Genomic DNA, 138,280 nt, shown 5'->3' with positions numbered 1-138,280 from the left:
AACCTAATAAAAAATAAATCTCATGTTAAAAGTTTTAAAAGCATTGATTTCACCTAGTAATAAATGATGAACTTGAAAAAAAAATTAATTAAAAAAATAAAACCTGTATCAATTGAGTTAATATAATAAGATCATGATGCATGTCATACAAATAAAATAATCTAGAAAAAAAAATTTAATAGTAGAGGTTAAAAAAAAATATTGATTCTTTAAAAAAGTATTATTCTAAATAATATTGCTTTGTCAAGAAAGTGACAGTAAAACCTTAATCTCTTAGTTTTTTTTAATAATAAATAAAAAGTGTTCCATGTTTTAAGTTTTAACTGCATTCGTTCCACATCATGATTTTTAACCCTTTTTTGGGTCAAAATCCACGGTTTTGAATACTAGGAACCCATGGAACAGGATCCAACGAGCAAATTCTATGGTTAAAAAAATACGTTGAGTGCTATGGTTTTTTTTTTTAAAATGAAATTTACCGTTAAGTATTTTAAATGAATTGAGAAATTATTACATGTAATTTAGTATATTACTCTCTTGCCCATCAAGATATATATCATGTTTGCTTTCAATAAATGATCTTTTAATTTTCCAGTTTCTTCCTTTTTTGTTAAATACAATTTTCATAAAACACAAACTTTGCTCGATTCACACAGAAAATAACAAAGAAAATATACAAACCACACAAAGTTTCTTGTTTTTCCAGCGAAGAATTTTAAATAATATATTTTTTTATATTTTTCATCTTTAAAAATAAAGAAATCACGGTGAAAAATCTCGAACAACATCACTTTCACTTCATGAACAAATTTTCTTTAGTTTTTTATTTTTCTAAAAATTCTAAAATTTTCCACTATATAAATAAAACTAAAAAAAATTACACTCACACACCATTGCAGAGCAATTTAGCTACTCAAGAAGAGACGTCATAAAAACCCATCATCAAACCCTAAGAAAATCCAGAAAAAAGAAAAAGAAAAGGTTCATCCACTCATCTGCACGACGCATGTCCTTAACGAGAGAAAAAAAAAAAATATCAAGACAGAAAAAAGCTCACCCACGTGAAGTTAAAGTTAATACATAACGGACCGTATAAACATACGTATAAAAAATCGTACAAATCAGTTTGTCGGTCAGTTAGACAGCCAATGTCGCTGAACAAGAGCTTGAATTGAACAAAATCTCTTGTTCATGTTTGTTATTAAAGTCAGCCTGATTGACGGTTCGATCAGGAAAATCTGAGACATGAAACCGGATTAAATTTTTAGTTAAATCAAATAAGAATTAATCCGGTAAAATCGTACTGACTTAGCTAAATTTTTAATAATTTAATTAACTCGGTGATAAAAACCAATTATTTTTTTAAAAGAGGGTAATAATCCTGCTCTATTAAAAACGCCCTGCTGATTGATTTAGTGACTCGTAAATTATCCAATAACCCAATGGCTCAGCCCATTTCCAGGGTCGGGTCTCACAAGCATGTCTGCTGGGTAAGAAAGGGAGAGAAACTCTCGGACTTCTGTTCCTGTACGGCATCTCTCCTGGGCGGTTTCTGTTACTTCGAAACTCTCCCCTTCTTGCTCTCGCTCTCGCTCACCTCCCCTCCCCTCCCCTCTCCCTCTCCCTCCCCCCCTCAACTCCACTCCCTCACGCCCTCTCTCTCGTCTCTTCGTAACAAACTGCAATCACATCGCTCTTCCCGCCTCTTGAACAATTTCAACCATCCATCTCCAATCGAATTTCACTATCGATCTTCGAATTCTGAAGTTTGTTTTTGAGGAATTAGGGTTTGGTTGTGGAAGAAGCGATGGATATTGATAGAGTAGCAGGAGAAGAAGTTTGTTGTTTGGACGCTGAACTGCTACAGCTACCAGAAGTTTCTTCTTCTGTGCTTAAAGAAAATCCTCAACTTGCCGAGGACTTGTTCTCTCAGTGGATTTCGCTTTCTGACACCTCCCGACTGGTACTGCTACTTTTCTTTTTTTCTTTTTCTACAATTACTGTCATTTAATTATTCAATTATATAAATTTGCAAGTCGTAGTGTGAAATCGGTTTGGGGTTATTTGATGACGATGCCATGGTTTTTTATCCTTTTTAATGTTATTATGGCTTAATTTACTACTGTTGTGATTTTTTCCCCGATAATAGCATCCATCTTTTGTCCACCTATAGGTAGAAAGAAGCCCACCGTGTCTCCTCTTTCTCTAGGTAGAAGCCCACTGTGTCCTATCTCTATTATAGATATCCAGGCTTGAAGATGATACACCTTACGTGGTGGAATTGGGTGGTTGCCGATTTCCTTTTTAGGTTATTGCACATGTATTGTTATCGAATCTATGTTTGCTATCGTGGGACTTGATTTATGATGATTCATATCTGGTTGATTGGATTTTTTTTCTTCATATTACTTGCTTTGAGGCCCATATATGGAATTGTTTTACCTGTTCTCGGCTAACTCTTTTAATGCGAGTGCAGGTGAAAACTTTGATTGATGATGCAAAAGCTGGCAATCCCATCAACATACCCGGTAGCTCTACTAATGCGAGTGCTGGTGGGGTCAATTCATTACCTTCTATGTTTCCTGCTGGTAGCGCACCTCCAATTTCACCAAGAAGTTCATCTGGTTCTCCATGCACGTCTAAGCAGAAAACTAGCCCTTCTTCTCTAGGTTCCCCGTTAAAATTAGTCAGGGAACCTGTACGGGAAGTTATACCTCAGGTCTCGTTTATTTCTGTCAGTTTTTTTTGTAAGATACTGTCATAATTGAGGTTGACTTGTTAAGTGGAAATTCTTATCTTCTTGTGTGCTCAAGGCTGGAGTACTTATGCATTCATTTGCTTGCAGTTTTATTTTCAAAATGGTCGTCCAGCAGCAAGTGAACTCAAAGAAAATTGTCTTTCTAGAATTAATCATCTTTTCAGAAATGATCTGGATGGGCTACTCATTGATGGTTAGAACCATAACCAATTCATAACTCGCCCTTTCACTCTAAACACAATCTTTTCTTTTTATCTTATGGGGGAAAGAAGACCTTCATTTTATTGTTGAAGGCTCTTTGTTTTTCTTTCCATCTCTTGTTGTGCCAAGACAGAGGGAAAGAGAAGATACACATTAACTTCAAAGCAATTAATCTTTATGCTTTTGTAGTGCAGAATTTAAACCTGTTACAAAGATAGTTTGCAAGTTACCATCCTTCTTCTCCTATGCACTTTTCAGAAAGATTGATGTTGACTGCACTGGGATAGTGACCAGGTAGGTGCTTCTGCTCTGTTCCTAAATATTTTATTTTTGACCAGAAGAAGTTTAAACTTTTAGGATCTTGCCTACAGCCTTTCTCCATACAAAACTTTTCAGCATGTTTATTATTTTGCATTTCTCAAACATGCTATTTTTTCTTTCCCGTGTATAAATGCATTTTGTGCCCAATTTACATCACCAATGGAAGTTTAGCTTCCACTTAATCTTCATAGATGCCATGTTTATTGGTTGCTGTATTTGGGAGGGATTTATTACTTGTTTCTCAAGTATTAACCCTCTCCGTTATTTCATATTGATTGGTGCTGGGTGCATCTACTTTTCTGAATATATGTTTTATCGGGTCCTTACTCATGTTGTTTGTTTGTAGGGATGCGTTTGTCAAATACTGGGTGGATAGCAACATGCTAACATTGGACGTAGCAACTCAAATATTCAATATTCTAAAACAGCCAGACTGCAAATACCTTACTCAGGTTCATTATGCGATCCTATTGTTTTCTATGCATTTGTTGAGCATATTGAATTTGGCTTCCTGGTAGCTCCTGTATTCAAACAACAATTTTTCTTGGACTAATTATCATTTTTACTTTGACCATATCAGTCTGATTTCAAACCTATTCTTCGAGAACTTCTGGCAACTCATTCAGGGTTGGAATTCTTACAGAATACTCCTGAATTTCAAGAAAGATATGGTAAGCTCTTCATTAATCAGTGTGTTATTTTAGCTTTTCAGCTAAGCATCACCAACATTTATTGTTGAGGTGTTGCTTAATTTTCGAAAATGAAGCTTTGCCCTTGATTTCAGTGATTCCTTCCTCATGCTGCATGCAATTATTTACTAAAACAATTCACAGGGGGGAATGACCATTTCAGAGTTCACCATATCTGTGGTATCCGTAGGCCATATCCTAATCCTGTTGACTATATCAAAGGTTTTAGTCAAAAAAGACGCAGCAAGTGTTAATGATTATAACTGTTGCAGTTATCGAAAGGAGAAAAGGAAAAGTTTCTTGTTTTACCTATGGAAGGAGCTTTTTGTTGCATGTTCATATTTTTTTTTATGGTTTTCATTTTTAAAAGAATGCTGGACCATTGAGATGTACAAACATAAATGATTTTGGACTTGGGGGACAAGATCAAATAATACCATACAAATAGAAATAATTACAAACTGCAGCCCTAACATAATTATGATACTTGATTCTTATTATATATTGATGAGGGATTTAGTTGGTGAGATTTGGCTGGAATTGATCGATTTATGGATATACAGTTATTTTTCCTTGATTTGTATGACAACATTTGGGATCAACTGAGACATAAACGAGTCAATACCAAATAAGGGTTTATTGAGTCAGAAATGGCTGCACCTAACTGGCCATTTTATCTTACAGGCTTTTTTTTGGATGACTTTTATATACTCTCTCATCATCGTAACGCTTTTTTCCCCTCAAATTGTTGAAGTTTTCTATTTCTGCAACTGATATCGACCAATATGAACTCTTGTTGTAATGGCCCAGCTGAAACTGTCATATACAGAATATTTTACTACATCAATAGATCAGGAAATGGCTGTCTTACACTTCGGGAGCTGAAACGTGGAAATCTTATTGATGCAATGAACCATGCAGATGAAGAAGACGACATTAACAAAGTTATAAGGTCGGGGTGCCAGCAAACTCTTTAAATGATTTTTTTATTTAAAATTAATAGGAATAGCTAGAAAATGGAATGTGAAGTTCTTATCTCAATTTAATTAAACAGCAAGCCCTCAACATCCTTACTAGTGTATGCATTCAAGAATCTAAATTTCAGTTTATAGGCATAAAAATAGTTGGATAACCAATTTGATCTAAAACTCAACTCGCCACCAAATGACATTCTACTGTTGTATTTCTATTTGAAAGTTATGTCCTTATTATTAAGGTGTTTGACTCCTCTTCTTGGTTGATAAATGATAATATGGAAAGACTTGCATATAGGATTTACATGAGTTGATTCTAGTAATTATTATATGTGAGTTTACAACCATGTGCTGCCCTTTGTTTTAGGTACTTCTCTTATGAACATTTCTATGTAATATACTGCAAGTTTTGGGAGCTGGATACAGACCATGATTTCTTGATTGACAAGGAGAATCTCGTCAGATATGGTAATCATGCCCTTACCTACAGGATTGTTGATAGAATTTTTTCACAGGTTGGTTGGTGTCATATTGCTTCCTTCTCTGAAGCTAGATACAAATGAACTTTGACTTTTTGGAGACATTTCTTCTAAATGAGGTGTAAATATTGTGTTCATGCTTTAATTTCATCATAGGTGCCAAGGAAGTTTACTAGCAATGTTGAAGGGAAGATGTGTTATGAAGATTTTGTTTACTTCATGCTCTCAGAGGAGGACAAATCATCTGAGCCCAGCCTTGAATACTGGTATTATCTGCTTTCTTTTCTTAGACTTTTACCTTTCATTTCATGGTCGGGAATGATTTGAATGACAAATGGGATGTGAAGTTCTTGCATACTTGACATCAAGGTGATTTTCTTGTGATAATTGCTTGTCTGTTCAGATCAAAATGGATACATATAAACCAAAGAAATAAAATTTAGTGACTAGTTTATTAGGATACAGATATTGGGGGAGATGCATTTTTTGATGGACACTATTTTAAATCAATATTTAAATTAAATATAATAAAAATATATATAACATGTTTATGCCATAAAGGGAAAAGGGAATCAAACAAATGGGTGAATTTGGAAAAAAAAATAAAAAATTGCACAAATCCCAAAAAAAATTCTCCCGTAACATTTTCCCCCCACCTTCACCTAGGTTAACGCTTAACCTCCTTTTTGAGGTTTAGTGTTAAACCCTTAATTTCCCCTCAAAATGTACCAAACAAGGTTTACTAAAACCAAACACAACGTAAATGAGCCAATGATTTGAAAAGCTTCCTCTATTCAATTCTTGTACCAAGGCCCAACACACAAGTCCTTATTTTTGATGCTTTGTGTCTGTGGAAGTGATCTATGCTTGTATGTACGTGCCCTCGTTATCTTAGAAAAAGCTGTATCCACTGGCTTATGGAAGTCATCCATTTTACATCTCATCCACTCTCCTTGATGCTCAAGTGTATTGAAAGCTTCCTCTATTTAAATCTTGTGTCAGGGTCTACCTCGTTTTCTGATGCTCTATGTCTGTGGAAGTCATCTATGTTTGTATCGGCTGTCCTCTCTTATCTTGTTAAGTTTTATTCACAGGTTCAAGTGCTTAGATTTAGATGGAAATGGTGTGTTGACACCCAATGAATTGCAATACTTCTATGAGGAGCAGCTGCACCGAATAGAATGCATGGCCCAGGAACCTGTGCTATTTGAGGATATCCTGTGTCAAATAGTTGACATGATTGCACCAGAGGTAAATACTTGTTTCTTTTGGATACCTTGGAATCCTTGTCCTTTTGTGTTAGCATCCATTTCCCATGACACTTTTTTGTTGCAGAGGGAAGATTATATCACACTGCGCGACTTGAAAGGATGCAAACTTTCAGGAAATGTTTTCAATATCCTTTTCAACCTCAATAAGTTTGTAGCTTTTGAAAGCCGTGACCCCTTTCTCATTCGCCAGGTACATTCAGCATTTTAATATTGCTCCCTTGCTTTTTAGCTTTTATATAATAATATATTGAGGATCCAATGATGCTGGTTTCATTATCATATCTTCACAGATCATAACGGCCTAATTTGCATTTTTTGGTGTGGGCAGGAGCGTGAGGAGCCAACTTTAACAGAGTGGGATCGCTTTGCACATAGAGAATATATCAGGCTTTCAATGGAAGAAGATGTTGAAGATGTCTCAAATGGAAGTGCAGAGGTTTGGGATGAATCATTTGAGGCTCCTTTTTAGGTTACTGAGGTAAGGTTGTGTTAGGAATGAGGCCGACTTCCCTCAAAAGAAAGATATGTAAAATTTTGCAGTGCCTTTATTTCAGTTGAGTTTTATACTTTGCCTGAAATTCTATCTTTTTCAAAATTCAAAAAACATATGGTAGTTCTGACTTTTTAATTAGAATTTTAAACTTCCCATAATGTAAAGGGAAAATCATTAAAATGTCAGCAGAGGCCCTTGACTTCTTTTGAGGAAAATAAAAATAAACAGGAATTTGCTGCATGTTTTTGTTGTTCGAATTGTTTATTTCAACCGTTAATCTACCTACTACAACATATATCTCAGATGTTTATTGTCTTTCTATTTCTGCCAATAAATGTCTTTCCTAGCTAATTTGTCGACGATGAACAATGTTTACAGAAATTTATATTTTTTGGATCTGAGAAATATTCCAACATTCCTTTTTTTAGATTATTCATATGTTGAACTCAATTTTGCTAGTCCTTTGCGTGTTTGCAGTTACCCACAATATCTCTTGTTGCTTCTTTGGGTACGGAATGAAAATTTGTTACTTGGACACAATACTCCCCAGCGGAACTCATCAAAAATCTGTTCTGTTGTTCTGATATGCTCAAACCGGCAACATAGCTGCCTTTGTGCAATAACATCAATATGCACTCCAGAGTTCTACAGTGATTTCCAGGAATGCCAGATGCTTTATTGGGTGGGAGAGATGACTGTAATGCGGTGATTATTCATCACCCAGGTAACAAAAGTTCATATGATTGCTGTTTGGTGGCTATTTTGCTTCCAGGGAAGCAGCTCCATTTCTGGATGATTTTTCTCGAGCTTCTGTTATTTATGGAAAGGCAGCTGCTACGCTAGTCCTTTAAGCTTGTAACGATATATTTTGTTGGTCACACGCTCTTGTCGGTCCATTCTCTTTTCTTTTTGGCACTCGTAATATGTTCTTTAATTGGATTCGTGAAGAGGGACAAAAAAATTCTGTTGAGAGAGTGGGTTGTCAACCGTGTTTTAGCAGTTTTTGGGTGGGAGGGAGGCGTGCAAATATAGAAGCCCACCCTCCATACGTAGTAGCTCTGAAACAAAGAGCATACTTGTTCATTACTGTTCTCTGGCAGCAAAAAAATTGTTCACAATGGCGAGTAGTTTCTGTATTGCTAGCTGCCTATGTAGTGATGTTCATAATCTGGCAACTATTGAATGTTCTGCCACCTGCTGGCAGTAAGTTTTAGATAGCGTTTGTCTTTTTGGCTGTTTTTGCTTTAGGAGCATACCACAAAAATAAATCGTTTGGTTACGTTTAAACACAAGTTACTGTTTATGGGACCCATTACTATTTGTGTTTAAACCGCAGGATAACAAAAAACAACTTCAAGCTGCTGCTTAAAGACGAAAATGATGGCGAGGAAGGGCTGGTTAACCAATGTTGTCTCCGCTACTCTCTTCTTTATCTAGTCTTCCTTTTCCTTTTGCTTTCTGGATTCTCTCTTCTCCTTCTCTCTTCACCGCACCTGCTTCTCTCTCTGGTTTGGGGATGAAGAGGGTGTTTGGGAGTGTGGTAGCTGTTGCTTTTCAAAAAGCTTTTCGTGCCAAAAAGCATGCCAATAATGTTTTTTTATTTTTTAAAAATTATTTTTGATATCAGCACATCAAAACGATCCAAAAAGTACAAACCGTACTCAATTTTAGCAAAAAAAAAAAAAAAATTTTCAAAATTTGTCCAAAAGCAGGTTCGACCTCAGCCCCAAACGGGCTAGAAGTTGAAGACGATGTCTCTAGCTGCTTCCTATTCTTTTGTTTCTTTTATATTTTACTTTCTTTGGTCTCGTGTTTTCGTCCCTCTCTGTGTTTCTTGTTGTAAACAGAGGCGCGACCTGAAAGAGAAAGAAGAAGAGCAGAAACAGAGGAAAAATAAGAAGGACCACCGTCAATTGGCCAAGCAGTTCCCTTAATTCACCACAGCATCCATCGTTTCGACCACCAGCCAGACACCGTCGGCCGCGTAGGTAGCTTGCTCTTTGCCTTGTCATTCTCCTTCTTATGCTGTGTTTCTCTGTTTCCACTGTTTTACAAAGTGAACAGTGGAAAGAGTCTTCACTGTTCATGACAAGACAAGGTCTGACTCAAACCTAAATATATTGGATCGGTTCAACCTAGTAAAATAAAAAATATTCAAATTTTTTTCTCAGATATTATGTTTTATTCAAGAAACTAGTGTTTAACATTATTTGATCGCAATTTCAATTTTGTTTTTGATAATATTTTACTTGATGTTGTTGTACGCTCAGGAAGCCATAAAAACTAGTCTTTGTCAGAGGAATTTCATACATAATAGAATTGCATATAGTTGAATGGAACAATAAAAAATACTTTATATAAAGTATTATTTATTTCATGATATAATAGCAGTAGTTAAATCTACAATATTTCAATTAATAGCCATTAATATTAATATATATATTTTTTAGTTATTTTATAATCTCAATTTAAAAAGTATTCTTAATCAAATATATTAAATTACTTTTTACTTAATTTTAATTTTAATGTTAACCAAACATATATTTTACTAAATTAATCTCAATTAAAAATAAATTTTATAAAATAATTTTTTTTAAATTATAGCCATTAAAACTACCACAACTATCAAATTCACTCTTTAGCGAGGTTAATTAGCAAGCACCTGCAGTTTGTCTGTCCAGGTCATTAATGAAACTAGAGCGGGACCGTTAACAACAAGATGGCGGTGCTTATTGGAACCCTCTCGGAAAATGTTACTGCAGTCTCTGGCCCTGCATGTGGCTGGTTGCAGCCGCCTGGCCTGCCGTCTCCTTCTCCATATCAACATGCAGTTTGAAAACATAGGATTTATGTAGAAATATACTATTTACTCTTACTCAACTCATGATATTTAAAAAGCTTTAAATAATAAAGGAATTCTACAACCAATTAAAATCAAAGGTTTTTATAGATTTGTAAACCACATTAAAATGAATATAATCTGCTTTAGAATTTGACCCATTAAAAATCAATTCCACTTAACACTCTTCTTTCTTGTGCATGCTTGGAATAAGTTGTCAAGTTAGATAAATAAAATATTTTCACTAAACTCTCAAATCAAATAAACTCCACAATTTAAAAACTATTCCAAAGAAAAAAAAAATTGAATTAGCAAATCAAATTGAATAATTCGTTGAAATCGATTCTAGAATAGAATTAGTTGCGAGCAAGTTGCAAGTCCGGATAAGAGCAGATACCTTCTCCTTGATAAAATATATGACTTATCCTTGATAAAATATCCAATTAAAGGCAAAAGTAACTCTGATCAACCCTCATTTCTTTCATCCACTCATCTACTCCACATTGAAATCGCATGGAGGTCTAGGAAAGATGACTCCAAGACAGGCATAGCGTCAGAGAAAAACACCAAAAAGACCTAATACAACGACTCATAACCAGGCAAAATAGGAAGTCTAGAAAAATCATTAATGTTCTTTCATAACAAGATCCATAACAATTGGTTTCTGCCACTAACTAGGACATTGATCAAAAGCCAGAAAGGAAAACCCAAAATGCTAAAACTGAAGCAAAGTTTGGAACTCGTAAAATAATGAAAAGCTCAGAAGTGAACAAATCTTAGGCTGCTTCCTTTTTGAGTCTTGCAAGCTCCTGCCTGACGATTCCTGCCTTCTGCGGAGTGCACATTTATAACATGGATCAAGCTTGTGAACATATTTGTAGAAAGGTTCAACAAAACCAATGCAGTACTATTTTAAATTGATCAAACTTTCTGACACATTTATAAAATATATGATTGAGCATTACTTCCATACGCATGTTCTAGGGGCTGATTTAACCCTCGAAATAAGCACATAAGCAAGGCAACACTGAGTACAAAATATAAAAAATAATGCAGTTTGAAGTCTAGTACTTTTTGATTTCAATGGTCATATAGTGTTTGATTTATCGGGTAAGTTATATGCTCTCATTCACAGCTGAAAGTTGGTGTTCTTCTACAGCCCTAAAAGGATGGGGGTCAATTTCTGCCAGGGCTCCATAGCCCTATTGGGAAAGAGATACCAGGAAGAAATCATATTGTTTTGCTAAGACACTAAATAGTGCTACTATAGACTTAGGTTTGAATGTAAGGAAGGGGAGAATTCAACATCTAAAGCAGAGGTGTTTGACCATAAATGAAACGCGGTATAATGAATATTCGAAAAGACAAGATGGAGAATTGCGAACCTTGATCTTTGCCAACATGAGCTTGAACCTATCAAAATCATTAAGTGATGCCCTTCTCTTCTGCACAGTGAGCCTCCTGCCCCATGAACTGTTCTCCCACTTGTTCTTCACATCTGCCATCAAAGAACAGTTTAAATTCAGTAAAAAAAAAAAGAGAAGCAAATTAAACAAGGGCAGGAATAAACAATCAGTAACCCACCAGCCTTCTCCATGGCTTCAATTAGTGCCTTCTTCTTAGGAACCCTGTTGATCTCAATCTTGATATCAGTAAGCGAAAGCCTCTTGAAGTTCATTTGGCTCCTAACCATATCTGGAGCATCAACTAGAGCCTATAACAGCATCAAAAATCACAAATCTTTAAGCTTCCATCCTTCCATCAACCAACATAACTCAGACTTATCATCAAAACAGATTATAAAAGGCAAACAAATGCTAAGCAATTATTAATTATTATTTTTTTAAAATCAAATGTTCTCTCACTCTACTGGCCCAAAATAATAAAACCTTTTAAAAAGTTAAAAATACTATCAGACTAACACAGCCATATGAGCATTCAATACACACTAAATTATTGCTTATAAAGTATTCAAGACGTCCTTAGTTATCATCAAGTGTTGATAAAGAAACAATAAGCTTTATCTAAATACATTCAAGGGAAAGGTAGGGAAACAGAGAAGAAAAGCCCACCCTGTTTTGATCGATGACATCGACAATAACGACAAGCTTGCCGTAATCCTTGCCGTAGTTGACAAGAGCCACTCTCCCAATCTCGACGTACCTCTTGAACGGCTAAACATGAAAAAAAAATAAAAATAGGGGAAGTGTAAGAAAAACGAATCAAGTTATGGAGTAACGGATTTTCTCCGAAGCAAAACAGAGGAGATGGAAAAACCCTCTCACCATTTTTGGCAGATCTGCAAAAACTCGACGGAGAGAGGCGACTGCTGAGGGAGAGGAGAGGGCTGTGAGCACCGAGGTTATGAAGTACTAGAAGACCTGCTTCTAGGGTTTTTCGTTTAGGTTGTGGTGCTCTCGGGTGGGTTATTGGATGTTTACACGTGTGTTTTTACTATTGGTTATCACGTCGAAACTTTCAACTATTTTCTTTTGCATCCTTTCTTTTCTTTTTATTCTTATATATGGCTTAAAATTTATGATGTTTTCAATTTTGGGTGTTTTCGCTTTTCAGCCAATCGTTCCATAAATTCTATAGTTGCCCCGCTTTACGGGAGAACTTTGTAAATTGGGCCATCGATTTGATCACTAAAGGTTAATGGAATTAGAAACATTGTGTGGGGAGAGGAGAGTCTTTGGAGAACGATGATTCGACTAGAAAAGGAATTTGGATAATTGGGTCGTTTCCTTATTTAAATAACTTATTTTTAAATTTATTGATATTAACTTGAGAAAAATTATATAGGGTAACTAGATTACTTAAAATCTATCTTATCAGATTTTATTAGAATAATATTTTATTTAATTTTATTAAAAATTAAATTTATATTAAGTTTTGAATCCCAAGTTTTTCGAATCAATCTATTCAACTAGGGTAAGTTTATCAACTATGATTCTAGCATAAGATATAGGCTTGTTTGAGATTGTAGGGTAAGCTTCGGCAACTTATGTAATTTGCCGAGGATTCAAATTATGTTTTACAGATTCTCTTTAGTTGTAGCGTCTCTCCCTCCCACTCCGATTTAGTCATTTTCTTTTCGGCAAATGTCTCTTTCGTTTTTTTTCCCTTGTTAAATTGAAGTCATTATGATGTCTATAGCATCTTGGTATGAAATGCTTCTGCAGCAATATAGCATTTTATGTATAATACTTTATACTTCGTAATATGGCATGTCGTATAGCATCCTATCTACGCTATGCCCCCAGCATCTCTATGTCATTTTTAATATGAGGTTTATTTTTATATTTTAAAAGTATTTTTTAAAAATTTAAATTTATTTTATTTTTTATTAACTTTAAATTAATATGTTTTTAGTGTTTTTAAATTATTTTGATGTGTTGATGTCAAAAAATAATTTTTAAAAAATAAAAAAAATATCATTAACATATGTTATAGTATAAAAATAACTATAATCATATTTCCAATCTAGATCATAATTTTGGCATTAATATTGCTAACATTACTTGTGTTTGCATGCCAAGTGTTTAAAGCTTATGTAAATGTATACAGAGAAGACAATGGCCAAAAGATAACAAAAAGAGAGCTTTATTTTTTGCCGTTTTAATTACTCTTTAGCACAAAATTAGAATGGATAACAGCCGTTCAGCCAGGTACATGGTTTTGAGTTTTGAACTTTTTCCAAATAATAGTAATAATAAATGATTTTTGCTTGATGATAAGGAGCATTCTCATACTCGTTTACGCATCAATCAAGATCAATTTTCTTTTCGGAATGGTTTCCGAACAATTTTAAATACGTATATTCTACATCGCTGTATTAAGAGGGATTTAATAAATTCTCATGATTTTGTGTCCGAGGTTCGAATTCATAGAGTAAAGCATGTTTTTTTAACTATCATGCCAGTCATTTAAAATCACATTGGCCACAAAGTTAAAATGATTTTGAATTGATCGATCAAAACTGAGTCAAATGAAAAAATAAAATAAATTACGGCAAACAGTTCCGAACTCCCGTAGACTAGGGAATTAGTTTTTGTTTTCTCATTAAACTATGTGGCTAAGTAGCTCTTGAACGCCGTGGTTTCAATCGATCTCACATTGACAACTGAAATAACGGTATTTCTGTCTTCCATTTTCGCACAGATTCTGACCTCGGCATCTCATATTCACAGGTGATTAATTCGTGTTTAGCACTATATTACGGAGCATTAATCAGTTCCTGTTTTTCATGTTTGACACCATTAATATATATATATTAATAACATCAGTCCATCACTAAGCTTTCATAATCAATCAATTCTGTTAAGAATTTTATTCATTTTTCAATGGTGTATTTGCAAGCCAAAAATCAAACACAGGATCCTTCAGTCTAGTGGTGCCCCTCTTCTTTTGCTAGGAGAGATCACGGTGAGTTAGAGCTAAAGCATAGTTTTCCAACTACAATGAAGAAGGATGAGATTTAGGTGGTGAAATTTGCTAAATAATCCCTCTGTCGTTGTAAGAAGAAACGAAATTAATACACCCTTTTCTTTTCTTTCTCTTTTAGATTGTAGCTTGTGATAACTGCATGTAGTCAATGCCTATCAAGTTTATGAATCTTTACACTTGCATATATACCTTAGTTCTATCGAACTAGGGCTAATAAATAAGCAACTTGGTATGCAGCTAACAAGTATAGTGGAAGAATGGAGGGAAATGTGTTTGCTGCAGCTTTGGAAAAGATGGACCATGTCAAGTCTCCCGAGGGAGAAATTCTTGCCAAGCCTTTCTTGGATTTGTGCAAAACAGTATTGCCTGTTTTAGGTACATCTTACTTACTGCTATTTTGTCAGAGACTTGTTGATTTTGCACGCATACCTGCACAATTTCTTTCATGCTTGAAACTAAAGAACATGTAAAATACAGTGCTTCATTGTTATGTGTTACTTCTTTAATGACTCTCTCTTTCAGCCATGAATATTTGAAAAGAAATTTTGTTTTCCTCCTTGATTTCTGGATGACTGGGAACATGCAAATTTGCTCAACAGCCTTTGCTGGTGTTACAGTTTCGGTTTATTTCATGGAGATACACAGAATTGATCTCTTTGGCCAGTAATGATTGCTTCTATGCTTGCAGACAACTTTGGACCAGCCATGGGACCTGTAAAATCTGACATTGGTGGTAATATATCGGTAAGATGATCCCTTTTCTATGCAGCTGCTGTAGATGCTTTTTCTGTGTCAATAGCTATTTTCTGCAGAAGAAACTGATCAATATCACATTCTTTACTCTTCCTTTTCTTGTTGCAGAGGCTGGAGACTAGGTATTTGTCCAATCAATCAGAATTCAATTACTTGTACAGGATAGTACAGTCAGAAATTGAATCGAAAAAGGCTAAATCTTCATCCAGTTGCACAAATGCTTTACTTTGGCTGACAAGGTTAGCACTAACACCGTATTTTATTTGGAAAAATTACCGTTTTGTGTCTGTCAGGAGTGTGCAATTTCTTATGTTTCATGTTTGAGACAGTATATGTTTGACTTCTATAGGGCCATGGATTTCTTGTCAGAACTGTTCCGCAACTTAATGGTGCATCCGGACTGGAGCATGTCACAAGTTTGCACTGATTCATACGACAAGTCCCTGAAAAAATGGCATGGCTGGCTGGCTAGTACAAGTTTTAGCGTAAACACCTGTAGCATCAATGTTCTTGATTTTTGATATATGGTTCTATTGGCATAAGCTGCATGCTTTCTTCTTCTTTTATTGCATCTAAAAATGCATATGCAACTGTAGAACTTTTGTGAAAGAAATTTCTAGTGAAAATGTTCTCTATTTTGTTTTAAATTTTCTTGAAATAAGATATAATTGCACCAAATCTTAATGCATTGTACATTTCACTACTGGTTTTTATTGTTATTGAAATCCAATCAACTGGATGCAGGTTGCCTTGAAGTTGGCTCCGGATAGGAAGAAGTTTATGAGTGTAGTGGGTGTCAAAGGAGATGATGTTTCTGACATGGAAGATTTCTGTGGAAGGTTCTCACCTTTATTGGAAGAGAATCACAAGTTCCTCGTAAGATTTAGCAAATAAGTTATTGGTTTTAACGTTTGAAGTTTGACTGGACTTGCATTAAGCATCCCGTGGTTTTCTGTTTGCGCTGATACACGATTTCGGACTTGCTGCAGGCTAGTGTTGGAATGGACACTTTGAAAGCTTGATGAGCCATAGTCAACGGTGATTGAAGTTCGTCAGGACCTTGAATTATATAATTGTTTGCTGGGTTTTTTTTTTTTTTTTAATTTCTTTGATTCTTTCCAGTTTTAGTTGATCACCTCCTCAGGAGTTTGATCACATTTTGCCCTGGTATTTGCAAATTTTAGTGATAGCAAATTCACCATTTCATTTTATTATCCTCATTGAAATGTGATTTCTTGACATTCTCTCTTGATTCCTGAATCCTGATCACTACAACACCTACATGAAATAATTTTTATGCAACCTGTATATCCGTGGTTCTTAAAAAAGCCAAGAAAAAAGGGCCGTGAAGAGTTTATCTTAAAGAATGAGCAATATTTTAGATCAAGCATCACGAAAAACGAAACAAATATACAGAGGGGAGATCAGAGTTGATCGAAAATTTGAGAGAGAGGATGGACTAGTTGCAAATACCCCATTAATCACAGTGGCAAAGATAGAACAGTTGTATTTATAGAATTAAATGTGGTGATGTCTCAAAATCTAAAATATATAAATAAAATGTTATTTAGTGTTTGAGAAAGTGGTTAATTTAAGTACTTCGACTTTTTTTTCTTAATATAAGGAATTCCAAATTTATAATAAAAGCTTGAGTACCTGCAAAAACAGTTTCAATTGAGAGATTTAAAGTCCATCTGATAATAAAATCAGTATATTTATAAGAAATATACTAATTGACTTAAAACAATAAATAACTTAAAAGAGTTTTAAATTCAAAAAATAAAGATATTTGTTCTTAAATTTTTAGTTGGTTAATGCTATGAAATCTATATATCCGTATCTTAAGAGATAAAAAGTTCTAATCTTTTACCTGGATGGTTTGGGGGTATTTATACTCTTTGAACTTTGTCGTTTTTAGAGAAGGAAAATAATGAAAAGTTCTCTGTTTTGGCAATATTAATGGGAGATAAATATCTCTTACATATCATTAATAAGATAGTACATATGATAAATGCCTTCAAAGATCTTGTATATACCTATGAGTATAGACATTATGGTTTATCATATCTTTAATATTTTTATTGTAGAGGATCGTTCAAGATCAGACATATAGCTTTAGAACTTGGTAATGTCTAAGTTCTTTGGATCTGACATGCTTGTCAGACCCACGTTACCTTAGGCTTAGTTGACTATCAATCTCACGTACTCTGGGTCTGATGTGTTTGTTATACCTATGTTATCTTGGACTTGGCTGACTTTTAAGTCCAAATTCCTTAGGTTTGACATGCTTGCGAGACCCATATTACATTGAGCTTAATTATTTACTAAGTTCAAGTTTATTGGATTTAGCATATTTGTTAAACCTATGTTATTTTGAGCTTGGTTGTCTGTCAAGTCTACGTTTTCTAGGTCTAGTATACTTTGGGTTTAACATGTTTTTCATACTCATATTATCTTGAAGTTGGTGGACTGTCAAGTTCAAGTATTTTGGACATAACATGTTTATTAAATCTTCATTAACTTGACTTGGGTGACTGTCAAGTTCAAGTTCTTTGAGTATAACATGTTTATTAGATCTTCATTAACTTGACTTGGGTAACTGTCAAGTTCAAGTTTTTTGAGTTTGATATGTTTGTCAGACACATATTATCTTGGACTTAGCTGATTATCAAGTTCATATTCTGGTATATTTGAGAGACCCGTGGTAAATTTTTATTTATAAAAATCTTAATAAAAACGAATGCACCAAACGACTGTAAGAGAAAAGTAAAAGTTTAACAAACAAATCACCTTTAGAATACCGTGAACGAACAGCTTGTGTCAAGTTGACACAATAACTTTCAACGTATTATTATTATCTTTCTTAGTATGAAGCATGGTTCAGTTTTTTATAGATTTCATTTCTTGAGAAATACAGAAATTGTAATACGCAAGAGATCGATCTTTTGGGATCCTTCCTTTATTCAAATGAACTTTAAATGGAACGAACAGAGATATAATTAAATCGATTCCTAAATACCTTTCTGGATATTCTTCAATATCTCGGGATTCACATAAGGTGCAGAAGAGATGAATAATCATTTTCTTCTAGTATCTCTTGAGAATCCTACAAGATCCATGTATGTGAGATGGTGTACTTGGCGATTTTTTCTTTTTCCCAGCATAAACACTTTGCCCCCACTTCTTAATTGACCTGTTAATTACCTAAACTCTGTTAGCTTATAATGATTAACCATGCACGTCATATTTTAAGCTAGGAGTTAAGATTGATTTGTTCAGAAATTACCCTCAATGCTTAATTAATTATATATGGTATGGACTAGTATGTTTAGAAAATTAATAAAAGGGACCCTATATATAGATAGATAGTTGTTTACAGAGGGAATACACAGGCTAACCATTTTCTCATCCGAGCAGTCAGCAGGCACCAGCGAAGTCAACAAGAACCATGCATGCCACCAAAACATATAGCCTTTCATTCATAATGGAATACAGAAGAAAGACTTGTTAAAACCTTCCTAAATTTAGTGTGTTCAGTAATGGCCCATTAATTCCTCTTCATTCCTATACCGAAAACTTCGATCAATTCTTCGTTTTTTGGTTCATGGCCATCGAATTAACACGAGTCTTGCCTTAAACAGCAATTTTATGAGTTACTTTACCCCCCTCTCATCACCACCACTCTTTCTAGACATTTGTCAAAAAGTTATCTAATTGTTTTTTTTTTTCTCGTTTTTTTCTTAGTTTTCTTTGAATTTCATTTCTTCTTGAAGCTTGAAAATATGCCAAAAATTTCTTGTAGAATTCGATTGTCTGGTTTCTTAATAAGAACTGCAGTTTGAATTCATTGCTGCCATGAGTCTAGTGACTTATCTCATCAAAGCAAGTTTTATTGTCCAAGTATGTTCTTAATCCCATAGATTTTCATTAATGAATACCCTTTACGCAAATCATTTTATTTATTTTGTATGATAGTTCTTGCCACACAAGATGTATATACATGTTCTAACCAGAAAAAAAAATAAAATTCTTCTTGCTTTCTGTGTTTCAGATTTGAAGCTTTAATTTGTCATCAACACCTCTCCTACTAAAGGCTAGCTACTTTACAGAAAGTTATTTTTCAAGTTAACCAAATGTCAAACAACACAATGAAGGGCCTTTTAAAAGGCTTAAGATTCATTTCTCAAATATTCGGTATGCAAGTTCTCTCTCTCATGGTGCAGTGGTGCTTGTGCACCTCTCCAATTCTTGGAAAAATAAACAATGCTATATGATACGTGTTCTTTTCTGGGTGATATCGATAGAAATTTCAACTGTGGTGCAGATAATGACGGGAAAGAGCCTGAAATGCAGATTGGTTATCCCACAGATGTAAAACATGTTGCCCACATAGGATGGGATGGTCCCTCTATAAATTCACCGAGCTGGGTACATGCTGTTCTTCTCAACTTATTTTGGATCGTGTATAAAAAATGATCATTAATATCACAAACGAAACTAGTTGTAAAGGACATGGAAAAGTTAAGGTTTTTGCAACTTTTATTTTTGTTTCAAAAGAAATAATCTGTAATCCTCATTGAGGCGGTGCTTTGATTTATTTGTGTAGATGACCGAGTTTAAATCTCCACAAGAATTCTCTTCGGCTCCCTTAAGTCTCGATCAAGACTCGTCGAAGGAGGAAGGTTCTGTGAAATGGGTGTCTGAAGGTACAATAGCTTGATTTCTTGCATAGCTCCTTCGGCTTTTTTTTTTTTTCCTTTTTGAAAATGGGCTTCGATTAGTTTATAAGTTGGCTTTTGTTTGGTGTTCATGGCGATGTAACATGTTAGCTATCATATTTTGATTTTGTTCCTAACATCTAAATGTTGTGTACCAGCGTCAACAAAAATGAATCATAAAGCTTACCGAATCGTCATTTTGATTATTTGTTGACTGATATTGCTCTGCAGGTTCAAGTCGAAAAGGTTCACGGGCACCAAATTCTCCACCAGGGGCGCCTGGTTCTCCAGTAGGATCACAAAATTCCCCAGCTCGGGACTTGCCTGAATTGCCGAAATCATCTAGACGGCGTTCATCGACCGGTACATCAGCTGAATCTCCAAGCAAGGAAAAATCAGATAAACCTAAACAATCTAGGCGGTCTTCACGAAATGGCACCAAAGATTTATTGGATGGTTCTAAAACAAGTCGAAATCATAAGGATCCTAGTGTAGAGAATGAGCCACCCTCAGATTTACCTGAAATACCAAAGAAAACTCGGAGAAAGAAATCGAAAGATGCCTCTGTTGGGGGGTCTTCATCAAGATCAAGATCAAGATCTAAAGTCCCAGCTTCGGAGGGGGATGGGGGATCAGAAATGATATCCAAATCTAGTAACAGTGGCGAGCAAGTTCAAACCAGAGCTTTAAGTCCTTCATGGGATGGTGAAGAGAGTGCATTTAGTGGAATTTCTTGAACATATTGTAATACTTATGTTCTTATATCGGGTAGCTGCTAGAATCTTTAGTTGAAATTAAACCAATCGAGTTCATTTCCTTTTTGTCTCCGTTGACCCTTAAATGATCCTTACGGTAGGTATATCACTTATAAGAACTGAGAGCTGAGAACCGAATCTCTTTCCTTAACTAGAATAGCTTCATTTTTGTTTTTTTGTTTCTTGAACAACACAAGGACAAAAATATGATAATTACATAACTAGTTTCTCTTCTCCATTTTTTACCCTTTCCATGGCTGGTCATAATTAGTTTTGATCATGGTGAGATGATCATTAATTGATAACAGCAACATGTCCTGATATCCTGGGATCAAACAAAATCCTACTCTACCAGACGTGATATATATCACGGCATCGTATATAACAGGAATCACTGGGTATTCTGCAGTGGAGGAGCAGTGCCACAGTGCACTATTGCAGGAATGAGAGGGAGATCAGTGCAGTAAGTGCCAATATCCCTGTCAATTCCAATGCAGTTTGGTTGTTATCCCTATAGGTGATAATTACTACTGTAATCTTCTATTTATATATGAATACAACGAAGGCAACGATGGGTTAGCTTTTCTACAGCCACCAATGGAATCTCCCACCTCCTCAATCCTGCGTGGGTTAGGATCTGAGTTCGATCCTATTGCATCAGCACTCAATGCTCGTGACATGTTTCCTTTAAAATATTGAGTTTTTCACCGAGTTCTTTCACCATTTTTTTTAATGGGAAAAGTTTTACAAAGTCCAACGGAGAGAAGTACAATAAGTAGGAATTCATTCATTCATGAATCCGATGGTCAACCCGGCACAAGATTCAGGTTTTAACCATGTTGTCCAGGTTAATTCTGATTTAAAAAAAATTAAAACAATATTTTTTTTGTAAAAATAATAATAAAAGTCAATAAATTATAACCGAGTTTTTAACTAAATTTTGCTAGATTAGTGAGTTAACCCGCTAAGTTAGCTTGGTTAATTAAAGTTTTGACTTCCTTTGTTTTTTTTAAAATTTGACCTAATTTCAATTTCAGGTTAGCTAAGTTTTGGGTTTGATTCATTGAGCTGAATTTCAAAACTATATTGGTGAGTGTTGTGTTGAGAAAAAGAGAAGGAAAGAAAATAACACCTTTGTCATGTGGATTCAAGTTTTTAGCTACCCATCTTTTCTGAGATTATTTATTTTCAGCGACAAATTAATTTTCTTTTTATTTTTGCAAGCAAGAGTGTAAAATTAAAACGCCACTGTTGCTTATAATTTGAACACATTTGAGACTGATGACAAGGAGGAGAAGACTAAAGACTGATGACAAGGAGGAGAAGACTAAGTTCTTTGTATTTATTTTTCATTTCATATTATGGTGTCCATTTAGTACATATTATATTTTAGAAGTGCATTAAAAATATGTTTTTTTTTTATTAAATTCTTCTTAAAAAGTGTTATTCTTTAAATTTTCTAAATTATTGTGATAATTAAAAAAATTCCCAAATTTGATTACTCCCTCCCATGCCTAAGTAGCTAGTCAAGACTCAATACCATAATTTTGAAACCTAGTCTTGCCTAACGGGTTAATCTGAAACCTGATCAATCCAAGACTAAAATAGGGCTATGTTGAATATAAAATAAGGTAAAGAAAAACCTGGCGTGACCTGATAAGATCCGGTTGTAATCTGTTGAATTTTTTTTTATCTAAAATAATATCATTTTAATTTTTAAAAAAATTAATCTGATCAATCTAATAACCCAATTAAAATCTAAAATTCAAATTTTAAATTAGATTGATTACCAAACCAAATCTAAAAACTATGCACCGCTCCAAGACACTGAAATGGAGTGTACAAGCTTATTGTCTCTCGGTCTGTTTCTTCAACTCTTTTCAAGCTGATAGTCTGTTTTTCGAAGCCTTTCTAAGCCCACGGGAACATCAAAGTGGTTTTCAAAAGGCGCGAAAATCCACTGTGCATGTCCACATTGCAGACACAGTAGAATTCCAACATGTTTTTTAGAGTTTCTGGTAATTAATAATAATTAATTTGTTTATTATAAGGTTTTCATATGATTAGATGTGACCGAAATTAAAATTATCAAGAAAAGATATATATTTTTTTAATACCAGAGGTATTAATGTCTGTTTTGAGACTGAATCACTCCCTAATCAAGTTTAAAATAAATCGTTCACATTATTTAGTTTTTCCTAATAATGTTAAAGCTGACACAGGTTCAAATTAGAGATAATATCAAAATTTATTTTTTAAAAAATAAAATTAAAATAATATTATTTAAGTATTTTTTTTTAAAATATAATTAATAAATTAATAGTCTGATTTTAACCAAGTTAAATTCAGATTAATCAAAAAAAATTTATTGAATCAATTATTTTTTTTTAATTAAACACATTCTAATTTGAAAATGTAGTGGTTATTATGGTTTAAAGTGTTTTTTATTCAGAAATATATCAAAATAGTATATTTTTTTATTTTTTTAAAATTATTTGTGATATCAATACATTAAAATAATATAGAACATAAAAATTAATAAGTTTTAAATAAAAAAGATTTAATTAAAAAAAAACACTATTTAAACCATATTCCAAAACTCTAGAACCAGAATCAACCCGCCATCTAAGTTTTAAACGGTGGTTCTCCTAAGCGTCTTCTAAAATTCAAACGTGGAAGCAAGTTAAGCCTGTCTTGGAACTTTAATGGGCTTAATATGTGGGCTTTAGGCTGTCAAAGTTAAGCAAACTTATCCAAGGGCTCTGGGCCATAAGAGGTCCAAATCATAACAGCGGTAAAATTCACGCGTCATGGAATAGCGTGGGAATCACAATAACTCAGATACATCTTCTTTCCTTCTCAGACGCAGCGACCAAGCGAGCGTCAATCCTAAAATTTCCGATACCCCGTTTCACATCCTTTCACCCCCACAAAATTAAAATAGCAAATACCTGGCTCCACCACCCACCACCACCACCACAACCACCGCCGCATCCACCACTACTGACACTAAAATAGTCAACCCTAATCCCTAACTAGACCGATCACTGATGGGCGAACAGACCCAAATCCAACCTCAACTACAACCTTCCCACTCAGAATCCCAGCCTCTGCCACAAATCGAAACCCAGGCTTACACTCAGCCACTCAATGAGCCCACCACCACTGTAATAACCACTACTACCACGGAATCAACCACTATCCCACCACCAATCACATCTCCTCCCGCAAAAATCCCTTCCCGTCCTCGTAAAATCCGTAAACTCTCACCCGATGCTGCTGTTGTCACCTCCGTTAACGACCCTAATTCCACCCAAACCCCCATCAAAAACACAACAGAACCACCCAGAACCACTGCCACCAAAACCCCAAGAACTAAAACCGCCCAACATCGAGCAATCGTCGCTCTCGCTCCGAGGATCATGGCACGATCTCTAACATGTGAAGGTGAACTTGAAAACGCAATTCGCCATCTCCGTAACGCTGATCCACTCCTTGCTTCCTTAATTGACATTTACCCACCCCCTACCTTTGATACCTTCCCCACTCCTTTCCTTGCTCTCGCTCGTAGCATTCTTTACCAGCAACTTGCTTTTAAAGCAGGGACTTCAATTTACACGCGCTTTATTTCGCTTTGTGGCGGTGAGGCTGGAGTTTTACCGGAAACAGTTCTTGCTTTGACTCCACAACAGTTGAGGCAAATTGGGGTTTCTGGGCGTAAAGCTAGTTACCTTCATGATCTAGCTAGGAAGTATCAAAATGGGATTTTATCGGATTCTGCGATTGTAAATATGGATGATAAATCTCTTTTTACTATGCTTACTATGGTAAATGGGATTGGTTCTTGGTCAGTGCATATGTTTATGATTTTTTCGCTGCATAGACCGGATGTGTTGCCAATTAATGATCTTCAAGTAAGGAAAGGGTTGCAAGTGCTTTATAACTTGCCGGAGTTGCCACGCCCATCACAGATGGATCACCTGTGTGAAAAATGGAGGCCGTATAGGTCGGTTGCATCATGGTATCTTTGGAGATTTCAAGAGGTAAAAGGGTCACCTTCGAGTGCTGTGGCATTGGCTTCAAGTGGTAATTTGACACAACAACAGCAGGAGGAACAACAGCACCAGCAGGAGCCTCAGCTTATTGACCCGATAAACAGCATTCTCAATCTTGGGTATTTATGATCCTTTCCACTTTCGGTTTTGTTGAATGGCAAATTTGACTTGTGTAACTTTGATGTTTTGTGTCTCTTTTAGTTGTTCCTTTGTTTCTCTTATTTATTCATGCATTGTTTATTTTATTTGGGTTGAAGTGGTACTGTGTGCTTGCGCTTCAGAACCTGCAATGTGGCTGGTCGTTCAGGGATTGCTTGCTTTTAGTATTGTTCCTTGCCAGATTTTTACGTCCTTATAACTGCAAGATGTTAATGTACATAGAATTGTAGTTTGAGTTTTAGATTCTTAATTGCTGAAAGGGGTCTGGTATGGGGGTAGTTCTTGAAAGTGTCTGATGCAAGGCATGGGGATGTAGAGAGTGTCTTAGGGTTTTGATTTTGAACTTGGATAATTTGTTCCCTGGCATTTTTCAAAAGCTTTGCTTTACAAGTTTAGTTGGGCTTGGAATTTTATGGAAAAGGGGAATGTGAAAACATCCTTGCTGCATCAGGCCAGGGGGAGGTGGGGTTTCGTTAGAATTGAATGGGATTATAGGTTAATAGTCTTAGTTTTAAATCATGAAAAAAGATTAGATTAAGATTGACATAGTTTTACATCACGAAGAAGATTATATTATGATTGAAAGCTTTAGAACACATAGCTTTTTACCTAATGAATCAGGCCTGCAACTTGCAACATAAACTCTAGTGGTCAAATTTTAAGTTTGCTAGAATATAACCTTTTTTATTCAAGTTATCTTCCATTGGATTATGAAAGATGATGTTGTTGTTCAATGGAGACTAGCATCTTTTCTCATTATCTTGGCTCGTTGAGAATCTTCCATTTATGAACTTTTTTTGCTCTACTTTCAGTCCATTGCATTGAAAATAATATTCCAAATACTATTGCATTTCAAGTGATGGGATTTGTATCAGGCAGGAATATATGGTGTAGAGTCAATGAGCAGCAATACATGATGGACATTGCGGGTACATGACTGCAAAATTACTTTAATAAGTAGCTAGGACTGAAACATAGAATAGTTTAGAAAATGAAGATAGAAATGAATTGGTCTGACATTAGATTGAGAAGAAAAGGGGATGATTGTTGGAAATGATTAATAGAAAGGTTCAATCACAAATGAAACATTTATAAGACAATGCAATTCTATTAAGCCAAACTTTCTGAGGGAAAAGACAAGCTCTTAAATTAAACATGGACAATCAGTATGATCCTTAATTTTTTCACCTTTAGCTATTATGAGATTGCCTTGATCTACAGCGTTCTCTTGTTTTGTTCAATTTGCATTCTCTGGTTGAAGTTGAAAGAAATACAACATTCAGGTGACGCGCTGTTCCGATTCAAGGACAGAACATTTTAGTGTAGGTTTAACATAAAATATCATAAAGTTGCTTTCTAAATGGAAAATTTGCTAAAGAGCAGAACTCCAAAAACAGGAATTTTGCTGAAATAACTAGTGGAATCTAAAGTGCAACACTTACGCATCGTCATATTTTTCATGTTTTACTTTGCATCCATCATTTGCTATGTAACTGATTCAGTTGCCCGGGGGGTGGGATGGCAACCCACAAAACTTTAGGTTTTGTGGGTTTGACCTTGAGTTTAGAAGTTATGCCCTCCACCCCACCAACAAACTAGAAGGGAAGAAAAAACAACTGTTATTACTTCAACTCATTTTTTAAGTCCACCAAATCTGCACTTAAAATTTTCTAGTTCTGCCCTGATCTCTTCAACCTTCTTTCTATTTGGGATTCTACTTGTATCTTCCATTATTCACTTTCCATGCCTTGGAAAATGACTCTACTGTCATAGTTATTGTAAAATCTGAGGTTTTAGCTTGTTGTTTTACTTTCTAGAAGCTATTTCCAACAATCAATGGCATGAATGTCATACTATTGATAAAGCTTGGGAATATCATTACTTGCTCAAACCATGTCAAGGGCGTGTCTGCTTCCCAGTTTGTTCGTGACAGGTTTGATTTTATTTTCAGAGCTCTTGCTAAACCTTGTGGCATTTTTAAATTTGGAACCTGAGAAGAAGGGTTAAGACTTCCATTTTCTTATAAGTAGATCTATCCAAGGTGTAGTAGAAATGTTTGCGCACTTGTTCTGGGATTTGGGATCTTGTCGGTGCAATATAATTTTATTCCCATTTGCATTCCTTTGTGTTATTTTCTTAACTTGCGAAAAGGGTTAACCTCTTCAATTTACCTAGGTTTGAGTTCGTTGTCACCTGGGTTGTCCCTTTCTAGTTTTATTGCTAATGCTATGATTAAATCAGGTGCTGCTTTTCATGCTTTATAGTTTCCTCCTGTTGAAAGTTTAATTTCATTTATTTTTCGGAACTAGAGAAGAGAGATTTCAGGTTGATTGATTTAATGGAATAGGACAATTGATCTTCCTGCACCCGCACCCTAGATTCCCTAACCACCTGTGAAAAGATGGTTGAAGGACTACTCTCGAATCAACTAATGGGAAGGGACTTGATTTCACAGGGACCCAGGTGCCCTGGAATACAAACCAGGGTTGGCAGGGTCTGAATGATGCACAGAATATGGGGTTCTCGAAGTTTCTTAGAATCCAGCCAATCATCTGACCATTTAATTTATTGGATAGATTTTCTTAATGCTTATAAAAGAGTTTTTTTATATAGTTTGACAGAACAGACTACCACGTTATAATGTAGAAGGATTTAAATTGCTGTACATTGGAATGCATATTCGTGTTTCATATTTGCTCTTTTAACATCTATTTCTTTCTTTGTTCCATCATGATTCAGGGCCTGTGCTTGGGGACAATGATCGGAACTTTAGGATGAGAAGTTATTCTTCTATCCAGCAATCATTTGAGGTGCTTCCAGAGCTGTGCAAAAAAGTTGGACACTACTCATGAAAAGCCTGGATATCCTAGACATCAAGAGATATTGGTACTTGCCTCTTGCTTTGAAAATTAAATAAGACTAGATGTGGTCAAGCTCTGTTGTCTTTGTAAAAGATTGGATTTTGTCATCAGGACTTTCTTATAGGGACATAATAGAGTTAGAAGAGCTCTCTCCATGTTTTTGCCTTTTGACTGTGGTTGGCTATTTGTATCCTGGCTATACAATTAGAACCTTTATCAGCAGAGGCAATTGCTCTTATCAATGGATGATCGCAATCAGGCAATGTACATAGAAATCTTGGATGAGGTTTTATATGTTGAGGGCATCAGATGAATCAGATTGCATAGGTGCATCAGATGAATCAGATTGCATAGAAATCTTGGATGAGGTTTTCCACATGAGTTAGCAGAGCGTTTTTAAGAACTTACAACATAACGCTATCTCTTTCTCTTGCCGAAGTGTTGCCTAAGGTTGATGTTAGCGAGGCTCTAATTTGTCATAGACAAGTGAAGGCGCCCCGTCGCCCACAGTTTCCAACTCTCTGCGTCTATACCATCTCTAAAGGAGCCAAGGTTTGGAATACAAATGGTTCATTTAAAAATAGGGATGAAATGGCTCAATCAATCAAGAGAAAAACAAAGAGTGAAGAATTCCAGGGTACGATCTTGTGGTTAGAGACTTGGGATTTTTATTATAAAGTCCAAAGAAAGATTGATGGAAATGTGGAATTGAGGGAGAGCTGTTCTCCCTGTGCTCAGCAACTAACAACGGACGGCATGTCAAAAATGTTGCAAAAACATACGCATTGCAACCAGCAACAAGGCCAGTTTATAATTTGCCTATTGAAGTTGGCTTTTGCAGCCAACCTGGCAAACCCAGGGATTTTAGCTTGTCAAGAGATAAATTTTATGCTACTTTATAGGTAAATAATTAGTGACAAAAGAGAATAGAAATTAAAAAAAAAAAAAAAAAAAAGTGAATCGGAATTTTTTTTTTTTTTTTTTCATGTTCGCTGTATTTTTTTTTTAAGTGACCTCAAAAAATAAGTATTGTCACTTGATATAAAATTTATAGCCAAGACCATTCACAATGAATTGTCCCAAAGATTAGTAGATCGTATGTCGGTAGGGATCAAATCATATTCTTTTAATAAGAATCTCTTGTAATGATCGGTGACAATAGTTGATACTAGAATTTTAAACAGCACTATATTGATGGTCGGATTAAATATTTTCTTAAGGTAGCAAAATTATTCATAATATATTTTTTAGTAAAAAAAATTAATCATGAACATAAAATTGATACATAATAAACTGATATCTTTTTAAAATATTAAAACAATGATACATTAGTCTAGACATCTTTTTTTAAAAAAATACATATTAAAATAGCAATATATTAGATTAAACTGGTGGTTAATCTTCTGAATTCATGACTTGAGTCATAAGACCATGATATTTGCATAAAAAACAAATTAAAATAAATTATAAAGTTTAATTCTGAATCAAACTAATATTGAAGTATAAAATAAAAAAAAAATATTCAATTAAAATTAAAAGAAGAAAAAATAATCTGAGCCGACCAAGTTTGGCATGTTAAACTCGTGACTTGAGTTATGAGATCATGATAACTTCATAAAAATAAATTGAAAAAATAACAAAAGCTTAATTCCTCTGGATCAAAAATTGAAGGTTAAAATTAAGAAGAAAAATAAATAAATTCACGAGACCGATGCAATCTCATATAAAAAATTAAAAAAATATATAAAATTCAATTCTTAAATAACAAAGGATAATTAGCAATGCTTTGTGGTGGCGGCTATAATGACATTGATAATTTTTTTATAATAATTAATGCTTTAATTATTAATTTTTATTAATGGAGAACCAATAAATAAATTTATGGTTTGTTAAATATTTCTTTTCAATGATGGAACACTTCTTCATCTTCTAATTTCCCTAAAATCTCACATAAGAGTTTATTCCCGCATTTAAATTTAGTATTTGTTTGGAAGTATAGTTGTGGTTGTTTTTCATTCTAAAATATATTAAAATGATGTTTTTTTTCATTTTTAAAATCATCGTATAAAAAAAATCATCGTATTTTAAACAGCACTATATTGATGTTTTTTTTTTCACACCAATAATTAAAATTTTTTAAAAAACGAATTGGCCTGTGTTTTCTAAACGTTTTAATTGTTTTTTTTGGATGTGATAGGATTTCAAGTGCGGGCCTATGACATTCCAGCCCATAGACATGGACGGACTAGGCTCGAGGAACACACTTGTTCGGAACACCCGCTTTATTTTTTGGGCTGAACATGATTCGAATGGTGCAACCAAGAATTCAACCATTACTTGTGCTCAGGTAAATGACTCAGTGCAGTCAATTTCTACCCAGTTAGTTCTTCGGTTACAAAGAGGTGGCACTGTTGTCATTCTATGCTCACCTGGGTTGGAGCTTGCTGAGATCTACTTGTAGTTTGAATAATTTTTCTAGTTTGAAAAATCTATATGTCATTACAAAAAAAAAAACTACAAGAACTCAGTTTTCTCTTGTGGATTGTGAGGAGAAATATTATGGATTCAAACAATGTTTTGATTATTTTTATCCTTTATAATTTAAGCTTTATAACATGCAGCATTTAAAGGTAATATGGTATTTTTCATAAGAAACATCTGGTATTACAAGATTGGATAGGGGTAAAGGGATCTTTTAAACTTTTATTAGTATAGTGTAATGTCAATAATACCCTTAGATGTTGACTTCCCTTGATCGCACGGGTATGAGTGTTTTCAGTTTTTCTTTATTTTAGAAATAATGTAGTTACTTAAATGTCATTTAACTCAAATAATCTTTAGCTAAAATTGAGAGGGAGGTAGTCTTTCTATTATGTTTTTTTCTTTAATATTGTATGGATCAGAGGCAATTTGATATTTGCATATAATAAATTAAAAAAAATCATTGTCATGTGCATCGTACATGCTAGCGTGTTGGAGACACCCGCGCACCTCAGGCAGCGCTTGTGACACCTCTCGTTGAAAGAGCATCACATGTCACGGAAGTGTTAGATGCATCTTGTCGTTCCCTTTATAAAGGTGAGGCGCGTTACTTTGTCCCATGATGGAGCTTCGATGATGTGTTTTCTTTGCCTCTTATTTTCTCTCTCTTCAGCCGTGAAAAATATGTTGCCCTTGCAAAAAAAATCAAGATGGCTTGTTATTTATTATCCTTTTCACATTTGGTCCTCTTTCTTTTAGTTGTATCAAATTACATTTATTTTTTTTATATCAAATTTGTTCTCTTATTTTATAATGTTTCAGGTTAATTTGATCCTCAATATTTTGATTTCTAATTTAGATTCTTGGCTCTTTTATGAAAATTTAATTTATTTTTAATCTCTTCCTTGGATCTATGATCTTATTTTTAATTTTTTTTTTCATACTTGGTCCTTATTCTCTTAATTTTTATTTTTATTTTGGATTATTTTATGAATTTAGTTTTTCTTTTCAATTCAAATTTTTATGGTATTTTTTTATTTCTAATTTTGATTCTTAGCTTTTTTTTTTTAAAAAAAAATTAATTTGTTCTCAATTTCATCCATGGATCCATAATCTTGATTATTTAATTTTTTTTAGATTTGGTCCCCATTCTCTTAATTTTTAATTTTTATTTTGGATTCATTTGTTGTTTTTTTTTTCAATTTTACCCTTAAATTCAAAATTTTAGTTTATCCTCTCAATTTGTTTTTTTCAAATGAGGTCCTTAATCTCTTAATTCCTATTTTTTTATCCATCAATTTTTTTTTATTTCATCATTCAACATTTGATTTATTAGGATTTGGTCTCCTTGGTTTTTCTCATTCTTTCTAGGCCTTACTAAAGAGTCAAATTGGGACAATTATCAAGTCACAGGTTGAGTGAGTTGACTCAAGTGAACTCACTCAACCAAATCTTTTTCTTTTATAAAAAAATCAAAATGATGCCATTTGAAAAAAAAAATCAATGAGTTTAGACCCTTTTTTTACTGGATTTTACCCGAGCTAATCAAAATATGGGTCATCCTGGGTTTTTGATCGTCTTATGCTTGATCAATTATCTCCTAATTTCTTTTGAAATTAGCCTGGGTTAAGCCAAGGGTCACATGCCAAGCTGTTGAGTCGAGCCAAGTGTTAAAATAGTTATTTTCCAGATACAATGTTTCTAATTTAGTCACTAGATAGGGTCATGAAAGTGAAAAATTAATACGGATTGACATCATTTTCTTTCTCGGTTATATCCTTCGAGGTTGTTCGTTATTTTCTTTAGTTTTCTTTTCAATCAGGTTTTCTGTGTCTCATGATTTAGGTGGAAGGTTTGTCTGTGTGGCCCAAGTTTTTATTATCCTTTTTTATTTTATTCTTCAAAATTCAATTTTTTTTTTTTTTAATTTTTTGCCTTCTATTGGATTATCTTGCTCGCGAGTTTTGACAACCTCACTTAGTTTGTTGGTGCTTTGGTTTTTAAGAATTTTTTTTTTCAATTTCATTCGTCAATATTTTAATTCTTGAGAATTGATGATTATTATTTTTTTTATTTTTTTTTCTATGATGTCAAGTCTTTGAATTTTTTATTTTTTTTTTAAAAGTACAATGACAGCCCTTGAGCTTTGTTTTTTAAAATTGCAAAAAATTTGGTAGATTCAAATTGAAGAGATATAAAGTCATCGATTATTCACACCAATTCTAGCCATGAAAATAATAAATCTTGATCTCATAAAAAACGGGTAACATTCAAAAACCATAATAAAACAACTAATTTATTGAATTCAGGACTAATTTTAAGTAAACCACGTAACCGAAGTCAAAAACCATTATGAGCATAACAACGAAGCAGCATGATTATTTATTTATTACTACTTTCAACCAAGAATTTATCACCCCATTTCCTGAAACTTAAATTACCAAAGTACATTTTGTGTACTAGGTAATTAAGAGAAGTTCAACCTCAAATCCATGTTTTGCTTGAATGCTTTTTTACAAACAAAACATCAAATAAACTGATCAACAAATAACTCAGGTTGTTGGTGAACCACAGCTAGTGGAAGGAGTAGCATGATCGCAATACTAAATGAACTGCCATAAGTGTGGTAGACAAAAATATTGAGAGTGTGATGCTCTGGCCTGCCACTCCGAAAATCTTGAATATTGCAGCCAGCAAGATGCCAAACTAAGCTGCCTGGCTAAAATGTCAAGAGGTATGGAGATTAAAGTTCTGAAAATGAAACGCAATTTTCTCTTTTATGTTCCCAAAAGTTTCATACCAGATATGATGTACAGGCTTCAAAATTGCAATAGATTTTAACAGGACTAGACCTAAAACGAATATGTGCTTTGCATCTGAAAAAAGAAAAGAGGGGAAAAGAGATTCCAAGTTGGATCATGATGCTCAAAATAAAAACAAAAATAAATGTATAAAGGTCCTGGCTTCTGACTCTTGCTTTCGAAATTCTATTGGTGGAAGCTGTACTGCAACAAGAAACGACCATGAACAGGTAGAGAGCTATGTAGCAAGCAAATAGGCAAGTACCAAAGCAAAAGATGTTCAAAGAGAGGGACAAGCAAAGCCATCGATTGCATCACAGAAAGGTAAGACATTGCTTGGGGCAAGCGTGGTGTTGCAGAGAGGTTTGCAGATCAAAAACAGAATGCCCACATTAGCCTCTGGTCATGCTTGAGAGTTGAGATTGAGAGAATCATACTGCACTATACTACACGACAACACCATTACTGTGGACCATTCCCATGCAGATTTTTTCACTTTTTACCCCCATAGCTCCTTCCTTCTTCATTTGCATAAATTCTTATTAAACTTTAAGCATATAAAGGATATCAACTGAGTCGATGTTCTTAACAATACTGGATTCACCTTTTTTTTTTTTTAAAAAAAAAACATCCATATTCTCGAGCTTGGATTTTTTTGAAAAACTTATTTATCCATAATTAACTTCTCTTTAAATTATTGAAACAAACAAGCTCGTTATGCATCACCTTAACTGATGATCTGAGCCAAATTGTTAGAGTAGGTGTTTGTTTGTTAAAGTAACGAATTAGAGGCTAATGTAATGCCTAGGGTTTAAGACTAAGCACGGTGGCGAAAAATAAGGCTAGCTGGGTCGCATCAAGTGAGAGGAGGACACCATATACATGTGTTCGGTTATCTAGGGGTCAAGTTGGGTTAAAGATAAGAAATGGAAAGGGGAGCAATAATGAAGGCGTTAAGTGGGACCCAACGTGGCAGGGCGTGGGAGAGGGTTGAACATGACGTTGTCGGTTGTTTTGTACAGAGAAAGGGCTCTTAATCTCATCACCATCTCCTCACAAAGTTTATCTACCCTCTGGCTTCGTCACAAGCAACCAAGCTGTCTCTTGTTGGACATGTAGTTGGCCTGTTGGAAGCCCAGAAGCACAGTCCTTAACCCCCATAATCTTGAACTTAAAAAACACACACACCCGAACCCCTCTCTCTCTTCTATCTCTCTATTGCCGATTCTTGTATTTCTACATAACTTGAAAACATTAGCTAGCTAGAGAGAGGTGTTAAGGACTTGATGATGATGATGATGATGATGAGAAAGCCTGTAGTGCTGGTGATGCTAACCGTGGCCTCTCGCTCTTGAAACTGTGAGTTAGGTCCCATTTAACCTTCAATTTCCTGTTTGTTTTTGAGATTTTTTTTTCTTGATTTTATCGCTTCTCTTCCTTCTTATCTCATTCCAAGCTTTCCTCTTGGCACAACTGAGGGAATCTTAACAGCTTCCCGAACTTAGCTTAGGTCATTAATTTAGTACGTATTTAAGCTACTACAACTTATTCTTTTTTGAAATGTTTCTTATTTACTGTTAGGCGTGCAATCTTGGAGAGCAGCTTCATGATTTAAAGTTCCATTGTTATTAAAAATTATTCCGAAAGCTTAAGATTTTATTTTCAAAAAAAGATTCTAGTACTGCGTTTAAGAAAGGTGTGGTGCATAGCAATGGAAATAAGAGGTCCAGAAAATGATATAAGAACGTCAGTCCCTTCAAGTTATAGTCACCAATCATCGGGATTGGAAAGAAGAAAAGATGGCAACCACAATGGCAGCAGTGTCCTTACTTACACTCAAACCCTAGATCACCCACGCCAACCCTCAAGATCTCCAAACCCAGATCGACTTGCAATCATATCAAGCGGATCGAACTCCAAAACATCCAGCACAAGGTACCTCGAATGTCTCAGAAACCACGCAGCCAGTGTAGGCGGCAATGTTTTTGATGGTTGTGGTGAGTTCATGCCAGGAGGTGAAGAAGGAAGTTTAGAAGCACTAAAATGTGCTGCTTGTGATTGCCACCGCAACTTTCACCGCAGAGAACTCGATGGAGAGATTCAATTTAGTCCTGGTTCAAGAAGAAGCAGTACTATGGTTCATAGTCTTCAGTTGGCACCACCAATGCCTTCCCCAACTGTACTGCATCACCACCACCACCATCAAAGATATTCTATGGGGTTGCATACAAGTCCTAACACTGTAAATATGGTCCAACCCATGAGTGTGGCTTTTGGTGGTACCAGTGGAGGAACTGAGTCTTCAAGTGAGGAACTTAATCCTTTTCAGTCTAATGCAGAGGGAGCACCACCTCCACCTTATGTTATGTCAAAGAAAAGATATAGAACAAAATTCACACAAGAACAGAAAGATAAGATGATGGAGTTTGCTGAGAAAGTTGGGTGGAGGATTAACAAACAAGATGAGGAGGAAGTGGAGAGATTTTGTGCCGAAGTTGGTGTAAGGAGGCAGGTTTTCAAGGTTTGGATGCATAATAACAAGAATTTGAAGAAGCAGCAACAGCAACAAGTGCCACTTGATGAGAACCCATGATATTTCTTTGAAGAATATAATTAATTGCTTCAGGTGATGAGGTATCCATGATGGATATAAATGTGAAAGGCTTGGTTGGTAGCTAGCTGGTTGAGTAGGAGGAGAGATCCATGAACAGAAGAAGAAGATGGAGGCGGGTTAGCATGATTATTGAATATGGGAAGGTCTTTTCTTTGTCTTTGATAAAAAATTTGTAAAATTCTCATGTTGTCCTAAGTTTTGCAATCTTCCTTTTTCTCAATACCAATGTTGTTAGAAAAGCTTCCTTTGTTTTCCCATCAGAGTTATAGTATGTTTGGATTAATTATTTGTCACGTATCATTCATTTTAAGAGTTCCTCAAATATTTTCTCCAACAAAATTATTAGACAAGGAAAATGAAGCAAAAATTATAACCTTGTTCTGCATAATGCTCGATTGTATTCAAGTTTTTAACACAATCATACGAGGAACATGTTCCTGAATCCCAGTGAACAATTATAGCAACCAATATGGGCCATGTTAGGCTTGATGTCTTATCTGTCTATAATATATATCCCTAAACTGGTCTGTGTTCGAACCCAGAAAATAGTAGGGCTGGGCCACATGGATAATTCATTGTTCTCATCCCCCTATTTAATCATTGATAATTCCTCCACGAATCAACATGAACACTGAAAAGATTGCTGTTCAATCCATGTTTCATATTAACTGTGTAAGAGAAATGTAAGTGGATTTTGGTTTCGGCATCAGCTTTTTTTCTTTTAAATGGTTTTGGAAACAGATTTGAAATGATACGAACACTTCGTTTCTTGACTTGGGTGTGGAAGCCTCAAAAGGGCCAAAAACACTAGGCGTGAGGGTGCAATAAAGTACATCACCTGGACTGGAGACTTATCAGCCAAAGTCGCATTCCAGATACTGTTGAGGCATATGCACTTAGAAGCATCATAATTGGTTATCGGGCATCAATTCACGAACAAGGGTAGTCTAGTATACATCGACATCGTCTGGAAGAAAGCTAAGTCTAGTCGTGTAGTTTATGTCCCAATAATAGACCCTCTTATAAAACAAAAACAGTTTGCCATAAACATTTCACCATTGAATTTGCATGATGAAGCAGAGTAAGGTTATACAATGCCAATCTCCATTATTAAAATGGTGTGATAGATACAGTGATGTCTTTCAAAATTAGGATGACAATTCCTCACAAACATATACATGTTGAAACACAAAAATATGAGAAATTGTTCAAAAATAAAGGTTCGGATATGTTGCAAGTTGGATCAAATTTTTAAAAAATATCAAAAAATATATACAAATATTACTAACGAGTTTTCATGAAGAAAAAGATTTAAACTATATAAGAATTGACCCGATATATTCTGTTAAACTTAGCAAGTTTAAAAAACAAATTTAACATTAAAAAAAAAACATGAAAAGTAAACTTGTAATTTTAATTATAAGATTGAGATAACAACGTAAAAAGTTAATCAAAGCAAATTATGAAAGTTAATTTTTAATTAACATGAATATTGAAGAATAAAATTAAAAAAAAAAACCCAAAAAAACCTCGAGTCAATTAGGTTAATTAACAAAACTTGTAAATCGAACTATAAAAGTAAGGTAACTTGATAGAAAATAAACTAAATTAAATTATAAAGCTTAATAAAAAAATTAATATTTAAGAATAACATTGAAAAAAACAAAATATTATTTCAATAAACCATACTTTGTGAGGAGGAGAACAATAACTTCTCTTCCTCAATTAGTTTTTGTTAATATAATATTTTATTTATTTAACATTAAGATGTTTTTAAATTAATGAAAGTGTGAGAGAACTTCACGGGAAATTAGGTTTTTTATGATTAGATTGATGATGTGATTGAATAGACTATTATTCAATAAATTTGACTAGTAATTTAAGAAGTAAGACTAACTTGGAAGAAAAAATTATATGATATTTATATCATTAAATAGAGAATGCATATTTGCATTTGTTGTACTAAAAATTACATAGCTTAATTAAACAGTTGGAACAATAATAGTAATTATTTTTTTGAAAATTGTGTTTTATCATGAATAAATTCTCACTATTAAAACTACATGATTTTCTAGTTGGGTCCGAAAAAATTGTCATGCTGAAATTGATGGGACATTCATCCTTGTAAAATCTTCCCTCTCACCTAATTTTGTAGGATTCAAAGATGAAAGGAATCCGTACTCTGCGGTGTATAGAACAAACCTGATGGACCTTTCAATTAAAGAAAGAAAGATAAAAGTCTATAGGCGCGAGTTTCGTTGCGATCAAATTCTTTCTAGGCTTTTTAAAAAACATGACTTTATAAAATGATGAAAACAAAAGATGATTTTCTTTTGGTTAATACTATATTGGGGTCAGTTATTTTTTTCTAATTGTTTAAAAATATTAAAATAAATAAAAATAATAATATACTGAATGATATATTTTTTAAAATAAATATTGAGCAAGAAATTTAATTCAATAAAAAAATTCTTTAAAATAAACTAAATTCAACAAAAAACAAAATATAAAAAGACTTGGTATGTTTTTAAAATTAGTGAAAATCATATATGTATGTATGTAATATTACGGAGCTTAATATATAATTAAATCAAATGTTAAATAATAAAATTAAAAAATATTAATTTAACAAAAGAAAAAAAAACAATAAATAAACTCCAGCGAATCTCTTAAATTTGAATTAATTCCTCAAATATATAGCCCGTTAAATTCTAAACTTAAGATCAATCAAGAAGATTAATTAAGTGTTGAAACATGAAATAGAATAAATCAATTTTAAAAACTTGTTAGGGTTATAAAATAACAAACAAAAGAATGATGATAAAATCTTATATGTAAATATAACAAAGGAGAATAAAATTATATATATAAAAATTTTAATTTTCAAAACCATTAAAAATAAAATAAATAGTAATTAAGAGAATAAAGATCAAATTTCAAATTTTAAATGAAAAAAAATCATTAAACTAATTCAAATAAAAAATAACAATTAGAGGAGTTGGGATCAAATCCCATGGGGAAAAAATCCTATTGTGAAATGTTACAAGGATAGTCACAAAAACCGATAAAAAAAGAGAAAAGAGGAGGGGGAAAAAAATTCAATCACCACCAAGTTGCTGGGAATTAAGTCACTTGTGCTGATAGTCCATGCCATTTCAAATTAGAAAACGCCAATAAAGCAGGTTTTTACCATTCTTGAGGCACTACACGCGCCGTTCAAAGACGGTAAAATAACTCACTAGTTATGTGTTCCACGAACACACCACCAACTTTATTTTCTTTTTATTTTTCTTTATTAATCAAACTATCAAATTACTCATGATACCACTAGATAATTACAATAAAAACTAATATAAAAATACCAACACGCTCCTAAAGCCAAGCTAGTGACCTTTTTTATTTCAATTGCAATAAAATAGCTACATTGTGCATGTCAAAAAGAAATTTTGAAAAAGCCTTTAAACCAAGGTTGTTTTTTTTTTTTTTTAAAGAATAATCAAGTAATTTTATTGTGCAAAAAATTATGAAATGTCTAAGATGCCCCAAACAATTATAAAATGATAAATAAACCAGCAAAAAAACTATTTTACCGCCAAAAAAGAATATTGTGTGATTTTTTTAAGAGCAAATAAGTTAATTCACTATTGTAATCTACATTAAATCAAGGCTAATATACATGGTTTCTCCACGCAGTTACTGTAACCGAGTTTAAGCCCATTAATATTAAATCAATCACCCTTAAACCCCTTATAAGCACAATAGAACCTTAGTAAAACCCCTGGAATCCTAATCACACCCCGACCAGAAGAACTATCTCCCCCTCTGAAATGGCTGCTCTGTCAAAAACATTGTACCCTTACTCGACTTCATCGTCGTCGTCGTCTACAAATCAAGCAAGCTTCCCTTCATCAGTCCCAAAAATCATCTCTCCTTAGATTCCATGGCTCAGCTCAATCTCCACCCTTCATCTCTGATATCTAATCCCAAAACCTATCTTCCGTGGGTGTTCGAAAATATGATAATATTTTTTTTATATATTAAAAATTATTTTGATATTATTTTATTAAAATAATTTAAAAACATTAAAAAATTATTAATTTAAAATAAATAAAATAAAATAAAATTTAAATTATTTTAAAAATATTTTTAAAATACAAAAACAACCCAAATTCATTCTAATAGGACAAGGGAGTGTTTGTTGATCTGACGACGGGCCTTGTTTGGGGTGGGTGTACGGTCCAGGAGTTTTTGCTGGACTGCTTTTGATGGTGTCATCCGACTAGCGTTGCAGCTAATTTCATTTGGGATAATTACACCTATAGTCCCTCTCTGATGGGAGCTCAATTAATTAGGTGCTTCCACTATTAATTTCTCTAATTCGATCCCTCTATTATTCATTGTGCTTACTACGAGAACCCTCACTCTATGACAGCATGCATCTACATTATTGATTTGTTGTCACCACGATACGTGCACATTTAAGATTAAAAAAAAAAAACGACTAGAAATTAAAATATTTTCTTGTAATTTATTGAATTTAATGGCTACAAAATAAGAAGATTATTTCAAAATTATTCATTTATTTAATTTAAATATTTAATGGCCACAAAATGAGAAAATCTTTTCAAAATTATGGAACACTATGAGAAAAAAGGATCAATTTTATTCCTTCTAACATTTTTTTTTCTATTTACCCCATGCTTATAACTTCCATTCGAAGTCATGCCTGTTGGTCTTGTGCTAATGGTTCTATGTTTTTTTTTTTTTTTTATTATTTTTTTTTTTTGTTGGTAACCCATCGGTAGAAGTGCTCTCAATTTTTGAGTGAACGATGGCATGCTATGCTATTTAAGGAAATTCTATTTATATCTCTACAAAAATATAATTTTTTTTATTAACATGGGTGTACAAACCAGTTTACATGCACCTTCACTAATCTCACGAACTTTAAAATTAACGATCATGTAAGTTTTTAGTAGCCCTGAGATTTATGAAACTCGAACTGGTAATCTATAAAAAATAAACTTATAACCTGTCTAGTACACCTCTTAAAATTTAAAAATATAATTTTTATTCATACAAGCAATTTGCATCTCGATGACATTGCATACATCCAGAGATTTCCGGAAGAATCTTCGTCTTAAATTAAATCTAAAACCTACTAATTAAAGGGAGCTGACTCGATCATCCCTTGCCAAATTGTAATATATAGTTTTATAAGACCTGTATCGATGGTCGATTCAAGTGATTCACCGGTCCAAAACCTAGACCGTACTGATTGCATGGAAAAATCCAAAGTTTTTTTTGCCCCTTCAAAACAATGTAGTTTTGAGAGTTTAAAAATAAAAGTTTGGGATGACCCGAATCGACCTGAACCTAAACTTTAGACCTAATCAATTCTGGATCGGGTTTTATAATTGTGATTTATCCGATCCAAGTCTGATGCCGCGTGGGCCTGCTGATGATATGGGTGCCGGCGCGGGTGCCGGTCCTGCTTCTCCTTTTAGTTGATGATTTCCCGAAACTAAACCCGTGTCCTGAAACTAACAAGCCAATTAATACTCGTTCAAGAAACTTTCTTCACCTGTGTGCATGAATATATATAATTTCCAGATCGAAAACCTGTATGCAGTTAGCTAGTGTGCTATGAGATATCTTCACATATAGCTCATGCATTTACATATAACAACTCACTCCAAAATATGTGTGAATTACCAAGCCCTCCATGACATGAGGTCTCCTTAGCATCCTCCATTTTATCTCCCAAGGAATTTGACATGCTTTCCAAGCTCTCCTTCGCATAGGAGGCAGCCTGGTTCATGTGATCAGAGATGGTTTCTCCCTGGTCCTCGATCTGTACTCAACACAGTGCGGAATTAATGCTGATAGAAGCAGCACCAATGAAAGTACCGGAACAAATGCTGTCTTCGCCATTTTCTTTTCTTCTCTAACAACTGATAAATGTAAACTTTTGGAACAATTGTAGTTTCGTTTAGTTATTTATAGTGTTCTGGGGACATATCGTGGCCTTAATCATTACCATCAGAAAATATTTGTCCTGTAATTATAGTTCATAAAAAGTTGAGATTAAATTTGACCTTCGTAAAACGAAAACAAAAACTGTCCTGCCAGTGAATTGGATTGAAACAAGGCAGATGTTGCTTTAATTACTTGGGTGCCTCCAGATCAGGCAACTAGGCAAACAGGGATCGAACATATTCAAAACTTTTTGGAGTTGGATTAAATGGTCTGCAGAAAAGCTGGATGTCTAATTTCATTGTTGCTACATTAAAGTAATATAGATAACGATCTCGTTTATAAATGATAAGTCTTTTTATTATTTGATTTGTGCTGTAAGCTTATGCATAGCACACTATCAAATAATAGATTAGTTCAGCTGACGCATTTACGAGAAAAAAAAAATAAGTTATTTTCAGCACTGATCTTTTAATAAAACAAACATGACGTTAGTGCTTTGTAACTCTACTGTTGATTGGGAAGGGGCAAACACATATATATATATAGAACACACGATTTTTTTATATAATTAACAGTGGAAAACACCATTAGAATAGATACATCATACACACCAGCTTAAAAAGTGTGAATCGCACATGGCTTGTTCATGTTGCGTTCATTATTACTACAGTAATTAACGCTAGAGAGAACCAAGCCAGCAACTAGATTCACTTTTTTTTTTTTTTTAATACTTGTCTTGCATGCATGTTGTTTCTACAGATCTGGACTCTACGGTGCTTCGCTTCATTGCAGCTTTAAGTTCCTCGTAAGCCTGTCCAAAAAAAATAAAACAAACAGCATTAGTGATGTCTAATTATATTTAATTCCCTATTTAGACTGCTTAATTTTAATTAATCAACCGCTGCAGGTTCTCAACAATCACATTATCCTTGAAATTAGAATTTTTGCAGTACTCGGGGGTCTTGTTATATTTATTTTTTATAACAGGTAGCCGATTTTGGCCACATTGGGTACTGCAAGAAATTTTTGGTTCTAGCTAGACACAAGAACCTGTGTCGTGAGCAGGGTCTGGGGATTAACGAGTTGGGTCACGGAGGAAAGTGAGATTTGATTAAAAAAACTTGTGTTTTTTCTTGTGTAACAAAATAATAATTTATGATCAGAATCAGAAGCACTGGCTAATTTTTTATAATAATTTATGCCCAGTTCCAAATCATAGGACCATGTGCGTGTGATCTAAAACAAGAAGGATTAGATTTCAAGCGGCCCTTTTTTCCCCTTAGGAAGTTGAATAGATGATGGATAGACCATAGCTAGCCTATATACATACAAATTAATATAAAAGGACTACATATATATCGGGGGTACAAGGGTCGGTGTTGTGTTTACCCTAACGCCATCTGGAAAAGAGAAAGGCAAGTACATAATGAAAATATAATACGTGATGCTTGGCCAGCATACGTACCCTCAAAATCAGCAAGTTAATGAAAGCTGTGACGTTTGTTGTTGCATTTTACACAATCCAAGGAAGTTTTTCTGGGGTGATTTGAAATCAGAAAAAAATGAATGACTTCTTTTCTCTATATGCAGTGGGCAGCTGGCCATATACGTGCAAGGTAAAGAGAAAAGGTGGACAATAGAGACTCTTTTATCTTGAGAGCTAGCGGAGAGTCCATAGCACGCATACATACAATAATAATATTGCAAATTTAATGGCAATAATGGGCAGGGCAGGGATGTAATGCCTGGAGAGATTTTAGGATTTAGAGCTTAATTAGTTTGTGCCTGCTCATATATATGCCCTTCAACTTCGAAGGATAGTGAATGACAATGTGAATATTCATCTCTTGAACATGTGTAAGATGCATGATATTGTGGTAGTGGCCAAAAAGTGTTCACTAAGATGGAAATTAGACGAGAATAAAAGAGTATTGCATGCAAGGATATTGAAGATAAATTGAGAAGATTGATTTTCATGTAGTTTTTATCCAGTAAATAATGAGTATATATATCATGGTTACCATAAACGTTCATTACCTTTGCTCTTCAACAAGTCCTCTACCATTGCTGCCAGAGGGCTTGTAATTCGGCAGAGGGGCTCGGCCGGATTCTATGTACACGAGATCTTCCACGAGACGATCATAGTGCCTCTTAACTTCTTCAGGAGACTTGCCACCCACGGCCTTGGCCACATTTTGCCAGCGGTCTGGGGTGTCTTTGTCGTATACAGCCAGGGCCTTCTCGAATAGCTTGTTTTGTTTGGCTGTCCAGGAGGAGCCGGAGCCATTTGAAGACGTGAAATAAGACATTTCCCCTGTGCGGAAAGGTGTAATGGTAAGCGAGTAGTGGAGGAGGTGGCTTTATCAACTGAGGGGAGGGGGGGGGGATAAGGTGGACGGTGGTTAGAAAGGAATGAGCGTTGAGTGTTAAGTTGAGAGTCTCCAAAAGTAAAAAAAAGAAGACACTAAAAGGAAAGAAACTTTGAGAGAAAAAGAGAGTGAAGATCACCACTGCCTCAGTCAAAGGAGAAGACTGAAGTCAAGAGATGGTATGGACAAGAGATCTCCATGCTTGCTCCTTATAAGCAGGAGAAAATGGTGGGGTTGTGCAAGTTGGCGAATATATTTTCCCACCCTCACGGGGGCGTAACAAGATGTGATTCTCCTACTTAAGCAAAAGGTGAAGAGGAAGAAATGAAAGGAGAATCAGTGTCAAGTTTATCAAGTCTTTTTCTTTCTCTTTTATAATATCATCAGCAAGTGGATTTCGTCGAGAATTTTTACCAGCTGAGTGGGGATTAGATCCCAATCTCGAGTCTACTCATTAACATAATATAGATTCGCTTACAACATGAGCCTCCATTCCACCTTTTCTACAGACCTCCATCGAACACGCAGTAACCAGATGTTCTGTCCCACCTTTTTAGTGGTTGGATTTTCTTGCCTTGCTTGTTAATTTGAGCAACTTGTCACAATTATACCCTTTTTAGTAATTGTTTATTGACCACTCTTTTCTTCTTCCGATTCTGATCTTGCAAATATTTCTTACAATATTGGAAATACCAAAAAGATAAAAAGAGAAGGCGAATAAAGCATTATTCATTTCCTAGGCTTACATAGCACTGCTAGCACAAAACATTTGTATAACGAAGTATCGTTTTACCTTTACATATCACAAGATTTTGCTTTTCAAAATCTTTTCTAAATTATTTTCTATTTTTTAATAATTTTAATGTATCTTAATATTAAAAAAAAAAAAATATATATTTAAAAAACATGTATTTTTCATATTCAATTAATTGAAAAACACCCTTCGACTGTACTAACAAACACACTTTAAACTTGACTAAACATAATTTGATATTTAATTATCTTAGAAAATGAAGCTAATTGTGTGTGTGTGTAGTTTTGGAATTCAAATAGAAAACCTCAAGACAGAATAAGTCTTCTGTTTATTATCTCAGACAATCTGTTACGCTACAGAATTTTATAATTTATTGATGGAATATTATGTTCCATTTTTAAGAATTTATTTTGTCGGCATGATTTTTATTGAGAGGCTCATAGGTCAGGAAAACTTTCCTCGATGATTCTTATTTTATTTATAATTATATTAGTAAAATAATTACTGATGGATTTCAAATGAAATTAGTACGCAACACAAAAAAAGTTTACCCAGTTAATTTATTCTGCTGGTATTTCTCAAGGTAAATATAATATATTACTAATAAAAAAAATACCATTTATAACTTTATCTGTGATTTTTTTAATATTATTAATATAGTTAAATCGTTTATGATTAAACAGTGTAATGATATTTTCAGTAATTAATTTTTAATTCAATAGCCTGGAGATCAGTATTTTTTCAAAAAAAAATCTAATAAACTGAGTAGTGTAGTTATTATCTTAGAATCCGGTACGTCACTGATGTTGGAACTTGGAAAAGATATGTTATCACCTTCTACTTCTGCCTTCTGAGCAACATTCCAAGGGTTTCTTGTCAGGTTGATTGCTAAGGCGTGCGGTGAATCAGCAGAATCACTAGGTGTTGCACTTCGGGAAGATACAGTGTCAGAAAACTAAAGTTTAGTCGGGACTCGGGAGTGGTAAATATGTTTTTACTGTTCTTTGGCAGCCAAACGCTCTCCATTACAGCAAGACAAACGTGTTTGCCACGAGCTGGTGTCCTTGGTTGTGGTCCCGCGTTAATGGCTGATAAGCAGGGGAGAGCAAAAAAACACAAGACATTTTGTGGTTAACAGCATAAGGTGGCCTTGTCCGAAGTTTCAAGGCCATTTTGTGGATCTAATAACGACACGAGCCACGATGGCCTGTTCTTGATACTCTTACTTGGTATTGGGATGGTGTGTTAGCGTCAAGTTATCAATCCAGTGGACCTGTTGGGCCTTTGTGTTGTTGGATTCGGAAAACGACTTCGTTGCTCGAGTTAACGATTTGCTCCCCACGCTTGGATTCTTTTGCATTTTGTTAAGCAAATCTATTACAAATCAGGTCCTCAATGTATTCAAGAATCCTCAATAGAGCCTTTTCTCAGCAAATGTGCCTAAGCTTTTTTTCTCAATTTTTAATGGAATTATCAAATTGAGGACTCTTGGATGAACTAGTGTCCCGACTGATGCAAACTATAGGTTTGGGACATAAGCGAGAAGAAGATTATATAAATCGCGGACTAATCTGGTTTTATCCCTTTACAAATGAAGGCGATTTGTTTATCGATCAACAGCCCCTTTCCAGGTTAAATTTTAAAGGGCTCGTCTACTTTCGTTTGTAAACACGACACGAGCCCAAAATCAAAAGCATGAAAATGATATTTTTAATTTGAAAATACAGGTGTAGCTAATAGTTATTAAACCCGGTTCTGGGTTGACCCGGCCAAGTTATTGGGAGCCGGGTTTTATGGGTCTATCCGGATCAACTTGAAAAAATTAAATAAATTTTTTTTTAATATTTTATATAAAAATTAAAAAAAAATACATGTGAATATAAGCTATACATATTGTAAATAATGAAGTTTAAAAAAATATTTTTTTTAAAAAAATATTTCCATATTAAAAAGATATTATGTTAAGTTTTTAAGTTGAAGTATTTAAACAAAAAAAAATATTTTATCCCACATTGAAAAGAGATAGTTTTTTTCTTGGAAAACATAAAGTATATATAATAATGGGTTTTAAATCTCATATTGAAAAAACATAATTTTTTTTAATGAACATAGAATATATATACTAATGGTTTCAAATCTCACATTAAAAAAAATAAATTTTTTTTTAATCATAGAATAGATTTTCAATTCTACATTTAAAAGGAAAAAAAACGACAGATCTCGCTCAAGTTACACATCGACCAGGTTTGATCAAGTCATTATACCAGCTAATTTTTTAATAAATCCGAATCAATTCAGCTCCTCATTAATCCGCCGAATCAATCCAAGTTTGATAACTATGATGCAGATACAACAAGGTAAGTTCGAGAGGGAATATGCTAGGAGCTAGTGTGGGGTTAGACATTTATGGAAACCAGCTCTCGCTCAAATGCTGAGGAAGGGCCCGAATAAATAAACAGACCCGGGTGGCCAGGTAAATGCGCAAGGAATCTCGATAAAAAACACCACAACATCTTGGAATCCTTATCATGCTCTCGCAAGTCTACCTCAGTGAAAGCTACATCAATGGGTTCCTCCTCTTTTTCCGCGGTGGAGTCCATTTCCCTGTGTTTCGCAGCCCTTTTCCCATGATTGGAGCATCCGTCTATTTACCTTACCTGGGAATTGGGATATAACATTTGGGTCCCCGTGGTCTCTTAAGCTTTGGTTTTCTAGGGCTTGGAAGAGCACAGCCCCCCCGCCCTCCTTCCCTCTTAGTTCATGGTCCACGCATGATCTGATAGCAAAAGCAGGAGGGCCACCATCGAGGGAATCTTTGAAAAATGGGGAAATATTTTCTTGAGAGAGAGATTTTTTGTCATTGAATCTACTTCAATAAAGCAGTGAAAAGATGTCTTACTGATGGAATGTTCGAAAAGATAAGAGGTAGGTGCTTGAGGTTCATTTAACGACCAATGGGATCAATCGATGGCTCGATCTTGTGCTTGAGGATGATATATTCCCTGTTCTTAGCACGCTGGACGTGAATTCAAATCAAAAGCATTCAGCTGATGACCTGCCTCTGATTTTATTCCAAGATAACAGATCTGCTGCGCTGCCCTTTATCTGAAAGAGCGGAGCACAGATCAAGTTAGCCTAGTGCTCAAAACCAGGAGCATATATTTACTGCTTGATTTATCCTGCTCAAACATAAGGAAGCAATGGAGTTGTCTCTCTCTCTCTCTCTCTCTCTCTCTCTCACCAACTCTCTGTTTGCCATCCCAGAAAAATAATATAAATATAATTATATTTTAAAATTTATTATGGTTTCTCTACAGTAATTTCAATAACTCTAACGTGTACCAAAATCACATTCTATTATTCCATGTATCAAATAAATATAAATAAAATAACTTGGTGTTTATGGATTCAAATATATCAATTATTTCTTTTTATCATGAACTGAAAGTAATTAAAATATTAAATATAAAAGGAAAATATTTCATAAAATTCTCTCGAATAAAATTTCTTCGGATCTTTTTTTTTTTTTAAAAATTCCTGAGATAATTATATTTATTAAAATCAAGTGCTTGTTTAACAACTGAAATATATGATAATTTTTTTTGGTGACTGTAAATTTAACAATGCTGAATTTATGCGTGGGCTAAGCTATATTTTGTGGGCCCATTCACTGTCCTAGCTTGATCTTTGTTTCCTGACCTGTCCAGTTTAGAGTGGGTTTTATTCAAGGTTATTTTATATTAAAAACCAATAATTATATTGTTTTTTAAGTTGTTTTTGAATTTTTTTTAATGATATTGGTTTTGGTTTGAATTATTTTTTTTTTAGTTTTAGTTTTTTTTTTTTTTAGTTGGTTTTTTTGGTTTCAATCTTATAAAACCGAACTGCATCAAATATTTTTTAAAATATTATAATCGGTTTAATCGATTTTTTTTTATGGTTTGATTTTTTTTTTTTATTTTTTTTCTCTTCACCTCTACTAAAAGCCATGACAAACTCATTCGTAACATCAAAAAAAAACCACCTTAAAAATATAAACTCAGCTCGAAATCAAAAATCAACTCGAGCTTATATTTGTTTATATACAAACTTATAAGATTCAAATACATCTAATATGAACTCTTCATATTGAATAAAATAATTTGACACAAAAATATTTTATTTTGGTTGTTTAAATTGGTGTGAACAACAAATTTCTCTTTCTACCACTGAAATTTAATGATTTTTTTTCTCTCTCCTCTCTCAACTAGGAATTAAAAAAAAATCCCTATATCAAAATGAAATTGGATCAATTTAAAAGGATCATAATTATATAATTTACGTGATTGTTTAAATTAGAAGATCAAAATGAATATTTTCAAAACTTATAATACATCACTTATGTTTATTGTGTTTTTTATTTTGATCCCCATCTTGAAATTTCACTCTTTCTTAAGAATTTAAAATCGAACGCGTTTTTTTAATATAAGTAATTGTTACGTGCGTTTTTCAGTTTCAGATATTTGAGGTTTATCTCGCCAATTTGACATCTCTGCATTGGTTTCGTGGCAATTTTGTATCTGGGTTTTGAGTTTTGTGCCTGTACGCATACCGGGAGCATGAATTTGAAGCATTTAGTTAATAGGCAAGTAGTTGTCAACATGTCAAGATTTAATGGAAGAGTACGTATTCGTAGATATTTGTCTACCATCAGAGCTTCAATCCATCCCTCAAGCAGCAGCCGTGAATGCGTTCTTCTTTATAATGTTGGTAACTCGAAGCCCATTTTGTTTTTTTAATAGATATATGCACTCTAGTGGAGAAACAAAGTTATTGAATCGAGTTTTAATCCGAAACCCAGTAGCAATGATTCTGAGGAGGAGGAAGAAACCATGAATGACTTCTTGAACGTTTTCTGGTGAGATTGGAATCCGAGGGGACATGCTTGCTGAGGGAGTTTAGGTTCAAATGGGCTTGCGAGAAGATGGAAGAGAGTGGCTTTTACGAGAGATTGACCCGCGTCAGAGAAGAAGAGAAAGCAGCAGAAGAGGGCAGGAATTCCGTGACCCTGGGTGAGGAGAAACCTAAGGTCGCGACTCTTCCTATGAGACATGGGAAGATGAAGCACAGGATTTATGGACTTGATCTTTCTGATCCTGAGTGGGCTGAAGTTGCTGATAGAATCCATGAGTCAGAAGAGCGTGATTGGCCCGAGGAACCCAAGCCTGGACTTGCTACTTGCACTGTCCTTGTCGATTGGTTGATTACAGCTGGTTGATGAGGTTAAGAAGCTATTGGATAGGATTTCTGTGCAGGATGAGGCTTCTCCTCTCAAGATTCAAGTTAGTCTTTGTGCTATGTATGCATGAGCTAGGGTCGAGAAGAAGGCTCTTCAAGCTCTGGGGGTTCTGGAAGCCGAGGACTGGGGGCGCATGATTTCAGAGGGTACTTGGTGGTGGGCTCATCGCCGGTGGGTTTGTGCAGGAGGCTTGAAGGGTATATGGGTTGATGGAGGCCCAGAGCTTTGCTTCAGAGCATCTAAAGGTTGCTCTGATGGCATCTCCAGCTTTTCCCCGCAAGAGACCATCGTTAAAGTTTGCAGTCTCGATTCTCGAGATTTTGGCACACTAGTGATGTATGAAAGTCGAACACTACCTGACAAGCAGGATGGAGCGTCCTTCCAACCATATTCCATCAATTTTGCTTTTATTCATGTGCCCATGTTGGTGTTATTCAGGAAACCGAATCATGATAAAGTGGCCCTTTGTAATAATTAATTGAAAGAAGCAGGCTGGTTCATTTTGTATTAGCTAAACGTGTTGCTTTACATGCTCTATGATATTTCTCTGTCAGATGCTGGATTGCCTTGCGCTCTTACACACATTATCCACACAAAACTGGAGGCATACACATAGACATCCTCGTACCCTATGTTTTTCTTTGACTGATCTTACGAGTTGAGGTTATGCTCACACAGCAATCATGCACACGCGCAATCCCACCATTCATGCCTGACAGTTCCTGGATCCAAGTTCTTCTTTTCTTCTATGTGAGATTTAAAGAGATCTTGATGCGAGTAGACTCTGAAGACATGTTATCCCTGCAAGCAGGAAGCTTTCATACATTGATGTTGTTAGATTATATTAGAATTATCCTTTAATGAACTCGTTCAGCCGCTTCAATTCTCTACCCTGCTGCTCTACCACAGCTCGAACCACATCTACCATGGAAACCATCCCAGCTATCTTTCCATCTATGACAGGAACATGCCGAATGTGATTGTCTGAAATCCAGATTTTAATTTCCTTTCATCACGACATCATCAAATTCAATAAAAACTCTAATTTATATGACATGTAATCGAAAAACATGAATTCTTCGCATCATAAATACCTGTCATCAGCTTCATTGCTTGTAGAATGTTTGTGTCGGATGCCACAGTTATTAACTTGTTCTGTCAAGCATAGAAATTAAAACATCTTTAGATAGGAGAATTGTTAATCTATAGCCCCCATACAAAAGTAGTTCAAGAAATAACCTCATCTGTCATAATTTCCTCAACTCTTGTGTATTTAGATGATCTCCCTTGTGCTATTATCTTCCTCAGATAGTCTGCTCAAGCATCCGTTACACCACCATTAGCATAAATTAGATTAATATCCACTTCATCATATTGTGTAGTTCAGTAAAAAAAATTCTTTAGTTTCCAATGTTATTTTGAAAATCTTGGCAGTCCAAACATTACCTACACCATCGAAGTCAATTTAAAGTTTTTTCTCTCCCGAAGAATTAGAATTAGAAATAATTAACTAATTTATAGACCCACTGGTACGATAATTCTTTTTTGAAACATAACAAAAAAATATTTAGGTTACAGAACTATTTGATATTGTTATTAAACTTATTTTAACAAGTTAATTTTGAAATTTTCTAATTTGATTAAATAATATAAAAATTGTTTTGAAATTACTTTTTTGATTTATTAAATTAAAAAACAACTCAGCTAATTAATAAAAAAAATCAAGAATGAAATTGAAAAAAAAATAATAAAATTAACAGATAAAAAATCTCTCGGCCTAATTTTTTATTTACATTAGGATTTAAAGTAAATACGTGGGAGTTGCATCCGGATGATTGTTAAAAAAATTCAAGGATGAAATTTTTTAAAAAAAATAATGAAATTAAAAGGAAAAAAATCGTTCATTGTTCATCACAGTGAAGCTCGGTGATGTTTACCAAGTCTTTTCAGTGTCAGGTTTATTTCTCGTTGTTGTCTTTCATTACAACAAGGATAGAGGATGAATGCCTTACTGACAGAGTAATTCAATTAATGTAAAGTAGGATTATTCAGAAATCAGGTACCTCTCTCTGTGATAATTCCTGCGATAAGCTCTCGTTCTCCTAAGACTACCAGTGACCCAATATTATTCTGCGCCATCTGCAAAATTAGATCTTAGCAGTAATGTTTGTGTAATATACAGAGAAACTTCATTCTTCAGGAGAACTGTTTCAGCTTTATTTCGTTATAAACCTACATTCTTCACAGCATCATAAACGGTGTCAGTGGTGCGGCCCCAGAGCCAAGAGCCAACCTTTTCTTCTCCCTTCGTCACCAGTACATCTGCCACTGTTAAATTCTCTAGTCCTTTCTCTCCCACTGGAGGAGAGGAGGTCACACATCCAGAACGTGATACTATCTTTCTCCTCTCAATTATGTCTCTTAGATGAGGATGCCTTAGAATTGCCACTCTGAGGGTTTCCTGGCAAGATCTTACTCCCTGGACAAGTCCTTGCATTTCAACACTGTTTGCTGAAAAATGAAAGTTCAAAGTACTGTCCACTGCAAGAATGTAGCTGACAGGATTTGTGATTGCCTAAATGAGGGTTTGAAATAAAATTTGTTAAACTAAACTAAAATGAGAATTATCTTACCTATGAGGAAGATTAGAGAGCTTGAAACGATTAGGCGATCTTGTAACTGTGAAGTTATGAGATGGATGCAACCCATAATAGCATTTTTCAAGGAGAAGACAGAAGAATGTCTACCTTGCAAAGTTCTTTTCTTGAATGATAGGATGAAGGAAGAAAGAATATTTGTCCGATCTTTTTTCTTGTTTTGTAGGTTGCTTCTCTGGTGGGCATGGTACAATGGTTAGTATTGGCAGCTAGCAAACCAAGAGGTTGCATGCATTGCTTAAACCTTTTTGCCTTGCTGAATTACGTGCTTACGGCAAAATAGTCATCGTTGCAGTATTGGTATCTTTATCATAGAGTCAAGGAATTTCTGTTTCTTTTACTCTAAATTAAAACTGAAATTGATCTCCGGAAATCTTTAGTCTGAGATAGCACGTGTATCGTGTGGATGGAGTTATAGTTATGCCCTGCAAACAAAGATTTTGCAAAGTATATACTTGGAATGCCTTTAGGAGAAAAGTACCCTGATTTCTCAGCAAAGGAGACAACGCAGTGACAACTTAAAAACTTAAAGTAGAACGAGAGAGAAATACAAAACTTGAAGATGACCAATTGAGATGCTAGACCTGAGAGAGAAGGAAGATCTGTCTAAAGAATCCCGAATTTGTCTCGTGTAAAGGCTAGCCTTTGGAGAGTAAAGAGGGCAAAAGGAGAGTGAATTTGAAGACGGAAACAGAAAGGTCTCAAAACCTTTCCATGGTATCAAATAAAAACTTATTAATATTAATACAGCATTTCTCTACAAGAATTAAGCATCAACGCAGCCAGCCTGCATCTATATCCTTCGTTATACTTTTCATTTTCTTTAATCAAATCATCTATGGCAGACCAGAGGCCATTCCGCTTTCGGCTCCCTTGGTTATCAGCACCTGTTGCTCCTGCTCTACGTCCTACAGCTGAACCCCAACCTCCTCGTCCTAGAGTTGAAATTCAAGCACCAGCACGGCCAATCACCACCATCCCCATTCAACGGCCACCTTTCCGACCTGCTGGGATAACCCCAGCAACGACTCCTACTACTCAGACTACAGCACAGGAACAAACTGAACCTCAGCCAATGCCACCACGTCGTGCAGCCATTGAGTCCCAAGTCAATTCCCGACCAGTATCACAATCTCGAGAAACACGGGCTGCCTCTGTGCCACCATCACCATCTCGTGAAACTCCACAATCAAGAGCTGCATCTGTGTCCCCATCACAGCCATCACCCTCTCGTGCAAAAACTCAATCCCAAGCCGCCTCTCAAACACAGTTACCATCTCGAGCAACTCCACAATCAAGAGCTGCATCTGTGGCTCCTTCTCCTTCTCGCACCACTTCCCAGCCCCAATCAGCAGCAGCAGTGACGGTCCCCCAAACTCAATCCCCGTCTCGTTTGGCCACTCAAGTTCCAGGTAGAAAATCTCCACAGCTCTCTTCTCCATCTAAGACAGCTACCCAAGTGCAGCCAACAGTTTCTCAGTCCCCATCAAAGAAATTACAACTAGCAACACAAGAGATCTCTCAGCCTCCTCCCAATTCTACTCAATCAGAAACTCAACAGGAAGAAACAAAACCAACACCTGCAGCAGAGCCTGTACAAGCATCAGATGCTGTGACAGCACCAACACCAACACCAACTCCTGAGCCAGCACTTGAGACGCCTGCATCATTGCAAAAATCAAATTCCAGGACCATAGGTGCTGATCACCCTATGCCTCTTTCACAACCAGTGAAAAGAGTAAAGGAAGATATTTTTGAAAGAAAGAAGACAACGACCATTAGCCCTAATGGGGAAACTATCAAAACAGCAAGAACCCGGTATGCCTTTGGCGAATCTCATCAAAAAACATCCATGTCCAACGGAGAAAAAGTTCCTCTGCAAAAAGAAATCAGGGAAGATATTTCCAAGTTTGTTCATAAGCTGGGAATGGAGCACATGAAGCATCCCATAGGAGAAAAGCCTGTCAGCGTTGTTACTCTAGCAGGTGAAAACAGAGGAGCTACCATGTATGTGGGCTCTGAATCATCAAGAAAGGATGGGTCTGTCCACATTCATCGTGGTTATAAGACCAATCCAGATGAGAGCAACGAAGCTACTACTGATGGAGAAGGAAGCTCGAGGGGTAGAAGCTCCAAAGATCTGCTGACAAAAGAAGATCCGGCAAGGAAGGCATATATTAACAGTAACACACAAAGTGTCAACAACTCGATATTGTTTGAAACTTCAGTAAGCGAAAGAAGCCCTGGTGTCCACCTGAGTCTCTCTTATAACGATGAACAACCCAGCATGAACAGCAGTAAACCAGTGCGTCTGGAGACTCGCAAGGCTGAATTCCAAGTCACCCCTGCTGAGAAGCTTAGTTATGAGCCGAGGGTAAGAAGACGATGCCTAAGAGGTCTTTTCTTGGAATCAAGCGACTCCGACCCTGATAATCCAGAAAAGCCTCGAAGACATGGCTGTCGCTATAGTTGTGGGCAGGAGAGAAAAGATAAGGACATAGGGGTTCTCTGACCTGGTAAACGATGACTTCGATACGATTATCTACCAGCAAAAACATGCAATATGTACATGACAATAAGATATTTTACAAAAGTGATAATAAGGATGCAAGATCATCCAGAAAGTAATGTTTATGTATAATACTTATGCATCATATGCTAATGAAATGTTTCGTTCACCGTAATTCGCAACTTAACATCAAGATTCAGTATACAAACTTTCCAATATACAAAGAAAAAAATTTAGAAGTTTGTAGAATATGTGAAATAAAATTCCATAAGTGAAGAAGTTACAAACTCGAGGTAGCTGCTGCAGAACTACTTTTCTGCGGATAAACAAATGTTGCAACTTACATAGAGACCTCGAAGGCCGCTGCTGTTTACATAAAATTAATGCTGATGATAAAGTGCAAATCCTAGATGCTTCTTTTAAAGGGAATATATACAACAAAATTTTCAGGGAAGGATAATGTGAATATGGCACAAGATGGCAAAAGAAAATGATCATTCACAAGCTGGTTTAGTGTCAAAGCTACTCAAGCAGATTGCAAAAGCTTGGAAGGCAGAGAGGGGGTATCGATAGTCCATGGTGAAGATATCTTTCCCAATCTTTCCAAACTGCAGAATGACTTTTTCTTGCTCTTCTACTGGAACATTTTGGCAAGGCTCCACAGCTGCCACCAGCTGGAAATTCTTCACAGAGGCCACTGTAACACGCCCTTTGAAATTTAGACACCAACACTGCAACTGCTCATGCCATCTAGGAGCTTTATTTTTCAAAATCAGGGGATCATTTTTGCTGCAAAGTGATTCAGATGACTCAGCAAGGCTATTCGAGCTGAAATCAATAGGTGGTTGCTTTGGTTTTGAAGCAGACAATGGAGAAGATTGCTCATTGCTAGGATTATTGAATTCCGATGGAGTAGGAGCTATTCCCCCTTCTTGAATAGCAGAAATAGGGATCGAGTGAATGGTGCAATGCATTCTCCTTGGGCCTCTGGTACGAAGGACATTAAGCTCATAAGAAACGGTGGCCACATTATAATTTCTAGCAGCAACCCCTGGAGACACTTGGATGGAACGAACTTTACGCTGCGGCTTACAATTGGATTTCATTGCAGGACATGGAGTCTGACTGTCGTAAATGGTGAATTTGGTTCCCAGGAAATTAGACCTGTTCAGAATTTCCCAATCAATTCCACAAAAGAAGAATGAGGTGGTGCAAAGACAAGAAAACCAAAAGGATAAACCATACCTCAGTTTTCCGACATAGGTATTGCTGGTTTGACAGAAATTGCTTCCAGCAAATGATATCCGAAAATCTGTGCTTGTAGCCTTCCTAATCTTCTTTGCTGCTAATAACACTTTATTCATATCACCAGACAAAGCTGTAATTCGATAAGTGACATCAAATTAGCAGTCAAAAAACACATAGTTTAGCTTTACTAAGATTAAAAACACACCATCACAGTAGAAAATTTCAAAACTTTTTTTTCAGCGCTGACTGTATAGTGAATCAAATAACTCAAAAAATAGACCGATTGCAATAACAATCTGTCTAGTTCAAAAATTCAAAAAAAAAAAAACCATTAAATTAACACAAGAAAGCATAGAGAATTTACCAGGACTGAGACCCAGATACAAAAGATAAGTAGAAGTGGCCCTTTCCCTCTTAATAAAGCATTGAATTGGAGCATCTCTCGGCCCCGGCTGATCGAAAAACAAAAAAGAACCCCCAAAATAACATTAACACCTAACAGTTCAAAGAAATACAAAACAAAAAAAATTAAAAAAAGGGTTCTCTCTTTTCGAGTCACCTGCTTTAGTGAGATAGGAAAAGTAATGCAACCACACTGTTCTGGGGTCTTAACAACAGCTTTAGTGATTTCTCTCCAAGACTTACAAACAGAAGCACAAGCAACAACATCTCTTCTTCCAGGCCATGAAGTTTCACTGCCTTCAACTCTCTGAATCACATCATGTAGCAATTCAGGCGGCAAATTAGCCCACGGACTCTGTTCTTCAATCAACTCGCTAAACAACTCAGACCCTCCTCCTAATTCAGGCGCAATATAAGCTCTCCCTCTTCGATTTGTTCTGTTCCTCTGTAACTTTCCCATCGAAAATGTGGTCGAAATGTCATCTCTAATCTCCTTTAACTTTCCCTTAAATGACATCTTGATCACACCCGAGATCTGATTAGCGATTTCGGTTTGGAATTAAAAGAAAGTGAGACAGGCAAATTCATGCATGTGATTACAGACAGTAGACAAAGTTATAGGAAATGACGAAATTCTGAGGAGTTGGAGATCGGGACGAGGAATCTAAGGGAAGTCTGCCAATGTCTTGGATAGAGCAAAAGCTGTCTTTATTTTCTTTTGTCTACGTGGAGGAGTGACACGACGGCAGTTGTGAAGTTAGCCACCAGGTCCTGAGGCGGAGGAGCTTTTTTTCTGAACAGAGGGGCTGGCACAGCCACACACTCGCTCTGCTTTTATTTTTCTCGGATCTCGAATTCTAATCTTTCGGTCCTTTCTTTCCCTCTTATTATTGAATCGTTTTTTTATATAATCTTTTGTAGCTGCTTTTTTATTTTATTTTTATTTTTATTTTTTGAGGTTTTGTCAGTTAATTTTATCGTGGAGTGTTTGTGTGCGATTTTCTTGGACGGGATACTAAATTCATTCTGACGTGTTAGGTTTGTATTGGTTATGTCGGCTTCATTGACACGGGCCTATTACACGTGGTAGTGATCAAGCGGTCTAATAATTGCCCACAAAATCACATGAATAATGATTTGTTTTTTCTTTTATTTACTATTCTTTTGAAATTGTATTTGAGTTGAAAAAATATTAAATCAATGTAATTTTTAATATTTTTTATAGTTTTGATGTGTTGATATTAAAAATAAAAATATATATTTTAATATAATTTTAAATAAAAAATATTTAAAAAATATATTTTACTACAACATCAAATACAGACAAAATATAAATTGATAGCAGGGGATTAATTGATTTTTTTATATATATAAACTGGTAATTTCTAAATTAATAAGAGTTTTGAAATAGATTTTGAGTTTTATTTTTTTCATTAAAACTTGCATAATGATGTATAAGGCAAGAAAAATGTCAATAAACGTTGACTGGACCGATATATGCGTCTAAAAAACTTACTTTCTATATATCGATTCGAGGGCGGGGTTCATATATACAATACAACGAAATTAAATTATAATATGCAATTAATAAAATATGTTTTATTATTTAATTAAATTACGTTAATCTCCTCATTGGAAACCCTAATTCCTTTATAGTTGATAAATTAACAAGTGTCCTTTGTTCAACATCAAGCAAATTATCACCAAGATATATTTTTGGAGTATTTTATATATATATATATTGACGCCTCGTGATTCCTTTAAAAGATTCGTGGGTTAATCAAAGAATATTGTTGTTATCTTCAAGAAATTCTTAATTCTTTTTAAATATGTTTTCAAGTTTTAAAATATTTTTTGTTTTGAAATATATTAAAATTATATATTTTTTATTTTTAATTTTTAATATCAATATATAAAAATATAAAATAAATTAAAAAAATATGAAATCACAGTTGAATTGCAATGCTAAATAATTATTTTATTTTTTTATTTTTAATCTTACTATTGAATTGTCTTGAAAAGTGGTGTGAAGTGCATTTCCAAACGCTTATTTATTTTTAATAACTCAATGCAAGGTGTTTTAAAAATAATTAATAAAAAATATTAATCTAATAATTTTTAAAATAAAAAATATTTTCAGAAACATGCACAACTACAAGAACAATCACTATATTTGAGAAGAGAATAATGACATCTGCTTGAAATCCTATGATTACCTTCATGTTGCTGTTTTCATTACCGAGTAAGTTGATACTCTATTTGATATTCTTGTTAAATTATGTTTTTGAATTTTTTTAGGCTTAAATTAAATTTTATTTTGATGTTTTTAAATTTTTTTTGATATATTGATGTTAAAATTAAATATTATATATATATATATATATATATATTATTTTGATATATTAAAAAAAAACATTTTGAAAATAAACAGATATCACACTTTTTAACAGTGACCAGTGACTAAATTAATAGCAAGTGATCTAGGCTAACTTCTTTATCAGTTTCTACGTATACATTTATTATAAACAATTCTATCTCGAGAGTTGAGAATTTCTACTTTTTAGGGTATCTATTACGAGGCTGCGTTGGATAGAAGGCCGAGCATTTTGCATGGCAAGATGATCTTTTCTTATAAATATAAACCAAGGGGGTATGATCACCAAACAATTAAGAATGTTGCCTTTAAAAGTGTGATAATAATTGTAATTTAAAATATTTTTTATTTTTAAAAAAATTATTCTTTTCATTATATCTTATTATATAGTATATCTTTTCATCACATTGGTCCTAGCTATCTAGGCCGTTGGCAGCTTTGAAAAGTTACTTGTAATTACTAGCTACTTTAAGTTCAATATTTATTCTTCCTTTTGAGCTGTCACGTAAGGAAATATGCTTTGATTATTCGCGACTTTTTTAGGTGATGTTGGTTTAGGACATTAATTTGTTATCTAACTTTGTTTTGGTCGATTTTTCAAACCTAATCAGGTAAAATCAATTATTTTTTAAAATTAAAACAAATGTAAAGCGATACGGTGACCAAGTGATATAAATTATTTTTTAGATTAGCTATATTAATTGTATATCAAATCCCTAAATATACTCTCAAGAACAAAAGGAAAAGGGAATAAAAATGAGATGAGTAAATTATATAGAATTTGAGATGTGTGTTTGCGTAATTTTACCAGTATAGTCAAATTCGACAGAATTGCTTGCGAGCATAAATGTGCATAATTGCATTGTTTTGGCATGCTTATCACAGAAGTCTTGCCTCGACTCTTGCAGCCATGGCTTGAATGTCAATTATGGCTTGTGTTTTCCTTTTCATTTGCTTTAGGACAAGTTTATGGCTCCGGTTGGACCATCACTTCATGCCTACTCGACAAAATCATGTTAACGTAGTGTATAGTCCAAATTAAAATTAAACTAGCTAGAAATAAACATTTCCTCTCAAAGGATCCATATACTTCCACCTAAGCCACCAGCACCGGAATTGCTGCCCAGCTGGACCATATATAGCAGGATCACGATCGAACTTTTTCCCTTTTTCTTTCTGTTGCAAGCTTGATCTTTGCTTCATGGGTGTGGATACAAGGCGATAACAGCAATAATACATGCATTTCCCTCAATTATTCCATTTTTTTCAAATGAAAAGATATTCCACTAGGCATGAATCTTGACACGTCGAAACCCACTTGGGATGAGATGAAATTGCAAGGAAAGTTAAATAATTTCACTGTGTTTTTCCCCGTAAAAAAACTACAGCCTATCCGTGATAATGATGGACCTTTTGCATACATGAGTGATTTTGATATGATTTATTAGTATGTTAAAAAAATTATAGAAAGAAAATATCCAATCAGTAAATTTTTAATTACAAAAATAAAATGCATTGCATTATTAGGATTACAATACATAATAAACAAAATTTTTATTTAAAAAAACCTAAAATGTAAGAGTGGTGTTTAATAATGTAAAATATTGTAACTCAAGAATCATTTTTCATTCGGATAAGTACAATCTTTATATATTTTTTTAAAAATAAAATGATTAGATTATCTTTAAAACTAATGAATGTTAAGCTAGCATTCATGGATGTTTTGATTTTTTTTCAAAACACGGTAAAGTAATTAATTACCTTTAAAATAAAAAATATTTTTAACCGGTGTCCACAAGCTTTTTCTTATTTCCATTCTGATTTTTCTTTTTATAATCACGTGGGCTAGGGGGTTATTATTTTACTAAATATGAAATATTATTTAAAAATAAAAAATTGCTAGCTCATACAATGCATACTCTAATATATAGGGAGTTCCTGCATGCATTCAAGAGATGCATAAAAGGTCCTTTAGTTGTCAAATGATGGCTTCCAAGGTAACATTAGAATCATATCGATAATACCTCCATGAACAACAAGTGTGGCTAATATATTTCTAATATGACATCAATAATATTTTTTTTTTCTATCTCTCCTCCTTGATAAGAGGTTCTTTAGTTGTCAAACGATGGCTTCCGAGGTAACATTAAAATCATATGATAACACCTCCATCCCTTAACAAAATGTATGGCTAATGTATCTCTAGTATGACATGGATAATTTTTTTTTTTTTATCTATCCTCCTTGATTTCTATTCTTGGCATTTTGATTTTTTTATAGCAGCCTTTTAATTTTATTTTTTTCAGATTTGGTTTGTTTTTTTATTATTATTTATTTTACTTAAAATTATTAATAAAATTAGAATTTATTTACAATTACATCCTCTTTAATTTTTATTTATTTATTTGATCCTATTCTTCTCATTACTATTTATTTTATTTAATATAATATTTAAAAATAATTTTTTTTATGATTTAAACCCTCCTTATTTTATTTTTTTTAATCAAATTTTATTCAAATTTTTTTTAACACATATCTCGTATCTTTTTGTTTTTTAATATTAACGTCACCCTGGCATCTGTGTTTTCCCCTAAAAATATTTGACCTGCCTCGAGGTCACCAGTCTAGTTTATATCATAACTGTAGGTGAGGTGAACCACTTAACCTTGTTTAGGTGAACTTTTGATCCTGACCCATGTGAGGTGGGGACCCACAACTCTTGACAGGCGAGTCCTTGTCAGAAAGGTTACCAGCAAGAGTCACGTACACGTGCAAACCACTCCAGTCTAATGATTTTCCCTGGTCAATTAGGCCCCAAGACAGGGAAATCTAGTCTCACTACAGTGAATGCACGGTGGGATAAGGAAAAATTTTCAACGACTTTTTATTTTTATTTTATTTTTTATCCTGGTTAATTAATATCTTAATTTTATATACACAGAAATCGAATCTGACCCTGTGTTTAATCGTGGAGTCGATGATTGCAACGAGGAAAATAGTTTTGATATCCGAAAAGTGAATTCTCGTTGCGAGTTATATATATATATTATTTTATTTTTTTTTATAAAATTCAAATTAATTTTTCAAATTGATCTGTTATATCAACTAAATTAACTCAAAATTAATTTAAAAAAAAAAATCAATTTGAGCTGGGACTAAGTTAACCATACCGGGTTTAATAACTGTGCTTGCAGGTGAAAAAAGTTATTAAATATGAAGTGTAAGTGAAAGACCTAGTATATTTTTCTAAAATAAGTTTAGATGAAGATGTTAAAAAGGTTTTTAAATTAAAAAAAAAAAATCTAAAAACTTCCTTAAATAGTTGTATTGTGAATAATCAGCTGGTGAATAATAGAATCACTCGGGTGTGTTTAGCTGAGATGTGGTAATTTTTTTGAAAAGTAAAACATCCTTTAAACATAAATAACACATTCAAAAACTAAAATAAAATATTTTTTATTTAAAAAAATACAAATTCTCTTATCCAAACACATACCATATATCTCAGACAAACCTAATTATTCTTGCCCCATTTAATGGGACACAAGCAATACAATTTTAGTATAATTAATGCCTGGCTTAATGATATATATATATATATATATATATATAATTAGGTTTATTCATCTGCAGAAAAATGAATCATCATCGCTTGTTGTTTGACTAGGGTATCAAAATTATAGCCACCTAAAAATAGAGGGTCCACTCACCAATTGGTGGCACCTAAAGCAGACCTTCAGGCCGATCAAGCCCTTTACCGTGGGAATTTTAATGATATAATTATAGACCGAAAGTCTTGTATTAATTAACTATGGTATGGCTTCTTCGTCACATAAAATATTTGCCTTTTAAAAAAATACAAGGAAATATGATTAAAACTGTATTTTTAAAAAAATTATTTTTTTATTTAAATTTATTATTTTATATTTTCAGTTCATTTTAATAAGTTGGAATCAAAAATAATTTTTAAAAAATAAAAAATATTATTTTAATATATTTAAAAAATATTTTAAATCATAATCATTATCACACTCTTTAACACTAATAAATAACAGACACACACCTTTAGATTCTTAGCAAAGGCATTATTGAATACTCCACGCCCTTGGCTGCTAAAACTTTTGAAGTTAAAACTCATTTGAATTTTCAAGTCGAAGTTGCATTACATTAAGTGATTGTGGTTCATTTTTTCTTTTTTTTTTAAAAATCAAGTACTCGGTAAAAAAATCATGTAGGATATATATATATTGTCTTGATTATTCACATCCCATTCAAAGAGTTGCTTGCCTTAGAAGTATAATAGGGTCAAACATATCTTTAAATCTTAGAAAAAGGGATGTATAATGGAGATGTAAAGATGGGAATAGTTCCTCAAATATGGCATTCCATTGGAAACAGGGTGGCAAGAACTTAAACCCAAGCACATCAACTTCTTTTTCTACACTTTAAAAATCATTAAATTAATATTTTTAATATATTAATATTATTAAAAAATAATATAAATTATTTTTTGAGGTCTTTCCTAATAGTTTAAGCTATTAAATTGAAATAATTTTTTTGATATAATATCAAAGTTTTAATAATCAAGCAATCATGAGTTTAATTCTTATAATTTTTATTTATTTAATAAAAATTAAATATAATATAATATAAATTTATATAAATTTTAAATTCAAATAACTTTCGCACACAACGCTTGAAGAACTTAACACAACACCTAGCTAGCAATTGATTAGTTAAGAAAAGGCACCGATATGCACTTGAGGTCTTAGCCCAGCGGTTGAAGGGACTTGTTCACTTCCTCTGTATCCTGGATTCAAACCTCACCGTGCACGCCTGTCACCCCCGTGGTGCCTCACATGCTCACTGGGTTTGCAGGATGTTCAGTGAGCTGTGAGATTAGTCATGGTGTGTGCAAGCTGGCCTGGACACCCACGTAAATCAAAAAAAAAAAAAAAGGCACCGATATATTGTATCAGACATACACAGTAACACCTCTACTCCATGGAATAAGCCGAGGCAGAAATAGCCAAAACATATAGGTGCCCTTTAAACGACAGGACGTTAGATTCTTAAAAGGATTGAAATGTGGAGCCCTTGTTGCCTTCATTAATTGAACTGACTTTATGCAATAGATGGTTGCATCAAGCTTGTTATAATTGGAAATTTGCCAACTGGTAATACATGCCAGCAAGGACAGACGAAGCTGGCTCCAAGGCATGAGTGTGATAGGCATATTCGACGACGGGATAAGATTTCTGGGTAGCCATACAAACTATGCCCATCTTACCTATATAAAAACTTTAAATCTTCAAGTGATTGATTGATAATCTTGATGCCATTTTGCCACAGGTTAGTAGCAGTCTTGCCGGCCAATGAAACGTGTAATGTGACTCCTGCAGATTGATTCCTATTGTTTGTGTTGCCCACCTTCACTTATTCGCCAAAACTTTGAATTTCAAAGTAGAATGATCTTCGTTTTTTTTTTTTATCGGTTGAATTATGGGATGCTAGCTACGAAGATATTTTTTTAGATTTTTTTTTTCTATTCAAATTAGAATTTTCAATTTATTAATAATTAGGATGGTTTTTTTGTGTGTTTTGATAGCCTTGTAGACTGTTTTCAGTGAAAAAACTTTATGGATCATTTACTTTTCAACATATATGAAAGTTTTCTCAAATTAAATTAATCTTAAAATTTAAAAATTCTAGTATGTTATTTTCAAGTGTTTGAGCGTCTTGTGGCACAAGTCCACGAGTAAAATCTGAAAGAAAAACATGGAGCCATGATTAAAGCACCGACCTATACTCTATCCCTTTGATTTTATGATGGCACAGAGGGAAAATCTTCGACTTGTGGTAAACATGATGCTCGGAATTCAGGTGCTGTCGAGTGATCGTGAAAATAGCAATAATCACAGCCATGCATACCAAAAACCTAGCAAGAAAGTAAACGAGCTGTTCTATGGTTGAGAAATAATGAGAGAAACTCGGCCTTTTATTGTTTTGTCTTCCCGAACTTTTTCTGACTTTGCTCACGCTCAAAAGCAGTGCTCCTTTTACTTTTTTTCTTTCTCCTCATCTTCTTCAATGTCCATCCCACCAGGTCTTATTTTAAATTACCGAGAACTAGCCTCCACGTATCTACACAGATGATTTGGGAACTGGTTCAAATCCAGAGGAAAACAAAATCTGCGAGATTTTTCTGTCAATAAATATGTTATTTGAGCGTGGATACTGGCAATTCGATCGAAAAAAAGTACATATCGCACAGAGAAAGTTGTTTATGCATGCCAAAGCTCCCAGAAGAAAAATCATTGTAGATAATTGTTCATCTAGTGCACTGATTATGGTCACTAGCTAGCTATCATCATTTATAAGATAAAATTGGAAAGCATGCCATTTAGAATCAAATTCTAAATTTTCCAATTTCAGTGGATGAACTGCAAAGACTGTGAATACACAGTCTGCCATGGAATGACGCGCATCAGCAATTCATCAGTTTAAATTCATTCCACATAAACAGAATTCCTCCTTGCGGGTGTTTTAAAGGAAGAGCGGCAGTCGACAAAGTCATTTCAAAGGGACTTTCACCGTTAAACAGCGGCCAAAGAGGCTCCGAGTCTTGATTTTTAAACTCTCTCCTAAGGGTATAAATTCGCCGATAATATTCTGGATGAAAGTTTGAACTAAGAAAATTAAAAAAGGCATTATATCTTTTTTTTATCACCATATCAACCTTTCAGGTTCTGTTTAGTCGTCAAGAATAACAGATCTTAAATGAGATTGAGAACGAGAATGGCTATTGTGTTTGAAATAATAAAAAAAAACTAGAATGAAATTTAAAATTTCTAATTTTTTTTAATAAAAATGAACAATAATTTAAAACTTATTGTATCAACAGTGGTAGTAAAAAAAAAATTATTATGATAATGGTGATAATGATGGTAATAATAATAATAAAGGAAAAAAAAGTTAAATAGTTGAATTAACGTTAAAGATAAAAAAAAATGATGAAACAATAACAATAATAGCTCTATAGATGATGATAATTGAGATAATAAAAAGTTAATATTTCCTTGGCCCAGCCCATGTACATAACCAATAGAAGACGATACTCGACCCAGTTCAATGGCCTGTGAGTGACAGGATAGAAGTGGGCTACGTCCGGCCCAATACAATTTTTTAAATCACGTGGGCCAAATGGCCCATGAAGCATCATCTCTGATTCTCTCCCTCCTGAGTCCTGATCAGGAAGTCAAAATAAAACGCAGAAGATATTTTTGGCGCCAATGCAATCGTGGGGCCAGTAGTGTAAACAAAAGTCACTGTCAGGGGCAAGATGCAGAGAAAATATCTGGCATCTCCATCCTCTCAAAATCCTGCCTCCAGTTTGTACGTACGAATGAATCTGTGGGCAGTGGTTTGTTTTAAAGATTAATGGACACAAGTTGGGGAAGCTTATCACAATCATGGACCCACTTCAGCTTGTTGTATAATGAAGTCAATAGGCTCGCTTCCTTCGTCCATAATCTGTCGTTAAACTATCCCACATTTATTGTCTATACATCAAAATCATAAAAAAAAAAATTAGATAAAAAATAATTTAAAAACCATGAGCTACGTGATGCCAAATGGACACCAAATCTATAATATAAAACCTGATTCAAACTAGTTTTAAAATGAAATAAGTTTTATTTGACCGACATAAATAAACTTGATTTAAAAGATAGATCAAGATATTAGAATTTTTAAAAAATAATTTTAAATAAAAACAAAATATTTTGATTTTAAATAACCTCACTCTTGCCCCCGAATCCTTTTTAGGTCAAGTTACGAATCAAATTGTCCCGTTTATTTATAGAAAAATAGATTCTTTTATAAAAGTAATTCTCATGAAACGTGTATTCATGACAAGTCATATTTTTTTTTTAATATTTAGTAGTTTAATAGAAAAATAGATTCTTTTATAAAAGTAATTCTACTGAAAAATATTTTCATTAATTATTATTTTTAATAATAAAAAAAAGACAAAATTTTTTAAACATAATTGTTTTTTTTTAAAAAAACTATTTTATATGAAAAGACAGGGCTCTGTAGATATACATTGCATTGCACGAATATTGGCGAGCAAGCGAAGGATAAGAACAAAAAATGGATAAGACGTGAGACCCCCCGCACATCAGCAGTATATATAAGATAAAAGATCATCATCATAACAAGATCGGTAAGACACACACTCTTGCTTAGTGCTTTGATTAAAAGGTTTTGAACAAATGGGATCTTTAATGTCTGGTTGGGACTCACCTGTCCCTGATCGTGAATCAGGTAAATATTCCTGGCAATCATGGTTGTTCAATCTGTGCCATGACACACACACAGAAGTTTTTTTTTTTTTTTTTTTGGTTACTTGATTTGGCTTGATTATGTGACCCGTGGTTCCTTGTTCAGTGAAATACCGAAGGAATAGGTCACAAACCAGAGGAGACATTGATGCTTACTGGAAATCGAAGAAGAAAACAGAGGAGGATCATCTCAAAGTTTTCTCTACTCCATCAAACACCAACCAGGTATAATTTCTATAACAGGTTCACTTAGTTGTATTCTTTTTTCGCGGGCACGCTTCTTTTTGCATGAATACTCTGAATCTTCACTTACATGATCATGACATGTATATTACAGGATGGCATGCACGAAGATGGAGTAAAGTTTCAGAGACCAAGCTCTCCAGCCGATACGGAGGAGTTCATGGACTCGGAAATCGAACCAAGTCTGGCGCAACTCATCAAGAAAAATGGCTGGTAATTAATTAAGCTAAAAATCCTAATCATCTCACCCCGTTATGGCCACTAGATCAGAGTCTTGTGTGGTTTAATCTAGCTTGTACATCCTAATCAAGCCATTGTTGTTGCAGGTGGGCAAGTAGCATCTGGGCATTTCTAAATGAAACACCAGAACTGGAACGTTCCTCCAACAGTTACTCACCGCAGTTTCACATCGCCAGTCTTGCCACCTCAAAATCCAACAGTGGAGCCAGTGCTGTGTGATGGCCTCCTTGCTCCCTATATACTGCATGGATTTGCTAGAAAAGCTAAGCTACCACCTTTGTAAGATGCTGTGAATATGGAGAAGTTGAATGTGATGAGTGGATTTTGTCCTCTTTTTCTGGCCACTTGATCATCTGTATAAATTATTAAGAGTGTAGGATGGTTGGCCATCAAGACATTGACTTGTATAACTTGGTGCTCTATTTATTACACCAGGCTTTTATCTTTGTTGTTCCCCTAATTAGTCAAGATGGTTTGAAAAGGCCTTCATGAGAAATAAAGTGAAATTGTGCAGTTTGTATCCTAATGTCTGTGATTCGAACAGTGTTTGTTTTTGCCAAAGTTTTTAATTTTTTTTTTATTTCAAATTTTTTTTTTTTTTTTTGAATTGTGATTGATATTGAAGATAATTTTTTTAAAAAAATATTATTTTAGTCTCGTGCATGAAGAATCACAGGCTGGATTCAAGCTGTGCAATGTTTAATAGGAACAACGATCCTGCCTTAGGATCAATTATATAACAAGCTTTTTGAGAATGATCAGTTATATAATTAAAGGAAATGAAAAAAAAAAAAATATATATATATATATATATATAGATATATATATATATATATAATATATATATATATATATATATATCTGTCCTGAAACATTCATTACTCATTATTTGGTCAATTTATATCAGTTCTGGAGCATTATTGGTTCACGAAAGAAACGGGGCCCCGGAGCCCCCGAGCTTGGGCTAATTGTGAAGGTTTTTAATGGGCCGGTTTTTCAAAGGAAGGTTTCTTGTTGCTGGGCGTTATGGGCTACCATGTACACAAACACCAAGAAAGCGATAAAAGATAAATCCACCGAAACCAGTATCATAGTATAAATCCTGATCTCTACTGTGACCTCAGGCGATGAGTTGGGTGTGGTTAACGCGTAGTTATATGAGTTAACCCGGGTTTTTTTATATATGGGTTACTGTCATTCATTCATTCATCTATTTATATCATGTTGGTTATTATTGTTATCCTGTCGATAAAGAAAAGAATGTTTAAATTGCATTTCAAATGATATTTCATTGGAGTTTTTTTGTTTAAAATTATTTTTTTATGTTTTATAATTATTTAATTTATTAATATTGAAAATAATTTTTTTTTTGAAAAATAAAAAAAATTATATTAATATATTTTTAAATAAAAAAACTTTAAAAAAATTGTTATTATAATTCCAAACAACTTTTAATACAATAAGCTTTTTTGTACTCAAACAAACGTTACCCACTCGAACTGCAATAATTTTAAGGTGTATTTAGTAATGGGTGTAAATTATAATTTTAAAAATTTTTATTTAAAATAATTTTTTTTATGTAATGATGTGAAAAATAATTTTTAAAAAATAAAAAAATTATTTAAAAAATATTTTGAAAAGCCATAATTATTATAATTCCAGAGAAGCTGAAATCACTTTGAATGCAAGAAATAAACAGAATCATGTTTTCTTTAACTTCACACAACAACAATCATGATGTCGCAATTCATAGGCCCTAACCACGACAGGGAACAGCACCCTATTCTGATAACGATTTTAGTCATAAGATTGGATTCTTATTTTCTGTATCTCTTAAGTTTTACTATTGTCCTAATAATCCCTGAGTTTTATTCAATACAAACAAATCCAACTCTAGCTTATAGTTTTTAATTTTGGTCCCTAAATATTTAACATTTTACAAAAAAGTACTCAACCATTACTATATTTTTATTCAATACAAACAAAACACTTTTAACTGCAAGCATTACTATATTTTTAAACATACCCTTGAAAATTACAAGGAAATAGGGTTAAATTACATGTAAGGACAACACATTTTTCAAGATTAAAAATAAAAAAAAGAGAGGGGGAGAAATGGCTATTATTATAAATAGCTAAAAGAGATAAGTGTTTTACTGTGAACTGCACTGTACAGTCCATAGTAAAACACTGATCACCGCTGTTTTGCATTTTTTCGTGTTTTTTTTTTTTTACTTTTTTTTTCTTCATTTTTTCTTTGTTTTTTTTAATGGATATTTTTTTAAATTTTTTTTTTTGTTAATGTTAAATTTTTTTGTATCTCAAACTTTTATAACACGTGTTCCGGGTTTAACGGGTTAACCCAGATTTTTTTTTTGTTTTTCTTTTTAATTAATTTTTTTGTTTAATTAATTATGGGTTAACCTGGTTTCATAGGCTAACCAAATTAATTATGGGTTAACCCGATAATTTTTTTTTCTATGCAGTTATCAAACTTTTATGACACGAATTCTAGGTTTAACGGGTTAACTTGGTTCGAGGGTTAACCCAATTAATTCATATTTTTTTTTCATTTTTTTATTTTATTTTTCTTCATTTTTTTTTTAATGGATATTTTTTTAAAAAAAAATTTTTGTTGATGTTAAATTTTTTTCTATCTCAAACTTTTATAACACGCATTACAGGTTTAACGGGTTGATTCAAATTATTTTTTTCTGGTTTTTCTTTTTAATTAATTTTTTTATTTTCACAGTAAAACATTGATTTCTTGGGCCTTTTTTTTTTTTTAAGTTGTCTTAGTTTTTTTAGCTGTTTTTTTTTTTATGTTTTTTGGGATTTTTTTTTTGCTTCTTCCTTTGTTTTTTTTTTTTTAACAAAATTTTTTGTTTAATTTATTTTATTAATGTTTAATTTTTTTATTTAGTTGTCAGATTTTTATGAGACGTTTACTGGATTTAACGGGTTAACTTGGTTTGACAAATTAAAATAGAATTTTTTTTTTGCTTTTTATTCTTTTTAATTAATTTTTTTCGTTTAGTTTAGTTTGTTAATGTTAAATTTCTTTCTATTTAGTTATTAGATTTTCATGACACATATCTCGAGTTTCACGGGTTAACCTGGTTTCACGGGTGAACCCCAGTTAATTCCGGGTTAACCTGTCAATTTTTATTATTATTATTTTCATAAATGTTTTTGTTTAATTTAGTTTGTTAATGTTAATTTTTTTTTATTTAGTTATCAGACTTTCATGACACAAATCCTGGATTTAATAGGTTAGCATGGTTTGACGAGTTAACCCAGATTTTTTTTTTTTAATTAATTAATTTTTTTTTAGTTTAGTTTGTTAATGTTCACTTGTTTTTTATTTAGTTACGAGACATTCATGACACGGATCCCGGGTTTAACGGGTTAACTTTGTTTGACAAGTTAACTTGAAATTTTTTTTGCTTTTTTTTTTAATTATTTTTTTTGTTTAGTTTAGTTTGTTAATATTAAATTTCTTTATATTTAGTTTTTTTTTCTTCTTAGAGGTTTTTTTTTTTTTTTAGTTAATTTTATTTAATTAATTTAGTTTATTAATATTAAAATTTTTTCTAAGTAGTTTTTGGCTGATGCCTTTAATTTTTTTTTGTTTTTTTGTTGTTTTTATGCCTTTGACTGTGGACTGCACAGTGCAGTTCACAGTGAAAAGGCTGATGCCTTTTGTTTTTTTTAATTAATTTTTTTATTTAATTTAAATTGTTAATATTAAATTTTTTTCTATTTAGTTATCAAACTTTCATTACACGGATTCCGGGTTTGACATGCTAACCTGGTTTGACGAGTTAGCCTAGTTAATTTTGGGTTAACCCATTAATTAATTTTTTTTTAATTACCAAACTTTCATGATGCGAATTCAAGGTATGACGGGTTAACCTGGTTTAAAGGGTTAACCCAATTAATTCTTTTTATTTTTTTATTTTTTCTCATTAGTTTTTTTCTTCCTGTTGGTTTTTTTTTAACTAATCTATTTAATTATTATACTTTTATGACACGACCTTTCAGCCAGACCCACGTCCAATGCTATTGGATCTGGTATTGTAGTCCAGACACTTTTATGCTAAGGGTTAACCAAAGTTTAATGTTATTATTAATATTATAAACATTACTCTTGGATCAAGCGATGTAACCAAAACTGAGACTCTTGAATATAACTTTATAAAAAAACCTAATACTTTTAAATCTTGGCTATTTTTAAAATACAAAAAATAATTAACCTGTGACATCACACGAGGCATTTAAGTAGTTATGGCTGTAAAGAGTCGTTCAAACGATCCACACCCTCCACTTCAGGAATTCCTCTAAATTTTCTGCTCAACCTATCATGATAAAAAGGAGAGAGAAAAAAGAGAGAGGAAGAATAGTAACATCCTACACCTACCAATACCATTGTACATAATTCATGAATCTTTCCCACAAAACGGCCATGTTCACCAAATTTCTCGAACGATAGCAACTAATCTGTGCTCTCAGCCCTTCAAGTTAGTAAGTCGCTCTTCAATGCCCCCACCTAAAATAAGAAGCGACTGCCCAACAAATCGTTCCCCGCCAGACTATGGTTTCTGATTAGATCCATTTTCTTCGTAAACCTCTTTATTAAAAATAAAATAAAAATACCGATCCCATCGTCATCCATGAGAAATTGGTTCAATTACTGAGTGTTACTCTCCACTTCATACGCATGATCACGGATTTTTCTTCAATAAATTCCACTGAGGTTTGTTGAATTTTTTTTTCATGGATTCAATGATAATGATGGATGATTTTTAAAAAATAAAAAAGGAATTAATTTAGAGCATTAAAGAGTAACTTTTACTTCTACAACCTCTCATCCCCTCTAATATGATAATCAAAGTCATAATTAATTACTCTCTCAATCCCGAAACAAATGCCCTTTTTATTCTTGATATTACTCCATTTAATTCAAGTTTTCATTCTAAAACTAAAAAGTATGATTATTACATACTTTCATTCACTTTATTACATTACCCTTCACTATTTTTTTCAAAATATATTCTAAACAAATAAGGATAAAAGTGGATGATAATTTAAAAATAAACACCGATGAATTTTTTTTTATTTCTAAAAATTCATACAAATAAATAATTAGAACATTTAGATAACTAATGTTTAATCATTATCTTATAACAAAGAAAAAGAAGAAACTAATAAAGATAAAAAAGATAGGTTATCATAGAATAATATAAATTATATATTAAAATCTTATTTAATAACTTATATTTTTTATTGAGATAATTATTTAATATGATATCAAAATTTTATCAAACAAGCAATTACAAAATTAAATCTCATTATCATTATTTTTAATAAAATTAATCACAAAATTGTTAGATATATAGGCAACTTTCAAACTCATATGACCTTCTCACTTAAAAAAATATATTAAACAATAATATAAAATTATGTATTATATCTTACCTCTATATTCTATTCTCTATTTTCTTTTAACTAAGCATATTTTTTGCTTTTTTATACCGGCTATTTCTATTTCCTCACACCTACCAAACATAATGTGAGATACACGGAGTTAATTAGCAAAAGAAAATAATTAGTTAATTTGAAATTACCATTATCCCATTATTATCTTAGCAAATTACATCAGTTGTCTCCATAAATTGTGCCCGCATCGTTTCTCCAACACAACGTCTCTCTCTTATCCTCGTTAAACTTTCCTTGGTTTCTTTCATCAAGAAAATTTCTCTACAATGGCTGATAAAAGCAAGATCTTGATCATTGGAGGTACTGGTTACATAGGAAAATTCATCGTGGAGGCAAGCGCCAAGGCCGGTCACCCCACTTTCGCCTTGGTTAGAGAGAGTACAGTCTCTGATCCTGTCAAACGAGAACTTGTCGAGAAATTCAAGAACTTAGGCGTCACTTTGATCCATGTAGCTGCTTAAACCTCCTCTGCCATGTTTTGATGATTTTGTTTCCTTGTCTTTTCAAGAAACAAAATGTATTGATTGTGTAATATTGTGGGGAATTTGCAGGGAGATATCGACGGCCATGACAATTTGGTGAAGGCAATCAAGCAGGTGGATGTGGTGATATCAGCGATTGGGAGCATGCAAATAGCAGATCAAACCAAGATTATTGCCGCCATTAAAGAAGCTGGCAATGTCAAGGTTGGTCCATGATCATAAATCTTTTTCTGTTTCTGATCAAGTTATCCCATTGAATCTAACATTCAGGACTGCGACATTGAGATCTTTGCGTTAATGGTAAATCAATTGAGCTCACTCTGTTCTTCCGTGCCTGTTTATAAAGGAAAAAAGGGCAAACCTTAAAAGTGCCCCCGACATTAGATTAGTATCAATCTGGCCCCCAAACAATCTCCTGTATGAATTCTATGCCCAAACAATTTAGATTTTTCAATGGGGTACTCTATTATAATTCCTTAACATAAAAAGTAAATTTCCATAAAAAAAAAAAAAAAAACCATTTCTTATGAATTCATGATCAAATCTGAAAAAAACTAAATAAATTCTGAATGGGGACAAAATTGATATAAAAATTTGTTTGGGGGTAAAATTGAGAGTATATATATAGCTGGGGGATATTTTTGAGGTTTGCCCAAGATCGTGCTTAATCTCACTGTTATACTTGTCAGAATCAAAACTTCTAATTAATATTAAATGGAACCTGGAAAAGGAGATTTGTTACAGAGTATGGCATTTCTCTTTGTGAAATCTTATCATTTCCTCTTAATGAATAAGCAAAAAGGTACAAGATGCGTTCGGAAAATTATATAAAATTATTTGAAGAGTTTGGCACTTTTAGAGAGAGTGTATTTGATAATCTAGCAGTAATTATTTTTTAAATAATTTTTTGTGCTTAAATGTATGTTAATAATTTTTTTTATTTTTTAAAAATTATTTGTGACATCAACACATCAAAACAATCTAAAACTTACAAATCATATTAAATTTTAGTAAAAAAATAATAATTTTTTAAAAATACAATTTCAACCGCATTTCCAAACCGTTTCTAAATTAATGAGGTGATTGAGAACGTGATAAAGTTTTTGTTTTTTTTTTATTTAAAAATATATTAAAATAATATTTTTTTATTTTTAATATTAGCATATTAAAATGATTGAAAAATATTAAAAAAAAATTAATTAAAAACAAAAAAATAAATTTTAACTAAAAACAAGTTCAACTTCAGTGACAAGTTGTCTGCAAGTGTTATGGTGGTCTGCTGCAGTCTAACAATATCAACTTGTATATACCCACGCTGGTGATTATTTTATTTATCTTGCTGTTTTTCTCAATTTGTCTAAGAGAATCATCAAGGAGACATGGAATTTTAATAAAAATAATTGAATCTTTTTTGTGTGTTTTGTTCAGAGATTCTTCCCTTCTGAATTTGGAATGGATGTGGATCATGTCAATGCTGTCGAGCCTGCAAAAACTGCATTTGCAATGAAGGCTCAGATTCGACGTGCCATCGAGGCTGCAGGGATTCCCTACACTTATGTGCCTTCCAACTTCTTTGCTGCATATTATCTCCCCACAATGGCACAGTTTGGACTTACTGCTCCTCCGAGAGACAAGATCACCATCTTCGGAGATGGCAATGCCAAGGGTAATAAATAATATGATGTTATTAACTCTCTCTATGAAATATGAGTTGGAAAATGAATTAGCCTAATAGTTTTGACATTTATTTTGCTCAACAGTGGTTTTCAATAAGGAAGATGACATTGGAACCTACACCATCAAAGCTGTGGACGATGCAAGAACCTTGAAAAAGACTGTCCTAATCAAGCCTCCTAAAAACACCTACTCATTCAATGAGCTGACTGCTCTATGGGAGAAAAAGATTGGCAAAACCCTCGAAAAAACCTTTGTTCCTGAAGAGAAACTTCTGAAGGACATCCAAGGTCGGTGAAACCCTCATCCATAAAACAGAATGTCAATGCCAGCACTATTTCTTTCTATCAGATTCTTGACGTGCACTGATCATAGGAGCAAGTGCAAATTATTAAACGAAGTGAAGAAATCATGTTTTTGGCATCTTTTATCTGATTTTTCTTTCATTCTTGCAGGGTCTCCGATTCCGATTAATATTGTTCTGTCAATCAACCACTCAGCCCTCGTTAATGGTGACATGACCAACTTTGAGATTGACCCATCATGGGGGCTTGAGGCCTCTGAGCTATATCCAGATGTCAAATATACCACTGTGGAAGAGTACCTTGATCAGTTTGTCTGAGGCACTGGCATCTCCTGCTCTCCAGTTATTAATGAAATAAACAGCCGAATAGTTGGAAATTTGGGTGTTTCTTATAGAAGAGTGCTTGTCCAAGTCAAGGAGGTCTCTTTCCTTGTAAACCTTGTGAAATGATGTTCTGCTCTAGTTAATTGCCATGGTTTGTATCTATAGCTGGAAGAGATGTTCTGGGTGAGATTAATTAATTGATTTATGATGAATATGTTTAAAGCTTTTGCATTTGTTTTTCTAGCTTGTGGCATTGTCCCCCAATGAATCAAGCCTGATGCTTGCATTTTTTTGTAATTTACGATAAATGAGAGAATCTTATTCCAAAAACTAAAATCAGGAAGCTGATAGCAAAGCAAAGCCAACCAATGAATAGAAAATGACACAAATAAAGGGAAACAGTATTTTGGTGTTAAAGCTGTGATGGTCGAATAGCAGCCTTCGGAATGCTGAATTCCCGTTTCAGTTTAGGAGGATGAACAGTAAAGAAATAGCTCTGTTGAGTGTTGATTGCCAAGAGATTACCAAAGAAAACCATTCTGGATTTCCAATTTCAGGAAGAACTTCCATAACCAGCCAATGCCAGCAAGAACAAGTATGCAAGCTCATATTGCTTGACTCTAAAAACCGGATGCAATGGAACCGAGCAAGCTGCTTAACTGAGACGTCAACGTCGTGCTAGGATCATGGGCTGCATCTCTTTTGCTTAATTTTTATGATCTCACTGATGACACTCATTAGGCTGGCATAGAAAACTACATATGATTTAACTTAAACCAGCAATACACTGGATAGGTAGCAAGAAAACTTGTCAATTAAGGAAAGAAAAAAGGTTGATCCCCATCACAATCCAAACGGGTTAGCTTATTATCATAATCACTACTTGTGAGACTTAATTCCATTGCGGTCATCACAATAAAAAAAAAAATCCCATTGCAGCCTAGAGCCAAATGATGAAGGGACAGGCAGAACTAAGGCCATGTAGAGGAACGATCGATAGGGCTCTAAACTCTAGGTTGGGTGTTTCTAACCATTTCACTGTTTGATGTGCCTTTGTTTCTTAATTCACCATCCAACAACAGTTCCAAACAATTCTGATATCCACCTAACAAAGTAAGGAAGGATCCTCAACATTGTGGGATTGGTTTGTCATGTGCTGTTGACTGGGCATAATTAATATGCCAGGTTGCTTATGAAAAAAATAAAGTGAAAGGAAGATTCTTTATCCTCAGATATCAGAATATTGCTCGACTGATCATCCACAAATGGCTCCCTAGCACCTGGCATTTGACAATTTCTTGAAAATTTAAAACTTAAACAATAGTTATTCTTATCCTCTTCCTTAGAACCAAATTTTTAAGAGACAGCTTTTCTTCTGCTCTGAAGAAAGCTGTCGCCAATGAATGGCCGAGTGAAAAAAAAATCAGGATCAACATAATTTCCACTCGTTTTCTTTGCCCTTTACAAAAACTTGATTCACAGCACAAGAAAATTTCTGACGCAATTGTTTCTATAGCACAGGTATGTACATCTACAAGTTCTGTCTTCAACTGTTACACTATTTTTTTATGACATTCGAACAAGATTAGAGCCTTCAAAGAGTTTGTTTAAATAACCAAAGAATCTGAAATCAAACCTACATAGCCATGAGAGCAAGTTTGATGATCACCAGCCTCATCTCTTCTTAAGAAACCTTGTCAGAATAGCCTCTCTAATTCCATAAACTGGTTCTGGTTCTGGAGCTGGTGTCGGTGCCTGCAGTATTGATGCCAGAGCTATTTCTTCTATTCTCGGTTGTTTCTCCAAGTACCCCATCATTCTCCTAGGCTTCAGCACTCCACCCTTTTTCTCAACTGCAACATCTTAAGAAAAAACATGCAGCTCACTATTAGTTCTACAGATTCAAGAAATGAGGCTCAACAACTCACCTAACATAAAAATGTTAAGAAATCCTTACCATTTAGATCCAAGTAAGGTTTTGAAGATTCCGATAAGAGAACAAGTGTAGGGGTGACAATTGCGAGGAGAGCCCAGAAGAAGAAAATCACTAGAAAAATTCTCCCAGTCATTTGTAGGGGAAAAGTGGTGCAGTCCGATATTATTTGAGAGTTCTATTGCAGATATAGAGGGAGAGTTTCTATGCCTAAAATTAGCTGGCCATGTCCGAGAAACGTTGTCAAATATAAAATTCGGCAAAGTACTGCTCCAATTTGCTATGCATTTGTCTTTCAATTTTAAAGTCAATTAGTATCAAAATAACATATTCGAGACGTTTGCTATTCAGTTGTTGGAGATTTGATATGCAAGTTGGTGCATGATTAAACATTTCCATCTGGCATTATTGCCATGGCCCTAGCCACTACATACGTGCCAAGCCTGCTTTTGTGGTATTTTGTACTTCACCCCCACTCCTTCTAGCCGTCTAGCGATGGAGCAGCCAGGTGATACATGAGAATATGATTATGGCTTCAATTATTCAAACAGACCATGTCGGCTTTGGCTCCTTGTTGATTCATGGCTACACTAGCTAATTTCTCCCTTGTGATTAAGTGTTGCTCACACTCGTTTTCCGGGCAGCAAGAGGTCAGAATTGGTGATTCGCCGAGGAAACTTGAAGCAAACTTCTGGCTGTCAACAAGAGAGAGACTGCAAGGAATCCGAGCTCCAAGAGGATGAATCCATGAATGTAGATCAGAAGATGAACCACAAGAGACAGATTGGTGGACCATTTCGGCTTCGCATTGGGCTTACATGGATTCCAGTCTGAACAAGCCTTGACCCAGTTTGATCCTTTTTGTGCTTTGGGTTAGCTTTTTATGGGATTGATAAAACCTTAACGTAAGACCATTTTAGATCATTTCGAACAAATGGTGATTATATACTATTAACCACATATTAAATCAAGATGATCATGATTCAAACACAGTTGAAACTCGAAACATTGAATCCAGATACAATCCTTTCACACAAGTCACTGCACGGGACAGCAAAGAACACACCGTACAATTCATCGATTTCTGGAACTACAAAATTAAAAAAAAATATATGGAATATCATTTTAGAACACACAACATCCAAGGAAACGAAATGGCCAGCGGATGTGAAAGGAACAGGCGAGGAAGAAGGTGGGAAATTGTAATCTGGAAATTTTACAATTTGCGTTGAAGTTGAAAACGAATTTTGATTCATACATATAAACTGCAGTCAGTGAGATGAATACAGAATCCAACCAGGTCTCGCCATTGGTTCAAAATCATACAAGTGGGATTTTCTCAATCAATGTACAGCTCAAACATCAATTCACACACATTGACAGCTCAGGCACCTTCAAATACTAAACAAAGTAGGGCGGCTCACCATCAAGCACGATTAATTCACTAGACGAAAAAAATAGAATACTAGAACTAATGTATAAAGGAATATCTCCAGCTAACGCAGAAAATGTGTGATTGTAAAGTCATGCTAGCCACTGCTACAACTAAAACTATAAAAAAAAATGAAATTTTCAAATCCTATTGAGTTTCGCATGTGGTACTTGACGTAGACAGGAAAACCTTCAAAAAATTAAAAGCAAGATATCTGGAAGGCTTCAGGACATGTCATAGCTTAGTCCCTCATCAAGCCACTGCTGCTTGTATCAGACTTCTTCTTGCCATACCTCTGCGAAAAAACAAAAGGAAAGGAGTTACCGCATTTGAACTGGAAAAAGAAAAGGAAACATCCAATGTGCATTTTAACTCCATTTGTGTATTCAAACAAAAAAAAAGAGAGAAAACCAGCCATCAATTACCACGACAGAAAGAGAACATAGAAGATGGTGGCAAAAGGGAGAGGAGAGGGGTTACAAGAAAACTCTCCAAAGCTCTTACCTGCTTTCCTAGGCTGAATGGAACATATTTGTACTTCATCATGTGCATGATTTGGCGCTTCATTGTGAGGACAAACAGAACAATCCAATAGCAGAGTAATATGGGCCAGAAAACAGGGACATCAAATATAGAAAAGAAGGTCATTAGGAAGGCCACACAAAAAGCCTTGGTGATGGCGTACCTGAAAGCAGAACAAAAAAAAAAGTCATTTTTGGGGTCTGGAATTCGTAGAAAATAAGATATGGTCAGAGTGCAAAGTGTGAGATGGATTCTGTTCATTCAGTAACATCTTAGAATGGGGCTCTCTCAGAATAAATGATGTTGATCAGACTGAGACAAAGTGTATCTTCTTCCTGACTTGCAAGATCTAGGGCCACTAAAGCTTACCAACAATATTGTCTTCTTGTTGACTAATTAACCTATGATGTCTGTTGTTAAAGCTCTTTGTAATCTTTCCTCGTCAACTTGCATATGCAGCTGGTCCCATGCCAATAGGATTTTTTATAAACTTTTTTCAAGCCTCTTAGCAATAGTTTCTAATTCCTTAGCCAGTGTGATGTTGAAAAGCCAAAGATATAACTTGTTGCAAGACCTCCCCCCCCCCCCCCCCAAACAAAAATAATAAAAAAGAAAAAGAGTACACTTCTAATATCGGCTCTTACAGAAGTATAATTTAAGCCAACAACAGCTAGCAAACAAAGATGGCAATAATCAAACAAATTATGGTAATGTGTGTTTTGTGGCAACAAACTGGTTTCAATCCACCAGAGGTTATATGGATTGTCCACATCCATGCCACGTGTTAATACCCTTTTGAATTTATTATCTGATACAGAATACATATTCCAAGTGTAGAAATCATGCGGCATTAATGACACCAACGCCATGAAACATTAATAATATTCCACAGATATTATAACTGGCATGTATAGGTCAACAAAATGCAAAGTGCTAAATCTCTATGTAACACTGAGTGTTCTCCAACCAAATTTCCTACCACACCAGCAGATGAAAGCAGCACTCCATACTTGACTTTTAGATTTTTACTCTTTAATCAAAAGAGTATTTCTGATATCCTATGCTTCAAGATTAAAATGGACAAAGCAATCATAAGCAAAACCCATGCAGGACAAAAAAATGACACCTGCTTGTAAGGATAAATAAAGCCCGACAGAAAAATATTAATGGAAACTAATACTAGCACGAACACCAAAAACATGCTGGAGTACAAAGAACATGCTGGAAAATCAATTGCATAACCTACTCAGGCATTACACCCAAACACTAGCTAATATACCAAAACAAACGAAACCATCTACTATACTGCTAAAGAAAATCTTGATTACCAGAACTTAAACTCAGGAAGGCGGCGGATAAAGGGCTTGAACTCATCCGATCCTTTAGTTGGCAAAGAAGCCCCATCCAAAACTTCAAGTTCAGGATCAACCTTGGGTGACAGAAACCCAATCAACAAGTTCAAGATATAAATCCCAAGACCATAAGACACAATGTAAAACCCTTGAGCATAGAAAACACGCAACACATAAATTGCTGCAACCGCAAGAGTTCCAAGCCACCTCTGCATCGGATGAGGAGTGGATCGGTCGAGATAGTACTGGAATGCCCGAGAGAAATCATTTCTCCACTTCGCAACAGGTCCCACCACATTGGCAGCATCACCACCATTTCCTTCCATCAATTACTATATTCTAATTTCTCCAGCAGATCCAAAACGCAATCAATAATCTTCTACAAAACTTGAATTAATTAGGGCTCAAGCTAGCTCATGAATAATTGCAATAATCATTTCAGTTATTTTCTTCAAAACAACACAACTTTAATAACAAAAAAAAAAAACAGAGAGGGGATCGAGAATCGTTAAATTTCTTCTTATTTTTTTAATCACATGCGTAAATGATAACTATAAACGCGAAGAATAAATCAAATACTAGGCAAAAAAAAAAAAATTAAGACCCGTTGAATAATATAGAATTAGCTAAGCATTTTCTTTTGCCTTTTGATTTCTCGGAAACCAAACAGAAATTAAACAAATGAAATCAAGAATCGTTAAAAAACTGTTCCTCTTTTTGCTTAAATTGATCGAGTGAATCATAAATATAATAATAGCATACATAAAGAGAGATCATGAAAGCTAACCTCGAGAGAGTTTGGATTTTGAAAGAGGAGAGGATCCAATTAGGGAAAGTGAACGGTGAGACGGTGATCTATCGTTGATGAAGCGATCGCCGATTTTGTTACCTTCTTTTTCTCTGGATTTTTTTTAAAGTTTAAAATGCGTTTAGCATCTGAAGATTCTGAACGATGGACATTTCGCGTGCCAGTTGCAGGCGCGCGCCTAATCAACCCATCAGAACGCGCCCTTCTTATGTCGTTTTATTAGGAACTATTTATGGACCGAGCCAGGGTCTCCTTGGGACTGAACGTGGCCAGCCAAGTGACTGCTTGGACAGGCGATTTCGGCTCGCGTTAAAGCCCGATCCCGATCCCGATCCCACTCTTTTCTTTTTGTAGGAGCAGTTCACTTTTCAATCCCAGTCTCCTTCCTTTGTTCACTGAACCGCCTCTGCCTGTATACAAATGAAAGTGTGGCAAAGAACCGGCCCGAAGATTTTATTGATTTTTTATGTTTTTCTCTCTATTTGGCCTTTTTAATTATTATTTTTTTCATTTTCTTCGATTTGTTTTTATTACTCGGTTCAGCTCTTTTTCCCTGCACACTATTAATGAAATAAATAAAATTGACAGGAGGTTTCCGTTAAGCGATTGGGCCTTGCTTGATAGCTATGATATAAAGCCCGGCAAGTGAAATTCAATAAGCACGTAATTGATATAAATTGTGATCCTTGGAGAGCAGCTGAGTGTCAGGGACCATTTTGTAATTTAATAATGGATCAAAACCCAAATTTACCCTCCAAAGTCTCGGCTACATCCCACTCTACCCTCACAGTATCATTTTTCTTAAAAACCCCACAGACCACACCGAGCTAAATTTCTCTTTCCTACCGCAGTGAAACCAACGAACAATAACCACTTGATCAAACAAGGAGTAGGAGATGGGGACCCTAGGCCGAGCCATATACACCGTCGGATTCTGGATTCGCGAGACCGGCCAAGCTCTTGATCGTCTCGGAGGCCGCCTTCAAGGCAACTACTACTTCCAAGAACAACGTAAGCAAGTTTAGCATTTTTGTAAACCCTAGATCCTAATTAAATCTCTTTATAGCTTCATTTTATCTAATTAGATCATATAATTAATTGCCGCAGCTCGCATTTTTACTACGAATTTATTTGCGTGTTTTCTGTTTTCGAATCAGCGTAGATCATTATATAATTTGCGGAGCTAGTTTGCTAATTTGGTGTTTTTGGAAAAATGTTTTATTTATTCGCTTAATCTTTGTGAATGTGAACATTTCATAGATTTGACAATGAAATTTTAGATAATAATAACCTTCTGTCGTCCCTGTAGCATGGTTTTTTAGATTGGGCTGGCTTATTAGTGATGAAGATAGTTTAGTTTCTCGGAATGTAGCCGTATAATTTGAGGTTGTGATTGTTATTGTTAGAGATGCCACTCTAATGAGATACGGGAGCAATTGGTTTTAACCGATAGGGTTTTGAAAGTTTTCTTTATAAAGTGAATTTCATCTCGAATACTTGCCTCCCTTTTGTTCTGTTATTACTGAAAAAATATTAGTTTTGCAATTACTGTGATTTTCCATCCACTTTCTTACTTTTGCTCTTATTGCTTGGACAAAATAACTCCTCCTCACGAGTGCTTATGGTTTTATGTTGCATGTGCTCAAACTATCATGGAAACTTTTATTGTATAGTATACCCAGGGAATAATGAACATGAGTTTGCTATGAATTGGATCATTTTGTTAAATTCCATAATGGTTATGGAATGCTTTGGAAGATAGCTCTGTGATGCACATGGGACACTCTCATGAACTCCATCCTGTCAGAGAAGTGACACGAATACACCACACATTCAAGACTGGTTTAAGCATTTTAATTCTCTTGCTCGGTATCATCTGCCTTGATGCCCGCTAACTACATGTTTCATAGTCCAATCTCTTCTTTTCATCTGCCTTTGAATCGAGTCATTTGTTCCTTATTTGTGCATCAACTAAACAAGTAGTTTAGTGTTTTTTGTTTATTTTTCTTTTATCTCCTTTCAATATGATTCTTATTATTAACATCAAGGAATATAATTTGGGTTATGCTGGTCTAGCTTATAGTTAGCTATGGCGGATGGTTGTCAAATCAAGATCTGAATCATGAATTGTAAAGCCCATTTTTGGGATCAGAACCGTGAGATTCAGTAACAAATGAAAATGGCATTATGAAAGATAAATAATATACTACATATCAAATGAAAAATGATCATTTATAAACAAAATGTGCATCAATTCACTTATTTTATTAGTTCTAAGTCTCTAAATGATCTCATAGTCTCAAAATCAACATACTGTTCATCGTTTTGTATGTGAATCGAGTCTAAGATTCTACCTACCACATTAATCATTTCTTGTGTTTTAGTGTCCAGGCATCGAACTCTAATGAACATATTTGACAAGGCTCCGGTAGTTGATAAGGATGCATTTGTGGCTCCCAGCGCCTCTGTAATTGGGGATGTTCAAGTTGGAAAAGGATCGTCCATTTGGTATGGATGTGTGTTGAGAGGTAAGATTTTATACAACTTATATTTGATGCATTTAATCTAGAATTTCCCCTTCAAATATGCTCAAGTGGATGTAATTTTTGGGCCTAAGAATTAAAATTCTACTAAGAGTTGTCCTTGTTGTTTTTGGCTTTTGCAATGACCATGAACTTATTTTGATGGATAGGTGATGTCAACAGCATCAGTGTTGGATCTGGAACTAATATACAAGACAACTCCCTTGTGCATGTGGCAAAATCTAATCTAAGTGGGAAGGTGCTACCAACTATCATTGGGGACAATGTTACTGTAGGTGAGCATTATTATGGAGGTCATATGTTTAGCTAGGAGCAATTAGGTGGTCATGTGTGATGCTTTCAAAATTTGCTTAATGAATTTAAATTTGAACTGGGCAGGTCACAGTGCAGTTGTACATGGATGTACTGTTGAGGATGAGGCTTTTGTCGGTATGGGTGCAACACTTCTTGATGGTGTTGTTGTTGAGAAACATGCTATGGTTGCTGCTGGAGCTCTTGTGAGACAGAATACAAGGATCCCTACTGGAGAGGTATGTCAGCTAACTCTCTCTCTCTCTCTCTCTCTCTCTCTAAGAATTTGAAGGTGCTTTTTTTCTGAATTTATAAATTTTTAGCTGTTCATCATATGCTTCAGACTTGTCTCGAATCAGATGCATCAAGGATATTGACATCTATTTGTAGAGACTGACTGTAGGTCTTACTACACACTTTAAACATTTAACAATCAGAGATGTAAATGAGAAGAATGAACTTCCAAACACTTCTAAACCCAAAAGTATCAAACATTATAATACAGTTTGATGTTAAACAGATAAGTACGTGGAGAATGTGTTTGTTCATACTGCATATGTGAATCCTTATAAGATATGCTGAAAGTAAACAGAAATACCAGCTTCAGTTGTTTGCAATGTATGCAGGTGTGGGGAGGCAATCCTGCAAAGTTTTTGAGGAAGTTGACTGATGAAGAGATAGCCTTTATTGCCCAGTCAGCCACCAACTACTCAAACCTTGCACAGGTTCATGCAGCTGAGAATGCAAAGCCTTTTGATGAGATTGAGTTTGAGAAGGTTCTTCGCAAAAAGTTTGCGAAGAAGGATGAGGAGTATGACTCTATGCTAGGTGTTGTGCGTGAACTTCCCCCTGAACTTATTCTTCCAAACAACGTCCTACCAGATAAAGAACATAAGGCAAAATGAGCCATTTCTTGAGGTATTGTTTCGTAAACTTCAAAATTTGAGGTTTGCCTTTCAAGGAATATTTGTTGCTATCCGCAAATACATGAAGAAGGGATCACTTTCATTCCCAATAATACAAGACATGTTTAGGGTAGAATTTTGGCTCCATTTTAGCTTCAACCTCTGCTCTTCTTGTGGTTATTCAGGCCCACTCTTTTCTTCCATGGGAGAAACTAATGCCATAAAGCAGCATGTACCATGATGTTTTTCTGATTCATGTACCTAAGAAATTCATTTTCAATATGATTTTGTTGATCCGTACTTCTGATATCAAATTATTTAAGGGGTTGAAATATCTAATTAGTTCATGTGGCAATACTCGTTTGTGTCTGCATATTGTAATAAAATTCTGGAGGCTTTTCTTAGAATTTGTAATGGAAGAAGAAATATAGAAAATAGATGCAATGTTCCAGATTCTCCTCGATAGAATGTTACAATGTTGAATCAACAATAGGATCTCAAAGCTATATGATTCATGTGATGGGTGTATGATAGAGACAGGCAATGCTGCTGTTGTGAATGAGTTGTGCTTTTGCAACTGTAAGAGATAACCTGTTGCGCTGCCATTGGTTGGTGTATGGTTGTTTGGCCATTTCTATCGGCTTCACAGGAAGCATGAGTCGAAAATGGCATTCAGCTGGGGAGCCAGATGCATATTACACTCTTACGCTAACTTTGCCAATCATTTCTTAACTGGAAGGGTTCCAACATTATTTTCCTCCATGTTCCTTCAGGTTTCTTCATCAATTACATTATGAACGTTATTTGTTGGCATCTTCGAACCTCGACTGTAAATGATGTGCCATTTGTATCCTTCAATAAATGGAGCTATGCATTCTCCGTTGATGTGAAGTGCGGGGAATAGACCGCCGTGACTGATGAGATGTGGTTTTCATTTGATTTTCAAAATGCTTAACAAGTAGAGGTGAGGTGTTATCGGCGGCCCAGGGTTCAGAGATAACTCAATTTCATGGCACCCCTTCTGAACTGCGCTGGGGTATATATTGGATCAAGATTCATGTGGCATAATAACTTCCCCCCCGTCATTGCCAGTCTTGAAATGGGAACCTTAGGGGTTGTGTCGGGGAGTTGTCCCGGTTGGGTCATGGAACGAATCCTGGCTTCCAGGCTTCCATGGAAGAATGATCTTTTGTGTTTGTTCTCTCGTGAATTCGTGAAACAGTTGTCACTGTTTCTTGTTGTGTGCTTCACATTGTTTTCGAGTTTCATTTCTCATTTCGCTATGCAATGGTCTAGAAAACGTTATTTTATGTTCATCATTTGGAGGCAGCTTGGGAAAATTAAGCATTGGCTATTCCATCCTATTTCAAGCTAACCCCTTGTGCAGCCAACCCTAAGCAAGTATAGCTAGGACTAGATAGGTGTTCTATATTATTCCATGAGTTAGATTAAGTTTTTCCCAATATAAAAAAAAAATATTTAGGTGAAGATAATGTTTTGAAAAGAGTAAGAAAAATTTGGAATCAGATTCAATAAGTTTATTTAGTTTAATAATATGATTGTAAAATAAAAAGTCAGAGACAATGATTAATAAAAAAAAAAATGAATGTCAATATTATAAAAAATACCCTATAAATATTTTTAAAATATCTCAACGATTTTATTTGTTAACAAGATAAAAATTAAATGAAAATGAGACAACTTTATAAAGAGAAAAAAAAAATCAAAGTTTAATTACTATCAAAGCAAACACCAAAAGATGGATTGAAAAAAACTGACTCTAGTTAGTGTACCAAACACATGGTCAACTTATGAGAGCAGATAAGATCGTATAAAAAAACCGAATAAAAGAATGGAGCTCGCAAACAAAATAATTTAAGGCAAAAGTGAAAAAAAAAATATATAAAAAATATAATAAATAAAAAAATAAAAGCAATTAGCAATCACAAAAATAATAATCAAATCTAGTATTCATACTAAACAATATAAAAATATGAAGGATTAAATTGAAAAATAAAATAGATTAAGAAAAGGATAAAGAAACATAAAAATAATAATTAAAAGAATACAAACCAAGTTTGATAGATAAAAAAAAAATGAAAATTAAAAAATTAAAAAAACAATTTAATATTATAAATTGTTTCAAGTAAAATAAATAGTAATAAAAAGAACATAAATTAATTTTGAAGAAAAATCAAGTTAGAGGGCTAACCTAACAAATTGGAGGGTTTGACACAAAAATCAAAGAGGAAAGAAAAAAAAAACGAGAAAAGGTCATTGATGATATGTTGGCCACACACACCGTCCAGGCATGGAGAGGAAGCTGAACACTTTTCAATGTCATCATAGAATCTAGTGTTTGGTTAATGGGTGTCACCAACCGTGCTGTTCAAACCCCGCGGACACACCATCCATTACCTATTTTTTTAATTATATTTAAATATAATAAAATATTAAATTATCCTTAGCTCATATGATAATAACACACACAAAAAAAAAAAAAACATAATGAAAAAAAAAGCCCCACAATAAATTTAAGGACTTCTTGCTATTAGAAATGATTTAGTTATTTTATTGTTTTAAAAAAAGAAAGAAAAAAAACAAAGCAGTCTTCCGATGTCAGGCAATTCTTTTGCTTTTTAAAAATTATTTAGTTTTTTCATCCTGTAAAAAAAAATAAAAAATGAATTAACCCTGTTCAATTTGACAATACCGAAATAACCTTGTAAAAGGATGGTTTCGCCTCTAATTTGTGCTGTAATGGCTTACGCTGTGAACAGCAAAAACATCATTATAATGCAGCATTACACTGTGCAACGAATCTTTGCTTCACAGATAATCACCCATTGCCACTATGATAATTAGAAATTCGACGAAGCAATTATTTTATGCAAATCGGAATCTGAAAAGGCCAAGACGCAATCCCCCGTGATTTAAGCTGTCCTCTAGTCGAGAAAGACAAGAGGTCGTCCATCTAATCAAGCATCAATCCTAATCTCCAACAAGATTTGTTCTTGGTCTCTTTCTTGGGTTTTTCCTGTGTGCTTTCCTCCACAGCCCCTCCCCCCTTCTATTCATTTTTAGTGCTGTTTTTTCTTCGAAGTATTTCCGCCCCCTTGCAGAATCCACAGCGATGTAAAATCGAGGCCCTCCGAGGTCCAGTGAATCATGCCAAGCAATTCTGGAGCTCGAGACTTTCTTCACCGACAATCTCCTTTATTTCTATCTCTATGCCCATCTATTGCAAATCATGGAGGGGCATATGCTGCTTTTACTTTCCTATCATAAACAATATCGTTGTGGTCGGAGCTTTACAATTACACTAGTGGGTGATTGATTGTCTAAATTTTAAACTTTAGTCACTCAACCTTGTGGACCTTAGACATTGGATGAGAGGATACGGAAACAAGAGATTCCAGTGTTTACTGGCTAAGGACCAGCATTACGCCGTGGATCATTTTTCTCTCGTAAAAAATTATATTCAAGCACCGCAAATGTATTCTTTTGAAAAAAATCGTGAGTCGAATTATAGATATGAGTGGATGAAATAAGTTTGTTTTATTTTAATTAGGTGATTGAAAAAAACAATGACGGAAAATGGCTCAAACTAAAAATAAATGATAACAATAACCTATGACCTTAATTTCTCAATTCATTAACCATGAAAAGAGAAAATTGGATAAAAAAAAATACCTAAAAAATTGATTCATGTCAACTTGAGTTAACATGATAAACTTGTAACTCAGGTAATCAGAGCCCGGTCAAATCAGGTTATCCTACCAGACCCGCAACTTAAGTCATGAGATCAGAATAATTATACAAAAAAAAAAAGAATAAAAATAATAAAGCCTATTTTAAAAAAAATTGTCAATCCGTAAGAACTTTTTAAACTACTAACCTAGGTTATTAGACCGAAAACAACCTATTTAAAAAAATTATAAAACTCAATTCTCAAACAATCAATTATTGAGGGATGAAATTAAAAAAAAAACTTTAATTATACAAAAAGATTCAGAATACTAAATAGCAATTAAAAGAATGAGGATTACAATTAAAATACAAAATAAATTTTATATTTGATCGAAGAAAAATAAATCTAACAAAAAATATAAGAAAAAAATAAAAAAAAATAAAGATTAAAATTGAAAAAAAAAAATACAAACAAACTTTTGATTTAAAGGAGAGATTGAAAAGAAAATTAAATTCAACAAGAGGCAAAAACAAATATCAAAAGAATAAGGATTAAATTAAAAATAATAATATATGACAAGTTAGGATTGAAATATGAAATTGATAATAAATAAAACATATATAAAAGGGCTACAAACAACAAAATTAAAATCAAAAGAATAAAAACTAAAGTTGAAATACTAACAATAAAAAAGGTTAAACTATAATTTTTGAAAGAGAAAATAGAAAACAAAAGGAAGAAAAAGAAAGACTCACAAATGACAAACTACTTCACCACTATCAATACTTGCCGCACTAACAGAGGATATGACTACTCTTCTAATAACATGGCAGAGTGGTATTTTTAATGGTTGAGAGGCGCAATATGCTTTGTTCGAAGTGCTCGAGTGCCTCCCACACTCACTCTCAGTTTTTTTTTCATTTAAATAATATTTAACTTGTATAAAAAGATCACATTATCCTTCATGAAAACAGTAATAGCAAAAAAATAAAAACATGATAAAAAGACCCATTTATGCATGGTTTAATTTTTTTGGTTTTAAGAGTAAACTTGTTTTTTTACCATGTTTGAAAACGTGAAAAGACCACTGGTTGCTTGTATTAAAAATTTGATATGTAGGGTAAATTCATCATTTTATTATGTTTAAAAATTATGATAAACTTTAATGAGCAATGAGTGTTGTGAAAAAACAAAAGTACACCCGATGTTTTTTTTTTTTTGGAAGGGCAAATATGACATTACATTATTTAAGTGAACCATAGAAATAGCTGTAGGTGAAAAATGTTTTCGAGAGGGGGTGTAGCTTTTGTTAATATTATTAGTTTTGGATGTAATGTGGATAGCCATCAACAACACTAGACATCTATGAAAGATCGAGCAGAATCCGTAGCTATGGGACACCAATGATGTCTATCCTATACACAATCTTCACAAGCAAAAAAGAAGACGGCGAGCAATAGCAGGTGGGAAACAAGACACCGTCCTGCGCCGAAATAAGTTCTCGGAAATATAGATAGAAGGGGCTCAAAAGCACGTTGCTTTCTGTGTTTTCTAGTAATATTTTCATGGCGGGGTCATTGGATCTTTGCTTTTGGATTCCTTGGCAATTTTAAAGTGATCGATCCAACAGTGTTTCGGCCACGCTGTCTAGTCGCTGACTCGTGCTCTTGTCGGATTCGATCTCCTTAGCCTTTATGCGTTACCAGCATGCCACAATTCTTCCAGATTTCGTCTCGTCTGTTCTCCGAAATGATCGTTTCCAACTCTTTTCGAAGGCCAATGGAGAAGTTGTTCGACTCGATACTCAAACATAAAACACAAAAATTAAAGGAATTGGATTGTTAAAAACAATCATGCAAAACGATGTCCTTGGAAAGAAGAAATGAGCATCGCTATCTAATTAGTATTTACGTAGTTTTATTCATATGATGGGATAATTTTCCCTAGTTTTTTCTTTTTATTTTTTTAATAATTTAAAAGGTTTGATTGTTCATTGAAAATGTTCTCTATAAAATAAATAAACACCTTAAACGATCTCTCAAACGTTTAGTACCCCCGTAAGCTCGGCAAATATGTCCTTTCACGTGAGAGAGACTGCCGACTGTGGCTAAATTCATGGAACTAGAGGAGCAAGAAGAGGAGGGCTACCAATCAGAAGCTGGGATTTCTCTTTCTCGATTCGAGATTCAATTTCGGGCCAATCCAATCCATTGTTTCTCTTTTTCTATGAAATTTAGGCATGAAACAAGTGTAGCTTTCCAATGCAATTTTTATACTAGAATAGTCCCATCAGCCTCGGATAACGGATCCTTTATTCTTTTACACCGAAAAAGAATAATAATAATAATAATAATATATTATGCTCGTTGGAGGAGAAGAAGGGCCACAATTTAAAGTTACCCCATCATATTGTTACTTGATCAGCATGAGGCATGAACCTCCCCCACTTCCACCCACCCACCCACCGCACCCTCTCCACCTCTTCAAATAACCGTAGCTAACAAATCCATCTTGATTTGCTAGGCTGACGTTAAATCTAATTTCAATAGGTTTTTATTTTTAAAAAAAATTAAATTAAAATCGATACATCTGTTCATTTGAGAATTATTTTAAATTAATTTATAAATTTATTAAATAAAACTTGATACATCTGTTAATCTAAAAAAAACACCTTAATTTGATCGAGTTAAATTTTTTATATATAATCATTTCATTTTAAAATTTTAAAATAATATTATTTTAATTTATATAGTTTAATCCATAAACGCACAACTAAATTATAATAATTGATTATGCATGATACAGTTTAATAATTATGAATCAATAATTAGAACAATAACCGTTTAAGCATGGTTTAAGAGGCATGCCCGGTCATCAACACCAAATCATCATCCAAACCTCATGTCAAGACTTTATTAGTGATGTTTTCAATATGCCCTTCTATTCTTTTTTATCCACTTGGTCCCTCTACTTAAGGAAATCTTTTAATACGATCCTTCTATTCAATTCACTATTAATTCCCTACATGTAAAAAAAAAAAAAGAAGAGCACTTATCTCTTTTATTTCAGGGCATGTATCAAATACTAGCGATAATATGAATGGAGATTTTATGGAGGAGCCACACTAAGACATTTTTATGAGTACACGGACCAAATAAATAAAATAAAGTAGAGAGTCCATAGTAAGAAAATGTCAATATTACAGGGACCAGATAATAATCCTTTAAAATGTAATATAAACCAGGGGCAGTTTGGGAAAGAGACAAACCTCCTGGAGTAAAGTCAGTCCTGAAGCAAATCCTGTTCCCCCGGGCGTCTATAAATACGAAGAAAAGAGGCAGAGGTTTGAGGTCGAAGGCCGAGGGTGTGTGTGCTGTTCATAAAAGATCCTTGCCAAATGGGAGCTGCAGCCTTGCCCAGTAATGGAGAGATTGCTACTGTTACTGTTGCTACTCACCCTCTCGTGCTTGGTCTACAGCCAGCAGCTCTTGTCGACCACGTGGCACATGTTGATTGGTCTTTGCTCGACCAAATCCCCGGTGACCGTGGCGGCTCAATGCCTGTACTCTCTATCTTTTCAATCTCCTAACGTTTTTACTTGATTTTGGCTTCTTATTTCTTTCTTGGGTATGTCTTAATTTTGGCTTGTTTTGCTTGTTTAATGTATAATTCACTAATTTTTTTAACAAAAAGATCGTTTCTTTTCTTGTTTTGTGTCCGTAACCTTAGAGGCTTTTGATATATTACGTGTCTGATTCTTGTCTTTTTGTCCTTTCGGGTCTATGTTATTTATAGACATTAAACACATGTACTGGTTTAGCTGACTCACTGAGTGATTTTTTTTAGTAGTTTCCTTCCTATTTGAAGTAGAACCTCTGTTTTATTACATTAACAATGACAATATTGGTGAAAAAGGGACAGTGATGTTGTTGTTGGTCGTGTGATGAAAGGGGTTTAATAATTTGTGTTCTGGGTTATGTAGGTTGCAATTGAAGAGCTTGAGCATATATTAAAAGAGGTGAAGGCGCATAAGCTTGCTTCGCCGGATGAGCTATCTCCGATGAAGACGATGGCAGGTGGCAGTGTAGCAAATACTATCAGAGGACTGAGTGCAGGCTTTGGAGTCTCTTGTGGGATTATTGGGGCATGTGGGGATGATGAGCAAGGGAAGTTGTTTGTGAGTAATATGAGTTTTAATGGAGTGAATCTTTCAAGATTAAGGATGAAGCAGGGACATACAGCTCAGGTGATCTTGATTTCTTTTTTTTTAGGCAGGGATTTTTTTTAGTGCTTTTGCTGGGGTGATTCAATTCCTGAAAGCTAAATTTTGTCTGTAAACTATCTTGTGGCAGTGTGTTTGCATGGTTGATGAATTAGGTAATCGTACTATGCGACCCTGTCTCTCTAGTGCTGTCAAAGTTCAGGTGCATTATCCTTTGGATCTTTTGCGTGTCTAGTTTTTTTTAAGTTTTGGGTTGTTATCGATTTGGGGGGTTGACCTAGCTTTCTTATCTAGATGAGGCTTTTTCCAACCATTTTGTATTTTGTTCCTTTTCAGGCTGATGAATTGACCAAGGAGGATTTTAAAGGTTCCAAGGTTAGGCATCTTTCACTATTATTTAGTTCGTTGATCGATTCGAACCATCACCTTTGTTTTCTTCTCGTTTTTGTTTTTCCTTTTCATTTTTATTTTTCCCAAGGTGGTCAAGTTGGACTAAAAACGAACTTCAATATAAAATATTTAAACAGCTGTTTATTTGAAGGCATTTTTTTTGCATAAATTTGCTTTCTCATATCCAAGAAGGATTCATACTGCTTTGTTATTTCATATGGTTGCTTTTGAAGTATATTGTCGCTTACTTTACCTGGGATGTTTCTAATATATCTTTATTATAGTGGTTGGTTCTGAGATATGCAATATTCAATTTGGAAGTGATTCAAGCAGCTATCCGGACTGCAAAGCAAGAGGGTCTTTTTGTCTCTTTGGATTTGGCGAGTTTCGAGGTATATTTTTTTTACCAATTTTAGATCCAATTAAGGGAATGGTCAATTTTGGTTTCAAAATAATTTTACCATCCAAATTATAATTGGCCATCCTTTTGGGAGAATGAAGTGTTCATAAACAATATGTTTATATTTCCTTGCAACAAATGCGTTTGAGTATTATCATGTATTTTATTTGTGAGCGTAAAGTATGCCATTTCCATTTGACATCAGTCTGTTTTGATACTAATTCAACCAAATACTTTATGGTGTGGCCTCTATTAAATTGCTTGCTTCTTGCTAGATGGTTCGAAACTTTAGATCACCTCTTCTACAGTTACTGGAGTCAGGGGACATAGACCTCTGCTTTGCTAACGAGGATGAAGCAATGGAGTTGTTGAGGTAACCGTTGTTTGGTTATGTTCTTCACTTGGATTGCCGAGGTTACTTAATTGTAGAGTTTCACTTTTGCGTACTGGAATTGCCCTAATGTTTCCTGGCAGTGGTTACTGATTTTCTTAAAATGGCTGCAGGGGCGAACAGGCTACTGACCCTGAGGCTGCTGCAGAATTCTTGGCCAAACATTGCAACTGGGCTGTTGTGACGTTAGGTGCTTATGGTTGCATTGCAAGGCATGGAAAAGAGGTCAGTTTCTAGTCGTTGACATAGGCGTTTTCTGCTCACCAAAAGCTTAGCTCTATGAAGAAGTTTTCCCAATTGCTCAAAAAATTGCAGCTGTGGTCCGGTGCCTTCTCTTAAATTGTTGGGTTCTGCCTCTATGGACCTTAAAAATATTAGTGGAACATTCCCGCTTCTACACACCCTCAAATACATGTCCACTTTTGTGCAATAGAAGGAGCAATTAGCTATAAATGTTATGGATTCTGTTCTCAGCTTCCACCTCTGCCATTTTTATTTGCACTGCCGCTTTGAAGTCTCTTACTCCTGGCATTTTTTAAAAATTTCTCAACATGTCAGATTGTTCGAGTTCCAGCCATCGGGGAAGCAAAGGCTACTGATGCCACCGGAGCAGGAGACCTCTTTGCAGGTGGGTTTTTATATGGATTGATCAAAGGCCTGTCATTGGAGGAATGCTGCCAAGTCGGTGCCTGTAGTGGTGGGTCTGTCATCCGCTCGCTTGGGGGTGAGGTTACCACAGAGAATTGGCAGTGGATGTGTAAGCAGATGCAGATCAAGGACCTCCCTCTTCCTGATATTCGCAATTGATGTCACACCTATCATAGGATTGATTCTTTTTTTTTCCTTTTCTTTTTTTCTCTTTCCTGCCTCGTCAAGTACTGTAATTTTCCACCCTCTAAAAGGACGGAGGCAGCTTTAGTTTCCCTTGGGGCTAATTTTATGATTCCAAGACGAACCGTTTCTCCATGGATAACACAGCATTAAGCATGTTTCTAAGTTCAATAAAATGTTCGTTCAGATAAACTTGACTCATAAGCTTTCTTTTCCTCTCTATTGGCGGTATATTTGACAATGACGAGGACCTGGCACTGGGCGAATGCTTGTACATGTATTTCCTGGAGTAAATTAATATTTAGTTTCTGTGTCTTCAACTACATAATTTGTTAGCCTCATTGGTTAAAAAGCTCTTGATTCCCCCCCCCCTTTATTTTATTTTATTCGTTTATAACTTAGCTTCTCGAAATGAATCTATCACGAGCGTGTTTAGAGTCATAGACAAACCATTGCTTGCCTATGCAGATGTGCAAGCTCGGCTACAGTCTGCAGCACTACTAAGCGAATGCTGCACAGCGCATAGCCTCTCTATTATCGAGTCCTTGAACTTTGAAGGGCATTTACTTGTAAAAGGCAAGAGAGCCTTGAAGGCTGAGGGATCAATATTTTTATTTGATGAGGTAAATATCGATTTGACCTAATGTTTTGAAGTGAGATGAGAGGTTGGGGACTGTTTAAAAGAAGGAACAAAAGCATTCTGGTCACCAAACAAATCTTTGAGCATGCTTTCAAATTTCTAGGGGAAGAACACCGGGAAAACCAAGGATATACGTTTTTAGGTCACAAGAGGAACTAAGCCCAAAACTTTTCAACATAAACGGGCCACATAGAGGCCCATAACAATCCCATCTTCCCAAAATCACTCGTGGATTAGCCCCGAGCCCTCCTGCATCAACTTCAAGAGACTCCATCGATGGCCTGTTCTATTCAACGTTAAACACACACGGTGAGGGAGAGGGAGAGGGAGACCGAGTTTGAGATCATAATTCATAAATGATAAGCACGCCAAAGGCTAGCATAACATATGTTTGCGCAAGTGATGCATAGTTAAATAGCATGGGAAACGAGAATCCAACAAAAAGATGTCTTCCAGATTGCCATTCATTTTTTAATAAATTCAGAATACACAAGCTAGAAAACATCCAAGACTAGGAAAGAGAAGCCGCTTGTTTCTTGCATCATCATATGTCCATTGGAGCCGCATCCTGATCAGCAGCAGCGCCCTCCTCGGCAGCAGTGCCCTCCTCAGCAGCAGCAGTGTCCTCCTCAGCAGCACCAGCCTCTGTCTCTCCCCCAATCTCAAATGCATTAATCAACTGTTGGACGGTTTCCTGATCCAGTATATGGAATGCCTCGTCAACTCCTACCACAGCAACCGTGCATATGGAACTCTTTAGTGTTTCTCCTTGCAAGGTTTCCCTAACTGCAATGAGAGCGTCCTTGATCAGATCATCCCTTGAAGAGTCCATAAAATTCTCAAATCTGCGTTCCAAGTATGTCTTTGCAGCTTGTGAGCGGGATCCTATTGCAAAGGCCTGGTATTCAAAGTAGTTCCCACTGGGGCAATTGTAATAGAGGTGAGCTCCAGATTCATCTGTGCCACCTACTAGCAGACCAACACCGTAAGGTCGTTTCCATGAACGTTGGGTACAGACCTGCCATTCAAACATGTATTACAGCTACAGATGAGTAGAGCACTAGCAGAATAGCATGGAAATATAGTACATACTTTATGATTCAAACACAGAAACGAGAAAACATGCTACCAAGTGAAGCTACAATACTCATGCTTTGACCATGTTGCATTCTGAAGATAGAAATTAAATCAACAACGCAAAATCAGCCAAAAGATTTCCCAGTTACAATTAAGTGAACAATCAAGCAATCATCAATCCTTTATATAATTGAGATTTATCAGTTGACCTCATGTGGCAGATATAGAACTAGAATTATAATTAACTCCGCCACAATGTCAGATCAACTAAAACATCACCTATTATGGTACAGTCATTATTATTTTTAATGAAAACTGTACCATTATAAGAATAAGTAAAATATGTGTATTATTTTAATCTTACCATCACTTTTTTGAAGATAACCTTCTACAAGGATGGTTTCACAAGTATTGACTTCTCCAAGCTCATTAAGCTTGGTGAGCAAATAAAATCTCCTTGGTTAATCGGGAAACAAAAAGGGTGGATAGTTTCACAAGTTGAAACTCAACCTGAATTCCAAGATTTCAATGTTTCGAAAATCAAAGGCATAAATTTGTGTTGTGTATTGACTGACATGTGAAGAATGGTGGAGAAGATGTCAATTAAGTTGAACCTATAACTCAGATATGTTAAGGGAAAATCCACGACATCAAAGCTCAGTTATGTCACCCTTGAGTAGAAAGGGGTTGCAAAGGTTCAGTGCTGGTAGATTATACTTACATCCACCATCAGCATTGGGGGATTTTAATCCTTAAAAAGCACATGATCTTAAACATTCAACAAACAACCCAATACAAATCCATCAAGGGAAAGATAAAACAGACTAAAATAGAGAGATTAAAGAGACCTAATTTTCGTACTTAACACTAATTGCTGACCAAATTACTCCTTTACCAACACAAAGGTACATTCAGCTCGCTATTGTACTGGTTAAAGTAGCTTGCATTTATAATTCACAAAAAAAAAAAACCAACTTTCCCCCCAAAATTAGGTTCTAAAATCAACAATTATTCACTCAAATAACACATAGCCAAAAACCCTAAACCCCGCAATCTGAAAAATAAAGCAAAACCCACAAAGAAAGTTAGACCTTCTAAAAATAAGCAAACAAACCTGAGCCTTATCCGCAAGCTGAACGACGAGGCGACCAACAGGAAGAGGAGACTCGTAATTGAAACTGTAATTAATGCATTCAGTTCGCATGTACCGAGACAAAACACGGCCGTCAGCGGTGAGTCCAGCGATGGCGACACCGATATGGTCATCGACCTTAAAAATCTTCTTCTGGTGAGAGGAGAGTTCGGAGTTGGCTTTGTTAACGCATGCAAGAACCACGTGAGTCTTAGATCGGAGTCCAATTGCCGCTGATCCTTGCTTCACTGCCTCCATCGCGTACTCTACCTGGAACAATCGACCCGCAGGACTCCATGTTGTAACGTCTGTGTCGTATTGATTCCTGAACATTTTTTCAAGCTTTCACTCTCTTATCTTCGATTTGATGTGGTGATGCCTAGTTTTCTTGGTGTGGGAGTATATAGGAGGGGGCTACTTTTTCTTTTTGGACAAGTCAGGAAGCAATGAGTTGAGGGTCAGCTGAGTCGATGAATCGAGGCAGGGTTCTTGCCGCGTTCTGATGAGCTCGAGGTTTTGACCCTGAAACGAAAAGGTGGATATCTGGAATTGGAGGCCCAGTATGAGTCCAGTGTGAGTATAAGAACCACTGGGCTCTTTGGAAAATGGGCCTATAGGGCTGGCCAGATCCGCAACCAGCTTATTTTTTCAATCCAAGATGAATTGCCTGGGCCTTTAAAAATAGTTTATTAGATAGTCCAGTAATATAGATGAGTTGCTCTACGTGGTACCACAATGGCCCATGGAGGACTGCCGGGCATTGTTTTAAAACAAAGATAAGCTGGGATCTGGCAGGCCTGGAGTATGGACTAGTCCAGATTAAAAAATACTTAACTATTCCTGAGCTTTTAGGATATGGCACTGGATTCAAAAATATTTTAAAAAAAAAATTAATTTTTTTTAATTAATATATATTTTATATTTTCAAATCATTTTGATATGTTAATCTTAAAAATAATTTTTAAAAAATATAAAAATATTATTGAAATACTTTTCTGAATAAAAAATACTTTAAAAAACAACTAAAATCATACTCTCAAACATGTAAATTCTGTAAAAAACTCCAATTCACACACATTAAAGGTGAGCTTTTTTGAGAACTCTACCAAATACCGAACGTTTGAAAAGGAATGAGTTAGTGGTCGCTCGAGTCTTAAAAGCAACAACGAGTGAAGTATATAAATCTATGTTTAAGAGTTTGATCTAAGTAAAAAATATTATTTTAATATATTTATAAATGATAATTACTTTGAAAAAAAAAAAAGTGATCAAACAAAAAGCAGATGAACAAGATTTACCCTAAAAGCTGTCCTCCTTAAACTGAATTACTTTATTAGATTCACAAGTCAGTTGACTTTCTGCTCAAGCTAGCATGGCGACAGCATGTGAAAGTGTTGACTAGTTGGTAGTCACAAGTGACTCGACATACTTTCCCTTCTTGTTGTGGTTGTGAGAGTGGCAAATTAGAAGATAAAAATTAAGATCAAATTTTATTTTTTAAAGAGTTACGAATATAATTTATTAAACAAGAGCGCTGGGGAAAAAAAAAATTCTTTAGAGGGCCTGTGGCCCGCCAGACCCCCTAATTCCGCCCCCTGGTTGTGAGGGAAAAAGTTGCGGTAGCATCGTTAGTTCGTTACCTTTGGGCATTGGAAACAAGGCATTTGCTTGGGCTTATATATAGAGAAAAGGACCGCCATGCATGCAGGTGCGGGGGATTAAAGGCAAAGGAAAAACGAGTTGGAGTTCATAAATAAAATTTATTAAAAATTTATATTATTATTAATTTTAAAATTTATAAAATTAATTGAGATACATGTAAACTGATATGAAAATCCATACCAATAAATAAATAAAAGGCAAAGGAAAAGGAATTCATGTTTATTTTGTCTAGGAGCATGGGAAACACATGTAAAAAATCTAAATTATCTACGATTATTTTGAGTTTTAAGTTAAATTTAATTTATTTTTTATTTTTTTATTGGAGTAATATTATAAAAATAGGCTACTCCTTCCAATTTTAGTCTATCATTTAGTTTTTTTTTTTTTCATTGCAGTTATTAAACTCAGCCTCATTAGATAAATTCACCCGGAATTCAACTAATCTAATCCCATTAGGTTTTAAAGAAAACACAATCTGGAGTTGTTTGCTCAGTGGGTTATTCTATAATTTAATTGAACTTGTTAAAATTTAAATTTTTTTTCTAGAAAAATATTTAAAATAATATTATTTTAATTTTTTTAAAAAAAATTGATTGACAATAGTCAATTTCGTGACCCAAACCTTTAACAAAGTCAAGTTTAATAATTTTAGTTTTGATAATACATGTCATATTTTTAAATTATCATCTATAATTAAAATTAACAAAAATAACAGTCTTTAAAAAAAATGATTTGAGGTACTAGAATAAAAAAAAAAGATTAAATTTAGTTTAACTCAAAATCTAGAAGTAATTTTTTATTTTTTTAGCCTAAAAAAAACAAAGAATTTCAGTCAATACTTTCGGGCGTCGTTTTAAAACGTTGACTTTCATAAAGAAAGAAAGAAGTAAAGCCATAATAATTTCGTGGGTCATAATCATCATGTGTATTGTAATTAGTTCATGTTCTTCGGCAATGCCACTTCTTAACGATTTCATTAAAATATAAATATCTTGGAGTAATTAAGTGTTGAAAAATGAGAAGGTAGGGTAAAGCTCTTCAAAATCGGATGCTCTTCGAGTTAAGTGATCAAAGCTCTCGATCATGTCTTTTAGCATAACTTAAAAGAAAAGGCAAGCGTTGAGAATTTGAGATGCAAAATGTTGGTGAAAACGACAGTAGAATTATTCGTTAGCTTTCACATAATGATTGCTCGATACTTGGATTTATTTCCAGACCCACTCGGAGCCAGCTATGCCCGAGCTGTTGATCATTATAAGTTCATGTGTCTCGAATTTTAGACACCCCATAGTTCATGAAACTAGCTAGTTATTTGATTTCAAATCATTAGGATGCGTCGAGCTGTAATTTTATAAGCTTTTTAATTATTTTTATTTTTATTATATATAATTATTAAAAATATTTTTAAAAAATTAAAAATATTTTTTTTAATATATATTTTTTTAAAATAACATTTTAAAAAATAATTTCTGCTGGAATCTCCAACAGAATCTTGGTCCCGAGCCACCTCCGACCCAACTGCTGTCCCATGTGAAGGGCCCCGGTTTTCGAATTGATTGAACGTTGAGACGTGTAGTATAATTGCTAACAGAATCTGCAATTGTTATAAATAAAGCAAGAATATGAATAACAATTGTCAATAATGGTTGAAGGAATATTTATATAATGGCATCTATTTATTAGATTTTAATTATTATTTTTTTCATTCATTTGTTCTCGAACTAGTTTACACATCGATTAAAATTAAATACTTTTTTAGACAATTTTACTAGCATAGATCTACGTTGATATGGTATATTTAAAAATAACAAAGTTACTTGTCTCCATAAATTCAATCCAATGAATTCTTCATAAATAAACGGGGTTCATAGGAAATCTAAAACCAATTATGTATAAGCATATTTATTTTTTTTTATTTTTTTTACAAACTTGTTTCTTGAATAATTTATCCTTTACGATGATTTTTCTTTTTATATTTTTCCTCTAACTATTTATATTTAATCATGCATTACGGTTATACAATACTTAATATTTATTTTTTGTTTTATATGTTAATTATTTATATTTTGTATCAAATCTACTAGGAAAAAGAATTATACACTCCACCTGGATGTTATATTATATGAGCTTAGACTGTTTAAGATTGTGGTAATTGCTACGGTTTAAAGTGTTTTTACTTATAAATTAATCAAAATGATATTATTTTATTTTATAAAAATTATTTTTGAGATCAACATATCAAAATAATTTAAAAACATAAAAAAATATATTTTCTAATAAAAATAAATTTATTTTTTTTAAAAAATAATTTTAATCACGTTTTCAAACGAAACCCAAGCGAAAAGGTGGAGATAAAACTCATCTCCAATCCATATAATCATGATCCATATACGCATTCAAATAAATAAAATTTTAAAATACCAACTTCAATACTTAAATTCAAAAAACCAGATGAGGTGGCAAGCTCCATTAACCACAAAATCAATTCCTTAAAATTAATTAATTATTCAGTTACTAAACTATTCAAGACTTTGCCTGATAAGTTTTTTAAATTATTTTTTTCATATATCTATATATATAAATAATATTATTTTAATATATATTTGATCAAAAAATTCTCAAAAACACACCGCCATGTTTAACTCGACTTGTTTGAATAATCAAAATTGCCACCAAATTTGAATACCAAACCCTAGGCTGTCTCCAACCGAGAAGTACGGCAGTTAACTCATTGGTCGATCACGTTGAAAAGTAAAGCATCTCTAACTGGAATTTGATGATTGAAATTGATTGTCTGTACCAGGTATTAGGCTTAAAATGATCCAAAAGTCAAACTCATCACCCATCCCTTCTGTACATTGAAAAACATATTAATATTTCCCCGTGAAAATAATATTATTTTACAATATTATAATACTTCACTTATCTTATAATATTTTGTTAAAAGAACAAAAAAAATCGCCGCACAGAAATATGATTAAATTATTATTATTTAACTTGCACCCCTTGTTTGTTTGCAAAACAGCGCGCCAAAATACAGGCGGACACAACATATTTTATTTCCTAAATCACCCTTACTGTGTCTCCCATAATCCCTAATCTACCCCTATTTATTACTCTGCCGGTATCGTTGATTGGTGCCAACGCATCACTTGAATAATATAACCCCCTAAACGACAACGCGTAACTTGTTCCTTTTCTTGAGAATATCACAGTAGGTAAATTGATTTTTTCTTACACGAAGTATTTTATAAAGTATTTATTAAATTATCTTTTTATTTAAAAAACATTGAATTAATTTTTCTAGATACTTTGAAATGATTTTACTGGGTTGGGTTGATATTGAAAATTAAAAAAATCTGAAAAACATTATATTTTCAACTTAAAAACATTCTATTTTTTAAAAAATAATTTACTTTTGAAAGATGTTTTTTACACAATTCAAGCAGCGATCTTACAAGGATTGATTTCTTCCAATTTCTTAAAAACTGCACTACATGTGTGTTTACAAAGCTTAGAGTACGTAGGTGATTGCTTAATTATGAGAGCACGGAGATGATTCAAATCCTTGCCTTTTGGTTCAAGACTGGTAACATAGCATTGAACCTATATATATATATATAAGAGATTGAGTGGTCGGTGTGTGTTTGTTATCTGCGATTTTAGACTATTCAGAGACAGAAGCCATTAATGACAATGCATGGACCACTGCAAAGCTGCTTGAATTCTGATTTTTGTGAAATGTGTACTGTTGATGACGACGACGATAACGAGATTGTTTTCAAGGAACACATGATCTAGGATGAGCAGCTGGTTTCTGCATGGGTGTGTCTAGCCAATATGGAAGAGTTTACAGAGGATCAAAACGATAGCCTTCCATGCATGCATCTGGGATGAGCAGTGGGTGTGTCCAGCTATTTTGGGTGTCGAAATAATTAAAATCAAACATAAAAAGAAAAGCTAAAATTCTAAATAATTTATATATCATAAATTTATTGACTTAACCTAAATACAAATAAAATATATATAAGTTAAATTAAAAGTATTATTCTAACCTTAATAAATAAAACTCCATAAATATTATTTAATATTTTCACGAATTTACAAATGATAAAACGAGCCCTCTACCTAGGAGCGTTGCCTTGTTAAACTTGATAAACACCTCAGATCGAATTCAGAGATGGATATTTGTGGAAATGTTGTGTCAACAACGCTTCCGAGGGGCTAAACCAAGCGAGTTTCCCTAGTCCTTTCTGTGCTGTTCTTCATGGCTTATTAAGGGTCTAGGCATATGTCTCTTGTAGGCTTTGTCTCAAATTATATAAATTAGTTTGTTTTAGAAATCACTCCTTATACTGAAAAACATCTATATCAACCATAAGGAAAAAAAAAAAAAAAAAACGGAGCTCTTTTTTTTCCCTTATTCTAATCACTTGTTGATTTCTACCCACTGGCTCAAGATTGTTGATTTACACCTTGTATTAGCTTTTGAAATATTTTTTTTTATAAACTTTATTGTCCCATATAAATAAATGAATAACTTACCTTTGACTACCAAAGGAAATTCAAAATATAAATAAATGGAAATCCAAGAAAAAAGTTGGGATTTAAATTATTTGCTACATGAAAGTTATTACTTTTGTTCCAAGATTAAGTTTTATTCATGGAATATTTTAAAAGTGTATTTTTATATTGATTTGATACATTTTTTTAAAATAATTTTAAATTTTAAATTAAAAAAATTAAGAAATAAATTAACTTATAAAAAACCCCTTGGAATTAGAATCCACCGGCTTCATTGCCAGCGCTTTGCCACGGGATCAAATTATTTTTTTGTGCAAGAAATAATGTTTAGGTATTGCAATTTTTTTTTTAAAAAAAAACAAACAAACATGCAATTTGTGTTATAGACTCGACTAAATCAAATAAACTGATTTTATTTCAAGTAAACATAAAAACAAGAAGAAAATAATAATAGTTGATCAAACACAAATTAAAGGAAAAGTAATTAGAATAATATAAGAAACAAATATTTTTTTTAAATGGAGCAAATGATATATCTCAATTCACAGTCTATTAAATACAAAAGAACAAAATAGGGTAAAAAATAAAAAAAATATATAATCATGATCAACTCGAATTAATATGATATATAAACCTATAACTCTGGTAATCAGAGCTGAGTCAACTCAGGATATCCGACCAAACCCACGACTAAGATCATGAGATTGAAATAATTAGATAAAAAAAATAAAAAGAACTATAAATTTTTTTTTTTTAAAAAAAATCATGTTAACTTTTCAACCTTGTAACTCAGGTTGTTAAACCCGAAACACTCTACTTGGACAAACCATGAAGTCCAATTATTAATCAATCAAATATTAAAAAAAAAATTAAAAAAAAAATTTCAACTATACAAAAGAACTAAAAAAAATAGCATTTTAAAAAATAAAAATAAAATAAAAAATAAATTTATATCTGATTAAAAGGTAAAATTAAAAAGAAAAATTAATTTAGTAAAATAATAAAAATAAATAAAAAACAAGAACTAAATTGATTTAAAAATAAAAATGAATTTTTGAATGAACAGTAAAATTGAAAAGTATAATAACTTTAACAAAAATTCCAAAAAAAATTAAGATTAAAATTATAAGGATTAAATTAAAAAAATATAATACGGTTAATTTGGATTGAAGAACAAATAAAAAAAATTGATAAAATAGTAAAGGAAAAAAAATAAAAAAATAAAAATCAAGTTAAAATAATAATATATAATAAATTAAAATGAAAGAATAAAATTAAAAACAATATTAAAAAAAAATCACATTCTTTCAATTCGAGTGCTATCTCGAAACACCACTGTCTTGTATAAAAATTTGTGAATTCAAAACAATATTTACCTAAATTTCTCGCCCACCCAATGACTATGCCCGTCGCTTTTTATGAAAATTTAGTTTTTCTATTATTTTAAATTAATTTGTTTTATAATTTTTAAATTATTTTGATATATTAAAATAATTATTTTTTAAAAAAATATTTTAATATATTTATAAATAAAATAACAGTAACAATTAACAAATCAAACACCTTAATTAACGACAATATTTTTTCTCCTTTCACGTCTTCTCTCTCGTGTCTCACTCTGCAAAAACTATCTACAGAGAAAGACCAGACCGTTTCTCCCAGAAAAGACCAAAACCAAAAACAAAAGTTAAAACCAAACCTAAACAAAAGCAAAACGCGTAAAACCTAAACTAATACCCTCTCTGTCTTTGTGAATGGAGCACCAGCAAGTCTCCTCTGTATCTGCTGCTGCTCCGTTTTCAAAGAAGTTTAGTTTTGACCGTGGACATGGCGGAAAGCATGTGTACGACGGCGTTTTTAGTGGTGGTGGTGGGGCAGTGAAGCTCGGGGCTCGAGTGTTGGATTATAGAGAGATATTTGGTGGGACTGCTGCTACTGCTTCATCAATTCCGATTCTTGATGTTCCCCAGCTGAATGAGAACAGTAAGGTCTCTTCTTTTGGTGCACAAAGGGCTGATTACGCCAAGATTTTCGGTGGTTTTGGAGATGATGATTTTGGTTTGCTTCACGAAGAACTCTTTGCTAAACGAAAGAAAGTCAAGAGTTCTATCAATGGAACTCGGTATGTGTGGACTTAAACCCTGTTCTCTATCATTTTCCTTTTTTTATTTCGAAAGTTGGAATTTTTGAAGTTATATAAGTGAAATTTTGGATCTCTAAGTATGAAAACGAGGCTTAATTTAAGGATTTAGTGGTTTAGACTTGAAGCTGTGCATGGTTATATGTTCTTAGTTTTAGCAAAACAAGCATGGAATTTGAAAAGAAGTAATGTCATAATGTGCTTGCTTAATTTAAACTTGGAAAGAGGCTGTAACAGGGGGTGTTCTTTTGCTTTTCAAGGAGGGGAGGAAACTTTTTCTTTACCGAATTCAAACATTTTTCTTCTAAAATGAAAACCCTTGAGCCAAACAAAGAAATAGATAGTTTACTGCGAAAACATTCCCCAAAATTATGAGTGAATTCCGTTTAGTGTTTTGTTTGCTTGAAATTGAATGGATTTGTTGATGGGATATTCAATTTGTAAAGGTGGAGAATGATTATTTGTTTGTTTTGGGCACAAAATTGTGTAGGCCTCTAGCTGAAGCAAGGTCGCGGAATGCCGGGTCAAAGCATTCTAATGTCTCAAAAGAGCAAAGAGATTCATCACCTGAAGCACCATTCCAGTCGATTGATGGTGTAAAACTGCTTAACGTGTCTTATAATAAAAGCAACCCAGGGAACAAAAATGGGACAAATGGAATGACACGTGTTGCTCAACTTCATGCAGTTCCTGGCTATACTTTTCTAGTTGATGAAATCACTCCCTCAAAGATGACTGAAGGTGGCAAGCCAGCACGATCAGTCCTAAATGATTCTCATCTCAATGCTAATGTTGGTAAGAGTGTGAAGGAAGACACAGCTCGCAGGAAAGCTGTGTCAGGTCCACAACCCAGAATTGCTGACACAAATAGTTTTAGAAGTCCTGCTGAGTTTCAGAAGAAATCAAGTCGAAATAGATCCATTTCGAATGATATGCCTTTTGATGCATTTGAAATTGGCCTAGGCAGACGTCCACCTTCATGCTCACCAACTAATTCCAGCAATAATATTGGTGGCACCGATATATCAAAGAATTCCAAGTTTGGAGTTTCTAGAAATGATGCTTCTAGAGGTGCAGATTTACCAGCTTCTTCTGATGAGGAAATGGATGCAAATTCTGATGCTGCTGCCTCAGCAGCTGCACTTAGAAAGGCAATAGAGGAGGCTCAAATGAAGATTAAAATTGCAAAAGAATTGATGGAAAGAAAGAACGAAGGGTTTCAAAATCGTGCAAAGACAGGCTTTAATAAAAGCTGGAAAGCTCAGAAGAGCAAGGTTAAAACTGAAGAAAGATTAAAAAGATCCAATGAGCTGGTGGATCGGGAAATGCGCGAAAAAGAGGATACTGCAAAGCAAGAATTCACAGGCGTATCAGAGGGTAATGTGTCAAAAGCAAGCCAACCAACTCCAGATTTTGGAGATGAGAAGAAATCTTCTTTTGCTAATAATGCTGCTGGAGAAACACACAGCAAGGAATCCAAATCAACTAGAACAGATAATAGGCTGGAAGCAGAAGATTGGGAATCAACAGAAGAGTTTTTTGAAGCTGCGGACCATGAGGAGCTCAGGGAAATGCCATCAGAATTTGAGCAGTCAGAGAATGCAGAGAAAATGGCATCATATAATCATGAAAATAAATGGAGCGAGAAGATGACAGCAGAAGAAAAAATAAAAAAGCCAGAGGAGTGCACTGAAGAAGTTTTTAATGAGGACAAGGTCGAGAGAGAACTAAATTCAGTGGTAGGAGCATTTCAGTGGAATTTATATGCAAACTTTGTTAAGCCATCACAAGTTTGCCATCGGGAAGAAAATGAAAACAAAACGAGAATTTCTAATAACCATGAAGAAACTTATCAAACACCTACAGTCTCTGATGAATGGAAAGACTGTGAAACTGTGCTGGAAAATCTTCACCAACCTGAAGAAAACGTAAAACTTCCAGTCCAGGAGTTGAATGAAAATGAAGATATGAAGGAACTAAAAGATGCTCAGGACTGGGTGGAAACCGAGAAGAAACAAAGGGAGGCATTGGATCACAAGGAAACGGATAATAGATCAGATGAAGTTTCTATTAGGGAGGAGAATGACAGAGACCTTGATCAGATATATGAGAAAAAACAAAATGTGGAGGGACAGCAAGAAGAACGGGACAGGGTAGAATGTGAAATGAAACAAGGAGGTTGGAACCTAGAAGAATATGCGGAGAAACTAAATGATTTGCACAGGGGAGAAATATCAGGCGATGATGGTGAGACGGAAGAGAGTGAGAAGCCAGAAAAACTAGTGGATGATGAGGAGATACTCAAGAAAAGTGATCAGATGAATGAACCTGAAGAAAGCACAAAACTTCTGGTCCATGAGTTGGAGGAAAATGAAGATATGAAGGAACTAAAGGACTGGGTGGAAACCGAGAAGCAGCTAAGGGAGGCATTAGATCATAAGGAAACAGAGAATAGATCAAATGAAGTTCCTATTAGGGAGGAGAATGACAGAGGCCTCAATCAGATACATGAGAAAGAAGAAAATGTGGAGGGACAGCAAGAAGAATGGGACAGGGTAGAATGTGAAATGAAACGAGGTTGGAACCTAGAAGAATATGAGGAGAAACTAAATGATTTGCACAGGGGAGAAATATCAGGCGAAGATGGTGAGACAGAAAAGAATGAGAAGCTGGAAAAACTTGTGGATGATGAGGAGATACTAAGAAAAAGTGATCAGATGAATGGACCTGAAGAAAACCCAGAACTTCCAGTCCAGGAGTTGGAGGAAAATGAAGATATGAAGGGACTAAAAGATGCACAGGACTGGGTGGAAACTGAGAAGAAACAAAGGGAGGCACTAGATCATAGGGAAATGGAGAATAGATCAGATGAAGTTCCTATTGAAGAGGAGAGCGACGGAGGCCTCAATCAGATATATGAGAAGAAAGAAAACATGGAGGGACAGCGAAAAGAATGGGACAGGGTAGAATGTGAAAGGAAACAAGGAGGTTGGAACCTAGAAGAAAATGAGAAACTAAATGACTTGCACAGAATAGAAATATTAGGCGAAGAGGGTAAGACAGAAGAGAGTGAGAAGCCAGAAGAACTCATGGATGATGAGGAGATACTCAAAAAGAGTGATCAGATGAATGAAACTGAGAATAGAGAAGAGAAGGCATGCGAAGGGATAGATACTGAGAGGATAAGATCCAAGAGTTGCCCGGGGGAACAAGATGAGAAGACCATGGAAGTGACCGAGCAGGCCTTAAGATACGATGGGGACAATCTTGAAATGGCCGAGGATGCAAATGAGCAGTATGAAAATGAGAACCTGGGTGGGAGTGACAATGCCTTGGGATGTAAAATAAACTTTGCTGTTGGGGATTTAAAGGCAGAGGTACTTACTACCAAGGAGAATGGAAGGGTAATGGGGGTAACTGAATCTTCCCCTCTATTACAAGGGACTGAGAAGGAGTCAGAGGCAGTTGAAGATGCGAACAACCTGGAGCAACAGAATTGTGAAATTGCAGGCCTCACTCAAGGTTTCGTTGGACTCGATAGGATTAAGAAGCAAACTGCAGATGTGACTGGGGCTCTTCTTAATGGAGAAAATGGGATATATTTAGGTGAAAATGACATTAACTTTGAAGACAAGCAAAATGAGCATCATGTGACAGAATACAAGAACATGTCCAATCAGGAAAAATTCTTTGAAGAAGTAACTAATGAAATGGATGCTAATGGTAATGTTGATATCTGTGAACCTGAAGTTGGCATGGATAATGAAGAAAGTGAGAAGAGTTCGATATCATCTCACAATGAAAGATGGTCCAGTGACGAGACAGAATCACTTCATGATCCAGTGTGTTGTGTTGAAGAAGCTGCTCACGAATTGGGAGAAAATAATAATGATGCCAAGGAGTCTGAAGTTGCAACAAATCATGAAAAAGACAAGAATTCTTGTGAATCTTCTGATGAAGATAGATGGGTAGGTAATGATGTAGATACTGAAGCAAGTCAGCAACCTATATTCGAAGGGCAAGGGAAGACCACAGAGATATCCTTGGAAGAGGAACCGAACCAAAGCACCAGCAAGAAAGAGGAGAATCATTGCAAGAATCCAGCAATAGAAGAGAAGGAAGCTGAAGATAATTTGCAAAGGAAATTGGAGGTGGAGAAGAAACACTTCAGTAAAAAGGATGAAGTAAAAGTGAGGGAAATAGAAAGAGAAAAGGAGAGAATAGCTGTCGAAAGGGCAATACAAGAAGCCCGAGAAAGGGCTTTTGCAGAAGCCCGAGAAAGGGCTGCTGTCAAGAGAGCAGCTGCAGAAGCTCATCAAAGGTTAAAGGCTGAGGTCAGAGAAAGGCTAGGGAAGGCTCTTCTAGAGGCCAATAATAAGTTGGCAGCTGAGAAGGCCTCATTTGAAGCCAAACTAAAAGCTGAACGTGCTGCAGTAGAGAGAGCAACCGCAGAGGCCAGGCAGCGTGCCCTAGAAAAAGCTTTGTCTGAGAAGGTTAGAAATCAGGCTGAAAAGTCTGCAGCTGAGAGATTTTCAAGCATTTCAAAAGATAATGGGATGAATTCCAGAGTTAGTGTCTTTACTTGTGTTTTCATTGCTTTTTTATGCTATTCGTAAAAGCATTTGGCATGGAAAATTAACTGTTGCGGAATTTCTAGCAGGATAAACAATGCAATGACCCAGGTCCTTCTAGCAGTTCAAGGTATCCAGGCTCTTCAAATCATGGTGGTAAGTACCTTAATATGATATATAGAAGGCTCTATCATTTCATAAGGATATTGAACTCACATGGGCTTCTATACTGCTCCTAAGCAATACATTCACTTTTTTATTTCCCCACTCAACAGAAAGATTTAATGGAGGTAATGGTGAATCCGCTCCAAGGAATAAAGCCACATTGGAAAGGCATCAAAGAACAGCAGAGCGTGCGGTATGCTCCTTGCACCTGATTCCGATATATAAATTTTAATTCTTCGACTTCTGACTAGTATGCTTCTTTTTTTGGTCTCTTCCAGGCAAAAGCTCTCGCAGAGAAGAATATGCGTGAACTTCTTGCTCAGAAAGAGCAGGCAGAAAGAAATGTAATTAGCTGCTCAAATAAGATAAGAAAACATTTCTGATTTCATTTAGTTTTTTAATACTTTTCTCACTGTCTTCTACTGAATATCGATGGCAGAGACTGGCAGAAACTTTGGAAGCTGATGTCAAGAGATGGTCAAGTGGGAAGGAGAGGAACTTGCGTGCTCTGCTTTCAACACTGCCATATGTGTGTAGAAACCTTCCCGCTTATACCCGTCCATAAGTTCTATAAATTCACTCCATGATGCATTACGGATTTATGATTTTCTTCACAATTTACTGACCTTACATTTACTAGCTAACTTATTAGATCACTTTTCTTGATTTTAATACATTATAAATTGATAATTTGTTATGTTTAAAATAAATATCCAGTTGTGCTCAAATGGGATTATCTCATGCGCTATCCCCTTGAAGCTTCTTTTTCTAACAGTATTTTCCCTTGCTTGCAGATCCTTGGCCCTGATAGTGGCTGGCAGCCAATTCCTTTGACTGAACTTGTGTCAAGTACTGCTGTGAAAAAAGCTTATCGCAAGGCCACGCTATTTGTTCACCCTGACAAGTTGCAACAACGAGGTGCAAGCATACAGCTGAAATACACCTGTGAGAAGGTTTTTGATCTTCTAAAGGTGTGCTACCGTTTCCTCTTCTCATAGGAAATGTATCTGTAGCTTGTCATGGCATGGTTGGACTAAAGCTTGTATAATTGCAGACGTCTTGATCTTTAACTTCAAAAATGGCACTTAACATATTGCATTCAGGATGGAAACTAAGCCATAATGCCACGCAGCAGTTATGTGTTTCATACTTTTCTCTGTCCTTGAATTGTTGAAGTGATGCTCTTTTCTTTGTTTTTTTTCTCCCAGGATGCTTGGAACAAATTCAGTGCAGAAGAACGGTAGACAATGTCAAGTCTCATCCTTAAGGTTGCATTCTCTGGAGAGAAAATTCATGTCCAAGTTTGCATCCTCAATCCTTTAGTGTAGGCAATACACACCCACATTTGTATCCTTGGTCTATAACACTAAGGCCATTTCTTGTAGTGCACTCATATGCCCATTTATATGCAATTTCAAAGCTGTCAAAAGGGGTCCTTGCTGCTAGTTCATACTTCAATGTGCCCCTGGTTTGATCCAGACCAAAAAATGCGGGGTGGGGGGATTTCAAGCATAGATATAATATGCAGAAACTATAAATCTTCAAACGGACAATGGTAACTAAATTGCAGCTACCTTTGTAGTTCATGTTTCCACAGAAAAACAAATGGACGGATTCCACCCACCAGATTCTACCTCCCTTCAGATTAAATGAAGTTACTGACTAGGATGCTTTGGGATTTGGGTGAGGCTGATCTGAGATCGCAAGCCAAGCATGCGCAGCTTGATTGCAACATCTTCCACGCTCCTGGATCTCTTGTCGTGTAATATTTTTCAAATTTCATTTCATCTTATACAAGAAATTAATAATTAATGTTATTTAAAAGCATGTAGAATATTTATTTTAATTCACTTACAATGATAAATCTTTCTTGATCACTCAAATATCTTTGTAAAATTTATATTATATTTATTATTTATCAATTTAATTCAAAACATAATTTTTTTATATAAAATAATTCATTCATCTGAAGTTAGGATAGCTCAGAATGGAGTGCTTGGTATTAGATTGTTTTTGCAAACGCACAATGAATAAGCCTGAAACTAACAGTAAATTGGGTTTTACTTATTTCCTGCATGAGAAGCTTTTGAATAAGTAGGCAACTGCATTTGCAAATACGCCATGCAAGGAAATACCTTTGAAGCTAGCTTAAAAACACCTCAAAATCCCAAACCACTCACTCGTTTCCAAGCCACAAACCTTAATCAGATTCCGATCAACTCAGTTTACGCAACCCCACATGCATGAAAGGAATTAAATTACAATGAAATTACAGTAAACATTAAAAAAAAAACTAGCAGCATACCTTATGAGCAAAAACACATGCCATAAAAAAAATTGAATTAACTTAGTAGAAAGCCAAAAATCTTTTTTGGTTTAATTTCAAATATCTGAAACCAAATGAATCAGACCTAACTACAATATTAAATACTGTTATAAAAGGCTAAGAAAAACCTACAATTAAGCCTATACTCACAACCCTATTCATTGCCCTTCTTTTCGAAGGACATGTTATTTTTACAGTGAAAATTGTGTTTTATAAAATTTTAAATTTTATTTTCTTGAATTATTTTTTTTTGATATTTTTGAATCATTTTGATATTATGCTATGTTAAAATTAAATTTAAAAAAATAAAAAATATTATTTTTATATATTTTTAAATTATTTAAAAAAAACAAATACAAAATACTAAGAGAGCGGTTTCAAAAAATTTAATTTTTTTATTAAAAAATAAATTTTATTTATGTTTTGAATATTTATGACGAGTTTATTTTAAATAATTTAAAAAAATAAAAAAATATATAATTTTAATATATTTAAATATAAAAAATACTTTAAAAAATAATTTACTATCTAAATTATAGCCCTCTTTCACTGCTCTCTTGTTTTCTCTCTGCCCAAATCACAGCCGCCGCCCCCTCAATCACTGTTGTCTCAATCTCTCTCGTTCTTTCTCGATCACCAATTCTATTTAAGACCACTCAAACTTTTGATATATTTCCCAAATGACTTTAAATTCTTTTCTTGCCTAATACTTACGTTTGGCCTTCGAGTGGTGGAGTGGGTGTTAGCTATCAAGCTCAACATTTATTTGAATTTTTTCATCAAACAAAACAATTAAGGCCCTTTCATCTTTTGTTCTCATCTTTCTTATCGTTTTATAATACTTTTAGGAGGAAAAGTTGAGTGAAATGATTTGTTTAGAGACTAGTGCCATGGGATTTACTGTTCTATGACAAATGACACTTTGACTATTACTTCAAGTACCTTTCAGCCAATTTTTGGTTTTAGGGACAAAAAAAGATAAATTGAAATGGTTTGTTTGTTTGTTTTTCATGGTTATGATCTAATAGAGCAGGCTTCTTAGAGGATTATTCTGTGTTGTACTTGATCAAATATGGGATATTCTGAGTTTTATAGAGATTCATGACGCTTGTACCTTTTTGGATGGAAGATTGTTCATAAGGTTTGGCCGGGTTTGATCAAAAAAAAAAAAAAACTAACTTAACCAAATTAAAATGATTAGTTTAAATCAGTTTTGATTTGAGTTTAAATTTTTTTAAAAATAATAATTTAATTATTATTTTTTATCTTAAACAAAACTGAACCCGGTTTTGGTTTTGGTTTTGATTTGATTTTGAATCTTGAAAAAAAAATTAATTTAATTGTTAATTTCTATCTAAATCAAAATAGAACCGAGAATAATTATCCTGGCTATTCCTTGATTAAAAAAACACAGAAATGCAAACGACAAAATGGTTTTTATTTGTCTTTTATTTTTAATCATAATTCAATTAAAAGGTACAATATATTAAATTATTCAAAGCCAACGATGAACATAATTTGAGAAACGAAGCACATAAAACAGGCCATTAAGTGGGCAATAACCTAACGCCACTATCACGGTGCAAAAGCCGTCGGCGGCAAATCCAAGGTCAAAGACAGCAATTATTTGTAGTGCATAGCTTGGGCGATTGGCATTCGTCTAGTTATGGAATAAGAGGACCGTGGAACAATCAGGACGCAGGGACGAGCACTTCATTTTCTTTGCATTCCTCGACGGCTTGTTTCTTATGAGAAAGGGGAATCAGTCCCTTTTCTCTGCATGTTTCCACAGCACCTGCGAACATGTCCTCCAAGCTGTATTTGAACTCAAAACCCAAGTCCGTCAGCTTTTTGGATGAGAAAGCAACACACGCCAGATTCTCATCAATATCTTTGAACCTGATCCAACAAGATTTAATTAATTAGGCCCGGAGAAAGAAAAGGATAGTAACTATCAAGGGATTGGATAATCTATGATTGTTTTAGGTGAGAAACTTGCTTATCAGGGACATTGTATTCTGGGTATTTTTCTCTGAGTAATTTGGCAAGATCGTAAATGTTAGCATCATCCGAGTTGCAGATGTAGCGGCCCTCTGCTTTTGGATTCTCGTACAAAAAGATGTGAGACATGCAGAGGTCATCCAAGTGCACATAATGTCCCTGCTTTAAAATCCCATAATGAGCTTCATTTCCTGTTGCCGCCAGAAAAGTATTGTTCCCCATGTCAGATTCAACTAATTTAAGAATCAGTACCAAAAAAGGGTAGGAGATGCAATACCAGTGATCAGTGAAAGTGCTGTCAGGAGACTTGGTGGCATTGATTGCATGATAAATGGGCCAACAACAAGAGTTGGTATGATGCTGATAAAATCCAGGTTATTCTCTTCAGCAAACTTCCATGCAGCTTGCTCTGCTAAAGTCTTGGACACGAAATACATCTGGTCCCCACGGTACGTTTAAGGATTTATATTAATTAGAAATTTCATGTTTTGATTTTACACAGCGAAGGAAAGAAAGGGGGAATTAATCAGGTGCTTAATATAGTACTAACCCATCCAGTCATTTTTACACCCTGAACAAAGTCCAAATCACTCCAGCAGCTTTCATCGTACACTGGTTTTCTCTTTTCTTCAACATCGACAGTTCCTGCAGATGACGTGAATATTATCTTTCTGACTGTTTTTGATTTGGCACATGCTCTCATGATGTCCAGTACTCCGTTGATTGTTGGCTTGATCACCTCGTTCTGCCAAAGAGGAAAAGAAATCTTTTAACATTAATGATTTCACTATAGTTCCAAAATTGTTTACTAGCAATTACCGTTTCTTACTGTTATACTTTGCTACAACGAAATTAGCTCAATGAAGCAAAATACAATAGTCCAAAACATGCTTAAGCTACCGGCTATCGGCATTTTTCCGGCGAGTGATATAGTAGAGGAAATTAATTCCAGTCTCTCGTAAGCCGGGTAATCGCCTTTGGCAGAAAAACTGGTGGCATTTTCAAAGCTGGTACAGTTAGAAATCATGTATACCTCGGGGTCCTTGGACTCAAAATCCATGGGAGTGGCAACATGGAACACTCCTGTGCACCCTTGAATTGCTTCGTCATAACTCCCCTCTACAGAAAGATCAGCTTTCCATAAAGTCAAGTGGGTTGATGCCTTTGGCAATTCCAGCAAATGCTTCACCTTCTTCATGTTATCTGTCAGGGAGAAAATAACAAGAGAAAATCATAAACCAAGGCCTTAATGAAACGGATGTATATGATGGTCGAAAGAGGCTGACCAGGGTCTCGGACGGTGGCTCGGACAGCGTAACCTTTCTCTAGTAGTCGCATAATTAGCCATGATCCGATGAAGCCTGATGCACCTGTCACACACACTGTTTCAGTTTCTGTTCCCATCTTTAATTCTCAGACAGATGGTGGAGAGAACTCGGGTCAGGTAGGAAGTTGAAAGCAATGTCCGGTGTTTCTGATCTAGACTGGCTTGGTAAGGCTTCCCGGCGTTGCTTGCTTGTCTCATAAATAGATACGTCCAGTTCTTGGGCCACCGATTCTAGTTAACTACCTTTCTGGTACGGCCTACCACGCATCAATTTTAGTTAGCCATCAAGAAGATGATTAGCTGAGCTGACAGTCTTCCCTCGTGGATAAGGTGGATGCAGCTACACAATTTCCTGCCTCCACGAGTTGTTCCTTTTGCCATCTATATTCTATTGTTAAAACGGCCAATTGCGAGCTGTTCTAAGTTTTCCTAGTTCAGCGAGGGAATCGTAAGAATGTATCCATAAAAAAACATCGAATTATTCAAGTGTGTCTGTTGATGCTGTGTGCATGTTGTAAAATTGTGTTTGAATTTAAAATGCATCAAGTTAATATATATATAATCACAAAAAAATATTTATTTGATCCGGACATGGTATGAAGAGCTCTATTAATTAATTCTTGTTGTTTCCTCTTTCACACGTATTTTTAATACATACCAAGTAGAGTTTAGTAACGTAACCCAACAGTGAAAAATTAAATGTTTTTGAATTTTTATGAAAAATAGCTTTTAAAACAAGTTATTTTACATGAAACGGATGAATGAAGCATAAAAACGGCTAAATGTATTATCAAACATAGCTTAAAATAATACAACAAAAAAAAAACTCTAATAATATATATGGACCGTTAGATGGTAAGATCTGCATCCAGCTACTTCCATGTGTTATTAGACCTTTTCTTATCATATTTTATTAATTCTTAACATTATTCATTTAATAATTGTTCTATTTGTCTAATTGTGGGGAAAAAAGAGAGAGAGAAAAGATAAAAACTTAAAATATGTTATCTTGAAAATTAAAATAATAATTAAAAAGAAAAAAGATAAAAAGATGGGGACCAGCATCTATATCCGTCATTATAGTCGCTCGGAGCCAACCTATGCGTGCTTCCTTTTCGTAGCCGTTGCTTTCTAAATATTTAGAAAAATTCATTTAGACTATAAAGTCTAAGATTTTCTAACGTCCCTAAAGTATTCCAAGAGTTTCAATATTACCCAAATCATACAAATAGTTAAGAAAGCTCCTTTTTCATCATTTTTTTTAAAAACAATTTCTCTCATTCCATCCTTCCCTGAGATTCTATCCATATGGTGGTGATATTTCATCGAAATAACAAGGAAATTAAAATACTAAAAAAATGATAATTCAAAAGTGGAATCATCCGTTATCATTTTCTATGTAAAAATAATGAGTGCTCAATTAAATTTTTTTAAGGATTATAGAGATACCATTAAAAAAAACTCGATTAATGAGGTTGAAGTGACGTGTAAATGAGATATATATATATATATATATATATATATATATAAAAGAAATACAGCCTTCGTCTTAAAATAGAATATACTGATCATGATCATGATTAGTAGAAAAATAAAATTTATTTTAAATAATATTAAGTTAGTGTTTGTTTTTGTGGTGGTGTTGTATTTTATTAAAAAAATAATTTTGTGTTTTTTTTATGATTTTAATATATTAATATTAAAAATAATTTTAAAAAAAACTAAAAAATATATTATTTTAATATACTTTCAAAAAAAAAATTTAAAAACTTTACAACAATAGCATCACAAAGCTATCAACCCAACTGCCTTGAATATAATGTAGATCTATTTATTTTTATGTTTAATAGTATTTTTAAAAAAAATTAAATATTTTATTTTTTATTTTACTTTAAATTAATATTTTTTTATATTTTAAAAATATTTTGATATGTTAATATTAAAAATAATTTTTAAAAAATAAAATATATATATTAATATATTTCTAAATAAATATAAGTGGTAAGTACTGTATTGTGTGGACTAGTAGCTACATTTGTCAATTTCCAGAATGTTTTTGGTGAGCTCTCAGTCAAAAGAAAAGGAGTTTGGTGGAGCCACGTCATTCGTCCGATCAACGCATTTAAATCGTTGTCCATTGATCAGCTCCTCGTTGCACACGTGAGATGTACCTGTACGCAATTCATACAAGGTCATACATTAAATTAATAATGTATGTGATAAAAATTGATTTAAAGCAATTTATATATATATTTGTTTTGTATTGTTACAGTGATTGTTTGTTAAAATATTTTTTATTTAAAGAAATATTGAAATAATTTTTTATTTTTTATAATAACACATTAAAATAATTTAAAATTAAATTTATTTTTTACATTAACATTTTCTAACCTAAAAATAAAAGGGTCATAGTGAAGTGGAATGAACACGAGGTTTTTTTTTTCAGTTTTTCAAAAAACCATGTTTGATCATGGATGTGTGCAGGTCTTGTCCGAGGATCGCAATCATTGGATGGTCCAGGGGCTCGCTGTTCGACTGCGTGTGGCCACGCTTCTTGCCGTGTTCGCCGTCAAGGCACTGTCTGGCCCAATGCGAAGGTGGGGTCGCTTTGGGGTAAATCAAGCAATCAAGGCCATATGGGGACCCACACCAAGGATACCAATTCAAACTACCTCAGTTTTTTAATGTAATTTTCGTCATTGTTAATGTCAAAACGAGGTCAATTTGTTTTTACAGCACGGTAACTAAATCAGTACATTGATTTCTTCTAGAATTCTTAAATTTTCTTATCTATCAGCATTTTATTGTATGTTTTGGGTTGTATTTTTTTATATATAAATTTAAAATATTAATTTGAATGCATAATTTTAATTTAAATTCAAAGATAAATTAACTTAAAATAATACAATTTAAATTTCAAACACAATATTAAATATCTAAATATAATTTTAAAATTAAAACATTTCTATTTAATAATCACTAAATTGTTGTCTCGTGCTACTAATCAATCAGATTGATTTTTTTAAATGAGAAAAAAACATCTAGGCATAGCTCATAATTTTTAATAGAAAAAAAACATGTGGGAGTTGACCAGATTAATTCGGATGACTGGTAAAAACATAGTTTGACTAAAAAAAATTAAGATAATATCTTTTTTAAAAAATATATATATTAATATGATAATAAATTAGACTGAACTGGGTCAACCAGGTTAAATTTTTAAATTCACGACTCGGGTCATGAAACCATGACAACCTCTTATAAAACAAAACAAAATAGATTATAAAACTCAATTCCCAATAAATTTATTATTAAATGATGAGATTAAAAAAATATGATTTGAAAAGGAAACACAATAAAATGTTACAATTCTACTCAGATTATAAGACTGAGAAAATTTTATAGAAAACAAACCAAAATAATTGACAGTCTAATTCATAATCAACTAAATGTTGAAATTGTTAAATGATGAATAAAAAAATCAATAATAATAAAAAAATTCAAGTTAACTATGTTAATCACTAAACATGTGACATGAGTTATAAGATGGAGATAACCACATAAAAAATAATTTATAATAAATTATAAAGTTTAATATATAATAAATCAATTGTTAAATGATGAAATTAAAGAAAAAAATATATTAATTTTTTTTTTTTTACAAAACAGACAAAATGAAACTAAAATATCCAAGTTGGAATCTGGCTGATAAATTTAGAATAAATCAAGATTCGAGATAAAATTAATTTCATGCTGTTTAGTTTTTTTTAAAATAATACAAAATATAGTTATCCCAGACAAAATTGAACTGAACCGACAACCTTGACTCGGAGCAAGGAGCGTGCCCTTCTCGGAGCTTAATTCAGGTTGCTTGCACTCAAAGAGCTTTGGGATCCATGACAGTTTCGGGTCTGCATCCATCCGAGGCTCGATCGTGACTGGGAGGTCCCGAGCCTTCTCCAGAAAAGCATAAAGTACGGGCCCATCAGTTATCTTAAGGAGCTTCATCACAGGGACAGAATCGTGAGAATATACAAAGGGTCTGCTTCGTGACATAGCCAAATACACAAATCTAGAATCTCGTTATTCCACCTAACTCCCATATATTTTCGAACCTGCATGTTCGGAGATGACGACCGCAAAATAAAATTCGTAGTCTGTAACTTACGTGTTGCAGATAATAATTGTTACTTGTGAAATTGTACTTTTATTTTAAAATATTTTTTTTATTATGTTATTTTATTTTATTTTATTACAGTGCTAAAACCAAAACAAAAAATAATAATTTTATTTCGTATCAATGAAATAGAAGTCATGTAAGTGTGATGCTATATGTATGAGATTTTTTTTTTTAATTCCACCCTTTATTTTTTTTATTTGATTTCAGCCTTATTGTTTTTTTTTTTCAAAGTTTATAAAAAAAAAAATTTTTACTCAATTTCATCCTTTAAATTTTAATTTGTTTGAATTTTAGTTTTTTGGTTAAACTCACATCTAAGATTATATGAGTTGTAAATTTTAAAAATTAACTCATCTTTAAGGGGTTAGCTCAAGATTTATTTGTTTTATTTGATATTTTTTTCAATTTTATCATTTGATATTTATTTAATTAGAGATTGGCTTTATTTTTTTTCAACTTCTTCTGTCCTTTGTTTTATCATTTTTTTTTTTCATTGGGTTCTCTAGTGTCTTTTAATTTATTATTTTTTATTAAGTTTATTTTATAAATAAACTATATTCTTGAGTTAAATAAAATTGATTGGTTAAATATAGACAGATGTTCATTCTCTCTTTTTCGCTTTCTTTATCGTGATGTTGCTCTAGCAACTCATATAGCTTCTTTTAATGTGTTGTGCACTTTTTTGTTGTGAGGTTTGAACTATCTCAGCAAAGTCTTCTGATGGTGAGCATTGTCCATGATAGAATAATGATGAATCTTCGCCGATTTTTTTTTATTTTGGATATAATATTAGCAATTTTTTTATTTTAGTTGATTATTACCAAGTATTTCTACGGTTTGTCTATTATTGTTGTTTATAGTTTAAATTAGGCTGTTACATTACCAAGTCTTATTAAATCTAGGCAAGTTAAGGACTTGAATTTTTTTTTTCTTTATAAATATTATCATTATCTAAATATCCATGTTGTATGTAAAAAAAAATATATAACAGGCCTGCCACGTAACACGAGTTATATATCTAGTAAGGAATTGAAAGTGAATGAAAGTTTCATCAAAATGGAGATTTTAAATTATGGTTCACATGGTACGTAGCTACATGTTCATGGCAAGAAATTGTGGATATGGAGCCTTCTTTCACATGGTGGGGGACATGGAGTTTCGTGTAAGAAATCTGTGACATTCTTGGCTGATCGGAGCTCAAACCGTTCCTTGTTCTCACTTCTAAGCCGTGCATTAGAGCCCAACTATGCCACTTAAGAGGATAAAGTAGAGTACTCTCAAAACTGTTGGTGATGTCTACTGCTACATTTCAACGCGCGGTTCCCGAAATTCATCAACCATGTTCAGCAACGACTGTCGGCGGAGATGTTGAAATCATAGATATTAGAGTACTTGTAAATGTATTAATGGTAGTCATTATTTTTTTTAAATAATTTTTATTTGTAAATATATTAAAATAATATTTTTTATTTTTAAAAAATTATTTTAAAAAGCATCGTATTAAAATAATTTAAAAATATAAAAAATTTAATTTTAAATTAAATAAAAATAATAATCTTTATCGCAAGGCCATTCGCAGCCTCAATATGTGTGTGCGCGCCTGTCAACGATTTCTAAACTAGGCCATCAATCTTGTGGATCCTAGCATCCTCATGTGAAGCCCTGTTGAATATTTGGACGATATATATATATATATATATAAAGATTATTAAGGCAATCTACTGGATTTTGACAACCAATACACACTTTGAATTCCCAGGCATCGAATTTCGAATTCCGAAATGCCATTTCTGAAATAATTTATAGACTTTTCCGAAGCTTGTTAATTACATTGGAGAAGGAGGGGAAATTTAATAATACCAAAATAAAAAATTAACATATTTAAATCATAATTTTTATCAATATTAAAATTATGTAAAAGATATTTATTTAATAATAATGCTATCAGGAAAAAATAATATTTTAATCCTTTATTCTAGCAACATAACAAGGTTCAAGGGCTATATATACCCCCTAAACCAACCAAGTAAAGAGATTATGATCTTCCTTCTCTAATACATATATATTTTCAAAGCATCTCTTTTTAAAATACTGTTTTTTTTTTATTTCTAAAAAGAGACTAGCTTAAGCATTTATAAGTCTAATCTATCAAAAAAGATTTTTTATAAGCACTGACCACATTGACTTACCAGACACTAGGTGTCAACTACTAGCCACCTTGATTAGGGAGAATATATTAAATGGCTAGAACCAAAATATTAATAGATTATCACACATGAACTTTGTTCCCGAGCTATTTAGATTTTTTAAGATATTATCATTAGCATCATTTATGAAAACCTGATAAAAAAACCATAGATAGTTCTTCTAGAATTAGTTTATCATTTCTCATTTTTATTTTTGGCTCAAAGGGATTGGATGTTGTCATATTAAGTAATAATCTAAAAGGCATGGGAAAAATATTGTTCCTCATGCCAAACAAATCAATATGGATTGCCGCAATTGTATTTGTTTTTTAATTTTTATTTCTTGTTTTTTTTTTAATTTCATCACTTAATAGTTGGTTGATTAATAATTGAACAACATAATTTTATTTGATTTGATTTTTTTCAATCACTTTAATATTTTACTGGTTTTTAATTTTATGAATATTTATTTTAAATAAAAAAAATATAAAACTCAATTAAATTTATAATTCAGGTAATGAGTTTGGCTTATTTACTTTGACTAGATAGAGATCATAATTAATAATTTGTTTTTGTTGTATAGATAGTTCTTAATTTATTGAATTAAAAATATACATAAATTTTTTAAATACTATTCAAAAAATATATATAAAAATACATAACAAAAACACACACACACACAAATCTCCAATAAAACAAAGGTTGCAGCTACTGGGCATTAAACTAGTTTTGACTTTGGTGAACAACTATGTTGACCATGGAGGGAGAAAAACAGTATGTGAACTAGGCAGCCAGTCAAGGATACTACAGGAGTCATATCAAGGTGAGGGTGACTCTCCTTCTGTCTCCCTGTCATTGTTGTCATCATTCATCCTACCATGGCTGACAACTTGAGAAACAAATGATACAACTACTGTAGTCTCTCTCTCTCTCTCTCTCCCTGCCATTGTTGTCATCATTCATCCTACCATGGCTGACAGCTTGAGAAACAAATGATCCAACTACTGTAGTCCCCCCCACCTCCATGTCCGTTCCTTCTATCTTGGCTGTATATATTGTATAGGCTATTCTCACAAGACGTATCAGTATCACCGGAGTCGCCGGAGTCGCTTACAAAGATGAGCCAACAATAATGGCTTGGGAGCTCATGAATGAACCCAGATGTGTCTCAGATCCATCAGGAAGGACCTTTCAGGTTAGCTAGACTTCTCCATCCTATCTTTTTTATTGCACTTCTGATTATCTTCATGAATACGGTATTTTCAGCCTTCAATATCTCTCAACTCTATTATCTTTTGAATCTTGAGAGTTCCTTAATGTTGTTTTCCAAATCTACTCAGATCACTGAAGGGGCTGTAGAGATTATTTTTCAGAATATATTTTATTTAAAAAATATATATATAATCATTAAAAAAAAACATGGTTAAATCGCAGAGGTAAACAACTCCAAACAGAGTCTGTCTGTCTGTGTGGTCATAAGAACTCGCCAGATCGGAGCTTATCTGTTACATTTCCTGCCACCAAACCCTCGAGGTTGACTGTATTACTGTTGGCATAGGATTAGGTGAGAATTTTGGTAGCATTAATCTCGTTAACATGATCGGACAAAACACGAGGTCACTTCAGGACTAACCAAAAGCAGCACGCAAAAGAAGTGGACTCCAACGTCCAATAGGAGCTTTAAACTCCTTGTCAGTAAGAAAATTGATTTGATCACAGGATAAGAAAAGCCAAATTATTAAATAAAATACTCCTGTTTGATTTTACTTAACGTGGCTTTGCATGGCAAGCTTGGATTACAGAGATGGCTTCTTACTTGAAATCTATTGATGGAAACCATTTGCTAGAATAGCAGTAAATATTAATTTTTAAAGTGTTTTTTAATTAGAAAATATTAAAATAATATATTTTAATACTTTATTATTAGAATATTAAAATGTTATAAAAATATTCAAAATATTTTAAAAATATAATTGAACCTTAATTTCAAACACCATCTTGATCTTAAAAGCGGCAATCCAATCCAAACTTTCTTTCACGCAGGGACAGATTTCATTGCCAACAATCAGATCCCTGGCATTGACTTTGCTACCTTAAAAACAAACAATAACGTAAAGCCTAAAACTATCCCTGGCTTTTGTTCTGTTAAGTCACGCGGTGTAAGAATCTGAGCAAATAGCATTTTTCCTGGCAACACAGACTTTCCTCACCAAACACGGCTATTTTTCTCTATGAACAGGCTAACTTATTCAGGTGAAAGCAAGCCAAGAATCCCTTTCGAACAATTGGCTTAACGATCATATCCAAGATGCACAGAACATCCTTCAGAAGCAAGTTCTGTTCAGAGAGTTCGGAGAATCATTGAGAAAGTTAGCAGTGGAGGTGCTGCCGCCGCCGGCATGCTCTGCAACTACTTACTGAAAGAATGGACGCATTCCGAGACGGGCATGAAGTAGTCTCTATTAGGGGATGTATCAGCTAATCCAATAGTGTTTCTTTTAGTGAAAAGGAAAAGGAAGCAGTTAAATCCTAAATCCTGGGAAATAATTTTTATAAAAAAAAAATTAAAAAAACTAATTAAAATAAATTAAAAATAAATTCAGTTTGATTATGCTATAAAAAATAAATTGATAAATAACTTTTTAATATTTTAATTTTTTAAAGTTTATTAAAAGAATAAATATGAAATGATAAAAAAATTGAAGAATAATTTTTTTTTTAAAAAAAATTAATTTCAAATAAAATAAATATAAGACCAGATTTGATAAATAAAAAAATTAAAAATATAATAAAATTAAAAAATATATAATTTCATAAATTATTTTCAATAAAAATAAATAAAAACAAAAAAAAAATCAAATATGATAGATAAAAATTTGCAATTAAAATAATGATAAAAAAAAACAAATAACAATAAAAAAATAAAAACTAAAGATATAAAAATTAAATTTTAAGAGATGCAATTAAAAAAAAAATTCAAAACAAAATATATTTCAATCAAAAGTTTGAAAATCAAATTTGATATAATCATCAAATAATAAGATAATTTTCCATAACTTTTAAAAAACATTATATTTTGCTAAAAATCAAAACAAATATTTTTTTTAAAAAAAAATATTTCCTGTTAACTAATTTTTTTTAATAATAAATAACCACAGAAAATTTTTAAAAATCATTTTAAAAAAATCACTTTCCATTAAACTAAACAAACAACCTCCGCTTAGAATCCAAATCATCCCCTCCTTGACTATGGCAATTTTATTCTAGTGCAAAGATTAATTCTGATCCAGCCAAACAGGGCTGAAGTTTTAAAGTCGGAATAAAAGCTGTATTATCAGTCCTGTTAAGCAATGAACCTGTCCGTATTTCTAAACGGACTTCAGGCACCTTCGATTTATTCATTCAAGTTAAAATACTACCTCTTCTAGCCTGTTCTGTCACATATGGAAGGAGTAAGTAATTTACGTACAAAGCAGTTCTTTGTGATCACAGCAACCAAATGCAAAGATGCGGATTGATTGCTCCCTCAGCTTCCTCGCTAGGATTCAGCTTTTTCTAGATAATGGTTCCATCTTTAATTGTTGCATTCTTCAGGACCGCTGTGATCCCTGATCTAATGTAAAATCCTTCACTTGGTCTGTCTGCTTCTTGAACACCCTGATGAGCCAGAGCAGATGCATGTCGATCAAACACAGGACACTTCTAGGTGGTATGGAAAACACTCCAAGATGAAATGAAGTTTAGGGAGAACAGAAAGTTATACTTACATCAGCATTTGTGATGATCACATCTTTTCCTATCTTGGCATTCTTATCAATAATACAATTCCTGGGAAAAAAATGCATATGTTCTGCCATCAGGCCAAAGAATCCAAATATAAAAATTTAAATAGGTATAAGCAATTATGATTGGATGATGTTACATGAAAGAATCGATAAAGCATTATATACTGCAGAAACAACATGCAGGTCTCATCTTGTACACTGAAAGTTTCTGCATGCGTGCCTGTGCATGGGAAAGAGGAGTTGCAGCCAGGATCTTACCTGATTTTGGTATTCTGACCCACGCCAATTGGAACCTTTCCTTCCGCTAGCAGAGAGGCAATTTCAGATTCAGTTTGATAGTAGTCAGCACCCATCATCATAGTATCCTGGAGATATAAGCACCCTCTCGTTAGGCTATTACCATAATCAGTTCTCTCTCTGGAATTGAAGGACAAATTGGCCAAGCTTCTACATGATGCCATCTTGGCATCAACTAGCGATCACTATTTATGTTAAAATTCATGCACACAAAATCATGTGCACTTATGGGATTTCAATAAAAAAAAACTAATTGAGTACCTATCTTACAAATGCATCTGACCAGTAGTACATCTTGACCCTCATTCAGATGGCAGAAATATGCAATTGGAGTGGGGAGTTTCGGAAAATGATGCCTTGAAGACACTGCAAACGCAATGCCTTATAGAATGCACTCTGGTTTTTGCAGAATGATCTATCTTTCCCACGACTTCCTTAATATTGCAATAACATTGCTTAAGATCATCATTATAGATTTTAATGGTATTTTTTTTAAATGCAGTATAATATCATTTAGTGTCACCAAACACCATATATAAACCAAATATAAACAAAAGCACTATCTGGAACTGGTATAGGCCCCTAAAAGTATATTGTTGTCATTGGACATCCTCCAATAATGTGCATTCCAACATAACTGGCCATGGTGGCGCCAAATTCCTGGCATACTGGCGTGCTTAATTTCATCTGCTGCCATCTAGGAGCCTATTTTTGGCTGAACTAATCAAATCCAATAGGGTTAGAATGTGATGCCCGTAAATCCAGAACCCTGCCTCTGTAAGTCAATTAATTTAATACCAAAGAAAGCCTTCTTAATCCAGTACTAGCTTTAAACAAGAAGGGAAGAGAAGCCAGGAGAAAAGGAAAGAAAAGGGTAAGAAAGCTAGCTTACTCTAAGCTCAACACCACTCTCTAAACGCGAGCGGACTCCTACAATAGAATGTTGCACGCTACATTCTCGTAAAAAGCAGCCATGTGAGATTATTGCCTCGACAATCTGCAACAAAAAAATGTTATGAGATGCAACAAGCACATTAGAAATTGTAAACTCATTTGCAATTGAAATCATACCCTGCATTTATCAACTTTAGTAGGCGGTAAGAATCTAGGAGAGGTGAAGAAAGGTGTCTTTGGATCGTAAAATTCAAACTTTGGTGGCTGCATTGAAGAAAACCAACCGATTAATTTGCAGAACCATGACTTTTTTGAAGAAAGGAAAGCCCCTCATTGCAGTGCTACCAAGTTACCACAGAAACAAATGGTATGACAATAACGCCAACCTGCTCCGTGAGGGCCAAATTGGCATCAAAAAGGGACTTTATTGTTCCAATGTCCTCCCAGTAGTCGTTGAATAAATAAGCCTGAAAATTAAAAGAAATCAGAAATGCAGAAATTCAATTACTGGAATAAAGTTAACTGATGCAAATTAACTAGAAATGAAAAATTGGATGAAAAGGAAGGGCAAGTGGATGAATCTATGATTGAGTAGCAATCTCACCTGCACATTATGCTCCTTCACAGCAGATGGAATGATTTCAGAACCAAAGTCGTTGCATGAGGGATAGCTAGACCTCAGAAGCTTCAGCAAGACATCAGTTCTGAACACATAAACGCCCATTGAAGCAATATAGGGAAATTGCATGGCTTCTTGCTTGGAGAGTCCGAGAAGAGTGGTATCAACTTGCTGCAGTGCAAAGAAAATTTCACTAGCTAGATATAAAAACTAAGCGCATATCAACTTAGAGAAGACCAGAAAGGACCTTAATTAAGTCTATAACTAAGAATTGGAGCTCAAAAAATAAATGAGATAAGTACAGACTAACTACCATTGCTTTCAGATCAGTGCCCTTAGGTTTCTCAGCAAATTGAATGATACGCCCAGTGCTATCAATCTTCATCAGTCCATAATCTGATGCACGACTGCAAGATAACTAATTTCAATGAATTTCCAAATGCACAACAATATTTATCAACAATTAATGTTATGAATGATGGCAAATTGAATGACATCAAATAAAATTCTATAGTTACCAGACACTGCCACAAGACCATGCAATATACCGTAAAAGTACTCAAAAGATACCTGTCATCCATGGGTACACAGGAAACTGTAATATCTGCGTTAGTGTCGATATGCTTCTGCAAATGCATTAGACATCAAAAGGCAGAAGTTAAGTCGGATTGTAGGAATCAGACACAATAGAAAACTGTATTTGATGCAATATCCCACAAGTGAACACATAAAAAAAGTACCTGAACAAACTCCATGTAGTTCATTCGATAAAGATGATCACCAGACAAGATCAATACATGCTCCACGTTCTTGGTCCTTGCATCCTGAATAAACAAGTGAAACCCATTTAGTCAAATTTACACTGGTAAGTTCAAATCTTCGACAGAAAGCAAAATTCTGAGCTCTCACCTCGAACATCCATATAAATTGCCTCACAGCATCTGCAGTTCCTTGAAACCACTTCTTTCCTGCTTCCCCTGGTGTTTGAGTAGCTGCCAAAACCTGTTCCTCGGGCAAAGATGTCTCTCTTAAAAACTTTAACACCAGTAGTTGAAAATAACACTCGATTTGACAACAAAGACAACTCTGTAGTCGCATGATTGATAAAGTAATAAGCAATTTAACAGAAAGGCATTCTTTCATGATATTGCCATGCCTCAATAGACCAAAGCATAAGCTCCTCCTATGATACTGTTCTGGTGTCTTGTATACAATTTAGAAGATTCAAAACACTCCTTCACCAAAACCATCTTACCTCCACAAATCCATCTCCAAAACTAACACCATTGCCAAAGTTATAAGTACGGGCTAGATGCCGATTGAGTGAGAAGGAATTGAACTGGGTTAGGATGAAAATCTTCTTTATCCCACTATTGATGCAATTACTCATAGGAATATCAATCAACCTGTAACAGCCTCCAATTGGAACCTGTATTTAAGAAACACAAACATAAATCTACAGTTATTCTTAATAAATAAAAAATCCAAGTCCCCACTATCATTTCAGCTTTTTCACAAAAACTCAAAAATTATTTCTAGAAACCATGAGCTAATCAAATCTTACCGCGGGCTTGGACCTTCTGCTAGTAAGAGGAAAGAGGCGCGTCCCGGCTCCTCCACCTAATATGATCGAAGCTACATTACTTGGGTCTGCCTGTGGAGTCTCAAACACCGGTGCCTCAAAAATCTAAAATAAAAAATCAGAATAAAAAATACTTAAGTATTGCAACCTAGCAGAATCAAACATTAAAATATAAACATCAGATGTTGAACAGTGTTGCAATTACCACAGTTTCTTCCTTAACATCTGATGTAAGAAGAGAGTAAGCAACTCCAGGCTTGATCTTGTTAACACCACTTCTCAAATTTTTCCGCAACTGGGCTCTCGAATCCCAGCTCTTCAGGTTCTTCTTAAGATTCTCACCCCAAAAGATAGTCCCATCATTTCCAACACCTCCTTTGTTAAAATTTACCGCAATGGCGTCAGCACTTGCCATCAAGGCACCACAGAAAGAATCCATCTTTGAATCAAATCAAGAAACTACAACCCCAACTATTTTTCCCTTTTTTAAAATGTAAGATCCAAGAAATTTGGAATCCTAAAACATTAGTAACATGACAATTCCAAAATGTAAAAATGTTTTCTTGAAGGTCCCTAAATAGTCAGAAACCAGAGCGGATGCAAAAACGACGAGAGACAAAAGCCCACCCTGTTAAATCTAAAGCTTTGAATGTCAGAATCCAAATGGTCCAGATAAAAAAAAAAGACTAAAAAGATCAAATTTTTTCACTGGCTGGCAATAATTTAGGAAAAAAAAAACTGAAAATGTGTGAACTTTGAGTGTCTGACAGTTGCAGGCAGGATAGGAGATTGGATGCAAGAGTGGTGATTAGTTCAGATTGTGAAGTCACGAGAAACAAAGGAAGTAATGGTGGCTTTTGAATATTCTACAGAAAGATTTGGAGGAGAGAATCACTTGTGATCTCTATGTATATGCCACTCTTGACTCCTCAGTCTGCGGTTGCCACAGTTCTATGGGCTTCTAGTGCAAGCGTGTTAGCTCCCTTGATCCTTGCTATTTCTAGTCACTAGACAACATCTTTTTGAGAGAGAGAGAGAGAGAGAAAAAGTATTTATCAATTTGTTTGATTTTGCTTATCTTGTTCATCATTTTCTTGTGATGGACCTCAAAACAACAATAGTCCATTAACGCTACGCTTCTTCTTAACTCTCTTAATATAATTTTTAGAAGTGTTTTATATCATTTTTTAAAATAAAAAAGTGAGTGATTTTATCAAATTAAGTTTTTTTTTTTTTTTTGGAGTAGAGATTCAAATTTAAGAGATCCAAAAGGGTTGCGATCACGAGTATAAATGGAGCTGCAAGCTCATTGCTCCAAACAAGTAATTTGACAGCTATAGTTTGACATTTCAAAATACGATTATTTACAGCAAATGGAATAAATGGACTCGAAATATTAAAAAAAAAAAAATCATGCTCGTGTATATGCAAACAAAATGTCCACACTACACCAGATTAATGGGCAAAAACGAGCTATATTTTTCATTCATCACCGGAGAAGACACCGGAGGAGCCAAAGCAGGCAGCTGATAATGTTAGGTGCGGACTTGGACAGGCATGGTTCACTAGTGCAAGTTGGGAGGCACGCAAGGGGTGTTGAGGCTTTAGGTTCAAGCTGGCCATTAACATTGAACACAAGTAATAGGAATGTTGTGAAAAATGTGAACACAAAATCATTGATCAGATTCTCCATTTTTACTGCACAAACCGAATGTTTCTGATCACTGACCAAATAAGCCTTTTGTTTTCTTTTAGAAAAGAGGTTTAGAAAAATAGAGAATATGGATGTAAATTAAGTTTCAAACTAGTTTCCTAAATTAAGTTATTTGACACTTGTTTAGCTCAAAAATTTCTTTCATATCATATTTTTCTAAACTGAGTCCAAACATTAAACACATTCATATCCTGCATAAACAACCGATACTTTTATACTATTTGTTTGTGTTGTTGGATCTTTTTTTTTTAATTTTTTTTGTTTTAAATTGTTTTTATAGGTTAATATAAAAAAAATATATATATTATTTTAATATATTTTCAAACAAAAATATACTACTAAGATTTTATGTTATAGTTTTTAACTATTATTAAAAGTACCTTCTTATTTTTTACAATTCATATGCTCAAATACATTTTCAGTAATTAATTTTCCTACAACGAAAGAGTAGAACATGTGCAGTCTCTGTTCTGGTTTTCACAAAGAATGATTGCATAATATTTGAAATATACATTTTTTTATTTAATTTTTTATATATTTTTTTAATTTAAAAACACATCATAATAATATTTTTTATTCTTAAAAATTAATCCTTGACATTAACATATTTAAATTATTTTAAAATATTAAAATAATAATTTAAAACTAAAAAAAATAAATGCACGGTTATACCCAATGAAAAACGGACCCTTGGGGAAGCAATGATAATTTCAAATATGTACGATAAAATGGACTTTTATTCTAAAATATAATTAACAAGATGTACGGTTGGTATTCGATCACATACACACCGTCGGGTTCTTGTTTTGGAGGACCATCGACCACGTTAACGCTGACCATGTGAAGACTTCGAGTCCCGAGTTTTGTTTCAGGGTGACAAGTGGACATAAACGACAGGCTGGTATTTACTCTGGAAAGTACTAAGCAGTAGATGACCCCACGTGTCTGTCACTTTCAATCTCTGCCTTCCAGATTGCGTTTGTTAACGTGGCACCGCCTTAACAAAGAAGCTAGATTTTGGTTTCTTATAAAATATTGATAAGATCGGATTTATAAAATATAAAAGAATCAAATGAATCGGATCCCTCAAAACTTAACCTGATTAAATTAAAAATTAGCTGCAAATCCTAAATTTTACAGGTAAATCTGTCAGACCCAGTGAGATTCAATAAATATAATTTTGTTGTGCTGGACGGTTCTTGAAGTTTTTATCTATTTGGTCAACGAAAATTTTAGGGTAAATCAGTCCACGCACAAAAACTTGATTTTAAGACAACAGGTGTATTTTTTAATGAATTTAAGATAGATATGGTTCCTATTGTTTTTTAACCAAACATCCTCGAATTGTCTATTTCATATTTTTGAAATCCAGGTTAGTACGGCAAATCAACCTAATATTCAACTGATTTAGAATTAAAATTAGACTGGATTGGAAAAAAAAAAATATATATATATATATAGCATAACTTGTTGGGTTGACTTGGTAATTCAAATGACTTGGTTAAAAATCTGGTTGTAACTCGTTAACTTTTTTTTTTATACTAAAATAATATCATTTTAATTTTTTTAAAAAAATTAACCTCGATAACTTGGTAGCCCAATTAAGACCCGAAACTCATACTAGGTCTAAAAACTATAGTCTACTTTGAAAGATTCATCACTTCAAATTCTTCAGTCAAAAAATATAAAAAAATATTGACCTCAGTATAGTGGATACATGAATTCGAGGTTTTTTTTGAAGTATAGTCAATATTATTTTTAAATAAATATTTTTATTTAAAAATATATTAAAATAATAAATAAAATATTAATTTAAAGATTTGTTTTTAAAAAAATAAAAAATTTAAAAAAGTACGGTTCAATCGTGAAAATATATTTATTAATTTTTAGAATATATTTTTTTATTTAAAAAGTATTTTTAATTTTTTAAATTAATTTTTGTAATATAGTAATATTAAAAATATATTATTTTAATATATTAAAAAAAACAATTAGAAAAATAATCTTTGCCTATTTTAATTGAATTTTACGAGACAACATTCTACATAAGCATGCCGTAACGTTCTTGAATTGTACTTTGTACAAAATTCCACGTGTCGATATGTAAGTTCATACGGTGGAGCAAGGTGCCACTTCAACATGTAAGCATGTGCTATGGTTACATATGTTGAGGAACTTTAGCAGCCTCTGTCTCACGACTGCGATGTTTGCTGCACTTCTGACCGTTCACGTGGCGGAATATGAATATGAACTTTAGCAGCCTCTGTCTCACGACTGCGATGTTTGCTGCACTTCTGACCGTTCACAAGTATTCAAATGCACGGCCTGCCCCCTGGACCGATGGTGTGTCAATTTGCTGATAGACTGGTCATCACCGTTTTTCTCCTTGCGCGTGATATTCGCTATAATTTTTATTTTTTTTCAATTTTAATTATGTATTTCAACATTGAGTTTATCAAGTACTATATTTTATAATTTTTTTTTATGTATTTTTTATAAGGTTGTTCTAATTTTATGAACCGAAACGCGGGTTTAACGAGCTGGCTCAAGTTTTTTTCTCTTTTTTTTATTTGTTTTTTTTCAAATTTATCCATCAATACCAAGCTAATTGAGAATTAGATTTTACGGTTTATTTTGACTTGTTTTATATGAGATTATCTTTGTCTCGTAACTTGAGTCATGAATTTAACGGGTTAACCCAAAATAACTTATATCTTTTTTATCAATTTTTTTTAAATTATCACATATTTCAATACTATGTTTATTAAGAATTGAGTTTCATAATTTGTTTCAACTTACTTTATACTAGGTTTTCATGGTTTCAAGATGAGCTTGACAGGTCATGAGTTAACTTGAGTATTTTTTTAATTTTATTTTTCCAACATTGAATTTATTGAAAATTAAGTTTTATAATTTTATTTTGACTTGTTTTCTACGAGTTTGTTATGGTCCCATAACCTAGCATGCATATTGGTAGATTAACATGGTTTGATTTGAATTAATTTGGTGTGTCGTCATTTTGATATTTATAAAAAATAACCCTCATTGAATATTTATTTCAAGTCAAATTATATTTTTTCACTGATTACTCGGGTTGTCTTTGAATTCATTAAGCTGACCAAATCATATCAAGTTAATTCTCACATATTTTATATTTTCTATAATAAAAAAATATTAATAAAGTTTAAATAATTTTTTTTTGTTCTGAAAAAAATTATTCAAGTTGCAACGTGGTAAAAGTCAAATATCTAATCTAATGTGATACTTGAAACATTGATCCGAATGAAGACACGACGACTTGCATGAAACTGGAGCTATGATAAAACTAATATTTTACTTGAAAAAATATTGAAAAAACTAATATTTTACTTGAAAAAATTATTGAAAAAAGTTTATTTACTTGTTTGTTTCTATATTTTAAAAGTTAATTTTTTTTTTAATTTTAAATTAATATTTTTTATTGTTTTTAGATGATTTTGATAAATTAATATAAAAAATAATTTTTTAAAATTAAAAAATATATTATTTTATTTCATTTTTAAATAAAAATACTTTAAAAAATAATTATAATTATATTCTCAAACGGGTTCTAAAATTATTTATCGCGTGGGCAAGAATTATGTCCGTGAAATAATTGGAGAATAGTTTAACTAATTTGGTACTTTCCATTATTGAACGACAAAATTAGAATTAACCGAAGACCTCATATAAACTTGGATCAAAGAAAATCAATGAGCCAAACACGGAAACACCCATTGCTGAACTTCTCTATGATTATTTTCCCGTACAAATTTCTCCGTGATAAATACATTCCTGATGTGGAAATAAATGAGTTGATGTGGATATATAAACGAGTTAGAATCACAGTTATTAAACACACTCAACAGATTGATCCAATAAATTTGTAATTTAAGGTGAATTGAAAAACATATTAATCCGATAAATTTGGATTAATTCTATGATTGGTCAGTTAAATCTGATATATTTTTTTAAATAAAGTAATTAATTTAAATGATTTGCAAGGGAACACGATGCCTCAAGCACCTATCCCAAATATTTCGGGCATTACAGGACTGGCCCAAGAGAATCATAAATGCTGACCCAGAATTGAAAAAGGAAAAAATCGAGCTAGACACAGCCAGCACCAAAAAGCCCATGACCGCAAAAAACCTCATCCTCAACAAATACTCCATCACCACCACCCTTTCTCCTCTCTACCTCACAGGCACAAGAAACATGGCACTTAGTCTGACTAACACTTTCCTCCAAACCAAACCAATCTCCCCTCCTCTCCCACCCATCAAAAAGGTAAGCTTACCCTAAACCCACTCGTAAAACAGTATATATTTTTAAAAATCTTGGTTACTTATTATTATTTTTTATTAATTGCAGGTGAAGGGAAGTGCGGCAGGGAATTACGGGCTGCAAGTGACGTGCAGGAAGAAAGACATACACCCAGAGTTCTATCAAGACGCCAAGGTGTATTGCAACGGAGAGCTAGTGTTGACAACAGGTGGGACCAAGCAAGAGTACGTGGTGGATGTGTGGTCAGGCAACCATCCGTTTTACCTCGGAAACCGGTCCGGTGTTCTCGTAGATGCTGACCAGGTGGAGAAGTTCCGTAAGAAATACGGAGGGCTTTCGCAGATTATGGAAATTCCTGTACTTAAAGGTGAGGTTATTTTGCCTACCAGGAAAAAGTCTTCTGCTGGTAAAGGGGGCAAGAAGAAGTAGAAACCATAAGGTATGGATAATCGTTTGGGGTGATTTGGGGGCTTTGGTTTGGTTTGTCTGGTAATTGTAAAATGATGCACACCTGTTTGATGAAATGCCTATTTTTTGTTGTTAAAAAGTGAATCTTTTGTGGGCTTATATGATGCTGCAATGCCTTGTGTCTATTTTTTGTTAGCTGCTGGATTTATAGCAGAATAGAAATAATTGAACCGGAATGTACTCGGCCGGATACCTATATCATAAGGGCTAATTTTTAGAGTGCTGACATTTTAGGTTTATGTGAGGTTAAGGAAAAAATGACTTCTGCATTGTTGCATAATCCGCTGTTCTGATGGAAACCTGTTTAAGAATCAAATCTCAGAGGATGTTCATACATGGAGCATGTTGTGGAATTCCTTTCAAATGTTAAGCTGTGAGTGTTAATTTTTAAATTAGCCTACGTTTCTTTCAGCTTTCAAGGGAATGGGAGTTGCAGATTGAAGTTTTTGATGTCTTAGAACGGGGGTTAAGTGTGGTGGTACTTCAGGTTTTATTTTTTATTTTTGCACAGAGGCTATCATAGATGCAGATATGTATAGAAGAAAAGGATACTTTTAATGGCAACTTATTGCACTGACACAATTAAACATTGACACGAAGGACATAGATGCAACTCATAATA

General features: G+C 33.9%; 20 protein-coding genes across 32 annotated transcripts; 12 read left to right on the top strand and 8 right to left on the bottom strand.

Moving 5' to 3' along the window:
• Positions 1-1,447: 1,447 nt before the first annotated feature.
• Positions 1,448-8,846, top strand: LOC118052818 (serine/threonine protein phosphatase 2A regulatory subunit B''alpha). 6 transcript variants are annotated; one of them, XR_004688263.2, is made up of 14 exons: positions 1,449-1,963; positions 2,477-2,719; positions 2,846-2,951; positions 3,154-3,253; positions 3,627-3,732; positions 3,861-3,951; positions 4,780-4,921; positions 5,311-5,458; positions 5,579-5,688; positions 6,517-6,673; positions 6,758-6,883; positions 7,022-7,171; positions 7,664-7,910; positions 8,523-8,846. XR_004688263.2 is itself a non-coding variant. In XM_035063893.2 (13 exons), exons 1-12 carry the CDS (start codon positions 1,808-1,810, stop codon positions 7,160-7,162), a joined length of 1,626 nt encoding a protein of 541 aa, XP_034919784.1. In that variant the 5' UTR covers positions 1,448-1,807; the 3' UTR covers positions 7,163-7,171; positions 7,646-8,478. The 6 variants fall into 6 exon arrangements, 5 of the variants coding, with proteins under 5 accessions (XP_034919784.1, XP_034919782.1, XP_073263746.1 ...); XM_035063893.2 differs by lacking the exon at positions 8,523-8,846 and having other exon boundaries at positions 1,448-1,963; positions 7,646-8,478; XM_035063891.2 differs by lacking the exon at positions 8,523-8,846 and having other exon boundaries at positions 7,664-8,478.
• A 1,791-nt stretch (positions 8,847-10,637) lies between these two features.
• Positions 10,638-12,468, bottom strand: LOC118052817 (large ribosomal subunit protein eL14y). The gene is made up of 5 exons (XM_035063890.2): positions 12,311-12,468; positions 12,098-12,199; positions 11,610-11,739; positions 11,411-11,523; positions 10,638-10,855 (listed from the first exon to the last, which is right to left on the bottom strand). The coding sequence occupies exons 1-5, from the start codon at positions 12,311-12,313 to the stop codon at positions 10,802-10,804; spliced, it is 402 nt and encodes a 133-aa protein (XP_034919781.1). The 5' UTR covers positions 12,314-12,468; the 3' UTR covers positions 10,638-10,801.
• A 2,263-nt stretch (positions 12,469-14,731) lies between these two features.
• Positions 14,732-16,249, top strand: LOC118052816 (glycolipid transfer protein 1). Its single transcript, XM_035063889.1, has 6 exons — positions 14,732-14,849; positions 15,163-15,218; positions 15,336-15,466; positions 15,577-15,712; positions 15,972-16,103; positions 16,217-16,249. Exons 1-6 carry the CDS (start codon positions 14,732-14,734, stop codon positions 16,247-16,249), a joined length of 606 nt encoding a protein of 201 aa, XP_034919780.1.
• Positions 16,250-19,693: 3,444 nt separating this feature from the next.
• LOC118052633 (uncharacterized) lies at positions 19,694-20,789 on the top strand. Its single transcript, XM_035063629.2, has 2 exons — positions 19,694-19,933; positions 20,177-20,789. Exons 1-2 carry the CDS (start codon positions 19,834-19,836, stop codon positions 20,680-20,682), a joined length of 606 nt encoding a protein of 201 aa, XP_034919520.2. The 5' UTR covers positions 19,694-19,833; the 3' UTR covers positions 20,683-20,789.
• Positions 20,790-23,543: 2,754 nt separating this feature from the next.
• LOC118052815 (alkylbase DNA glycosidase-like protein mag2) lies at positions 23,544-28,102 on the top strand. Its single transcript, XM_035063888.2, has 2 exons — positions 23,544-24,874; positions 27,654-28,102. The coding sequence occupies exons 1-2, from the start codon at positions 23,751-23,753 to the stop codon at positions 27,673-27,675; spliced, it is 1,146 nt and encodes a 381-aa protein (XP_034919779.1). The 5' UTR covers positions 23,544-23,750; the 3' UTR covers positions 27,676-28,102.
• A 5,973-nt stretch (positions 28,103-34,075) lies between these two features.
• Positions 34,076-35,981, top strand: LOC118052814 (zinc-finger homeodomain protein 2). The gene is made up of 2 exons (XM_035063887.2): positions 34,076-34,416; positions 34,639-35,981. Exon 2 carries the CDS (start codon positions 34,769-34,771, stop codon positions 35,648-35,650), a length of 882 nt encoding a protein of 293 aa, XP_034919778.1. The 5' UTR covers positions 34,076-34,416; positions 34,639-34,768; the 3' UTR covers positions 35,651-35,981.
• Positions 35,982-42,185: 6,204 nt separating this feature from the next.
• On the bottom strand, positions 42,186-44,211 carry LOC118052813 (protein RADIALIS-like 3). Its single transcript, XM_035063886.2, has 2 exons — positions 43,688-44,211; positions 42,186-42,461 (listed from the first exon to the last, which is right to left on the bottom strand). Exons 1-2 carry the CDS (start codon positions 43,957-43,959, stop codon positions 42,434-42,436), a joined length of 300 nt encoding a protein of 99 aa, XP_034919777.1. The 5' UTR covers positions 43,960-44,211; the 3' UTR covers positions 42,186-42,433.
• A 6,314-nt stretch (positions 44,212-50,525) lies between these two features.
• Positions 50,526-52,760, bottom strand: LOC118052812 (CBS domain-containing protein CBSX3, mitochondrial). Its single transcript, XM_035063884.2, has 6 exons — positions 52,685-52,760; positions 52,288-52,562; positions 52,115-52,190; positions 51,291-51,364; positions 51,146-51,206; positions 50,526-51,035 (listed from the first exon to the last, which is right to left on the bottom strand). The coding sequence occupies exons 1-6, from the start codon at positions 52,758-52,760 to the stop codon at positions 50,902-50,904; spliced, it is 696 nt and encodes a 231-aa protein (XP_034919775.1). The 3' UTR covers positions 50,526-50,901.
• Positions 52,761-53,371: 611 nt separating this feature from the next.
• On the top strand, positions 53,372-55,392 carry LOC118052810 (uncharacterized). Its single transcript, XM_035063881.2, has one exon. It carries the CDS (start codon positions 53,547-53,549, stop codon positions 55,218-55,220), a length of 1,674 nt encoding a protein of 557 aa, XP_034919772.1. The 5' UTR covers positions 53,372-53,546; the 3' UTR covers positions 55,221-55,392.
• A 57-nt stretch (positions 55,393-55,449) lies between these two features.
• LOC118052811 (tubby-like F-box protein 5) lies at positions 55,450-57,753 on the bottom strand. Its single transcript, XM_035063882.2, has 4 exons — positions 57,025-57,753; positions 56,830-56,917; positions 56,463-56,595; positions 55,450-56,381 (listed from the first exon to the last, which is right to left on the bottom strand). The coding sequence occupies exons 1-4, from the start codon at positions 57,382-57,384 to the stop codon at positions 55,712-55,714; spliced, it is 1,251 nt and encodes a 416-aa protein (XP_034919773.1). The 5' UTR covers positions 57,385-57,753; the 3' UTR covers positions 55,450-55,711.
• A 9,656-nt stretch (positions 57,754-67,409) lies between these two features.
• LOC118052808 (uncharacterized) lies at positions 67,410-68,595 on the top strand. The gene is made up of 4 exons (XM_035063880.2): positions 67,410-67,569; positions 67,693-67,811; positions 67,924-68,042; positions 68,156-68,595. Exons 1-4 carry the CDS (start codon positions 67,518-67,520, stop codon positions 68,286-68,288), a joined length of 423 nt encoding a protein of 140 aa, XP_034919771.1. The 5' UTR covers positions 67,410-67,517; the 3' UTR covers positions 68,289-68,595.
• Positions 68,596-73,761: 5,166 nt separating this feature from the next.
• Positions 73,762-76,583, top strand: LOC118052805 (phenylcoumaran benzylic ether reductase Betv6). The gene is made up of 5 exons (XM_035063872.2): positions 73,762-74,017; positions 74,120-74,254; positions 75,479-75,716; positions 75,811-76,014; positions 76,180-76,583. The coding sequence occupies exons 1-5, from the start codon at positions 73,835-73,837 to the stop codon at positions 76,344-76,346; spliced, it is 927 nt and encodes a 308-aa protein (XP_034919763.1). The 5' UTR covers positions 73,762-73,834; the 3' UTR covers positions 76,347-76,583.
• A 3,122-nt stretch (positions 76,584-79,705) lies between these two features.
• LOC118052807 (protein RER1B) lies at positions 79,706-82,839 on the bottom strand. 2 transcript variants are annotated; one of them, XM_035063876.2, is made up of 4 exons: positions 82,379-82,839; positions 81,568-81,970; positions 80,222-80,402; positions 79,706-80,012 (listed from the first exon to the last, which is right to left on the bottom strand). In XM_035063876.2, the coding sequence occupies exons 2-4, from the start codon at positions 81,915-81,917 to the stop codon at positions 79,959-79,961; spliced, it is 585 nt and encodes a 194-aa protein (XP_034919767.1). In that variant the 5' UTR covers positions 81,918-81,970; positions 82,379-82,839; the 3' UTR covers positions 79,706-79,958. The 2 variants fall into 2 exon arrangements, with proteins under 2 accessions (XP_034919767.1, XP_034919768.1); XM_035063877.2 differs by having other exon boundaries at positions 81,568-81,967.
• Positions 82,840-83,181: 342 nt separating this feature from the next.
• On the top strand, positions 83,182-86,438 carry LOC118052806 (gamma carbonic anhydrase 1, mitochondrial). 2 transcript variants are annotated; one of them, XM_035063875.2, is made up of 6 exons: positions 83,182-83,410; positions 84,784-84,927; positions 85,092-85,217; positions 85,321-85,472; positions 85,860-86,151; positions 86,324-86,438. In XM_035063875.2, the coding sequence occupies exons 1-5, from the start codon at positions 83,296-83,298 to the stop codon at positions 86,136-86,138; spliced, it is 816 nt and encodes a 271-aa protein (XP_034919766.1). In that variant the 5' UTR covers positions 83,182-83,295; the 3' UTR covers positions 86,139-86,151; positions 86,324-86,438. The 2 variants fall into 2 exon arrangements, with proteins under 2 accessions (XP_034919766.1, XP_034919764.1); XM_035063873.2 differs by having other exon boundaries at positions 83,183-83,410; positions 85,860-86,438.
• A 6,723-nt stretch (positions 86,439-93,161) lies between these two features.
• On the top strand, positions 93,162-96,255 carry LOC118052802 (uncharacterized). 2 transcript variants are annotated; one of them, XM_035063869.2, is made up of 8 exons: positions 93,162-93,391; positions 93,812-94,075; positions 94,182-94,253; positions 94,388-94,426; positions 94,726-94,833; positions 95,117-95,214; positions 95,346-95,457; positions 95,791-96,255. In XM_035063869.2, the coding sequence occupies exons 1-8, from the start codon at positions 93,227-93,229 to the stop codon at positions 96,037-96,039; spliced, it is 1,107 nt and encodes a 368-aa protein (XP_034919760.1). In that variant the 5' UTR covers positions 93,162-93,226; the 3' UTR covers positions 96,040-96,255. The 2 variants fall into 2 exon arrangements, with proteins under 2 accessions (XP_034919760.1, XP_034919761.1); XM_035063870.2 differs by lacking the exon at positions 94,182-94,253.
• A 797-nt stretch (positions 96,256-97,052) lies between these two features.
• LOC118052804 (proteasome subunit alpha type-1-A) lies at positions 97,053-99,429 on the bottom strand. Its single transcript, XM_035063871.2, has 2 exons — positions 98,895-99,429; positions 97,053-97,721 (listed from the first exon to the last, which is right to left on the bottom strand). Exons 1-2 carry the CDS (start codon positions 99,243-99,245, stop codon positions 97,248-97,250), a joined length of 825 nt encoding a protein of 274 aa, XP_034919762.1. The 5' UTR covers positions 99,246-99,429; the 3' UTR covers positions 97,053-97,247.
• A 7,242-nt stretch (positions 99,430-106,671) lies between these two features.
• Positions 106,672-113,609, top strand: LOC118052801 (uncharacterized). 3 transcript variants are annotated; one of them, XM_035063868.2, is made up of 8 exons: positions 106,672-107,220; positions 107,729-111,731; positions 111,899-111,965; positions 112,085-112,167; positions 112,253-112,318; positions 112,414-112,503; positions 112,769-112,945; positions 113,183-113,609. In XM_035063868.2, exons 1-8 carry the CDS (start codon positions 106,853-106,855, stop codon positions 113,216-113,218), a joined length of 4,890 nt encoding a protein of 1,629 aa, XP_034919759.1. In that variant the 5' UTR covers positions 106,672-106,852; the 3' UTR covers positions 113,219-113,609. The 3 variants fall into 3 exon arrangements, with proteins under 3 accessions (XP_034919759.1, XP_034919758.1, XP_034919756.1); XM_035063867.2 differs by having other exon boundaries at positions 107,729-111,806; XM_035063865.2 differs by having other exon boundaries at positions 107,729-111,806; positions 111,896-111,965.
• A 2,108-nt stretch (positions 113,610-115,717) lies between these two features.
• On the bottom strand, positions 115,718-118,005 carry LOC118052800 (dihydroflavonol 4-reductase). The gene is made up of 6 exons (XM_035063864.2): positions 117,588-118,005; positions 117,335-117,504; positions 116,852-117,046; positions 116,579-116,738; positions 116,300-116,492; positions 115,718-116,199 (listed from the first exon to the last, which is right to left on the bottom strand). The coding sequence occupies exons 1-6, from the start codon at positions 117,703-117,705 to the stop codon at positions 115,992-115,994; spliced, it is 1,044 nt and encodes a 347-aa protein (XP_034919755.1). The 5' UTR covers positions 117,706-118,005; the 3' UTR covers positions 115,718-115,991.
• Positions 118,006-127,300: 9,295 nt separating this feature from the next.
• Positions 127,301-132,293, bottom strand: LOC118052798 (glucose-1-phosphate adenylyltransferase large subunit, chloroplastic/amyloplastic). 3 transcript variants are annotated; one of them, XM_035063861.2, is made up of 14 exons: positions 131,377-132,288; positions 131,154-131,276; positions 130,845-131,018; positions 130,499-130,591; positions 130,330-130,413; positions 130,160-130,215; positions 129,903-129,996; positions 129,575-129,760; positions 129,357-129,437; positions 129,148-129,234; positions 128,969-129,073; positions 128,038-128,144; positions 127,762-127,822; positions 127,301-127,651 (listed from the first exon to the last, which is right to left on the bottom strand). In XM_035063861.2, exons 1-14 carry the CDS (start codon positions 131,608-131,610, stop codon positions 127,550-127,552), a joined length of 1,587 nt encoding a protein of 528 aa, XP_034919752.1. In that variant the 5' UTR covers positions 131,611-132,288; the 3' UTR covers positions 127,301-127,549. The 3 variants fall into 3 exon arrangements, with proteins under 3 accessions (XP_034919752.1, XP_073263671.1, XP_073263672.1); XM_073407570.1 differs by lacking the exons at positions 127,301-127,651; positions 127,762-127,822 and adding an exon at positions 128,338-128,510 and having other exon boundaries at positions 131,377-132,293; XM_073407571.1 differs by lacking the exons at positions 127,301-127,651; positions 127,762-127,822; positions 128,038-128,144 and adding an exon at positions 128,548-128,851 and having other exon boundaries at positions 131,377-132,292.
• A 4,723-nt stretch (positions 132,294-137,016) lies between these two features.
• LOC118052799 (large ribosomal subunit protein bL31c) lies at positions 137,017-137,757 on the top strand. Its single transcript, XM_035063863.2, has 2 exons — positions 137,017-137,193; positions 137,278-137,757. Exons 1-2 carry the CDS (start codon positions 137,041-137,043, stop codon positions 137,617-137,619), a joined length of 495 nt encoding a protein of 164 aa, XP_034919754.1. The 5' UTR covers positions 137,017-137,040; the 3' UTR covers positions 137,620-137,757.
• Positions 137,758-138,280: the final 523 nt, after the last annotated feature.

The sequence above is a fragment of the Populus alba genome, chromosome 2, assembly GCF_005239225.2.
Source record: "Populus alba chromosome 2, ASM523922v2, whole genome shotgun sequence".
Lineage (NCBI taxonomy): Eukaryota > Viridiplantae > Streptophyta > Magnoliopsida > Malpighiales > Salicaceae > Populus > Populus alba.
This window is presented reverse-complemented; position numbering and strand designations above follow the sequence as displayed.

Bases quoted from the DNA above. Each gene is read 5' to 3' on its own strand.
- LOC118052807 (XM_035063876.2), bottom strand. From the start codon at position 81,917: ATGGAAGGAAATGGTGGTGATGCTGCCAATGTGGTGGGACCTGTTGCG. The intron at 80,403-81,567 runs GTAATCAAGATT...TTCTGCTTTCAG, and splicing joins CTTCCTGAGTTTAAGTTCTG to GTACGCCATCACCAAGGCTT. The intron at 80,013-80,221 runs GTAAGAGCTTTG...GTTTTTTCGCAG, and splicing joins CATTCAGCCTAGGAAAGCAG to AGGTATGGCAAGAAGAAGTC.
- LOC118052799 (XM_035063863.2), top strand. From the start codon at position 137,041: ATGACCGCAAAAAACCTCATCCTCAACAAATACTCCATCACCACCACC. The intron at 137,194-137,277 runs GTAAGCTTACCC...TATTAATTGCAG, and splicing joins CTCTCCCACCCATCAAAAAG to GTGAAGGGAAGTGCGGCAGG.
- LOC118052802 (XM_035063869.2), top strand. From the start codon at position 93,227: ATGGGAGCTGCAGCCTTGCCCAGTAATGGAGAGATTGCTACTGTTACT. The intron at 94,076-94,181 runs GTGATCTTGATT...ATCTTGTGGCAG, and splicing joins AGCAGGGACATACAGCTCAG to TGTGTTTGCATGGTTGATGA. The intron at 94,427-94,725 runs GTTAGGCATCTT...TCTTTATTATAG, and splicing joins AGGATTTTAAAGGTTCCAAG to TGGTTGGTTCTGAGATATGC.
- LOC118052808 (XM_035063880.2), top strand. From the start codon at position 67,518: ATGGGATCTTTAATGTCTGGTTGGGACTCACCTGTCCCTGATCGTGAA. The intron at 67,570-67,692 runs GTAAATATTCCT...TTCCTTGTTCAG, and splicing joins TGTCCCTGATCGTGAATCAG to TGAAATACCGAAGGAATAGG. The intron at 67,812-67,923 runs GTATAATTTCTA...TGTATATTACAG, and splicing joins CTCCATCAAACACCAACCAG to GATGGCATGCACGAAGATGG.
- LOC118052806 (XM_035063875.2), top strand. From the start codon at position 83,296: ATGGGGACCCTAGGCCGAGCCATATACACCGTCGGATTCTGGATTCGC. The intron at 83,411-84,783 runs GTAAGCAAGTTT...CTTGTGTTTTAG, and splicing joins CTACTACTTCCAAGAACAAC to TGTCCAGGCATCGAACTCTA. The intron at 84,928-85,091 runs GTAAGATTTTAT...TTTGATGGATAG, and splicing joins GTATGGATGTGTGTTGAGAG to GTGATGTCAACAGCATCAGT.
- LOC118052810 (XM_035063881.2), top strand. From the start codon at position 53,547: ATGGCAGACCAGAGGCCATTCCGCTTTCGGCTCCCTTGGTTATCAGCA.
- LOC118052800 (XM_035063864.2), bottom strand. From the start codon at position 117,705: ATGGGAACAGAAACTGAAACAGTGTGTGTGACAGGTGCATCAGGCTTC. The intron at 117,047-117,334 runs GTATACATGATT...CCTCTTTGGCAG, and splicing joins TTGAGTCCAAGGACCCCGAG to AACGAGGTGATCAAGCCAAC. The intron at 116,200-116,299 runs GCAAGTTTCTCA...TTGTTGGATCAG, and splicing joins GAATACAATGTCCCTGATAA to GTTCAAAGATATTGATGAGA.
- LOC118052818 (XM_035063893.2), top strand. From the start codon at position 1,808: ATGGATATTGATAGAGTAGCAGGAGAAGAAGTTTGTTGTTTGGACGCT. The intron at 3,952-4,779 runs GTAAGCTCTTCA...GTAATGGCCCAG, and splicing joins TGAATTTCAAGAAAGATATG to CTGAAACTGTCATATACAGA. The intron at 5,689-6,516 runs GTATTATCTGCT...TTTTATTCACAG, and splicing joins GAGCCCAGCCTTGAATACTG to GTTCAAGTGCTTAGATTTAG.
- LOC118052814 (XM_035063887.2), top strand. From the start codon at position 34,769: ATGGAAATAAGAGGTCCAGAAAATGATATAAGAACGTCAGTCCCTTCA.
- LOC118052801 (XM_035063865.2), top strand. From the start codon at position 106,853: ATGGAGCACCAGCAAGTCTCCTCTGTATCTGCTGCTGCTCCGTTTTCA. The intron at 112,319-112,413 runs GTAATTAGCTGC...TATCGATGGCAG, and splicing joins AAGAGCAGGCAGAAAGAAAT to AGACTGGCAGAAACTTTGGA. The intron at 112,946-113,182 runs GTGTGCTACCGT...TTTTTCTCCCAG, and splicing joins AGGTTTTTGATCTTCTAAAG to GATGCTTGGAACAAATTCAG.
- LOC118052804 (XM_035063871.2), bottom strand. From the start codon at position 99,245: ATGTTCAGGAATCAATACGACACAGACGTTACAACATGGAGTCCTGCG. The intron at 97,722-98,894 runs GTTTGTTTGCTT...TTTGAATGGCAG, and splicing joins AGCTTGCGGATAAGGCTCAG to GTCTGTACCCAACGTTCATG.
- LOC118052805 (XM_035063872.2), top strand. From the start codon at position 73,835: ATGGCTGATAAAAGCAAGATCTTGATCATTGGAGGTACTGGTTACATA. The intron at 75,717-75,810 runs GTAATAAATAAT...TTTGCTCAACAG, and splicing joins CGGAGATGGCAATGCCAAGG to TGGTTTTCAATAAGGAAGAT. The intron at 76,015-76,179 runs GTCGGTGAAACC...TCATTCTTGCAG, and splicing joins ACTTCTGAAGGACATCCAAG to GGTCTCCGATTCCGATTAAT.
- LOC118052798 (XM_035063861.2), bottom strand. From the start codon at position 131,610: ATGGATTCTTTCTGTGGTGCCTTGATGGCAAGTGCTGACGCCATTGCG. The intron at 129,761-129,902 runs GTAGTTAGTCTG...TTTGCACTGCAG, and splicing joins GCACTGATCTGAAAGCAATG to CAAGTTGATACCACTCTTCT. The intron at 129,438-129,574 runs GTGAGATTGCTA...TTTAATTTTCAG, and splicing joins TGAAGGAGCATAATGTGCAG to GCTTATTTATTCAACGACTA.
- LOC118052812 (XM_035063884.2), bottom strand. From the start codon at position 52,760: ATGGGTTGCATCCATCTCATAACTTCACAGTTACAAGATCGCCTAATC. The intron at 52,191-52,287 runs GTAGGTTTATAA...CTAATTTTGCAG, and splicing joins TTTATGATGCTGTGAAGAAT to ATGGCGCAGAATAATATTGG. The intron at 51,036-51,145 runs GTATTTATGATG...TCTGGATTTCAG, and splicing joins AGCAATGAAGCTGATGACAG to ACAATCACATTCGGCATGTT.
- LOC118052815 (XM_035063888.2), top strand. From the start codon at position 23,751: ATGGGCGAACAGACCCAAATCCAACCTCAACTACAACCTTCCCACTCA. The intron at 24,875-27,653 runs GTATTTATGATC...ATCATGATTCAG, and splicing joins AACAGCATTCTCAATCTTGG to GGCCTGTGCTTGGGGACAAT.
- LOC118052633 (XM_035063629.2), top strand. From the start codon at position 19,834: ATGACCGAGTTTAAATCTCCACAAGAATTCTCTTCGGCTCCCTTAAGT. The intron at 19,934-20,176 runs GTACAATAGCTT...ATTGCTCTGCAG, and splicing joins TGTGAAATGGGTGTCTGAAG to GTTCAAGTCGAAAAGGTTCA.
- LOC118052813 (XM_035063886.2), bottom strand. From the start codon at position 43,959: ATGTCTTATTTCACGTCTTCAAATGGCTCCGGCTCCTCCTGGACAGCC. The intron at 42,462-43,687 runs GTAATGAACGTT...TTTTTTGGACAG, and splicing joins GGACTTGTTGAAGAGCAAAG to GCTTACGAGGAACTTAAAGC.
- LOC118052817 (XM_035063890.2), bottom strand. The intron at 11,740-12,097 runs GTGGGCTTTTCT...ATGCTGTTATAG, and splicing joins ATGTCATCGATCAAAACAGG to GCTCTAGTTGATGCTCCAGA. The intron at 10,856-11,410 runs GTTCGCAATTCT...TGCACTCCGCAG, and splicing joins TCATGTTGGCAAAGATCAAG to AAGGCAGGAATCGTCAGGCA.
- LOC118052816 (XM_035063889.1), top strand. From the start codon at position 14,732: ATGGAGGGAAATGTGTTTGCTGCAGCTTTGGAAAAGATGGACCATGTC. The intron at 14,850-15,162 runs GTACATCTTACT...CTATGCTTGCAG, and splicing joins AACAGTATTGCCTGTTTTAG to ACAACTTTGGACCAGCCATG. The intron at 15,713-15,971 runs GTAAACACCTGT...AACTGGATGCAG, and splicing joins TGGCTAGTACAAGTTTTAGC to GTTGCCTTGAAGTTGGCTCC.
- LOC118052811 (XM_035063882.2), bottom strand. From the start codon at position 57,384: ATGTCATTTAAGGGAAAGTTAAAGGAGATTAGAGATGACATTTCGACC. The intron at 56,918-57,024 runs GTGACTCGAAAA...TTTTTCGATCAG, and splicing joins TTCCTATCTCACTAAAGCAG to CCGGGGCCGAGAGATGCTCC. The intron at 56,596-56,829 runs GTAAATTCTCTA...ATCGAATTACAG, and splicing joins GTATCTGGGTCTCAGTCCTG to CTTTGTCTGGTGATATGAAT.